This window comes from Pongo abelii, chromosome 7 (assembly GCF_028885655.2).
Source record: "Pongo abelii isolate AG06213 chromosome 7, NHGRI_mPonAbe1-v2.0_pri, whole genome shotgun sequence".
NCBI classification, from domain to species: Eukaryota; Metazoa; Chordata; class Mammalia; order Primates; family Hominidae; genus Pongo; species Pongo abelii.
Window position 1 is genome coordinate 7,212,278 of NC_071992.2, and position 144,179 is coordinate 7,356,456.

Below are 144,179 nucleotides of genomic sequence, written 5' to 3' on the forward strand. Positions count from 1 at the left end.
TGACAGTACTCGACAGAAGAAAAGTAGTGTCCTAAATGCCAGATCTCTTCTTACTCAACTTCAGCCTCATTATAAGCAGATTCTAACACAGTTTATGTGTCTTGAGAAACATTGTAATTAATTTTTGGAATTTAAGCATTTGAATTTATAGCAGTAGCCTGTGCATAGGAAATATGCATATGGTAAGTTTTTCCTTTCTGATAAATCATGCTGAGGGAACCACAATGTAATTTTTTTTTTTTTTTTTTTTTTGAGACGGAGTCTCACTTTGTTGCCCAGGCTGGAGGGCAGCGGCGTGATCTCAGCTCACTGCAACCTCCGCCTCCCGGCTTCAAGCGATTCTCCTGCCTCAGCCTCCTGAGTAGCTGGGATTACAGGTAGGCAAGACGGGGTTTCACCACGTTGGTCAGGTTGGTCTAGAACTCCTGACCTCTGATCTGCCCACCTCGGCCTCCCAAAGTGCTGGGATTATAGGCGTGAGCCACCGGCTCACGTATACTGTAACTGTATTTTGAAAGTTTCTTTTTCTTTTTTTTTGTTAAATAATTGACAGGTTTAACAGAATGTATCTCCTATTCCCTTCACTGCAGACATCTATTGCCTTTTCAGCCTAGCAGCCCTCCCTTCTATACTCACACGTCCTACTCCAGTCATGTGGCTCTCATGGAAGCTGCCATGTTCTCAAATGACTCCACCTCTCTGGCCTCAGTTGATTGGTCCAGAGATGAGCATCTGGCCTAAAGTTGGCCAATCAGAATTCTTCCCTTCAATATTTTTCCAGACTGGAACTAGACCAAGTTAATCATTCTCTGTGATGACAGGAACTGTGTGTAGTGAGAAAGACATTACACATAGTAATATTTTGTGGCCACGTTTCTCGCCTTATGGAGAAAAGGCTTGAGTAAGAAGAAATTAAGCCAGTATGCAGACAAAGCTAGAGACAGAGATGGAGAGCGAGATCTGATGGTGTCTACATCCAGAGATGGAGAGAGAGATCTTGTAAGCCCCTTGGTTTTTATCATTCTAGTACATGCTTGCTACTGCATACAACCAAGACTTTCACCTGAGGGCTTTCTCAAAGTCAGGCATGGATTATGTCAGAAAAGCCACAGAAGCCGGGCACAGTGGCTCACGCCTGTAATCCCAACACTGGGAGGCCGAGGCAAGTGGATCACGAAGTCAGGAGTTCGAGACCAGCCTGACCAACATGGCAAATCCCCGTCTCTACAAAAAAATAAAAAAATTAGCAGAGCATGGTGTCAGGCACCTGTAATCCCAGCTACTCAGGAAGCTGAGGCAAGAGAATCGTTTGAACCTGGGAGGCAGATGTTGCAGTGAGCCGAGATCACACCATTGCAGTCCAGCCTGGGTGACAGAGCAAAACTGTGTCTCAAAAAAAAGAAAAAAGAAAAGCCAGAGGGTTGATACCCTGGGACCAGTCCTCAGCCAGTGACGGATGGGAGCCAGGCTATAAATGCTTCAATATCTTTGCCCCCTGGATGGAACAACTTTGAAATGTATTCCACATCACCTCCCAGAGGTCCCCAATGGGGTGAAATCCTAGTTGCCTGGAGTGGTAAGCTGCTCACTGAAGCCCCCTGTGTGGCCTCCTGCCTTTTCATGAATGAGTTCCTCACTCCCCTATTGGTGTTCCCTGGAATCATCTCCTAAATAATCCACTTGCAATCCTGTCCCTCTTTCAGGATCTGCTTGGGGTTGGGGTTGAGGAGTGCAGACCAAATCATGATCCCTTTTCCACTCCACACTAGTAAGATGAGTTTCTGTCACTGGCAACCAAGAGTTCTGACTATTACCTCCTTCTGAGCTAATTCCTAAAATGTATTCGGGAATTTCCCTACCTCCACCCCACTGCCTATGTCATCAATATGTAGATTTCTTAACAAAGTTTAATGGTATTCTTTGATCAACCTCAAATTTCACAAAGCACACTGCACTTTCATAAGAGCTCGCCATGACTGACAGATCAGCCTTTCAAAAGAAGGGAAGCCTCAGAAATGGCTCTGCCAGACTCACGTACTCTTCGGTAGAATCTGGGTCAGGATGGTGTGGTCGGGAGATGCTTCTGGAGCTCTGGGACCCACAAGCCTGCGTGTCCCATGGTGGAGTATTAGGACAACTTGAAAACATAGTGGCAGGAGGAGGCTTCCTTCCTCCCCTGCAGTCCATCCTCCACCACACCCAACGTGCTCAATAGATATTGGTTAAATAAATAATGGGGCCGGGCATGGTGGCTCACGCCTGTAATCCCAGCAATTTGGGAGGCTGAGGCAGATGGATCACCTGAGGTCAGTTCAAGACCAGCCTGGCCATAGAGGCAGGAGAAGCACTTGAACCTGGGAGACAGAGTTTACAGCACGCTGAGATGGCACCACTGCGCTCCAGCCTGGGCGACAGAGCGAGACTAAAAAAAATAATAATAATGAATTTATTCCTTCCAAACTGCAACTCACCAAAAGAAGACCAACAGGTATCACAATGTTGTGGCCATAATCACCACAGTGACCATAATGAATATAATCAACTCTCGAGCCAGCCTCCTCCACTAAACCTGGTGGATCGCATCTGGTGTTTCACTTTGGGGATGTTTTACTGGTCATGGTAGATAGTTGCCTCACTGCTGGCTGTTTCTACTGTGTTTCAGGAATATAGAGATGTGTATGGATGACGTCTAGAATTAATTAGTGTGCAATCCTCAAAGAGCCAAACTCTACCCCAGAAGCTACTGGAATGAAAAAAAAAGAGTTTTAACTCTCAAACAGACAAACTAGATAGTAAAAGCATTTATGTTCCCTTGGAGAATCTTCCCACCAAGGACCCAAAGTTGCCTCCAGACCAGGGAATGCCTGGGGCCTTGGACATTCCCAATTCTGGTATCACCTCCCATTCTCCTTTAGGTCCAGTTTTCTCAGAGGAGCATACATTGTTCATTGCCACCAAGGGTATCCAAGGACACAAACTGAAGGTAATAGTGCTTTATTGTCTCTCAGTCATCTGTCTCTCCCACATGCTGGAAGGAGAGCCAAGCCCAATTTATAAAGTTACAAAATAGCAACATTGGCATCATGAGATCAGCTAACAAAACTTTCAGAGGCAATCTATCTTCCTACCAAAAGTAACCAAAATCTGTGGAGCACTTACCATGACTAAGGGTCGACTTAAGTGGTTTGCATGCTGCATGTGTCAGGATTGACTAGGTTATGCTGCAGTAACAAATTAATCCCAGAATCTCAGCAGCTTAGCAACCAAGGTTGATTTCTTACATCCCATGTCCACAATGGGTTGGCGGGGTATGGTGTGCTCCATATGGCCACTCAAAGACCTAGAAGGATGGAAATTCTACCATCTTAATGCAAGGATTCTCCCACAGTTACTGCACCAGGAGATGAGACAATGAGACAGTTATTCCCAAGCCCTCAAAAGCTGTAGACTACAGGTGATGTCAGTGACTTCCACTTATAGAGCATTGGACCCCGGCATGGATCCATCTAACTACTGGGGATCTGGGGAATACGGGGAGCACATGGAAATCCCATGAGCAGTAACCGTTCCTGCCAGCATGCATTATTTCATCTGAACCTCACAACCCCATGGAATATATAACAGAGGCTTGGAGAGTTATGGGACCTGCCCCAAGGCGTCATAGATAATGAGTTGCAGAAGTGAGATATGACCCTCGGCCTGGCAGGATTCAAACCACTATGCTGCATACTCATTACAAAATTCTATGAAATTCCTTCATACAGCAAAACACCACACCAAGTAAAAAGAAAGCCAAGTTGTGCAAATACAAAATAGAACTCTCCTGACACTTCACCTCCTCACCCACCCCACCCCCCACCGAAAGAATCAACCCACGCAAATAACTGGAACAAAATTCTTAGGCAATTTCGCAGGGGAAATGGGGTTATCTCATCTAGGTCTCACATCCGACCTCGTCAAGACAAGACCTTCCCTAAACTTTACCTGAACACCTGAGCACACCGTCATGTCTTGCCGCTTCTTGCTACTGGAAATCCAATGATGATGTCTTTATACAATTTACAGGTCTTTCTATAAGTGCCAAGATAAATGTCATCCCTGTACCTGCATATCATTCAGAGGTAGGCAAGCTTCTATGTAAAGTGCTAGATAGTAAATATTATAAGCTTTGCAGGACACATCTGATCTCCATCCTATATTCTTTTTTTTTACATTTTTTTTCTTTTTAGATAGTGTCTAAAAAGAAAATAAAACTTTTCCATGCTGTGATATGGATGAACGTTAAAAACATGCTCAGTGAAAGAAGCAGACATGAAAGGTCATATATTGTACAATTCCATTTATATGCAATGTTCAGACTAAGCCAATCGACAGAAATAGAAAGTAGACGAGAAGTTTCCAGGGGCTGCAGGAGGGGGTATGCAGAGTGACTGCTGAATGGATATGAGGCTTCCAATTGAGGTGTTGAAAAAGCTCTGAAACTAGGTAGTGGTGATAATTGCACAACATGATAAATGTGCAAAATGTCACTGAATTGTACACTTTCAGATGCACAAAATGGTAAATGTTACATACATTATACCGTAATTTTATTCATTTATTTTAGAGATAGAGTCTCACTCCATCACCCAGGCTGCAGTGCAATGGCACAAACGTAGCTCACTGCTGCCTTTACCGCCTGGGCTCAAGCAATCCTCCCACCTAGTCTTCCAAGTAGCTGGGACTACAGGTGAACCCTACCACACCCAGCTTTTTAAATTTTTTTATAGAGTTGCATTCTCACTATATTGCCCAGACTGGCCAAAACTCCTGGCTTCAAGTGATTCTCTCATCTCAGCCACCAATAGTGCTTGGATAACAGGTGTAAGCCATTGCACCAGGCAATTTTTAATTCTTATGCGAAATTTTCAACTAATAAATTCCTAGGATTAAAAAAATGTTGATCAACATGGGGACTGGAGGAAAAAATAATATTAAGAGAAAAAATTAAATGAGAAGATGGGTATGTATACAGTGCCTGGCCTCACGGTCACTGAGTCCACTGCAGCTTTTCTTTTTTTCCAGACAGGGTCTCCCTCTGTCACCCAGGCTGAGTACAGTGGCATAATCATGTCTTTCTGCAGCCTCAACCTCCTGGGCACAAGTGATCCTCCCACCTCAGCCTCTCAAGTAGCTGGGACTACAGGTGCACACAACCACACCTAGCTATTTTTGTTGTTGTTGTATTTTTGATAGTGACAGGGTCTCACCATGTTGCCCAGGCTGGTCTTGAACTCCTGGACTCAAGCGATCCTCCCAGCTCAGATTCCCAAAGTGCTGGGATTACAGGTGTAAGCCGCCATGCTCATCCTGTTGTAGCTATTTTAATAGTGCTGGTGAACAATAATTTGCTCTCCTTATAAAAACAGGATATATTAAGCCAAGGAAAGCACCAATCTAGTTTGTTCTCCCCAGATCTTCAAAATGTTGGAATTAGTATAAGAGTCCAAAATATTTCACATGGTTTTTTTTTGTTTTCTTGTTTTTTTATTTTCATTTTTTGGAGATGGAGTCTCTTTCCATCGTCCAGGTTGGAATGCAGTGGCGCGATCCCGGCTCACTACAACCTCCGCCTCCCGGGTTCAAGCAATTCTCCTGCCTCAGCCTCCCGAGTAGCTGGATTACAGACATGTACCACCACGCCAGGCTAATTTTTGCATTTTTAGTAGGGATGGGGTTTCTCCATGTTGGCCAGGCTGGTCTTGAGCTCCTGACCTCAAATGATCTACCGGCCTCGGCCTTCCAAAGTGCTGGGATAACAGGTGTAAGCCACCACGCCCGGCCAGTTTGATTTTTTTATTGTGGTAAAATACAAAATCTATTATTTTAGCCACTTTCAAAGGAAAACTTCAGTGGTGTTAAGTGCATCCACCACATTGTACAGCCATGTCCCCCATCCATCTCCAGAACGCTTTCATCTTGTCCTGCAAACATGCAGCACCTTGCTACACTCCGGGTTGTTTGTCCCACAACAGAGCTGGGCTGAATTATTAATGTGAACTTTGTTCAACAATCGACTAAAGAGGGAGAAGCCCATGAACTCTGTGAGGAGTGCATGACAGGCGCTCATGGGATGACAGGGCTCGAGGCACTCCAGCTGCTGCTGCTGCTGCCGCCAGTCCTGCTGGGCGGCCATCCCCTCCCAGGGAGGAAGAGCACTCACAGCTGATGCTGATCTCCTTCCGGGGCTTCCGCTGGGACTAGGATCAGGATGTGCACATCCCTAACCTGGACCGTCTGGCCGGGGAGGGCGTCAAGGCCAAGAAACTCATGCCGCCCTTTCTCACGATGACCTCCCCGTCCCACTTCACCGCCATCCCGGGTAAGCGCCACTCTGCCCATTTCACCCTATGCCCATCAAAGCCCCAGCACCCGTCACTCCCCGGAATAAGAAGCAAAAGCTCGGTCAGCACTAGGGAGGCTGAGGCGGCTCTGTGGTCTCACTCTGTTGCCCAGGCTGTAGCTCAATGACATAGTCGCAGCTCAGTGGAGCCTCAAATTCCTGGTCTCAAGCAGTCCTGCCTACCTCATCCTTCCCAGTAGCTGGGGATACAGACAAGACACCGTGCCTAATTTTCTCATTTTTTTTAGAGATTGGGGCAGGAGGTGTCTCACTATGTTGCCTAGGCTGGTTTTGAACTCCTGGCCTCAAGTGAGCAACCCGCCTCAGCCTCCCAAAGTGCTGAGATTAGAGACATGAGCTACCGAGCATGGCCTGATCTTATTAAAAAAGTAAATAAGGCCGGGCATGGTGGCTCACCCCTGCAATCCCAGCACTTTGGAAGGCTGAGATGGGTGGATCACCTGAGGTCAGGAGTTCAAGACCAGCATCGCCAGCATGGTGAAACGTCTCTCCTAAAAATACAAAAATAAGCCGGGCGTGGTGGCAGACACCTATAACCCCAGCTACTCGGGAGTCTGATACAGGAGAATCACTCGAACCCAGGAGGTGGAAGTTGAAGTGAGCCAAGATCAAGTGCCATTGCACTCCAGTTTGGGCAACAGAGCAAGATTTTGTCTCAAAAACATAAATAAATAAATAAAAGTAATAAAAATAAAAAGGTAAATAATTAAAATCACTTTTAAAGAATTGTATAAAAATAATAAAACATTAACATTTACAGAACTCAGTTAGATGAGGTGACTCATACTCTCCACTGTTGTCCTGGTTCTTACATGAGAATTCAAATGTCTTTCTGTGGCCCAGAAGATCCAACGCAGCCTGGTCCCTGGCCCATCTTCTGCCAGCCTCTCTCATCTCTCCCTCTCCTTCACTTCCCTCTAGATCACAAAGGCCTTTTGCCTTTGCCTTCTGCCCTGCTCTCTCCAGCCCCAGGGCCTTGGCCTGTGCTAGTCCAGTCCCTCCAGCTCACCAGGAGCATTCAGTCCAGTCGGGGAGACAAACACTAGACACCCTAACAGGCACATACATCCCATGACAACTCGGGAGGCACCAAGGAGGATAAAGAGTTTTCCAGGCGCAGACTACAGGGGTAAACTGGCTTCAAACTAGGGAAAGAGAAAGGGGCTCTCTGGGCATGGGGCAGCTGAGCTGAAAGAGATCTCAGGGGACTAGAGCAAGGAAAAGTGTTCCAGGCAGAGGGAACAGCATGTGTGAAGTCTCTGAGACAAAGACCTGGTCATTTCAGAATCCCAGTGGCCACTAAAATAGAGGGGTTCTGACCTAAAAAGAAGGGAGAGGAGGCTGATGGAAAGCAAAGGACTCTGTAAGAATCATAATAGCGGGGGTGGAGCCAAGATGGCCAAATAGGAACAGCTCCATTCTACAGCTCCCAGCATGAGCGACGCAGAAGACGGGTGATTTCTGCATTTCCAACTGAAGTACTGGGTTCATCTCACTGGGGAGTGTCAGAAAGTGGGTGCAGGACAGGGGGTGCAGTGCACCAAGCATGAGCCCAAGCAGGGCAAGGCATTGCCTCACCTGGGAAGTGCAAGGGGTCAGAGAATTCCCTTTCCTAGTCAAAGAAAGGGGTGACAGACGGCACCTGGAAAATCGGGTCACTCCCACCCTAATACTGCACTTTTCCAATGGTCTTAGCAAACGACACACCAGGAGATCATATCCCATGCCTTGCTCAGAGGGTCCTACACCCACAGAGCCTCGCTCATTGCTAGCACAGCAGTCTGAGGTCAAACTGCAAGATGGCAGCAAGGCTGCAGGATGGGCGCCCGCCATTGCCTAGTCTTCAGTAGGTAAACATAGCAGCTGGGAAGCTCGAACTGGGTGGAGCCCACTGCAGCTCAAGGAAGCCTGTCTGCCTCTGTAGACTCCACCTCTAGTGGCAGGGCATTGCCAAACAAAAGGCAGCAGAATCCTCTGCAGACTTAAATGTCCCTGTCTGACAGCTTTGAAGAGTAGTTGTTCTCCCAGCACGCAGCTGGAGATCTGAGAACGGACAGACTGCCTCCTCAAATGGGTCCCTGACCCCTAAGTAGCCTAACTGCGAGGCACCCCCCAGTAGGGGCAGACTGACAACTCACATGGCCAGGTTCTCCTCTGAGACCAAACTTCCAGAGGAAAGATCAGGCAGCAACATTTGCCGCTCACCAATATCGTCTGTTCTGCAGACTCTGCTGCTGATACCCAGGAAAACAGGGTCTGGATTGGACCTCCAGCAAACTCCAACAGACCTGCAGCTGAGGGTCCTGACTGTTAGAAGGAAAACTAACAAACAGAAAGGACTTCCACACCAAAACCCCATCTGTACATCACCATCATCAAAGACCAAAGGTAGATAAAACCACAAAGATGGGGAAAAAAGGGAGCAGAAAAACTGGAAGCTCTAAAATTCAGAGTGCCTCTCCTCCTCCAAACGAATGCAGCTCCTCACCAGCAATGGAACAATGCTGGACAGAGAAAAACTTTGACGAGTTGAGAGAAGAAGACTTCAGACGATCAAATTACTCCGAGCTAAAGGAGGAAGTTTGAACCCATGGCAAAGAAGTTAAAAATCTTGAAAAAAAATTCGACGAATGTCTTACTAGAATAACCAATGCAGAGAAGTCCTTAAAGGACCTGATGGAGCTGAAAACCAAGACACAAGAACTACGTGACGAATGCACAAGCCTCAGTAGCCGATTCGATCAACTAGAAGAAAGGGTATCAGTGATGGAAGATGGAATGAATGAAATGAAGCGAGAAGTTTAGAGAAAAAAGAATAAAAAGAACAAAGCCTCCAAGAAATATGAGACTATGTGAAAAGACCAAATCTACATCTCGTTGGTGTACCTGAAAGTGACGGGGAGAATAGAAACAAGTTGGAAAACACTCTGCAGGATATTATGCAGGAGAACTTCCCCAATCGAGCAAGGCAGGCCAACATTCAGATTCAGGAAATACAGAGAATGCCACAAAGATACTCCTCGAGAAGAGCAATGCCAAGAAACATAATTGTCAGTTAAAATGAAGGAAAAAAATGTTTAGGGCAGCCAGAGAGAAAGGTCGGGTTACCCACAAAGGGAAGCCCATCAGACTAACAGCTGATCTCTCAGCAGAAACTCTACAAGCCAGAAGAGAGTGGGGGCCAATATTCAACATTCTTAAAAAAAAGAATTTTCAACCCAGAATCTCATATCCAGCCAAACTAAGCTTCATAAGTGAAGGAGTAATAAAATCCTTTACAGACAAGCAAATGCTGAGAGATTTTGTCACCACCAGGCCTGCCCTACAAGAGCTCCTGAAGGAAGCACTAAACATAGAAAGGAACACTGATACCAGCCACTGCAAAGCATGCCAAATTGTAAAGACCATCAAGGCTAGGAAGAAACTGCATCAACTAACGAGCGAAATAACCAGCTAACATCATAAGGACAGGATAAAATTCACACATAACAATATTAACCTTAAATGTAAATGGGCTAAATTATCTGATTAAAAGACACAGACTGGCAAATTGGATAATGAATCAAGACCCAACAATGTCCTGTATTCAGGAAACCCATCTCATATGCAGAGACACACATAGGCTCAAAATAAAGGGATGGAGGAAGATCTACCAAACAAATGGAAAACAAAAAAAAGGTAGGTGTTGCAATCTTAGTCTCTGATAAAACAGTCTTTAAACCAACAAAGATCAAAAGAGACCAAGAAAGCCATTACATAATGGCAAAGGGATCAATTCAACAAGAAGAGCTAAATATCGTAAGTATATACGCACCCAATACAAGAGCACCCAGATTATAAAGCAAGTCCTTAGAGACCTACAAAGAGACTTAGACTCCCACACAATAATAATGGGAGATTTTAAAACCACACTGTCAACATTAGACAGATCAACGAGACAGCAAGTTAACAAGGATATCCAGGGATTGAACTCAGCTCTTCACCAAGTAGACCTAATAGAGATCTACAGAACTCTCCAACCTAAATCAACAGAATATACATTCTCAGCACCACACTGCACTTATTCCAAAATTGACCACATATTTGGAAGTGAAGTACTCCTCAGCAAATGTAAAACAACAGAAATTATAACAAACTGTTTCTCAGACCACAGTGCAATATAATTAAAACTCACGATTCATCAACTCACTCAAAACCACAAAACTACATGGAAACTGAACAACCTGCTCCTGAATGACTACTGGGTATATAACGAAATGAAGGCAGAATTAAAGATGTTCTTTGAAACCAATGAGAACAAAGACACAACATACCAGAATCTCTGGGACACATTCAAAGCAGTCTGTAGAGGGAAATCTATAGCACTAAACATCCACAAGAGAAAGCAGGAAAGATCTCAATTGACACCCTAACATCACAATTAAAAGAACTAGAGAAGCAAAGAGCAAACACATTTACAAGCTAGCAGAAGGCAAGAAATAACTAAGATCAGAGCCGAACTGAAGGAAATAGAGACACAAAAATCCCTTCAAAATATCAATGAATCCAGGAGCTGGTTTTTGGAAAAGATCAACAAAACTGATAGACCACTAGCAAGACTAATAAAGAAGAAAAGAGAGAAGAATCCAAAAGACACAATAAAAAATGATAAAGGGGATATCACCACCAATCCCACAGAAATACAAACTACCATCAGAGAATACTACAAACACCTCTACGCAAATGAACTAGAAAATCTAGAAGAAATGGATAAATTCCTCGACACATACACCCTTCCAAGACTAAACCAGGAAGAAATTGAATCCCTGAATAGACCAATAACAGGCTCTGAAATTAAGGCAATAATTAATAGCTTACCAACCAAAAAAAGTCCAGGACCAGATGGATTCACAGTCGAATTCTACCAGCGGTACAAGGAGGAGCTGGTACCATTCCTTCTGAAACTGATTTCCAAACAATAGAAAAAGAGGGAATCCTCCCTAACTCATTTTATGAGGCCAGCATCATCCTGATACCAAAGCCTGGCAGAGACAAAGCAAAAAACGAGAATTTTAGACCAATATCCCTGATGAATATCGATGCATAAATCCTCAATAAAATACTGGCAAAACGAATCCAGCAGCACATCAAAAAGCTTATCCAGCATGATCAAGTGGGCTTCATCCTTGGGATGCAAGGGTGGTTCAACATACACAAATCAATAAACATAATCCCGCATATAAACGAACCAATGGCAAAAACCATATGATTATCTCATTAGATGCAGAAAAGGCCTTTGACAAAATTCAACAACGCTTCATGCGAAAAACTCTCAATAAATTAGGTATTCATGGGATGTATCTCAAAATAATAAGAGCTATCTATGACAAACCCACAGCCAATATCATACTGAATGGGCAAAAACTGGAAGCATTCCCTTTCAAAACTGGCACGAGACATGGATGCCCTCTCTCACCACTCCTATTCAACAAAGTGTTGGAAGTTCTGGCCAGGGCAATCAGGCAGAAGGAAATAAAGGGCATTCAATTAGGAAAAGAGGAAGTCAAATTGTCCCTGTTTGCAGATGACACGATTGTATATCTAGAAAACCCCATCATCTCAGCCCAAAATCTCCTTAATCTGATAGGCAACATCAGCAAAGTCTCAGGAAACAAAATCAATGTGCAAAAATCACAAGCATTCTAATACACCAATAACAGACAAACAGAGAGTCAAATCATCAGTGAACTCCCATTCACAATTGCTTCAAAGAGAATAAAATACTTAGGAATCCAACTTACAAGGGACGTGAAGGACCTCTGCAAGGAGAACTACAAACCACTGCTCAATGAAATAAAATAGGATACAAACAAATGGAAGAAAATTCCATGCTCATGGGTAGGAAGAATCAATATTATGAAGATGGTCATACTGCCCAAGGTAATTTATAGATTCAATGCCATCCCCATCAAGCTACCAATGACTTTCTTCACAGAATTGGAAAAAATTAAAGTTCATATGGAACCAAAAAAGAGCCTGCATTGCCAAGTCAATCCTAAGCCAAAAGAATAAAGCTGGAGGCATCATGCTACCTGACTTCAAACTATACTACAAGGCTGCAGTAACCAAAGCAGCATGGTAGTGGTACAAAAACAGAGATATAGACCAACGGAACAGAATAGAGCCCTCAGAAATAATGCCACATATCTACAACTATCTGATCTTTGACAAACCTGACAAAAACAAGAAATGGGGAAAGGATTCCCTATTTAATAAATGGTGCTGGGAAAACTGGCTAGCCATATGGAGAAAGCTGAAACTGGATCCCTTCTTTACATCTTATACAAAAATTAATTCAAGATGGATTAAAGACTTAAATGTTAGACCTAAAACCATAAAAACTCTAGAAGAAAACCTAGGCAATACCATTCAGGACATAGGCATGGGCAAAGACTTCATGTCTAAAACGCCAAAAGCAATGGCAACAAAAGCCAAAACTGACAAATGGGATCTAATTAACCTCAAGAGTTTCTGCACAGCAAAAGAAACTACCATCAGAATGAACAGGCAACCTATAGAATGGGAGAAAATTTTTGCAATCTACTCATCTGACAAAGGGCTAATATCCAGAATCTACAATGAAATGAAATTTACAAGAAAAGAAAACCACCCCATCAACAAGTGGGTGAAGGATATGATCAAACACATCTCAAAAGAAGACATTTATGCAACCAAAAGACACATGAAAAAATGCTCATCATCACTGGCCAGAGAAATGCAAATCAAAACCACAATGAGATACCATCTCACACCAGTTAGAATGGCAATCATTAACAAGTCAGGAAACAACAGGTGCTGGAGAGGATGTGGAGAAATAGGAAGAGTTTTACACTTTTGATGGGACTGTAAACTAGTTCAACCATTGTGGAAGTCAGTGTGGCAATTCCTCAGGGATCTAGAACTAGAAATACCATTTGACCCAGCCATCCCATTACTGGGTATATACCCAAAGGATTATAAATCATGCTGCTATAAAGACACATGCACACGTATGTTTATTGCGGCAATATTCACAATAGGAAAGTCTTGGAAACAAGCCAAATGTCCAACATTTGTTTCTTCATCCAACTGGATGAAGAAAATGTGGCACACATACACCTTGAAATACTATGCAGCCATAAAAAATGATGAGTTCATGTCCTTTGTAGGGACATGGATGAAGCTGAAAACCATAATTCTCAGCAAACTATCACAAGGACAAAAAACCAAACACCGCATGTTCTCACTCATAGGTGGGAATTAAACAATGAGAACACATGGACACAGGAAGGGGAACATCACACACGGGGACCTGTTGTGGGGTGGGGGGAGGGATAGCATTAGGAGATATACCTAATGTTAAATGACGAGTTACTGCGTGCAGCACACCAACATGGCACATGTATACATATGTAACTAACGTGCACGTTGTACACATGTACCCTAAAACACAAAGTATAATAAAAAAAAAAAGAGAATCGCAGTAGCTTCTGTTCCTCATACACAGGCTTGGTGCTGGCACTGTGTGAAGTCCTTCACTTTCGTGATCTCTGATACACGGAGATAGCAGAGTCAGTGTCCCATTCTACAGATCGGAAAACTAAGGTTCAGAGATGCTGAACAGGCTGGATGCAGTGGCTCATGCCTGTAATCCCAGTGCTTTGGGAGGTCGAGGTGGGTGGATCACCTGAAGTCAGGAGCTCGAGACCCGCCTGGCCAACATGGAAAAACCCTGTCTGTACTAAAAATACAAAAAGTAGCCTGTTGTGGTAGTGCATGCCTGTAATCCCAGTTACTTGGGAGGATGAGACAGGAGAATCGCTTGAACCCGGGAAGTGGAGGTTTCAGTGGGCCGAGATCATGCCACTGCACTCCAGCCTGGGTGACAGAGTGAGACGGTCTCAAAAACAACAACAACAACAAAAAAACAGATGCTGAATAACTGACCAGATGCTCTGCTAGAAAGTAGGGAAGACAGACTTGGAATTGGGGCATATCTGGCCACATGGAACTGGTTCTACCTGGTTTTCTGAACCTGGAAGTACCCCTCCTACAGTGCACCTCAAACAGAGAAAGGCAAGGCAAGGCAGAGTACCTGGCGGCATAAGCCTCACTCCTATCCAGACAGCCGCTAATTCACGGATCCTGGAAAGCTTCTGGAACCTTGGAGTTCCCAGGAAAATTGCACGTACCTTCTTCTGGGGAGAGGGTTTATCACTTTCATCAGACTCTCAAAGGGGTCCTCCAATCAGAAACTTAAAAAATCGGCTGGGTGCAGTGGCTCACACATGTAATCTCAGCACTCTGGGAGACCAAGGCGGGCCAATCACCTGAGGTCAGGAGTTCGAGACCAGCCTGGCCAACATGGTGAAACTCCATCTCCACTGAAAGAAATACAAAAATTAGCCAAGTATGGTGGCACACGCCCGTAGTCCCAGCTTCTCAGGAGGCTGAGGCATGAGAATCGCTTGAACCTGGGAGGCAAAGGCTGCAGTCACCCGAGACTGTGCCACTGCACTGCAGCCTGGGCGACAGAGTGAGACTCTATCTTAAAAAAAAAATTTTTTTAAAAAGAATAGAAATTGAAAAAACAAAGCTGAACAACCACTCAAAGGAAGATTTGCTGAGGTAGATTTTTCTACATGCAAACTCTGAGAGGCAAGTCATTTGGGGTTTCTTAGTGTCAGGAAGCAGGAGCTAAATATCCCTTTTCTCGAGAAAGGGGAAGCCACTTCGCAGTGGCATTAACATTATTACACTTAAAAGATTTCCTGTGGGCAGATCCTGGATCGAACCCTGAGTGCTGAGAATACGATGGGCACCAACTGTCATAAAGCGTGCCGACATTTTTTTATTCCCAGATTTTGATGAGAAGATACAAACAGTGAGAGCACATTTTTAAAATTACAGAATCACCACCACTGCTCTTCTACATTCAGGCCGGGCACGGTTGCTTATGCCCATAATCCCAGCACTTTGGGAGTCCGAGGAGGGCAGATCACCTAAGGGTCAGGAGTCCATGACAAGCCAGGCCAAGATGGCGAAACCCCATCTCTACTAAAAATAGAAAATTAGCTGGGAGTGATGGCATGCACCTGTAATCCCAGCTACTTGGGAGGCTGAGGCAGGAGATTTGCTTGAACCCAGGAGGTGGAGGTTGCAGTGAGCCAAGATTGAACCATCAGAATCCGGCCTGGGTGACAAGAGCAAAACTCTGACTCAAAAAAAAAAAAAAAAAAAAAAGGAAAAGAAAGAAAAGAAATGTGTACGGCTTCAATGAAGGGTAATTTGGCAAAATCAGATAGTGCACTGGACACATGGCTCACACCTATAATCCCAGCGCTTTGGGAGGCCAAGGGGAGAGGATCACTTCAGCCCAGGAGTTTGAGACCAGCCTGGGCAATATGATGAGACCCCATCTCTACAAAAATTACAAAAATTAGCCAGGCATAGTGGTGCACATCTGTAGTCCCAGCTACTCTGGAGGCTGAGGTGGGAGAACGGTTTGAACCTGGGAATTTGAGGCTGCAGTGAGCTGTGATCACACCACTGCACTCCAGCCTGGGTGACAGTGCAAGATCCTTTCTCAAAAAAAAATTTTTTTAATGCATGAACTTTCTTGTTTGGCAATTCCACTTGTAGGAGTTTGTCCTGCTGACATATTTGCTCAGCGGTAAGGGATGTACATACAAAGCCAGTCACTACCTACAAATAACAAACCGTTGTAACATAAAATCTTTTTCTTTCACTCGCTGTGGAAACAACATATTCCTGTGTGCCTCTTATTTATAACCAGATATACCATTTATTGAGCTGGGGAACATTTACTCTGCTTCAACATGAAAACCGCTTTTTGGCCACACGTGGTGGCTCATGCTTATAATCCCAGCACTTTGGGAGACCAAGACATGAGGACTGCTTGAGCCTAGGAGTTCAAGACCAGCCTGGGCAACTTAGCAAGTTCCCGTCTCTACAAGAAATTAAAATAAAAAGTTAGCCAGATGTGGTGGTGCACACCTATGGTTCCAGCTACTCAGGAGGCTGAGGTGGGAGAATCACTTGAGCCCAGGAGGTCAAGGCTGCAGTGGGTTATGACTGTGCCACTGCACTCCAACCTGAGCAATGCAGTGAGACCCTGCCCCCACCTCCAAACCAAGAAATAGTTTTCTTAACCTCAGCACTATTGACATTTGGGGCAGGATCCTTCTCTGCTGCATGGGGCTGTTCTGGGCACTGGGGGATGTTACTAGCTTTCCTGCCCTCTACAGACTAGATGGATGCCATTGGCACCCCTGCTCCCATTGTGACAACCAAAAATATCTCCAGACACTGCCAAGTGCCTGCTGGGGGGCAAATTCACCCTCAGCTGAGAACCAGTGCCCTGAGATAACTATACACCATGTTGAACCCAGTACCTGGCTTCAGAAAATGCCCAGCAGATTCCACAATCATCAGCTCGCCTTCAATTCTCTAAACACTAAAGCAAGTCAGGCAGGTTCCTTCCTTGCAGGTGAGAAATCAGAGGCTGAGGTCACACAGGTAGGGAGAGGCAGGGCAGGATTCCAACTCAGCCCTGGATGGTTCCAGCAACTGCGTGGCCCATTCCTGCCCCTGCCACCCCCCGCCGCCCTCCTCCAGCCTCAGCCCTCATGTGTCTTTGGTTCTAATTAAGTCATCATTACAAACCCCTATGAGTTTCACCCAGCTCCAAGCTTCCAGGCAACAGATATATATCCCGAATATGTTGCTTTAATGAAACAGAGGGCACCCAGGACCCGGCAAAACCACTGGCATTTGTCTTCATGTGGATGGGCTCAAGCCGACCTCTGGGTGACTCCAATGTGGAAAGGAATTATCCGTAATAGAAAAAATAATGGATAAAAATTGGTACTGCCAGCACCCAAAGACCTCATCAGATTCCAGGGGGTAGGCTGCACATAAACTATGATAAAGGGGGCTCCCTCAGCCCAGCCAGTTATTAACTGCAGTTTAAAATAAGGGGGACTGCCGGTGAGGCGGGGTGATTCTTGTTTCACATCCGGGCTGCAAGACCATGCACAGGTCTAGTTACGGTTCAGGTCCAAGAAGCCACGTAGACAGCCCTCCAAGCTGCCTAGACAGAGTCCTGGGGGTACCAGGAGCTTAGTGGTCCCAAGCAGGAAGCAAAGCCGGCAGAGTCCAATCCCCCGGGCACAAGAGCCCTTCTGGGAGAGACTCCCTAAGACAGAGAGCTGACTTCACTGCCCAGATTCTCCCTGGGGCACATGGTGTCTCTGCGAAGCCGAGCCAGTGGTACCTGCCACGTGCCTGTGGAGGTGCACGGTGCAGACATCTCAGACCTCACCTGCGAGACAGGATCACATGACCCTCATTAGCTTTCCCTGCTGCTGATGAAGAAAAGTCTTCCTGGAGAGTTCCTTGAGAGGGCTGATGCTGTATTCCTTCTTTCACTCGGGGAATAGTCTTTGAGCATCTACTTTGGTCCAGGCGGTGGGAATGGTGGCAAACAATACAACTCATGTGTCTCCTGAATGGTGCCATCTTCCCAGGGCTTGTCCCATGACATGGGGCTCAGGTCCCCTCCACTCTGTGATCCCATAGATCTTTATGTGAGAATGGCTTCCTTTTCTTTGTAGTTCAGCACAGAGAGAAGGATTAAAAAGTCCCTTTTGGGAGGATGCTTTCACTGCTTCATTTCCTTTCTCTGACAGCTGAGGAAATCAGAAGACAAGGGAGATGACATTTGTTGTTGTTTTTTGTTGTTGTTGTTTTGGAGACAGAGTCTTGCGGTATTGCCCAGGCTGGACTGCAGTGGTGCGATCACAGCTCACCACAGCCTTGACCTTCTGGGCTCAAGCAATCCTCCTGCCTCAGCCCCCTGAATAGCTGAGACTACAGGTGTGCACCACCACGTGCAACTAGTTTTTATTTTTTTTTTTAGAAATGGGATCTCATTATGTTGCTCACGCTGGTCTCAAACCCCTGGGCTCAAGTGATCCTTCTGCCTTGGCCTCCCAAAATGTTAGGAATATAAGCGTGAGCCCCCACACCTAGCCAAGACTGTGTTCTTCCTCACCTGGTATCCCCCAAAACTTTCCCAATGTCCCAACTCCTCTGTGGCTCCTGGAAGGGGCTAAGCTTGTGAAGCTCCAGGCCAGGAGAAGTCTCTGTTTTCCTCCAGCACTTTCTTTCCTAGAAGCAAGGAGGCCGAGGGTGCCAGCTCTTTGAGTGAGGGAAAGGCTCAGGGAGAGAGGATTTTTAAAAACATTGGCTGTTGACTGCAAATGTTCTGCCTCATCATCTCTCCACTCCAGAAACTTTTTGCATGCTTACAAAGGGTGTTCTTTTCTCCTCTAAGTATTTGCCACCCAGCCCCACCTGTGAGAAGGTGGAAGTAGGGTCTCTGCCTGCGAAGGTAACTCTCAAATAAAAGGCAAGACCTGTCCCTCCTCCAATATCCCCAGGACAGAAGGACTGTGCAAATCTGCATATTGATCAAGCTTCTCCCTCCCTTATCTGAAGGGACTTACTTTCTTCAAGACACTTCTCCTCTTCCCATCTAGCTCCATGCCCCCATCCAGTCATCTTCCAGCCCATCTCTCCCCACCTGCATGCCACACAAGAGGTGCTTGACCACAGCACCTGGAAGTTCCTTAAAATTGAATGGTGTGTCAGGCTGGGCACGCTGGCTCATGCCAGTAACCCCAGCACTTTGGGAGGCTGAGGCAGGCAGATCACTTGAGGTCAGGAGTTCAAGACCAGCCTGGCCAACATGGTGAAACTCCATCTGTACTAAAAATACAAAAATTAGCTGGGTGTGGTGGTGCATGCCTGTAATCCCAGCTACTTGGGGGGCTGAGGCAAGGGAATTACTTGAAACCGGGAGGCAAAGTTTACAGTGAGCCGAGATTGTGCCACTGCACTCCAGCCTGGGCATTAGAGTGAGACTGTCTCAAAAAACAAACAAACAAAAAATTGAATGGTGTGATTAGCTTATGATTTTCAAAAAATGGAATGATGTATTCATTTTCTAAGCTGCATAACAAATCAACACAAATTTAGCAGCTTAAAACACCCATCTATTAACTCTCCTTTCCTGTGGGTCAGGAGTCTGGGGGTGCAGCTTTAGCTGGGTCCTCTGCTCAGGTTCTTACAAGGTTGTGATCAAGGTGTCGGCTGGAATTAGTGTCTCATATGAGGCTTGGGGTCTTCTCCCAACCTCACATGGTTGTTGGCAGAATTTATTTCCATGTGACTGTGGAACTCATGTGGCTGGCTTCTTCAAAACCAGTCGGGCATGGTGGCTCATGTCTATAATCCCAGCACTTTTCGGAGGCCGAGGCAGGTGGATCACCTGAGGTCAGGAGTTCAAGACCAGCCTGGCCAATATGGTGAAACCACGTCTCTACTAAAAATACAAAACTTAGCCAGGCATGATGGTGCATGCCTGTAATCCCAGCTACTTGGGAGGCCGAGGTTGGAAAATCACTTGAACTCCGGAGGCAGAGGTTGCAGTAAGTTGAGATCGTGCCACTGCACTCCAGCCTGGGCAAAAGAGTGAGACTCCATTTCAAAAACAAACAAACAAAAACCAAAAACCAGGAGGAAGGAGTCTGTCTCCTCCAGATCCTTATTGAAGATCTCACCTGAAGATATCAGGCCCACCCTGAATAATCTCCCTTTTGATTAAGTCAAAGCGAACGGATTAGGGACTTAGTTACATCTGCAAAATCCCTTCAACTTTTCTATAGGTATCGATTAGAAGCAAGCCACAGATCCTGCCTACACTCCAGAGGAGAGAAGATTACACCTGGCATTTATTCAGGGCAAGAATCTAAGGGGTCATCTCAGAATTCTGCCTTCCAAATAGATCCTCGGTGGAGCTCACATGCCTGGGGGAGCACCAGCCTTTGTTTAAAGGCAACAGAGAATGGTGCCCTGGCTCAGATCTTCAGCAAACCCCCAGAATGATGGTCCAGTCTCTGAGCCCAGGGCCAAGGCAGCAGGAGCTTTGGGCGTACATGGGGGCTGGCTTCCCCTACTGTGTAGTGAGTCATCACATCCGTATTAGACCCTAACTGTTGCTTAGGAAAAAACGATGATTTAGAAGAAGATGGAGAGAAGAGGAGAGTTAATTTAAAAGTACTTATATTCGGCCAGGCGCAGTGGCTCGCGCCTGTAATCCCAGCACTTTGGGAGGCTGAGGCAGGTGGATCACGAGGTCAGGAGATGGAGCCCATCCTGACAAAAACAGTGAAACCCCGTCTCTATTAAAAATACAAAAAATAAGCTTGGCATGGTGGCAGGCGCCTGTAGTCCCAGCTACTCGGGAGGCTGAGGCAGGAGAATGGCATGAACCCGGGAGGTGGAGCTTGCAGTGAGCCGAGATCACGCCACTGCACTCCAGCCTGGGCAACAGAGCGAGACTCCGTCTGAAAAAAAGAAAGAAAAAAAAAGTACTTATATTCATTCCTTAAGGCTACCACAACCAAGTACCACAAGCTGGGTGACTTTAAACAAGAGAAATTGATTGTCCTGTGGTTCTGGTGGCCAGCAGTCTGAAATGGTGGTGCCAGCAGGGCCACAATTCCTCCTGCACTTGTTGGGGAGTCCTGCCTTGCCTCGTCCTAGCTTCCTGTTGTCTCCTGGCAGTCTTCAGTGTTCCTTGGTTTGCAGACACATCAGCCCAATCTTCCGTCCGATCCATGGCCTTCTTCCCTGTGTCTCTGTGACTCGGCGTGTCCTCTCCTCTTTTATAGGACACCAGTCATTGACTTGGGGCCCTCCCTACTCCAGGATGACTTCATCATAATCAATAGCATCTGCAATAACCCTATTTCTTCCTTTCTTTCTTTTTTTGAGGCGGAGTTTCACTCTTGTTGCCCAGGCTGGAGTGCAATGGTGCGATCTCGGCTCAACGCAACGTCCACCTCCCACCTCCTGGGTTCAAGGGATTCTCCTGCCTCAGCCTCCCGAGTAGCTGGAATTACAAGTATGCACTACCACACCCAGCAAATTTTGTATTTTTAGTAGAGATGGGGTTTCTCTATGTTGGTCAGGCTGGTCTCAAACTCCTGCCCTCAGGTGATCCACCCGCCTTGGCCTCCCAAAGTGCTGGGATTACAGGCATGAGCCACCACGCCCAGCCTGCAATAACTCTATTTCTAAATAAGGTCACATTCTGAGCTACTATAATTTAGGATTTCAACATCTTTTGAGGCGGACTCAATTTAACCCATAAGAATACTATGTGGGCCACACATTGTACTTCACATCTGTTATCCCAGCACTTTGGGAGGTCGAGGCAGGAGGATCATTGGTCAGGGCCTGGGGGGACATCAGGTGCATAAGAACACAGCGTTGACTGAGTGTGGGGACTCACACCTGTAAGTTTGGGAAGCTAAGGCAGGGCGATCACTTGAGCCCAGGAGTTTGAGGCCAGCCTGGGTGACATAGTGAGATCTCATTCCTAAAAAAAAATTTAATTAGCTGGTCATGGTGGTACCCGCCTACAGTCCCAGCCACTCAGGAGGCTGAAGCAGGAGGGTCGCTTGAGTCCAGAAGATCAAGGCTGTGGCGAGCTGTGATTGTACCACTGCACTCCAGCCTGGGCAATAGAGCAAGCCCTGTCTCAAAAAAAAAAAAAAAAAAAGTCCCCTCCCTTGTCTTCTGATTCCCTGAGCTGTCATAGAAAGGATATGAAGCAGTGAAAGCATCCTCCCAAAAAGGGACTTTTCAAAACCAGCCTAAGCAACATAGCAAGACCTTGCCTCTAGACAGTATTTAAATTTGAAGGAAAAAAAAAAAAAAAAGCAGTACTATGGCACAGAGTTGACAGCTACAGGTGTGGCTACATCCAGGTCCTCAAACTATATCATCAGAATGACCCCTCACCCTCCCCCTGCTTTCCATTTTACTTTCTTAAACATGAACATGAAATTCCCAAGATTGTCTCTCCTTTGGCTAATCTGCTTCTCAGACCCAATCACTGTGTCCAGGGTGGTGGAAGGATACTGACATCCAGGCTGGGACCACATGCCCCAGCCCCAGATCAGGGTGGGGAGTGGCCAGTCGCACACATGCCGTGGGGGACTAGTGACTCCTTGGTGGAAAGTCGGGGACTGTCATTGGAGAGGAGCGATGGAAGAAAGGCTGACACACTGCAATGTATCTCCTGCACCAGCCTGAGCCTCGATGTCTTGAGAATGGGGGTTAGCAGCCTGATGACCCAGTACTCAGTCCAGGTCAATCCCAACTCCATCTTTGGTGCCACCCACAGTACATGGACCCCCCACTTGATTTGCTGACCACACGTGCAAACAGCCATCTCCCAGCCCCATCCCCGCAGTCCCCCTGAACCAAGTTGAAATTCCCCTCAGTTCTCACCAAGTTTAAAAGCAATTCTGAGGGTGAGCGGCTCATTCTGCTAGTTTAAATCTCTCGGTTCCTTCCCTCTCTAGAACTCTGTACTTACTGCTCCATCACTGGTAATGACAATGAACATTTTCACAATCTCAGTTTTTATTTCAAAGTGATTGAGGACCAGTTAGAATAAGTTATGCTACAGAAACTAAAGAAATCCCATCAAGCAAATGATGTGTAATAGAAAGTCTTAGGACAGCCGTGTATATTTTCTCCCCCAATGAATCAATTGAAAATGAGAAGCCCTTACCGCCATGTTCCGAGCAGAAACTATCAAAAGTGTAAGCCATGATATAATTTGATGATATTACATCCGTCAAGTAGATATGGCCCAGGGGTGAAAAGTGTATGCTTCGTAACTAGATGATGGTCAAGAGTTATAAAAATGAGGTCCTCTCTGTTCAACATTTCTCCTTTCTTGAAAGGATACTCAATGTCATGCTCAGGGCCTCTAATGGCCAGAAGTAAAGTTCCTCCCTGTTCCAGCGCACCCCAGGGCAACCCCAAAACAAGAGCAACTGCTTATAACCATGTAGAATATATACTGTGCAATTCCTGGGGTGGCATTTTCATAAATATGTGGGTGGGGCCCCCTGGAGGTGTGCAATGCACAACTTACACAAATGGTAAGTCATCGTATCCCAAAGTCCACCAAGAACAGGTAAACAAAATTCCCATCGATGTTGCCATCAGTCATGAGTCTGCCTTTTCTTCATGGGACAGTAGCAAAAACAATTTGGCCAATTGTGCTTGGAGGATCTCTAAGATGGAATCAGGGCCTCTCACTTTCAGCACTATGGACATTTGGGGCTGCATCATTATTTTGTCTTAGTGGGAGTTGTCCGGGGCATTGTAGGATGTTTAGCAGCATCCCTGGCCTCTACCCACTAGATGCCAGTAGCACCGCCTCCTCTAGCTGCAACATCCAAAATTGTCTCCAGACATGGCCACATGTTCTCTGGGGGGCAAAATCACCCCCTGGTTGAGAAGCCCTAAAGTAAAGACGTAACACGCAGATCAAATGTAAGTGAGAGAGCCTAAGGGCCACACAGGTGATGCTGTACCCATGACAAAGACAGAGTCTTAAAGAGGTTAGAGAGGTGAAAAAAGAGAAAGGAAATGAAGTCCCAGCTGCTGAGAGCAACAGACACTGACTAGATGTTGTTGATAGTCATCTTTAAACTGAGTTAAAAGATGCTGAGAAGCTGTCAGCTCCCATCTTGCTCTCCAGGAACAACGCTGCTGAAAAAGGCCTGGAAATCAACAAAGCCCCAAACACAGGTGCACTGAGCAAAGAAAGCAGAGTTGAGACAAAAAAGACATTCGCTCAAAGACTACTCATTTCCAAGAAGGGAAAAAAAGTGGAGTCACGAAAAACAGTTGAGGCTGGGTAGAGTGACTCACACCTGTAATCCCAGCACTTTGGGATTACTCCCAGGCTGAGAAGGGAAGATTGCTTGAGCTCAGGAGTTCAAGACCAGCCTGGGAAACATAGCAAGACCTTGCCTCTAGAAAAAGGGAAAAAATTAGCCAGGTGTGGTGATACATGCCTGCAGTCTCAGCTATTCAGGAGGCTGAGGTGGGAGGATCACGTGAGCCCAGGAGGTAGAGGCTGCAGTGAGCCGGGATCACACCACTGCACTCCAGCCTGGGCTACAGATTGAGATCCTGTCTCAAAAAAGAAAAAAATTAAACAAAATTAAGGCTGGGCACGATGGCTCATGCCTGTAATCCCAGCACTTTGGGAGGCCAAGGTGGACAGATCACGAGGTCAGGAGATCGAGACCATCCTGGCTAACACAGTGAAACCCCATCTCTACAAAAAACACAAACAATTAGCCAGACATGGTGGTGGGTGCCTATAGTCCCAGCTACTCTGGAGGCTCAGGCAGAAGAATGGAGTGAACTCGGGAGGTGGAGGTTGCAGTGAGCCAAGATCATGCCACTGCACTCCAACCTGGGCAAAAGAGCAAGACTCCATCTCAAAAAAAAAAAAAAAATTAAAAATTTTTTGAGAGCAAGTCTCTCTCTGTCACCCAGGCTGGAGTGTAATGGTGTGATCTCGGCTCACTGCAACCTCTGCCTCCTGGGTTCAAGTGATTCTCATGTCTCAACCTCGTGCCTCAACATGACTACAGGCATGTTGTCACCATGCCTGGCTAATTTTTGCATTTTTAGTAGAGACGGGCTTTTGCCATGTTGTCCAGGATGGTCTTGAACTCCTAGGTTCAAGCAATCTACCCACCTCAGCCTCCCAAAATGCTGAGATTACAGGCATGAGCCACCGTGCCCGACCTCTAACTTTTCATTATGGAAATTTCCCATATGCACAAAAAGTAGGGAGAGAATTGCCCCATGAACCCCCTATGCACCCATCATCCCACTGCAAGAACTTGTCAACATTTCCCCAATCTCATTCCAGTTCCCGCTTTTCTTTTCCTTCTTGCTATTTTAGGATATTTTAAAGCAAATTCCAGACATTTCATTTCATCCACATCCATAACACACCAGGGTGCATTCTTGATGTAAGGATTTTGTTTTGTTTTATAACCCCCATGCCATTGCCACAGTTAATAGATTTAACATGAAGAAACTAAGATTATTGCAGGTGGAGAAAAGATCTAATTACCACCTTAAAGCCTCTCCTACTAGCGCTTCTCAGATCGGGAGGTGTAGGCAAATCACCCGGGCATCCTGTTAAAATGCAGATTCTGGCCCAGCAGGTCCTCCCTGGTGGGCCCTGAGAGTCTTCAATTACAAAAGCTCCCAGGTGACACAATGCTGCGCGTCCATGGATCACACAAGAGGAAGGGACGGCCAAACACCCACAACTGGGTGCAAAGTCCTGACTGTCCCTGACTTCACGGCCTTCAGTGAATGGGGAAGCTGGGTACCATTTGGGAAAGAAGGGAGGTTTTTCATATCTCCAGGCCCTGTAGAACTGCCAGTAAATAACAGACACAAGGTCAGCAAAGTCCAACCAACAGCACGAGTGCATTCATATTCCACAACCACTGCAGCAAAAACCATGAAATGGGTGGCTTCAAACAATGTCTGGGCCGGGTGCCGTGGCTCACACCTAAATAATCTCAGCACTTTGGGAGGCTGAGGTGGGTGGATCACTTGAGGCCAGGAATTCGATACCAGCCTGGCCAATGTGGCAAAACCTTGTCTCTACTAAAAATACAAAAATTAGCCATGCATGGTGGCAGGCACCTGTAGTCCCAGCTACTTGGGAGGCTGAGGCAAGAGAATGACTTGAGCCCAGGAGGTAGAGTTTGCAGTGAACTGAGACCGTGCCACTGCACTCCAGACTGGGCAACAGAGCAAGGCTCTGTCTCAAAAAAAAAAAGTCTGGAGGCCAGAAGTCCAAAATCAGTCAAATGTCAGCAGGAGCAGCATACTCCTTCGAGGTTCTAGGGGAGAATCAATTCCTTGCCTCTTCCAAATTGTAGAGGCTACTAGAATTCCTCAACTTGTGGCTGCATGATCCAATCTCTGCCTGTGTGATCACCTTGTCTCCTCCTTTTCTGTCTGGGTCTCCTCCTCTGGAGGAAGAGTGTCAGGCCTCTGAGCCCAAGCTAAGCCATCATATCCCCTGTGACCTGCACGTACACATCCAGCTGGCCAATTCCTGCCTTAACTGATGACATTATCTTGTGAAATTCCTTCTCCTGGCTCATCCTGGCTCAAAAGCTCCCCTACTGAGCACCTTGTGACCCCCACTTCTGCCTGCCAGAGGACAACCCTTCTTTTTCCTTTACCTACCCAAATCCTATAAAATGGCCCCACCCCTATCTCCCTTCACTGACTCTCTTTTCGGACTCAACCCACCTGCACCCAGGTGAAATAAACAGCTTTATTGCTCACACAAAGCCTGTTTGGTGGTCTCTTCACAGGGACCCATGTGAAATTTGGTGTTGTGACTCAGATCAGGGGACCTCCCTTGGGAGATCAATCCCCTGTCCTCCTGCTCTTTGCTCTGTGAGAAAGATCCACCTATGACCTCAGGTCCTCAGACTGACCAGCCCAAGAAACATCTCACCAATTTCAAATCCAGTAAGTGGCTTCTTTTTACTCTCTTCTCCAACCTCCCTCACTATCCCTCAACCTCTTTCTCCTTTCAATCTTGGCACCACACTTCAATCTCTCCCTTCTCTTAATTTTTCAATTCCTTTCATTTTCTGGTAGAGACAAAGGAGACACATTTTATCTGTGGACCCAAAACTCCGGCACTGGTCATGGACTAGGGAAGGCAGCCTTCCCTTGGTGTTTAATCATTGCAGGGACACCTCTCTGATTATTCACCCAGGTTTCAGAGGCTTCAGATCACGCAGGGACGCCTGCCTTGTTCCTTCACCCTTAGCAGCAAGTCCCGCTTTTCTGGGGGAGGAGTCAGAACCCCTCAAACCCTTCTCCTTCACCCTTAACAGTAAGTCCTGCTTCTCTGGGGAGGGGGCAGGAAACCTGACCTCTTATCTCTGCACCCTAATCCCTTATTTCCACACCCCGACCTCCTATCTCTGTGCCCTGATCCCTTATTTCCATGCCCCGACCTCTTATCTCTGTGCCCTGATCTCTTATTTCCATGACATGACCTCTTATCTCTGTGCCCCAACCACTTATTTCTGTGCCCCGACCTCTTATCTCTGCACCCCAACCCCTTTCCAACTTTTCTGGAAGGCAAGAACCCCCCACCCCTTCTCTCCATGTCTCTACTCTTTTCTCTAGGCTTGCCTCCTTCACTATGGGCAAGCTTCGGCCCTCCATTCCCCCTTCTTCTCCCTTAGCCTGTCTTCTTGAAAACCTAAAACCTCTTCAACTCACACCTGACCTAAAACCTAAATGCCTTATTTTCTTCTACAATGCCACTTGAACCCAATACAAACTCGAAAGGTGTTCCAAATAGCCAGGAAATGGCACTTTCAATTTTTACATCCTACAAGATCTAGATAATTCTTGTTGTAAAATGGGCAAACGGTCTGAAATGCCTGACGTCCAGGCACTTTTTTACACATCAGTCCTTCCCTAGTCTCTGTTCCCAATGCAACTCATCCCAAATCTTCCTTCTTTCCCTCCCACCTGTCCCCTCAGTCCCAACCCCAAGCGTCACTGAGTCTTTCTAATCTTCCTTTTCTACAGACCCATCTGACCTCTCCCCTCCTCACCAGGTCAAGCTAGGTCCCAATTCTTCCTCAGCCTCTGCTCCTCCACCCTATAATCCTTTTATCACCTCACCTCCTCACACCTGGTCCGGCTTACAGTTTCGTTCCGTGACTAGCCCTCCCCCACCTGTCCAGCAATTTACTCTTAAAAAGGTGGCTGGAGCTAAAGGCACAGTCAAGGTTAATGCTCTTTTTTCTTTATCCCAAATCAGATAGCGTTTAGTCTCTTTTTCATCAAATATAAAAATCCAGCCCAGTTCATGACTTCTTTGGCAGCAACACTGAGACGCTTTACAGCCCTAGACCCTAAAATGTCAAAAGGCCGTCTTATTCTCAATATACATTTTATTATCCAATCTGCTCCCGACATTAAATAAAACTCCAAAAATTAAATTCCGGCCCTCAAACCCCACAACAGGACTTAATTAACCTCGCCTTCAAGGTGTACAATAATAGAGTAGAGGCAGCCAAGTAGCAACATATTTCTCAGTTGCAATTCCTTGCCTCCACTGTGAGACAAACTCCAGCCACATCTCCAGCACACAAGAACTTCCAAACACCTAAAGGACAGTGGCCAGGTATTCCTCCAGAGCCGCCTCCCCCAGGAGCTTGCTACAAGTGCCAGAAATCTGGCCACCAGGTCAAGGGATGCCCACGGCCTGGGATTCCTCCTAAGCCATGTCCCATCTGTGTGGAACCCCACTAGAAATCGGACTGTTCAACTAACCTGGCAGCCACTCCCAGAGGCCCTGGAATTCTGGCCCAAGCCTCTCTGACTGACTCCTTCCCACATCTTCTCGGCTTAGCAGCTGAAGACTGACACTGCCCGATTGATCACCTGGGAAGCCTACAGGACCATCAGAGATGCTCTAGGTAACTCTCACAGTGGGGGCCAAGTCGTCCCCTTCTTAATCAATACAGAGGCTACCCACTCCACATTACCTTCTTTTCAAGGGCCTGTTTCCCTTGCCTCCATTAACTGTTGTGGGTATTGATGGCAGGCTTCTAAACCTCTTAAAACTCCCCAACTCTGGTGCCAACTTAGACGATACACTTTTAAGCACTCCTTTTTAGTTATCCCCACCTGCCCAGTTCCCCTATTAGGCCGAGACACTTTAACTAAATTATCTGCTTCCCTGACTATTCCTGGACTACAGCTACCTCTCAGTGCCACCCACCTTAACCCACAATTAGAAGATACCTCTACTCCCTCCTTGGCGACCTATCACGCACCCATTCCCATCTCATTAAAACCTAATCACCCTTACCCTGCTCAATGCCAATATCCCATCCCATAGCATGCTTTGAAAGAATTAAAGCCTGTTATCACTCGCCTGCTACAGCATGGCCTTTTAAAGCCTATACACTCTCCTTACCATTCCCCTATTTTACCTGTCCTAAAACCAGACAAGCCTTACAAGTTAGTTCAGGATCTGCGCCTTATCAACCAAATTGTTTTGCCTATCCACCCCATGGTGCCAAACACATATACTCTCCTATCCTCAATTCCACCCTCCACAAACCATTATTCTGCTCTGGATCTCAAACATGTTTCTTTACTATTCCTTTGCACCCTTCATCCCAGCCTCTCTTTGCTTTCACTTGGACTGACCCTGACACCCATCAGGCTCAGCAAATTACCCGGGCTGTACTGCCACAAAGCTTCACAGACAGCCCCCATTACTTCAGTCAAGCCCAAATTTTTTCCTTATCTCTTACCTATCTCAGCATAATTCTCATAAAATCACACATGCTCTCCCTGCTGATTGTGTCTGACTAATTTCTCAAACCCCAACCCCTTTTACAAAACAGCAACTCCTTTCCTTCCTGGGCATGGTTGGATACTTTCACCTTTAGATACCTGGATTTGCCATCCTAACAAAACCATTATATAAACTCACAAAAGGAAACCTTGCTGACCCCATAGATCCTAAATCCTTTCCCCACTCCTCTTTCTGTTCCTTGATGACAGCTTTAGAGACTGCCCCCAACTTAGCTCTCCCTGAATCATCCCAACCCTTTTCATTACATACAGCCAAAGTGCAGGGCTGTGCAGTCGAAATTCTTATACAAGGACCAGGATCGTGTCCTGTAACCTTTTTGTCCAAACAACTTGACTTTACTGTTTTAGGCTGGCCATTATGTCTCCATGCAGCAGCTGCTGCCACCCTAATACTTTTAGAGGCCCTCAAAATCACAAACTATGCTCAACTCATTCTCTACAGCTTTCATAATTTCCAAAAATCTCTTCTTCCTCACACCTGCTGCATATACTTTCTGCTCCTCGGCTCCTTCAGCTATACTCACTCTTTGTTGAGTCTCCCACAATTACCATTGTTCCTGGCCCGGACTTCAATCCAGCCTCCCACATTATACCTGATATCACACCTGACCCTCATGACTGCATCTCTCTGATCCACTTGACATTCACCCCGTTTCCCCACATTTCCTTCTTCCCTGTTTCTCACCCTGATCACACTTAGTTTATTGATGGCCGTTAAACCAGACCTAATCGCCACACAACACCAAAGGCAGGCTATGCTATAGTGCAATCCACTAGCCCACCTCTTAGAACCTCTCATTTCCTTTCCATCGTGGAAATCTATCCTCAAGGAAATAACTTCTCAGTGTTCCATCTGCTATTCTACTACTCCTCAGGTATTATTCAGGCCCCCTCCCTTCCCTACACATCAAGCTCAGGGACTTGCCCCCACCCAGGACTGGCAAATTAGCTTTACTCAATGTGCCCTGAGTCAGGAAACTAAAATACCTCTTGGTCTAGGTAGACACTTTCACTTGGTAGGAAGAGGCCTTTCCCACAGGGTCTGAGAAGGCCACCACGATCATTTCTTCCCTTCTGTCAGACATAATTCCTCAGTTTAGCCTTCCCACCTCTACACAGTCCTATAGCAGACCAGCCTTTATTAGTCAAATCAGCCAAGCATTTCTTCAGGCTGTTAGTATTCAGTGAAACCTTTATATCCCTTACAGTCCTCAGTCTTCAGGAAAGGTAAAACAGAATAATGTTCTTTTGAAAACACACCTCACCAAGCTCAGCCACCAACTTAAAAAGGACTGAACAATACTTTTCCACTTTCCCTTCTCAGAATTCAGGCCTGTCCTTGGAATGTTACAAGGCACAGTCCATTTGAGCTCCTGTATAGAAGCTCCTTTTTATTAGGCCCCAGTCTCATTCCAGACACCAGACCAACTTGGACTGTGTCCCAAAAAACTTATCATCCCTACTGTCTTCTGTCTAGTCATACTTCTATTCACCATCCTCAACTACTCATACATGCCCTGATCTTATTTACACTGCCGGTTTACACAGTTTCTCCAAGCCATCACAGCGGATATCTCCTGCTGCTATCTCCAAACCGCCACTCTTAACTCTTAAATAAATAATCTTTGTTGGCAAGGCTATGCTGAACCTCCTTAGGCACTCTGTAATTAGATGTCTTAGGTCCTCCCAATTCTTAGTCCTTTAATACTCATTTTTCTCCTTCCCTTATTCCGTTTAGTTTTTCAATTCATACAAAACTGTATCCAAGCCATCACCAATAATTCTAAATGACAAATGTTTCTTCTAGGAACCTCACAATATCACCCCTTACCACAAAATCTTCCTTCACCTTAATCTCCCCCACTCTAGGTCCCATGCCACCCCTAATCCCGCTCAAAGCAGCCCTGAGAAACATCGCCCATTGTCTCTCCATACCACCCCCCTAAAATTTTCACCATCCCAACACTTTACCACTATTTCATTTTATTTTTCTTATTAATATAAGAAGACAGGAACATCAGGCCTCTGAGCACAAGCTAAGCCATCATATCCCCTGTGACCTGCACGTATACATCCAGATGGCTGATTCCTGCCTTAACTGATGACATTGCACCACAAAATAAATGAAAATGGCCTGTTTCTGCCTTAACTGATGACATTATCTTGTGAAATTCCTTCTCCTGGCTCATCCTGGCTCAAAAGCTCCCCTATTGAGCACCTTGTGACCCCCACTCCTGCCTCAGAACACCCCCTTTTTACTTTACCTACCCAAATCCTATAAAACAGCCCCACCCTTATCTCCTTTCCCTGACTCTCTTTTTGGACTCAACCCGCCTGCATCCAGGTGAAATAAACAGCTTTATTGCTCACACAAAGCCTGTTTGGTGGTCTCTTCACAGGGACGTGCGTGAAAAAGAGTGTCCTTCTATTTTTTTTTTTTTTTTGAGATGGAGTTTCACTCTTGTTGCCCAAGCTGGAGTGCAATGGCATGATCTCAGCTCACTGCCACCTCCCTCTGGGTTCAAGCAACTCTCCTACCTCAGCCTCCCCAGTAGCTGGGATTGCAGGCATGAGCCACCATGCCCGGCTAATTTTGTATTTTCAGTAGAGATGGGGTTTCTCCATGTTGGTCAGGCTGGTCTCGAACTCCTGACCTCAGGTGCTCTACCCGCCTCGGCCTCCCAAAGTGCCGGGATTACAGGCATGAGTCACTGTGCCTGGAAAAAAGTGTCCTCTTACAAGGACACTTGTCTTTAGATGTACAGCCTACCTAAAATACTCCAGGATAATCTCATCTCAAGATCCTTAACTTAATTACATCTGCAAAGACCCTTTTTCCAAATAATGCCACCTCCACAGATTCTAGTCACAAGGATCTGGATATATCTTGTGCAAAGCCACAATTCAGCTCACTACACTAGAAAGAGGAAAAACAACGAAGTAACAAAAAGGTACAGAAGAAAGAATAGATGTGTGGCAGTGGCCATGAAGGCAGACTTGGGTAAAACTGTGTTAACAGAACCCCCAGATGGAACACAAGTGCGGCCGTCTGCTCCCAGCTACTCACAGAGAACATTTCTGTTTCTGACAGCAGAGTAAGAGAAGAGGTGAGAAGAGAGATAGCCCATTCTCTGTTGGCCTAATTCCTAAGGAATCATGCCTCTGCCTTCGGGCCATTCTCAAGTCTTGTTCAAGGATAAAATGATTTATTGATGACCGTAATTTAAAAGCAATGCCAACAGAAGCAGCGTCAGCATTTTTCATTTGTACTTACACATGAGCGAGAGCAGTTTAGGGAAACAGATGCCTTCAGGTTCTGTTTTCTCCATCTAGAAAAGGGCTGCCTTCATGGAATGCTGGTCCTGGGGAGAAGCCTTATTTCTATAGCAGGAATTGATACAGTTTTAAGTTCCGATTGGTACACGGAGCTACCCGTCCTCATTTCAAGCACTTCTGGTTTGTTCTGGGTTCAGTGGGTAAGCAATGAGTAGAACTCTGGGGAGGAGGATTTGGGGCGAGCGTGGTTTTGATCCCCAGAGAGAGCTGTTTTTCCATCAATGTCTTGAGTGATTCACAATGGGCTTCTCCGCCCAAGATGGGAGTACCGGGCTCATTTAAGGCGGGTGATTGTCTTGATTTGGTGGCTATTTTTATACTAGCTGGTAAATGAGCTATTTTCTTCATTAGTTTCAGGCATGTGAGCTTAATGAAGCATTGGACCTCCTAAATTACAAGGAAAATAAAGATATAGCTTACATGGTAGGTTCAAAGGAGTTAGTGAACAAACACAGTAGGGCCACAAATTATTGTTAAAGACATGAATGCATGAAAGTGTATCTATGTCCAAATGGACTCTCTGCAGCCGTACTCTTCCACCTGAATATTAGTAGATAGAAATTCAGCAAATGCTTGGACAGGGGATACTCTCAGAAGTATTCTGACTAAACAGCATGGTTTCTTTTCATATCACTAAAATAATTTCTTCCCAAATTGACTCTGGACTAAATCTTATGATACCTACTTGTTCTGATTGTACTTAGCCACCTGCAAATAAGGTGGGGTTAGTGGTAAGAAGAGCTGTTGAATGAAATTAAACATTTGTTGAATGCCAGCTGTGGATAAAGCCCTGTGCTTTGTGCCAGGGAGACTCCAGAATAAATGAGGCACAGACCCACTCTCAGGAAGCTTGCAAACTAATGGAGAAGACATATCTGCAGGCAATGACTTATGATATAAGAGGAAATGGGGCCAGGTACAGTGACTTACATCTGTAATCCCAGCACTTTGGGAGGCCGAGGTAGGTGGATCACTTGAGGTCAGGAGTTGAAGACCAGCCTGGCCAACATGGTGAAACCCTGTCTCTACTAAAAATACAAAAAAAAAAAAAAGAGCCAGGCTTGATGGTGTGCAACTGCAATCCCAGCTACTTGGGAGGCTGAGGCACAAGAATCACTTCAACCCTGGAGGTGGAGACTGTAGTGAGCCAAGATCCCACCACTGCACTCCAGCCTAGGAGACAGAGCGAGACTCTGTCAAAAAAATTAAAAAGAAAATGAGATGGGTGTTGAATGGGAAATCTAAGCAGGATGGAATGGCAGGAGAGCGCCCACTTGCCCAGCTCCAATAACACTTTTGACAGCCATGACAATATTGCAGGGACGCCCATTCCTCATGGTATCTGAAGCCCCATGAAGGCTTGCGTCTGGAGGCTGCTTCAGTCTTGACTTTAAGATCAGGGGATACAAGGAATGATTTTCATCTGTCCCAAGACAATAGTCCAGCCAAAAAATCTAGGTCTGAGATGATGAGAAAAAGCAAGTCATGAACCATGTCAGCCATTTCATCATCACCATCATCATCGTCATCATCATCACCAAAAACAAAAGACGGACCTGTAACCATCTTGTGTGCCTGGCTGTCATCTTAGTTCAAAATATAGAAGTAAATTCTATGGCCAGCGAACAATGACCAAAATAGCTCTCATCACTCTTGTCTGCCACCATGTAAGATGTGTCTTTTGCCTTCCACCATGATTTTGAGGCTTCTTCAGCCACATGGAAATGTGAGCCCATTAAACCTCTTTTTCTTTATAAATTACACAGTCTTGAGTAATAAAATAGTGATTTGTCCACAACATCAATGAACGATGCTGTCACTTGTTCCAAGTGTGTATCATTTAAGAGGTTTGGATGAACGACAACCTAAAATAAATAAGCACTAAGCAAACTCAGGGCTACATAATCCCTGTGGTGAGGTAACTGACAGTGAGTACAACTGGGAAAGTTTACTGTTAAATCACCTCTATCTACATGTGCCCAAGCAGTGAGACACTTGGTTTTAATCCTAAAAAATCATGGTGCACATTTGGTCCTGTCTTCCAACTGGGCTCTAATGTCACCTCCTCAGAGAAGCCCTCTTTTCTGTGCTTCCACTCTGCTTTTTTTCAGCATTTAGTAGAGCATCAGTCACCATCCGTATCTGGGAACAATGATTGTAAGAAACAGAAACCCATTTGCATGAGCTGGAGGGAAAGGAGCACACCTTATCTCTAACAGGCAAACTCATGGTCACGAGAAACAAATGAGAGGCCGTGAGAGAATGGAAACTGCAGTTACAGAAACCAAAATTCCTCTTTCTGACTCTCAGAAGCCCATGGTCTTTTTTTTTTTTTTTTTTTTTTTTTGAGACGCAATCTCACTCTGTCGCCCAGGCTGGAGTGCAGTGGTGCCATGATCTCGGCTCACTGCAAGCTCCACCTCCCGGGGTTCCCACCATCCTCCCACCTCAGCCTCCCGAGTAGCTGGGACTACAGGCACCCACCACCATGCCCAGCTAATTTTTTGTATTTTTATTAGACATGGGCCTTTCACTATGTGAGCCAGGATGGTCTCGATCTCCTAACTCGTGATCTGCCCGTCTTGGCCTTCCAAAGTGGTGGGATTACAGGCGTAAGCCACTGCGCCCGGCCGCCCCTGGTCTTTCTTAACAGCCCTGTGGACTTTCTTGTCTCTGCTTCTCTCACTCACAACCAATTTTCCCTTTTTGCTGGTGGCCCATCATGGCAGCCAGCAGAGCCCACCACCAGCTGATCTGTTAGTTACTGGATGTCTTGGTAGAAGGAGAGGGAGAGAGAGAGAAAGAGAGAGACAGGGAGGGAGGGAGAGAGGGAAAGAGAGAGGGAGAGAGACAGAGAGAGAATTGGGCTTCTGGCCAACCAATTGAGTGTAGGGAGCGGGAGTACCATGGCACAAATATGGAGCCAAGACCTGCTTTCCAGCATGGCCAGTGAGTAGGAAAACTGAGGGAAGGTACCTGCAAACACAGAATACATCTCAGAATATGCTCTCTGTTCTTTGTTCTCTCTCCTGTCTCCTAGATTTTAAATGTCACAAGACAATCTAGGATAGTACCTGGCTCAAAATATTTGAGAAAGAGTAAAAGGAAGGGATTGGATCAAACTCTGGACTTCATGGTTTCTTAAATTCACTCTGCAAGTTTTTGGGTTTTTTGTTTGTTTGTTTTTGAGACAGAGTCTCGCTCTGCTGCCCAGGCTGGAGGGCAATGGCATAATCTTGGCTCACTGCAACTTCCACCACCCAGGTTCAAGCAACTCCCCTGCCTCAGTCTCCTGAGTAGCTGATTACAGGCACACACCGCCACACCAGTTAATTTTTGTATTTTATTAGAGATTGGGTTTCACCATATTGGCCATGCGGGTCTCACACTCCTGACCTCATGATTCACCCACCTCAGCCTCCCCAAGTGCTGGGATTATAGGCATGAGACACCATGCCTGGCCGACTCTGCAAGTATTTAAGAAATGAATGAACGTCAGTCCCTGAGAATCAAAAGAAAGGCACTGAATCTCCATTAGGTTTAATCATGGTCAGCAGCTGTGGGGTGTCCTGGGTTTGGAATCAGTGGGATAAGGAACAAGCAGGTTCTCCAAACCACCACGCAGGGAGGGGAGGTATTAACTAGGCCAAAGACAACAGGCAGTGTAGGTGCCTGGGTTTCAAACAGCTTATGCCAGGCCTAAAAACCAACGCTGGGGCAGAAACTGTATTAAGGAAATTGATGACACAATGGAGAGGGTCAAAAAGTTTAATATTGCTAAGAAGAATACAAATATTGATCATGCAATATATTATTGTTATCACGCCATCTCCTGCTACATGCCAGGTTTCCTTTACCATGAGATAGAAGAGATTTGTGGATCTGACCTAACCCTCCAAATTGTAAGATCCCTGAGAGTGGGCTCATGACACTCATATTTTATAAATGTGACATAAAGCCTCACGCTGGCTGCCATGTGGCCCAATACAAGTTCGATGCTACATTCAAAGAACCATCATTCCAACATCCAAACATACTTAAAGGCAACTGAAATGCTTACCGCCGTCCCTCAAGAAAAACACCAAAGAAAAATTATTTTCAAAATGCATAGCAACACTTCTTAAAATCTTATTTTTCCAATTCTTTCTCTCTCTCTACCACATTCCCAGGAGTTTTCCAGGAGCAAAACTGTCATAAAGACCCAGGAGCAAAATGATTAATGACTTCACTATATCTGATTCTGATTTAGTTGGTTTACAGTGGTGTCTGGGCATACTTTTTTTTTTAAAATCTTGCTGGGCACAGTAGCACACACCCGTAGTCTCAGCTACTCAGGAGGCTGAGGCAGAAGAATCACTTGAACCCAGGAGTTTGAGTTCAGCCTGGGCAACATAGCAAGATCCTGTCTCTGAAAAACAAAACAAAACAAATCAAAAACAAATCTCTCTCAGCTGCAGTCAGGGTTGATAACTAGTTGATCAAATAATTGTGGTAGCCAACTTTCGCAATGGACCTTAATATTCCCACCTCATGGTATTATTCATTGTGGAATCTGTCTTAGCTAGTCCTCAATTGGGTCTGGTATCCAGGCCTCACCTTGAGAGGCTTGTCCCACCTCCTACCCCACATATGGTTTTACACTTACTTTCAAGACTGGCCTAAAAATGTAAAATGTACTTGTTTTGACCTTGTTTCCAATGAAACAACTATTCTAAACATTTAGAATGGTTAGGGAAATTTGAACATTGGCTGAATATTAGAAGATATTTGCTTCAAAATAATCCAGCTTGGTAATGAGATGATGGCAGCTGAGGCTGGTGATAGGCACAGAGGGGTTCATTATCAAATAGAAACAAGTGGAAAAAATGGAATATTTTCCATGGTAAAAATTTAAGGTAAAAATGAAAGTGTATTGAGTGCATAAAAAGAATCTATGGTCTCACAGGCATTAGCTCCCACTGGCCATGTTAGGGATAACTTGAACATCAAAAATAAAAGTAACGGCCAGGTGCAGCGGCTGATGCCTGTAGTCCCAGCACTTTGGGAGACCGAGGTGGGTGCATCACTTGAGCCCAGGAGTTTGAGACCAACCTGAGCAACACAGTGAGACCCCATCTCTAAAATAAATAAATATAAATAAAAATGACTAGAATTGATTGTAGAACATCAACTCTATTTGAGTCTATAAAGATTACTGGCAGAGGGGGCAATGGGGAGAAGGAGAAAGAGAATATATTTGTGACCTAGGTTATTTTCTAGGTCTTCTAGCCCAGTATTTATTTTTATTTTTTGTTTATTTATTTGTTTATTTATTAATTTTGAGATGGAGTCTCACTCTGTCACCAGACTGGAGTGCAGTGGTGCGATCTCAGTTCACTGCAACTTCCATGTCCCAGTTTCAAGTGATTCTCCTGCCTCAGCCCCCCTAGTAGTTGGGACTACAGGTACCTGCCACTTCACCCAGATAATTTTTTTTTTTTTTTTTTTGAGACAGAGTCTGGCTCTGTTGCCCAGGCTGGAGTGCAGTGGTGCAATCTAGGCTCACTGCAAGCTCCACCTCCCAGGTTCATGCCATTCTCCTGTCTCAGCCTCCCGAGTAGCTGGGACTACAGGTACCTGCCACCACGCCCCGTTAATTTTTTTGGATTTTTAGTAGAGCCGGGATTTCACCGTTTTAGCCAGGATGGTCTCGATCTCCTGACCTCGTGATCTGCCTGCCTTGGCCTCCCAAAGTGCTGAGATTACAGACATGAGCCACTGTGCCCAGCCACGCCCAGCTAATTTTTGTATTTTTTGTAGACATGGTGTTTCACCATGTTGGACCAGGCTGGTCTCGAGCTCCCGACATCAAGTGATCCTCCCACCTTGGCATCCCAAAATGCAAGGATTACAGGTGTGAGCCACCACACCCTATTTTCCTTAGTTTTCAGAGAACCTTTGTGTCCCCTGGGTGTTCTAGCCCAGTATATCTCAAACTTTGCTGCCCTGAGGACCTTGTTGAAATGCAGGTTCTCATCTGGGAGGCTCAGTGGGCCAGCAAATCTGCATTGGTTTAGGAAGCTCACCCTGAGTAGAGTAGCAAGCTTGAGTGAGGACCAGGCAGGCCTCCGCCTGCCAATCCCTTCTCAGCTGGGCTTGACTCTGGCTCTCTCCCGCCAGTGTTCCTCCCCTCAAAATAGTAGCTATTTTCAAAAAGCCTCTTGGAAAAAAGGCCCTGTTTTAAAATTGGGGTGTTTAGAATTGGCCATCTGCTCACCATGGGGTTTTAAGACCTTTGCCCAGACCCCCACAACCAACTTAGAACTGACATTTTTACTCTTGAAGGCCCCATTCCACACCATATTAAATTCATTAAAGCCAACCCCATTACAGGCATATCTCAGGCATCATGTCCTCGGAACGGAGTTGCAGCTGACCACTTGACAATGTTGCAAAGCATTGAACATGCATTCATTTCAGCCTTGCAGTTTTCACATTTAGGAGCCAACTGTCTTAGGTCTAAAGCATTCATGTCCAAGCATTGTTATGGGCCCCAGACACTATGCTTCCCAGCCTTGATGGCCTCTGCAATGGTGGTTCCTACTGCCCCACCCCTGGGTTCTGGCCAGCTAGCCCATGCCACCTCACTGCTCCCCCAATCAAATGTGCCTTAGATGTGTGGTTTCCAAACTCATCTATACATTAGGGCTTTCTGAGATTCTTTTTAAATCTTCCAAAACCCAGGCCACACCCCAGAACAATTAAACCTCAACTTCTGGAATGGGACATAGCATCGGTTTTTTGTTTGGTTTTGTTTTTGAGACAGCCTCGCTCTCTTACCTAGTCTGGAGTGCAGTGGCACAATCATAACTCACTACAGCCTCCAACTCCTGGGCTCAAGAAACCCTCCCACTTCAACCTCCAGGGTAGCTGGGATCACAGGCGGGCACCACCACACCTGGCTAATTTTTAAATTTTTTATAGAGACAGTATCTCCCTATGTTCTCCAGGCTGGTCTCAAACTCCTGGGCTGAAGCAATCCTCCTACCTGAGCCTCCCAAAGTGCTGGGATTATACGCATGAGCCACCACGCCTGGCCATCAGCATCTGTATTTTTTGAAGCACAGACAAGTTTGGGAACTACCACATTAGACTGAGCTGGGTTTCCTAGCCCTGTCTGACGGTAGGATTCTGCTGGGCTGTTTTTGAAAACAGAGTTCCCCAAGCTCTTACCCAGGTAATTCTGATTCATTAGGTCTGGGGTGGGCCCTGTAATGTGCATTTTTTACGAGGTCCCTCTGGGTGAATCAGGCTAAAGCCAGTTTCGGATCTGAGACCTTGGAGGTCATTCCCCACCTTCCCTCCTAACCCAGTTCCCAGCTTGGCCCACCTCACCCAGGCTGTGTCAGGTCTGACTTCACAGACTACACGTGAGAGGGAACCCCAGCCATCACGATGTGAGAACATTTTACAATGACGAGGAAATGCCAAATACATTTCAAAACTCATTCAGGATTAGCGTTCACCTTAAACTTGACAGACTCTGAGAATGGGATGGCCACGTGCTGTGCACAACCCTTAGTGCTCTTCTGTGACTAATATTTGGGTAATTGATTGTTGGAAGCTCAGGAAGCTTCTCTCTCTCTCTGAGGTGTTGAAGTTAACTTCCTTATTTCTGAGGTAGGGAACAAAAGGAGGGTGTCCTGCCTTTTGCTAGACTGAATACTGTCCTCCAAAAATTCACATTCACCAGGAATCCCAGAATGTGACCTTATTAGAAAATAGGGGCGGGCATGGTGGCTCATGCCTGTAATCTTAGCACTTTGGGAGGCTGAGGCAGGAGGATCACTTGAGGTCAGGAGTTCAAGACCAGCCTGACTAGCTTGACAAAACCCTGTCTCTACTAAAAACACAAAAATTAGGCATGGTGGTGTGCACCTGTAATCCCAGCTACTTTGGAGGCTGAGGCTGAAGAATCATTGAACCCAGGAGGCAGAGTTGCAGCGAACTGAGATTGTGATACTGAACTCCAGCCTGGGAAACAGATCAAGACTCCATCTCAAAAAAAAGAAAAGAAAATAGGGTCACTGCAGATCTAATTACAAAGAGGTCATACTGGAATAGCGTGGATTTTAAAAGGAGTAGTAATGGCATCCTAATGGGAAGAGAAGAAGAGACAGAGACACACAAGGGAGAAGGCCACATGAGAATGAAGGAAGAGAATAGAATGATGTGGCCACAAGCCAAGGATTGCCAGCAACCACCAGAAGCCAGAAGAGGCAAGGAAGGATTCATTACCAGAGCCTCCAGAGGGAGCATGGCCCTGCGCATTTCAGACATCAAGCTTCCAGAAATTTAGAGAATGACTTTCTGTTGTCCTGAGCCACCCATTTGGGGAACTTTGTTAGAACAGTCACAGCCAGGTCATGTGCTCCTGAATGCATCTCAGGCATTAATAAGCACTGTCTTGGCCGGGCAGGGTGGCTCACCCCTGTAATCCCAGCACTTTGGGAGGCCAAGGTAGGTTGATCACCTGAGGTCAGGAGTTCGAGACCAGCCTGACCAACACTGTGAAACCCCATCTCTACTAAAAAGACACAAAAAAAAAGAAAGAAAGAAATTAGCCAGGCATGGTGGTGGGCGCCAGTAATCCCAGCTACTCGGGAGGCTGAGGCAGAGAATCACTTGAACCTGGGAGGTGGAGGTTGCAGTAAGTCAAGATGGCATCACTGCAATCCAGCCTAGGCAACAAGAGTGAATCTGTCTCAAACAAAAAAAAGAAAGAAAGAAAAAAGCCATAGTTTAAAGTCCACTCAGTGGAGTTTAAAAATACATTCCCATTGTGCAGTGCTTTCAGAATCTTTTCTAAACTTCTTTTGCACATGATCTAATTTGATCATCATAGCAACTCCCTGAGGTGGATAGGGCAGGCCTTTCTCAACCCCTATTTTCTAGTTTGCATTAAAAGAATGGAATTGGCTGGGACCAGTGGCTCATGCCTGTAATCCCAGCACTTTGTGATACAGAAGGGAAGTGCTCAGAACGGAAGAATGTGGTCCCTTTAAATGATGTGGAAGTGAGGAAGGGAAGTACTGGGTAGAGGAGGGTGTGGTCCCTGGCTAGGGCTCCACCCCAGGGCCTGTGCCCGCGAACCTAGGTGAGGACAGGCATTTTTGTTTTCCTACCCAAATGTTGCATTTCCCAAGACCACCCTGGCTCACTGTATTTTTTGTAGAAACGGGATCTCACTATGTTGGCCAGGCTGGTCTTGAACTCCTGGACTCTAGAAGTCCACCTGCCTCAGTCTCTCAAAGTGCCAAGATTACAAGCATGAGCCACTGCACCTGGCTGATTCCTCAGTTTTCTTTTTCTCTTTGCCCATTGCCTGGATTCCATAAGCAGAAGGAAAACCCAGGGGCTGACTTTGTAGGCAAGACTCTTTCCTCTTCAAAAGGTAAGTTGGTTCAAGTGGTACGAAAACTGAAACATGGTTATAACTTAACATCTTTCCTTCCCATACCTTCAATCTCTTGAGCAATGAGAAAAGGCACTGAGCTCTCTCTTCGTTGACACATAGTCTGTGCCCTCAAAGAACACTGACACCCCGGCAACATCCATTCGAAGAGCTTCTCTGTACCTCCCCTCCTTTATCCCCAAGGTCACTGGGTCAGAGCTCACCCAGTCATTCACAACATGATGTTTAACACCGAGACGCTCTGGAAGTGCTCCTTCAAGACTCAGAAGAAGACCCAGTGCTGAGACAATGGTGTTCTCTCTCTCTCTGGATCACCACCCAGAGACAAGGACTGCCGGAGACCCTGGCTTCCCCGGCTGCTGCCTCTCATTCCTGTACCTGTGGGACGAGAGTTCGAAGCTGTGTGACCTTGACCAAGTTACTTACCCTCTCTAAGCATATGTATCCCTAAATGTGAAATAGGGATGAAGGTGATGTGTTTATTTCACAGATTTGATAGAAGGATTAAATGAGGGATTCATCAAAAGCAGTGGGCACAGGGTCGATGCACAGGGAGCTTTCTCTTTTCTTATCAATACACAGGTCTCCATGAGGACAGAGACTGGCTTCATCTTGACTGTAGCCTCAGGGCTGGCCACAGTGTGTGCACCCAGCAGGACTTCAGTAAATATCTGTTTATACACTAACCACAGACTTACGCATAAAAGCCCTTTGGAAGAAAGTTGACCATTTCATGCACCTTCAGACTATGAAGAGCAATGATGACGACTTTAGCTTGAGAGGGTCTCAGTGCCCATTCATCACCACTGTGAAAAGGCAGAAACCAGAGCTGTGTGTTTAACTCCCAGCCCCAAAACCTGGCTTAGCTTTATCACTATGAGCTTCCAATGGCATCCCTTTAGTATGGGGCCTCTCTCTTCTTCCCCAAGGCGCCAGCCTTCGCCCCAGACCTATCCTTATTACCTGGTTCCTCCTCTCTGTACTCAGAGTCCATGCTTTGCTCATCAGATAGCAACATGGGAGAATACAGCAGCTCAGAATGCAGGCTGCAGAGTTGGATCCCCAGAACAGGATCTCAGCCGGCTCCATCCTTCCTTAGCTGGGTGACCATGGCCAATGACTTATTCTCTGTGCCTGAGTTGCTCCATCTGCGAAATGAAGATTGTCAAAGTCCCTGCTTCAAAGAGTCACTGGGAGGATTAACTGAGAAAATGCAGGGAAGGTGCTTGGAACTAAATGCTCAAAAAAAGTCCATCTGGCCAGGTGCGGTGACTCACGCCTGTAATCACAGCACTTCGGGAGACCAAGGCAGGCGGATCACTTGAGGTCAGGAATTCAAGACCAGCCTGGTCAACATGGCGAAACCCCGACTCTACTAAATATACAAAAATTAGCCAGGCATAGTGGCAGGCACCTGTAATCCCAGCTACTAGGGAGGCTGAGGCATGAGAATCGCTTGAACCTGGGAGGCAGAGGTTGCAGTGAGCCAAGATGGTGCCACTGCACTCCAGCCTGGGCAACAAGAGTGAAACTCTGTCTCAAAAAAAAAAAAAAAAAAGGTCCATCATTCTGATTAATGGAGGCCAAATCATCTCAGCGCTTCTTTCGCTGATCGGTACACTCCAAGCCAGTGTTATCCAATAGACCAGAAGTCCCCAGCCCCCAGACCACGGACCACTAGTGGTCTGTGGCCTGTTAGGAACTGGGCTGCACTGAAGGAGGTGAGTAGCGGGCTAGCGAGTGAGGCTTCATCTGTATTAACAGCTGATCTCCCTGACTAGTGTTACCACCTGAGCTGTGTCTCCTGTCAGATCAGCAGCGGCATTAGATTCTCATAGGAGCACCAACCCTATTGTGAACTGCATGTGGAAGGCATCTAGGTTGTATGCTCCTTATGAGAATCTAATGCCTGATGATCTGTCACTGTCACCCACCACTCTGAGATGGGATTATCTAGTTGCAGGAAAACAAGCTCAGGGCTCCTACTGATTCTACATTATGGTGAGTTGTATAATGATTTCATTATATATTATAATGTTCATAACAATAGAAATAAAGTACACAATAAATGTAATGCACTTGAATCATCCCAAAACTTCCCCCGACAAATCCATGGAAACTGGTCCTTGGTGCTAAAAATACTGGGGACCACTGCAATAGACTATTCAGTCCCGGTCCAATCAAACATTCTGCCATGGTGGGCTTGCTCTACTCTACACTGTCCAACATGGCAGCTGCTAGCCACCCACATGGGCTGTTGAGCCCTTGAAATGTGGCTGGTGTGAATGAAGAGCTGAATTTTCAATTTTCTCTTATTTTAACTAATATGTTTTTTTTTTGAGACAGTATCACTCTATTCCCCAGGCTGGAATGCAGTGGCACAATCTCACTGCAGCCTCCATCTCCTGGGTTCAAGCAATTCTCCTGCCTCAGCCTCCTGAGTACCTGGGATTACAGGAACCCGCCATCATGTACGGCTAATTTTTGTATTTTTGTAGAGATAGGATTTCACCATGTTGGCTAGGCTGATCTCGAACTCCTGACCTCAGGTGATCTGCCCACCTCGGCCTCCCAAAGTGCTGGGATTACAGGCATGAGCCACCACGCCTGGCCTTAATTCATTTCTAAATCACAAAATCTAAACAACAAGTGGCTAGGAGCTACCATAGTGTATAAGGCAGCTGTAGAAGCACAGGAAATTGTCAATGACCCTGTCCTGCTTCAAGTTGACTTTTCCCCCTCATGGTGAGACTCTAGATTCTTTCCTCTTCTCTCATATTTTTTAGACTTTCAGGATTAGACCATGAAAATAAGTTCTGTCCTTCCAAGAAAATAACGTTCATAACACTTACTGTATACCAGGCTGATTTCAGTGCTTTACCTGTATTAATTTACAACAACCCTATGGCAGGAGCTGTGATTATGCCCATTTAACAGATGAGAAAACTGAGGTACAAAGCTGTGTTGGAACTTCTCAAAGTCACACGGGTAACAGGAGGTAGAGCTCGGATTTGAACTCACTTTGGGTTCAGCAACTCACAGCTCTCACCTATGACATAATATTACTTCTGTGGTCAAAACACTTAGACCGGATTTCACAGGGATCTTGTGCTTGCCTGGATGCTAGGGAGGTTTTCATCATCTTCCTTGTCTCACAGTTCAAAACCCAGGGCCTCCATGCTGTTGCTATTGTGGCCGTTCACTGGCAGGAGGCTTCTGGGAAAGTTCTCCTTTTCTGTCATTTTTCTTATTCGTGTTTTTTGGTCTCATTGGTTTTTATCTGCAGAACTTTGTTTCCTTCTGCTCAATTCATAATCAGAGTGCTTTTCCTCTTGGCTGAATTCATAACTGTTTATGCACAAAGAGTTTGGGCGCAGAGTCAAGCGACTGACGACACCCGGCTCGTCTGGCAAGTGGATATCAAATTGTTGTATCTCGTTCTGCCATTCGAGGCTCTTGCTGTGGGGCTGGGCCATCTGCCAGCTCTCCAAGGAGCTGGCGGGAAACCGCTGCAATCAGAGCGAACCCACGGCCCAGGTCAGCCTGCCTCAGCATAGAACTTCAGCTGGCCCCCAGTGCCTTTTGTGGACACATCTGCATTGCCAGGCAGGGCTGTGGGAGGGCCGCCTGCCTCCTGTCCATCACAGGGAAAACCTACCCTTGTCCCACATCCCTTCCAGGCAGCCTGTGTGGAGATTGCTGCATTAACCTTTAATATGGCTAAAATGATTTCCTTCAATGACAGTAATGCTGCCAGAACCCATCAAAATACCCAGGAACTGATGTGCTTTGGCAGATGATGCTGGACAGGTGGGATTCCCGGAAGCCTTTCCATCCCTTGCTCACAGCCCATGAATGTCTCCACCTTCCAGCAGGGCTTCTCTCACGGTCAGGGAAGAAAGAGAGAGAGTCCATCTGGAGCAGGCTCAGATTTTAAATGAGTGTCCCCGATAATTTAACATGATCGATGGCTGAGGTGTTTCACCAAGTTCAGGAGTCCCAGCTCTCAGAGAGAGGCAGCCAACCATGACTGTAAGACCTGGGCAAACCGTAAAAACCAGACGGCAGGTCTCACCCTTCCCCAGAGAGCTCCAGAGAGGAACAAAGAGTGAAACAGCAAAGGGATGGTCTGGGTGGGATCATCGTGGCTGGCAAGGGTCTGTGACAGTACCTTGTTAGGCTACCCCCAAGAGGAAATCTGGAGAGAGGGTGGGAGGACAACTCTCAGTGCAAGCCAAGTCTCCTGGAAAATAACTTTCAAACTTTGGAGGATTGTGAGCAAGATGGGACCAGCAACTTCTACCTAAAAGAATGTTAATACCAAGATAACTCATCCTAATATTGGCCCAAGCTAGGTCTTTATTATGTATCATAAAGGCTCTGAGAATAACAGTCTAACCTCCAAAAGGGCTGGGGCTTTGAAGAATCTCAGGCAACTCGCTTCCTTCTGCTCAGTGACTCCCCTGGAGCACAGCAAAGCAAGGAAACACTTAGAGCCAAGCTTGAGTTCTGAATTTCAAATACAGGGAGTCCATCTCTTTCTACCCAGTTGTTCCCTAGATGAGTACCTAACTCCTTCCTCTTAACTGCACATACTTCCTACCAAAGCACAAGCACGATGGGCTGTCCATGAGCCTCCCCCAAACATGTGCACCTTGTGACATAAATTCTGTCACCCAAAGAGACCAGACAAAATGCAAAACCAAAGTGGAGCCTTTCCTTGAATTAGAGGTTCTAAAGAGTTTTGGACTCTCTACAAAACCCAAGAGTTAGGAATTGCCTGTAAGAAGCACCAGCACTTGTTTTAAAGAGGCAATTTAAGAACAATAGCCATGCTGATGCCACACTACGCTAAGGGAGAATAATGAACCTACTAAAACTAGCGATTTTCCAATTGCCTTTGCTGTTGGAAACACTGATTATGCTAATTAAAGGGTAGAATAGTAAATACCCACTCTTTTGCATCCAATTAAGTGTTCAGGTTATTTCTCAGAAGTATTTGTGGAAAATAGCACTTCTGATAATAATGGGTCCCAAATAAACAGAGTCAAGTGTGGTGTGCTACACGTGTGAGTTTGTGTGTGTGTGTGCGCGCACATGTGTCTTTCTGGAGCTCAGTTTATGGAGATCCCGCATAGCTCCACAAATTCCTATGAGACCAAATAAGAAAAATCACAGTTTCCTAAGACTATAGTTTGGGATATCTTTGGAAAAGGTGTGTATTGAGAACACAGCATACGGAAACTATTTCGCATTGACAATATCTGTGATTTGATACTGCAAACATCAGAAATACAACTGGTTCTTCAGAGCCACCTAAGTCCCACATAATGGAAATATTAGCTTCTTCTAAATAATAAATTAGCCAGTCAAACTGTGTTCTACAGCATTTTAGAAGTTTCATCCTTCTAGTCGATGTCACATTTCAAGGCAAAATCAATTTATATGTAAGTTAAACAAAGTGCTGTCACTAAAAATTGAGAATTATGTCTAATGCCAATCAGAACTGGAATAAATAAGTATTAGAGGATTTGCAAGTTAAAGCAACCATAGAAATGATGTTATCAGGAAGGAAAATGTATTACCTGCAGAGGTTACAGATAAGATGCTAGAACCCAGAAGAGAAAGATTCTCTGTAAATATTTCCATTAAGTTAACCAAGAGTGGCTGTGTACGGTGGCTCATGCCTGTAGTCCCAGGACTTTGGGAGGCCAAAGCGGGCAGATCACGAGGTCAGGAGATTGAGACTAGCCTGGCCAACATGGTGAAACCCTGTCTCTAATAAAAATACAAAAAATTAGCCGGGCCTGGTGGCGTGCACCTGTAATCCCAGCTACATGGGAGGCTGAGGCAGCAGAATTTCTTCAATCCAGAAGGCAGAGGTTGCAGGGAGCTAAGATCACACTATTGCACTCCACCTGGGTGACAGATCATGGCTCCCTTTTGAAAAAAAAAAAAAAAAAAGAAAGAAACTTAATCAGGAATGAGAATAGGATGAGTTTTTCACCCACAAAAGGAGATGAGATTCATGCATTCTTTCAACAAGCATTCCATCAATAGTGAGCACCTGCTCTGAGCTAGGCCCATTCTAGGACCCAGGAAGTGGGTAACCAACCAGACATGACCCCTGATTTGGAGCTCCCATTTTAGAGCAGCTAAATGGACAGTAAACAAGTAAGCAAATTAAGATCATCTTAAATTGGGGGATGTTCTTTAGAGAAGCACTTCCACAAAGCTGAATCACATCATAGACTATGACTGCCAGGCGGTAGGGAAGGTAATATCCCACCTGCCTGTGGATAGCAGAGCTTCTGAGCCCTTGCGAAGTATTTAGTACTAAGATTTCTGTCTTAGGTCACGTTCCCTAAAAGCGGAGCCTGAGGCAGGGATTGAGTGCATGTAATTCATTCAGGAAGAACCCTCAGGAGATAGGAGTAAGGAAAACAGGATATGGCAGGGAAGGAGCTAAGTGAGATGTGGTCTCAGCTGGAGACGGGCTCCAGTCTGATCTCACAGGGAGCTCCAGAGGATGAACTGCACCACCATGTTATCCCAGCCTAAGGTCTTCTGTTCTCCTGTGTCAGCCAGTCCCTGGCCAAGGGCTGCAGACTCTCTCGGGGCCCCAGCAGACTGGAGGAGAAGGGGCATGGTCTGCAGTCTACTCTTGTGCACACCCAACTACCTCTTCCCCAGCTGACACTGTTGGAGGAGGAGAGGGAAGAGATGTCATCTCCTCCTATGGCAACCTGTGGGATGGCAATGGCCCTTTTCCTGTTGGCTGTAATCTGCTGCCATCTCTTGCTGTCTGCAGCCTGACACAGAAGGGTGAAGGTCACCAGGTTCTACTGACAGGGGACTTTGTCTCAAGCAGCGACCCTAGGAACACGGCTCCCTTGCACGATTCAGCCACATTTCATGACTGTCTGCAACACACCCCATGCCTCTGATGGAAGGAACGTAATGCCCCATGCTGCAGCCATTTCTGCCAGACTGGGGTCCCTGATCTCAATTTCCCACTGCAGTCCCCAACTCTGGGGTCTGAAGACGCATTTCAGATGCCTCCTTAGTACCTCCCAGGAGGCAGAAGCCAGAGGAAATTATCCTTGCCCCAATGCACTTGAGCATGTCACCTCACTGCATGCTCTTTCTCCCTCTCCGGGAAAAATCAAGCCTGTTGAATACTTACCAATGTGCCCACATGCATTTAGTCCCCACAACCACTTCATGGGGCAGCATTATCATCCCCAAGTTACAGACGAGGAAACTGAGGAGAGCATTTATATAACATGCATCTAAGTGGTGGACAAAGGATCTAACCAGGCAGTGCGACACCAGAGCACACTTTTTTGTTCTTTAGGGAGATGGGGTCTCTCTCTGTCCCTCAAACTGGAGTGCAGTGGCCTGATCATAGCTCACTGCAGCCTTGAACTCCCAGGCTCCAGCAATCCTCCCGCCTCAGCCTCCTGAGTAGCTGGGACTACAGGCATTCACCACCAACCCAGCTAATTTTTAAAAAACATTTTTCTAGAAATAGGGTCTGATCCCAAACTCCTGACTTCAAGCGGTCCTCCTGTCTCAGCCTCCCAAAGTGCTGGGATTACAGTCATGAGCCCCCGCGCCCAGCCCAGAGCACACTATTTTTTTTTTTTTTTTGAGACGGAGTCTCACTCTGTCGCATAGCCTGGAGTGCAGTGGCAAGATCTCGGCCCAGAGCACACTTTTAACCACCATATCATTCTGCCTCTGGGTAAGTTTGTCAAGCTCTGTAGCTGATCAGATGTCTGTAGAGAGAAGGAGACATCAGTCTCCCCTTCTTCCAAACAACCCCAAATTTTACAAGTGATTTTCTCAGATCCCTCAGCATCAGGAATGGGGATGAGCAGGGCAGCCTGTCCCCTTCCCAACAGCCCAGCAGATATCCCAAGATTACTTCTCATTGGCTCTGACTAGGACATGAGCCCAAAGCTGAACCAGTTGCTGTAGCCATGGCATGCAGCATCCTCGGTCCTCTGGCCAGGCCAGAGCCACATCCCACCTCTGGATCCTCGGGTTGAGTCAATACATCTTGAACCAGGCGCGGACTGAAGCTCAAGGGGGAGTCAGAGTAATGTGACCCAGCCCAGCAGGAAGTGGGTGCTGAGCAGGCAAGCATTCATCACCCACTGCACACACCAGGGAAGGCCTGTGGTGGCTTAGTCCCACCTGCAGGCAAAGAAAAGAGTGCCTGCTCCCTGCCAAAATGTGATGCCCAACACTGTATCTTAAAGCTAGCTGGCCTTGTAATCCCAGCTACTTGGGAGGCCGAGGCAGGAGAATCACTTGAATCCAGGAGGCGGAGGTTGCACTGAGCCAAGATCATGCCATTGCACTCCAGCCTGGATGACAAGAGAGAGATTCTGTCTCAACAAACAAACAAACAAACAAACAAACAAACAAACCAAAAAAAAGCTAGCCTGCTTAATCCTCACAAAGATGCCTTCTACTTTTTGGCATTCTACAGGTAGAAACACTGAGACACTGGGAGATTTTAAAACTCACCACCAGCCGTGTGCGGTGTCTCATGCCTGTAATCCCAGCACTTTGAGAGGCTGAGGCAGGAGAATTACTTGAACCCAGGAGTTCAGGACCAGCCTGGGCAAATTAGCAAGACCTCATCTCTACAAATGTTAAAAAAAAAAAAAAAATAGGGCTAGGCGCCGTGGCTCACACATGTAATCTCAGCACTTTGGGAGGCCAGGGCAGGTGGATCACTTCAGCTCAGGGGTTTGAAACCAGCCTGGCCAACATGACAAAACTCTATCTCCACTAAAAATACAAAACTTAGCTGGGCACAGTGGCACGTGTCTATAATCCCAGCTACTTGGGAGGCTGAGGCATGAGAATTGCTTGAACCCAGGAGTCAGTGGTTGCAGTGAGCTGAGATCGTGCCACTGCACTCCAGCCTAGGAGACAGAGTGAGACCGTGTCTCCAAAAAAAAAAAAAAAAAAAAAAAGGTATGGTGGCACATGCCTGTGGCCCCAGCTACTCAAGGGGCTGAGGCGGGAGGATCCCTTAAGCCCAGGAGATCAAGGGTGCAATGAGCTATGATTGTACCAATGCACCACTATATATACATATATACGTATATATATGTGTGTATATATATGTGTGTATATATATAAACGTGTGTATATATGTGTATACATATATGTGTATATATATGTGTTTATATATATATAAAAAACACACATGCACAGATTCACCACCAACAACTCAGAAATTACTGTCTCCCTCTATTCTAAGGAATTATTTTTCATTTTGCCATCTCTGAAGTTGGAATACACCTTACAATCACTGGAACGTCACGGTCTCGTTGGCAGCATTTTTCTGCTTAGTAGCCCATAAAATAATAGCACATCTTGTAACTAACAGTGTTGTAGATGCTATGAGATCCTGGGGAAGCCCAGGATCCTAGCTCCACCCTGTCTGACTCCAAAGACCATATATTTTTTATGCCTTTGTACTGGGGCACAGATGTCGACAACTCGAGCTTTGCTGATTGTGAGAAAGGTATGAGAAATGGCCCTGATGGAATTTTCTTCTTGTACTTGCAGGGGAACAAAGCGGCATCATTCCACTATTCCAGGGGAGGTGCTAAATACGAGGGTGAGACTGTCAAGCGATCCCTGGTGGAGTCCTACACTCACCCAAACAGCAATGGGACAGAGCGGAAGGAGAACATCGATACTGTCGTGAACTGGTTCACCAAGGAAGACTTTGACTTTGTGACGCTGTACTACAGACAGCCAGATAACGTGGGACATCGATTTGTGCCAGAGGCAGAGAACAGGAAGTTGATGATTCAGCAAATCGACAGGACCATCCGGTGTCTGGTGGGAGCCACTGAGAAGCACAGCCTGCAGAGCACCTCAGCGTCATCATCACATGACACCACGGGATGACCACCGTGAAGAAGAGACCCAATGTCAACAAGAACCCCTTGTCCAACCGCATCAAGTTCAGGGACTTGGTCAAGTTTGACACTGTGGGCTACGGTGGCTTTGGGATGCCCCTGCCCAAACTGGGGCAAGAGGAAGACCTTTACCAGGCAATGAAGAATGTGTACCCTCACCTCCACGTCTACAAGAAGGAGAAGTTTCCAGAACACTTCCATCTCTCTAAACATGACCGGGTTCTGCCAATCGTGATGTATGCCAACTCTGGTTACAGTATCAATGGGGTAAGATCATTCTAAAATGAATAAAGTCACCTTGGATCTAGGAGACAACCATTAGGGAAGGGTGGTTCTGCAAAAATCAAACATAAGTGCAAAGCCGGGCACGGTGGCTCACGCCTATAATCCCAGTACTTTGGGAGGCCGAGGCAGGTGTATCACCTGAGGTCAGGAGTTTGAGACCAGCCTGGCCAACATGGTGAAACCCCATCTCTACTAAAAATACAAAAAATTAGCCAGGCCTGGTGGCGCGCATCTGTAGTTCCAGCTACTCTGGAGGCTGAGGCAGGAGAATCGCTTGAATCTCGGAGGCAGAGGTTGCAGTGAGCCAAGATCATGCTACTGCACTCCAGTCTGGGCAATAGAGTGAGACCCTGTCTCAAAAAAAATAATATAATATAATATAATAAAACAAAACAAAATAAAATAAAATAAGTGCACACATTACGAGTTGTAGGCCACAGGGTCCTAAATGTTCCCCACCCCCCGCCCAACCAATGCTGCCCCAAATTACCGTTATACAAGATTAATGACCAATTCAACTTGACAAGGCTGATTTAAAAATAAAAATAAGGGCTGGCCATGGTGGTTCATGCCTGTAATCTCACTGTTTTGGGAGGCCAAGACAGAAGGATTGCTTAAGGCCAGGAGTTCAAGACCAGCCCGGGCAACATAGGGAGACCCTATCTCTACAAAAAACAAACAAATAAATAAATAGCCAGACACGGCGATATATGCCTGTAGTCCCAGCTACACAGGAGGCTGAGGTGGCAGGATTTCTTGAGCCCAGGAGGTCAAGGCTGCAGTAAGTTGTGATTGCAACACTGCACTCCAGCTTGAGCAACAGAGAAAGACCCCGTCTCTAAAAAATAAATAAACAAATAATAAAAAATAAACACCAACTTCATTATTCAAAATTGTGCATAGCACTTCACTAAACATTGAATAGCAGTCCTTTCATTTTTGCCTTCCCAACAACCCTATAAAATAGACGCTCTTAGTTCCACCATTTTAAAGAAGAAATCAATACCTAGAGAGAAGTGACTTGAGATTAAAAATGTAAGGTTGGGCTGGGTGCAGTGGCTCACACCTGTGATCCTAGCACTTTAGAAGGCTAAGGTAGGGTAGATTGCTTCAGCCCAGGAGTTTGAGACCAGCCTAGGCAACACAGTGAAACACCATCTCTACAAAAAATGCAAAAAAAAAAATGAAGCTGGGCATAGTGGCACGTGCCTGTGGTCCCAGCAACTCAGGAGGCCGAAGTGGGAGAATTGCTTGAGCCCCGGGGGTGTTGAGGCTGCTGTGAGCCATGATCACGTCACTGTAAGACAGGAGGCAGGGCTTGACTCCGCAGGCAGGGCTTGGACACCAGACCAAATTGAGGACTAGCTAAAACAGGGCTGGGGCAGAAGAAGCTTTCCATCAGAGATGCCCACCAGTGTGCCATGTGAGTTTACTATTGCCATGGCAACACCCGGGGGTTACTGCCCCTTTCCATGGCAATGACCCAATGACTCAAAAGTTACTACCCATTTTCTAGAAATTCCTGCATAAACTGCCCTTTCATCTGCATGCAATTAAAAGTGGGTATAAATGTGATTGCAAACTCTCTGCCGCTACTGTCTGCCTCCAGGGTAGCCCTGCCCTACAGGAGCAGTCACAGGGCTATAACGCTGCCTCTTCAATAAAGCTGTTTTCTTCTACACCTCCGGCTTGCCCTTGAATTCTTTCCTAGACAATGGCAAGAACTCTCACGTGCTATTGAGAGGTGACAGCATGCTGGCAGCCCTGGAGCTCACTCTCGGCACCTCCTCTGCCTGGGCTCCCACTTTGGCAGCACTTGAAGAGCCCTTCAGCCCACTGCTGTACTGTGGGAGACCCTTCCTGGGCTGGCCGAGGCTGGAGCCGGCTCCTTCAGCTTGCCGGGAGGTGTAGAGGGAGAGGCGTGAGCGTGAACCAGGGCTGGGCACGGTGCTTTCGGGCCAGTGCAAGTTCCGGGTGGGCATGGGCTGGGTGGGCCCCACACTCAGAGCGGCCAGCTGGACCCGCCGGCCCTGCGCAGTGACGGGCTTATCACCTGGACCAGCAGCTGCTGTGCTCGATTTCTCACCAGGCCTTAGCTGCCTCCCCACAGGGCAGGGCTCGGGGCCTGCAGCTTGCCATGCCTGAACCTCCCCTCCACCCACTGTGGGATCCTGCGCGGCCCGAGCCTCCTCGATGAGCACCACCCCCTGCTCCACAGCGCCCATTCCCATCGACCACCCAAGGGCTAAGGAGTGCCCTACACAGCAGCGTGCGGCACGGGACTGGCAGGCAGCTCCACCTGCCGCCCTGGTGCAGGATCCACTGGGTGAAGCCAGCTGGGCTCCTTAGTCTGGTGGGGACTTGGAGAACCTTTATGTCTAGCTAAGGAATTTGAAATATACCAATCGGCACTCTGTACCTAGCTCAAGGTTTGTAAACACACCAACCAGCACCCTGTGTCTAGCTCAGGGTTTGTGAATGCACCAATGGACACTCTGTATCTAGCTAATCTAGTAGGTACTTGGAGAACTTTTGTGTCTAGCTCACGGATTGTAAATGCACCAGTCAGCACCCTGTCAAAACGGACCAATCAGCTCTCTGTAAAACAGACCAATCAGCAGGATGTGGTGGGGCCAGGTAAGAGAATAAAAGCAGGCTGCCCCAGCCATCAGTGGCAGCCCGCTGGGGTCCCTTTCCACACTGTGGAGGCTTTGTTCTTTTACTCTTTGCAATAAGTCTTACTGTTGCTGACTCTTTGGGTCCACACTGCCTTTATGAGCTGTAACACTCACCTTGAAGGTCTGCAGCTTCACTCCTGAAGCCAGCGAGACTATGAACCCACTGGGAGAAGCAAACAACTCCAGACGCACCACCTTAAGAGCTGTAACACTCACCTTGAAGGTCTGCAGCTTCTCTCCTGAAGCCAGCGAGACCACGAACCCACCAGAAGGAAGAAACTCTGAACACATCCGAGCACCAGAAGGAAGAAACTCCGAACATGCCGCCTTCAAGAACTGTGACGCTCACCGCGAGGGTCTGCAGCTTCATTCTTGAAGTCAGTGAGACCAAGAACCCACCAGTTCCGGACACACTATGCTCCACTTCGGGGCTCCCCTGCCCTGCATCAACTGCACTCTGGCCTGGGTGGCAGAGAGACAGACCCTATCTTAAAAAAACAAAGAAATGTAAGGTTAAGTGCTGCCCCCAAGCCTGCATGGCCAATCATTATACAGAGTACACAAAGATCACCAAAAAATTCACCACAAAGGCCTCCCGCCACTGGTTGTCATTTGCCCATATCAAAAAATATGCAAGCCTGTTCATACAAAGACACACACAGATGCTCGTAGCAAAATTATTCATGATTGTCAAAAGGTGGCAACAACACAAATGCCTATCAACAACAGATGAATGGGCAAACAAGTACAGTCTACCCGTGTGATGGAACATTAATCAGCCAAAATATGGAATGAAGGGCTGATTCATGCTACAACCTGGATACACCTTGAAACCATTAGGCTAAGTGAGAGAAGCCAGAAAAATATTAGATGATTATATATATAAATATATATATATTTATATATATATATTTATATATATATATATATATATATATGCCCAGAATATGAAAATCCAAAGAAACAAAGTAGATTAATGGTTACCAGGAGCCGGGGTGGGGATAGTCATGGGGAAATAAGGGGTGACTGCTAATGGATACAGGGTTTCTTCTGGGGTAATTAAAATTTCTAAAATTGATGGTGGTGATGGCTGTACAAGTCTGTGAATATATTAAAAACCACTGAATTATACACTTTATTTATTTAGAGACAGGGTTTGGCTCTGTTGCCGAGGCTGGAGTGCAGTGGTGCAATCTCAACTCACTGCACCCTCCACTTCCCGGGCTCAAAGCATCCTCTCACTTCAGCCTCCTGAGGAGCTGGGACTACAGACATACACCACCATGCCCCGCTAATTTTTTTTGTATTTTTGGTCGAGGCAGGGTTTTGCCATGTTGCTCGGGCTGGTCTCAAACTCTTGGGTTCAAGCGATCCTCCCACGTCAGCCTCCCAAAGTGCTGGGATTACAAGTGTGAGCCACCATGCCTGGCGAAATTGAACATTTTAAATGGGTAAATTGTATTGTATGTGAATTATCTTTCAGTAAAGCTGTTATTAAAAATCAGCTTTAAGGGCCAGGCATAAGGGCCATGCCTGTAATCCCAGCACTTTGAGAGGCCAAGGCAGGAGGATAACTTGAGCCCAGGAGTTCAAGACCAGTCTAGACAACATGGCAAAACCTGGTCTCTACAAAAAATTTAAAATTTAGGCTTGGCGTGGTGGCTCACGCCTGTAATCTCAGCACCTTGGGAGGCCGAGGTAGGTGGATCACTTGAGATCAGGAGTTCAAGACCAGTCTGGCCAACAAGGCGAATCTCTGTCGCTACAAAAAATATTTTTTAAAAATTAGCCAGGCATGGTGGTGGGTACCGAGGCTGAGGCAGGAGAATCGCTTGAACCCGAGAGGTGGAGGTTCAGTGAGCTGAGATTACGCCACTGCACTCCAACCTGCTGGGCGACAGAGTGAAACTCCATTTCAAAAAAAAAAAAAAATTAAAAATTAAAAATTAAAAATTAGCCAGCAGTGGTGGCTCGTGTTTGTAGTCCCAGCTACTCAGGAGGCAAAAGTGGGAGGATTGCTTGAGCCCAGGAGGTTGAGGCTGCAGTGAGCCAAGATTGTATCACTGCACTCTGGCCTCAGCAACAGAACAAGACCCTGTTTCACAATTTTAAAAACAATTAAAAAACAAGCCTAAAGAAAACACAAAAACCAATGCTAACTGTGAGACATAAATGAGGTGGTCTATTTTTTGTTAACTATCAACTAAAAATTCATGGCAGAAACAAAGTTTAAATGATGCTAAAGCCGGGAGCCGTGGCTCACGCCAGTAACCCAACAGTTTGGGAGGCTGAGGCGGGTGGATCACCTGAGGTCAGGAGTTTGAGACCAGCCCGGTCAACACGGTGAAACCCCGTCTCTACTAAAAATACAAAAACTAGCAGGACATGGTAGGCGGTGCCTATAATCCCAGCTACTTGAGACGCTGAGGTAGGAGAATCGCTTGATCCCCGGGGGGGCGGAGGTTGCAGTGAGCCAAGATCACACCATTGCACTGCAGCCTGGGTGATAGAGCGAAAATCCATCTCAAAAAATAAATAAATAATTAAATAAATGATGTTATAAACCTCATGTGAGGGAAGACTGCCCCAGGTACAGCTTGAAGAAGCTTGCTTTGAATAGGAGCCAAATGTGATAATTATGTTTGCAACTTACTTCATGTTAGCTTGTTGCAACTCCAGAGTATAACAGGTATTAGAAAACTCATGGGGTTACTGTTTAATGTTGGTGGAAATATTCACATTAAAATACAACAGTTTATCACCTAAGGTATATTTTATGCCTCAAGTGGCCCGGAACACTGTGATTACTGCACACCAATCCCACGCCCATAGCTAAGGCCCTGCCAAGGAGAAACTCCACAGTCACCTGGCCTATTTGTAAACCTGGTTTATGACGTTTTGTAACAGGATATCTTGACAGTAGCATAAGGACATTTAATGAGACAAGAACATTCCGCACTGACCAACCAGATAGTTTGAGGCAAGAGGATGCTGTGCTCAGTTTAATCTTCTGCTGAACCGACCATTAGGCATAAAATCCTTTGGGTCAATGCCTCTCACTGAATCCACTCCTCAGATTCCTATCCACCTGCCTGCTTTGCAGTGCAGAGTAAAGTGGGCCTTCCTTGACTCTCTTCAGGGACCAATGTGCTTGAGGCCATCATGAGGACATTCATTCTTTTTTTTTTTTTTAACTTTTTGAGAGAGTCTCGCTCTGTCGCCCAGGCTGGAATGCAGTGGTGTGACCTCAGCTCCCCCTGCAACCTCTGCCTCCCAGGTTCAAGTGATCCACCTGCCTCGGCCTCCCAAAGTGCTGCTATTACAGGTGTGAGCCAACGTGCCTGGCACGAGGGCTTTCATTCTTGATGGACTGCTCCATAGCCTCAAAGACAGTCAGACTGGTTTCTTCAACCAGAGCCAAGCAGACAGGAAATTTCTGTATACACCAGGCCAAATATTAGATCAAATCTTCAATATACAGAGAGCATCATATTTCTTATATGCTAGAATATCAGTTGGTCTAAAATATAAATAAACAGTATTGTAGCCAGCCACAGTGGCTCAGGCCTATAATTCCAGAGCTTTGTGGGGCTGAGCAGAAGGTTCACTTGAGGTCATGTGTTTGAGACCAGCCTGGGCAACATAGCGAGAACTCCCCCTCCCACTGCCACCTGCCATCTCTACAAAAATTAAAATAATTAGCTGGATATAGTAGTGTGGGCCTGTAGTCCCAACTACTTGGGAAGCTGATGTGGGTGGATTGCTCGAGCCCAGGAATTTGAGGCTGCAGTGGGCTATGACTGCATCACTCTACTCCAGCTAGACCTCGTCTCAAAAAAAAAAAAAAAAAAAAAAAGTGTTGCAATTGACATTACTTTATCATTTGAAAAGACGGACAGACAAGAAAGGTATTTGGCATTTACCAAGCAATTACCCAGAATCCTCATCCCAACCTACCCCCACCCTTCCCCTAAAAATGTATGCATATGTTTTTACACCATAAAAAATACATCTATTTGGCTCTGGAACCAGAATGCTTGGGTTCAGTGACCTGATCTAGCATTTGCTCCTGTTGATTCAGTGCAGATAAGCTCTGTAACTCAGTTTCCCCAGCTGTAAAATGGGGAATGGCGCCTTTACTGGGCTGCCATGAGGGTAAAGGAGTTAACATATATTTATGAAGCATTCAGAACAATTCATGATACATAGTAAGCTCTATATATTTCAGCTTATTATTACTGTCAGAACGATTATCATCATCTTGCTGTTTCCAATGGGTACGCTTTCTACATTCTCTTTCTTAAAGACTTTTAAATCCTGGTATTCTCTCCACCACCACAGAGAGCAGTGTCCTTGTAGTTTAAATTCTCAAAGACTTCATGGATCCAACAAGCATGACATTAACTAAAGGACAGTTTTCTTTCAGGGGATTGGAAGGTAAAATGTCTTTTTTATAGTTATTATTTTTCAGAGAATTATAATGTGTTTCAACAAAGGCAGCCATGGCTTTGATAACGTCCTCATGGATATGAAGACCATATTCAGAGCTTTCGGGCCAGATTTCAAGAGGAATCACCTGGCCGAAGCTTTTAACAGCATCCACATCTACCCATTCATGTGTAAGCTCCTGGGAGTCACCCCCAAACCCACAACGGCTGCCTGGCAGTCACCCAGGAAATGCTCATGAACTCTTATGACCAGCAGCCAGGTGAGATACAAAAGCAGTTGCCAGAAAACTGTCAGCATAGTCTGCTCTGTCCTGAGATAGAAAAGAATCAAAAAGTGGTCTCATGGTGGGGAGGAGAGAATTCAAGCAGAACAATCCTGTTTCCCAGCAGCTTTGGAGCCCCAGGAACAAGATGCCAACAGCTCCAAAGAGATAACCTGGGAGGTAGGGAATCCCTCGACCTGCTGGTAACATTTTACATAGTGCCTTTTAGGCAAAGGGAAGGCACCCTATAGAGAATGTCGGGCTGTAATCCTTCCAGTCCTCAGGAAATCACTGTGTACAGTCTGCCCCCAAGATGCCCCTTCCAGATACAGAAATCATCCCTCATTCAATAGCACAGAAAGCTGTTCATAGGGGAGGAGCAAAACCCTGCTGTTCACTCGATGCTGAAAAAAGGAGAGGGGAGAGTCTGAAACGAGACTGCAAATTCTCAAGTCTTCAAACCCCTTCAATCTGGGTGATACAAAGGAAGAATAAAATCATCTCCGAATTTGCTGTTGCCTTCTTTTGTGGGTTGTTTACAAACACTGGCTATCTTTCCTTTTGCTAGGAGAGACTTGGATACTGTCCAGTGATCTAACGAGCGCTTAAAGCAATTACATGTAAGGAGTAATGGGCTGGGCACAGTGCCTCCTACTTGTAATCCCAGGACTTTGGGAGGACGAGGTAGGAGGATCACTTGGGGCCAGGAGCTTGAGACCAGCCTGGGCAACAAAGTGAGACTCTGTCTCTACAATAAATTAGCTGGGTGTGGTGTCACATGCCTGTAGTCCCAGCTACTGGGGAGGCTGAGGCGGGAGGATGGCCGGAACCCAGGAGTTTGAGGCTGCAGTGAGTTGTGATTGTGTTACAGCACTCCAATTCCTGTCTTAAAAAAAAAAAAAAAAAGAAAAGAGGGGCAGGTAGGGGTGATATACATCCTTTCTCTTCTTGTAAGCCACTGCCCATGATCTCCTTGTGAACATAGAGGAAGCAGTCCCTTTTGTAGAAAACTAAATAATGAATGACCAATTCACGCAATTATGGAGGATTTTTCTTCCTTTTAAGTTTTGGAGTTTTGCTACAACTATTTTGTAGCCCCTCCCTTGTCCCACATCCCACTGGGAACCTGGGATAAGATGCATCTGACTGTCAGTTACTGATAAGCAGGACATCCCACAAACAGATTTTCAGCGAATTGGCTTTCAGCAAATTGATCATTTGGCAAAGTGGTCATTAGGCAAATGGATCATTTGGCGAAGAGAACATTTAGTAAATCGGCTTTCAATGACTTGCCCTATGAGATTTCTCTAGAGTGAGCATTTTCTTGGGTTAAATGTACATTTCATTTCCATAATTAATACTCACTAGCGGCTAGATGGGAAACTTCCCAGGGAACCAGGAGCAGCCAGAACAGCCTCCTAATAATCAGACAATTAAAAATCCTCTGTTTCTTAACAGGAGCGGAGGTACAGAGGGCATCTGCTCTACAAGGCGCAGTGATCATGCTCAGCATTGTCACAGGAGCTCTTGCGGTTCTGTTTGTTGCTAGTGTGACATACACAACCATTCGTCGGAGAAAGGACTGAGTCTCCTCAGTGGTCTTTGGGTCTCCTGTAGTTGATCATCATATGTCGTGACAACCCATGACAACTCGTTGCCACATGCCACAGGAGGTCCAGCACTCCAAGAACCCAGCAGCCAGGGCCGGCTTCATGGTCTTGCAACCTGGACAGTCCCACAGGGACACAGAAGAGTCCCCTCTGTGGTTTCATAATCTGCCATCACCATCTTGAAATTCCTTATTTTTTAACAAGGTGGGCCAGGGATAGTGGCTCATGCCTGTAATCCTAGCACTTTGGGAGGCCAAGGCAGGAAGATGGCTTGAGCCCAAGGAGTTTGAGACCAGCCTGGGAAACATAGCAAGACCCCATCTCTACAGAAAATACAAAAATTAGCCAAGCGTGTAGTCCCAGCTACTTGGAGGCTGGGATGGGAAAATTACCTGAACCCAGGGAGGTCAAGGCTGCAGGAGCTGAGATTGTACCACTGCACTCCAGCCTGGATGACACGGTGGGATCTTGTCGAAAAAAATAACCACAAAGCTGGGCGTGGTGGCTCATGCCTGTACTCCCAGCACTTTGGGAGGCTGAGACGGGCCGACCACTTGAGGTCAGGATTTTGAGACCAGCCCAGCCAACATGGTGAACCTGGGAGGAGGAGGTTGCAGAGAGACGAGGTCGCGCTGTTGCACTCCAGCATGGGGCACAAGAGTGAAACTCTGTCTCAAAAAAAAAAAAAAAAAAAAAAAAAAACAACAATGAGAGCCCCACATGTGGCTGAAAACAACAGAAATGTATTGTCACACAGGCCTGGATGTTAGAAGCCCAAAATCAAGGTGTCAGCCGGCCTTCGCGACCACTGAAACATGTAAGAGAGAATCCTTCCTGCCTCTTCTGGCTTCTGGTGGCCGCTGACAATGCTTGGTGTTCCTTGTAGATGCATCGCTCCAATCTCTCCTCCCTCATCACATAGCTGCCTTCTCCCTGTGTCTCTGTCGTCACCTGACATTCTCCTCTTTTATTTATTTGAGATGGAGTTTCCCTCTGTCACCCAGGCTGAAGTGCAGTGGCACAATCTTGGCTCACTGCAACCTCTGCCTCCCAGTTTCTGGTGATTCTCCCACCTCAGCCTCCTGAGTAGCTGGGATTACAGGCACCAGCCACCACGCAGTGCTAATTTTGTATTTTTAGTTGAGATGGAGTTTCACCATGTTGGGCAGGCTGGTCTCGAACTCCTGACCTCAAGTGATCCGCCCACCTCACCCTCCCAAAGTGTGCTGAGATTACAGGCATGAGCCACCATGCCCGGCCCTCATTCTCTTCTTTTATAAGGACACCAGTCATTGCATCTGCCCCCTCACCAGCAGCCCCCAATCCAGTATGACTCATTGTTACTTGGTTACATCTACAACTACCCTATGTCCAAATAAGGTCACATTCCTGGATACGGAGGATTAAGATTTCCAATTTTTTCCCTGACTCAATTTTTTTTGAGTCAGGGCCTCACCCTGTCACCCAGGCTGGAGTACATTTGTGTGATTATAGCTCACTGCAGCCTCAAACTCCTGGGCTCAAGGGATCCCCTGACCTCAGCTTTCCAGGTGGCTGAGACTACAGGCACACACCACCATGCTTAACTAATTATTATTATTATTTTGTACAGATTAGGTCTCACTCTGTTGACCAGGCTGGTCTCCTGACCTCAAGCGATCCTCTTGCCTTGGCCTCCCAAAGCACTGGGATTACAGGCGTTATCCCGTGCCTGGTCCTATTTCTACATCTCAATCATTGTATCATTAGCCTGAGCTGCCCATATTCCTTATTCTGCCCATCCCTGACCAATCTCCTCCTTTAACATAACTTCCATCTCGATATCATGGGGCCTGCTGGGCACTGCAAACAGCCTAAGGAAAGTGGAAACTTTACCTAACCTTAAATCCTATTACAAAGTCCACATTGAACGTAATTTATATATGAACTATAAAATTATCTGTAAGTTGAAACATGACCTATAAAGGTCTCTACACCCTGAAGCAACGTTTTAGAAAGAAATCAATTGTTCCTTTTCTGCACAAACCATTAACCATAGGAGAGATAAAGGAAAAACCTCAATGTACTGATTGAACTTCCATGCCCATAGCTTAACTTCTAAAAGGCAACGATTCCATACTGTTAAACTGCCTTAGATTGTTATTGCCGTTATTAAAGAGACACTCAAAGCCAGAAGTTGAATCTTGACGTGAATTCTTGCACGTACACACACACACTCTTGCAACTGAAACCACTCAGATTGTCCTAATGCTGCGCCCCATAGCAACACCACCTGGAATTTTACGTTTGGTTTTAAGCATCAGTCCCAATCTTCACTTGCATCCGAACACACTGCACCTGTGAGAGCCACGTGACATTAAAAAAATCCCTTCCATGAGGCCGGGCATGGTGGCTCACGCCTATAATCCCTGCCCTTTGGGAGGCCAAGGCAGGTGGATCATGATGTCAAGAGATTTAGACAATCCTGGCCAACATGGTGAAACTCTGTCTCTACTGAAAATACAAAAATTAGCTGGGCATGGTGATGCGTGTCTATAGTCCCAGCTACTTGGGAGGCTGAGGCAGGAGAATTGCTTGAGCCCAGGAGGCAGAGGTTGCAGTGAGCAGAGGTCGTGCCACTGCACTCCAGCCTGGCAACGGAGGGAGACTGTCTGAAACAAAAAAATCCCTTCAGTGCCTTGATCCTTCCAGATTCAGATCCAAGAAAGATGACATTTGTCCCTCACCAGAGCCTGCGCACCAACATAAAGGTTTCTTCTGGCTGGGCGCGGTGGCTCATGCCTGTAATCCCAGCACTTTGGGAGGCAGAGGCGGCAGATCACCTGAGGTCAGGAATTTGAGACCAGCCTGGCCAACGTGTTCAAACCCTGTCTCTGCTAAGAATACAAAAATGGCCCGGCATGGTGGCTCAAGCCTGTAATCCCAGCTACTCGGGAGGCTGAGGCAGGAGAATCGCTTGAACCCGGGAGCTGGAGGTTGCAGTGAGCCGAGATCGCGCCATTGCACTCCAGCCTGGGGAACAAGAGAGCAAAACTCCATCTCCAAAAAAAAAAAAACCAAAAAAACAAAAAAAAAAGAAAAAGAAAAAAAGATTTCTTCTGTGTGCATGGCTCAGCTCTGTGGTCCGCTAGGGTCCTTCCTCAATTCGCTTCCAATCTATGGACTCAGGAAAGATGGAGCCAACCTAGATTTATTAATATTTTAGTATAACATAATACAGTGTTACTTACTATAGCATTGACCGTGTATGCCCTTTTGCTGCTTGAAGGAAAGGCAATTAATAGCTATTATGTGAGTTAATAAAATAAGCCCAGGATTTATAACTAACCTGTTCCCATTGGTTTTCCTTGTCTCCTGCAGGCAGAGAGCTGATCAAAACAGCAAAAGCAAAGCCCCTGGCCCAGCTCTGAAGCCAACCTTCCTTAATCACCCAGACCCATCCCTGGTTAGGACTTGCTGTGGATTCTCAGGCGACTCCATCTCAGGATACAGGGACTGAGAGGATGTATGCAACATCTCAGACCCAGAAACCGTTGATTCTGTCTAAAAACACAGCAAGAACCACACCCCACCCTCTTGATTTAAATGAAAGTGTTTGGGGGAATAAAAGATGAACCTTTTTTTTTACTTTGTAATATCTTGCGATCATTTGGTTCTGGTGGGGAACAACAGCTATGAGAGAACAAGTGTATTCAATTAGAATTAATTCCCCTCTCTTATTCTCATAGCTGAGCAGGGCTCAAGTGCCTCTCATCTGAAAGAGGTAATAAGATTTAATCTGTCTCCTTATCTACCTTCTGCAAGTATACTTAACAAATTAGCTCTCTGGACTCCTCCAAATGGAGTTTTATGAGGGGTTTGCTGAGGTAAACGTTTTAGACTTTGAACACAGTTCAGTATTTCAGGAGCAGTACTGAAATTTGAACTGTGTTGGTAACTGCCTTGCCTTTCAACTCAAGACACAATAACTTTGAACTAAAATAATTATTTTTTGTTGTTGTTTTCCACTCTGTCCCCACGTCTGTATCACCACCACCCCCATCCCACCCTGCAGGAGCTAACTCCTACTTCCTGTCCCTGCAAGATCAAAACTCCTTCTGGAAGCCCCGCTAGCTCTGTGTGCCCGCCTTCCTGGAAGATATCGTACTTTTATACTTATTTGTGTGATAATTACTTCAATGTCCACTTCTCCCATGAGCCTCTGAGCCCTTGGAGGGCCGGGACCACACCTAGTTTTTCTCATTGTTACAACTCCCTTGCCAGGCACATCGTAGGTGCTTAATAAATATTTAGTGAACAAATGGCTTGCTGGGTAACAGTCCAAAGCCTGGGGAACAGGGGGAAAGCTCCCTCCTGTCGGGCCCCAGAGGGGTGGCGCTGATGGAGAGGAGGCTAGGATAAGGCCTCCCGGACCGAAGCGCGCACCTGTAAGGCCCCTGCCAAAAAGACCTTCCTGAAGGCGCAGGAACTGCGAGAGTGCCTATGGTGGCCCAAGGACTGACCCGACGATCCCAGAGACTCTCGCCCTAACCGGCCCCGCCTCCCGGGCCGCAAACCCGGACTCCCATCGCGCGAAGCTCCGGATCCTGGGGCCCGCCCCTGGCCCCGCCTCGGCCGACCGTGGCCGCGCTCCTGGGCCTTCCTCAAACCGTCCCCAGGTAACGCCCCTCGAACTTGAGCCACACTCCGACCCCCTCCTCAAGCTCCTCTTCCAACACCTGGGACTCCTCGCTCCGTCTCGGCCCCGCCCCAAGCCCAGCTCCTTCTGGGCGCCTGAGACCAGCGCCGACCCTGCTCCCAGGCCCTGGGTCCCTCCCCACACCGGCCCCTCCCACAGCTCCGCCTCCCAGGGCCCGAGCAGCGCCTGGCCACGCCCCAGGGCCCGCCTCCTGAGCGCAGCCCGCAGCCCGGACTCGGTCCCGCCTCCCGGACAATAGGCCCCTCCCCACGTCGACCCGTCCCTAACCTCCGCCTCCCAGAATCTGAGCAGCGCCCGGTCATGTGCTACGACACAGTCAAGGCCCCACCCCGGCCCCGCCTCCTGAGCCCTTCTCTTGGTCTCGCCTTAGCCCCACCCTAAGACCTGTCTACTGGGCTCTGCCCCGAGTCCCGCCTCCTGAACCCAATCATCGTTTAGCCCCGCCCTAATACCCGCCTCCAGGATGCTCATCCTAGCCACGCGCAAGGCCCCGCCTCCAGGTCGCCACCAACCTAGACGCTTCCGAAGCCCCGCTTCCAGGATCGCCTTATCCTGGACCCGCCCCAGGACCCGTCAACCTGGACTCTCCCCAGGACCTGCCCCAAAGACGCTTATCTTGGCCCTACCCCAGGCCTTGCCCACAAGACGTTCATCCTGGCCCCGCCCCAGGGTCCGCCCCTACGACGCTCCTCCTGGCCTTACCCCGGGCACCGCCTCTCTGCCCCTCGCACTGCCCCGGGCCCGCCCCCTCTTCTGTTCAGGCCCAGCTTCCGCCCAGTCTCCCGGCAACGATGTGGTCCCGCCCACATCATGGCGCCCGAGGAGAACCCGGGGACCGAGCTCTTGCTGCAGAGTTTCGAGCGCCGCTTCCTGGTGGGGCCGCACTGCGCTCCTTCCCCTGGTAGGTGGGCGGCGGGCCGTGCGGGAGTCCAGGGGCAGACGGGATGGGTCTCCCTGCTGAAGCCCCTGGCGCTACAGCCAGTCAGGGCCGCGCGTCTGGGTCCCCATCCCCGGGGCTTGGCCAGAGTCCCTCACCCCTCCTTCCCCGCGGGCTGGCGGCGGAAACTGGGGACGTCTCCACCTCCTTGGGGGACAGACGCTCGCTCGGTGTGGGGTACAGTTCATGATAATTTTCAAGACTTTTTAAAGGCAGTAATCGTTCTGGTCACTGGGACACAGCTGCCCTCGCCCATTCTAAAATGTCAGCGCCCTCAGGACCGCGGGGTAACCACGTTCTCCTGAACGCGGTGACCAGGTCACAAGCTGTCCCTCGTGCCTCAGTGTTCTCATCTGTATATGGAGCACTGCACAGAATGGGCTCCTGCGCTGAGGCTCTCACGCCTGTGATGGAAGAGACAGAGAAGGGGGTGGCCTCTCCTCTCCCTGGGGACCTTCTGCCAGCAGAGGGGCTTAATGCACTGGCCCCCATTTGTAATTCATGTGGGGTGAGCTCACTGGGATGAGTCAGTTTGGATATATATTCCTCCCTGGGTCTGCCCCATTTTATGGGGTGTTGCTTAATCATTTGCGTTATTCCATTGACATAAAATATTTAGCACTCAGAGATCATTTCTGGTCAGGAGAAATTTGTGCATTTTTAACCCAAAACCTTCCTAAAAGCATCATAGCTCTCCATTCAATATTGACTATAATTGTTCACATGTCCACGGTGAATGCTAACTTGGGCTCACCCTCAACACCCACGAGGTGGGTACTATTATCATTCACATTTGACCAGAGGGATTGTTTGATTAGGGTGAAGTAGTTGAGAGTTCAGACCCAGGAGACAGCTTGCCTGCTTCGAATCCTGGCCCAACCCCTGGCCCTGTGTGACCTTGGGCAAGTGACTGCCTCTCTCTGTGCTATTGTTTTCTTATTAATAAAATGGAGGATATAATGATAACTACCTCTGAGGGTTGCTGTCAGGGTTGAGTACAAAAGCCTGTGGATCAGTGCCTGGCTCATGGTAAACGCATGTCGGTGTTAGCTACTGTTTTTATTCAGTCTCAAAATGTTTAATAAATGCCTTCCATGAGCCAGGCAAGCAGTACCCAAGACAGATGAGGCTTTGCTTGCATGGGAGAGCCAGAGAATAAACAAATGAATAAACAAGAAAAGACCAGATGAGAGTGGCTTTAAAGCCAAGAAAACAGGGAAATGATGAATGGAGCAACTGGGGAGAAAAGTCATCAAAGTCGGGGAATCAGGGAAGCCTTCCCCAAAGAGGTGGCATTTGAACTGGGGCCTGGGTGGTGAAGCAGCCAGCCATGGGAAGGGCTTGGGGAACAGCATGCTCAAAGGCCCTGTGGTGGAAACCAGCCAGCTGTGATTGAGGAACAACAGCAAGGCAGCCAGTGTGGCTGGAGTGGAGTGAGCAAGGTGGGCCAGGAGTGAGGGAGAACAGGCCAGAGAGAGGGATTAGGACCAGGACTTGTAGGCCTTTAACGGCATGGAAGGAGCTCTGAAGCAATGAAGTGCCTTGCCCTGTGTCACATACCAGCCGAGACAGTCTGCCTAACTCAGGAGCCAAAGCTCGCTGCTGGGATTGAGGCCCCTGTAAGAGGACAATGTAACCCAGGCTGGTACGGGCACATTCTGCATTTCCACTTAAACTCAGATGGCAAGCCCATCAAACCTTGGTGCCATGGCTGCCCTGGTAATACCTGGCTGACCAGTGCAACCAGGGAGCTGGCCCATGAGCCGGGTGGCCGCTGAGTAGCCAGGACTAATGCGGCCAAGAGTCAGTCTTCTAGCCTTCTTCCTGTCACTCATCCAGGTGCAGCCTGCGACATCTGAAGGTCAGGCTTTCAGCTGCTGTGGCTTCCACTTCCAACTGGCTCCACGTCCCCAGGGAGGGATCACATAGGGCTTTGCCCACACATTCTACTGCGTGTTTCATGTTCCTGTAGATGTGCCCTTGAGATTTCTCTCTTTCCCCTCCACACAGAGCTTAGAAGCAAAGTTAAGACACTCATCAGATTCTGAGCTGCTGCGGGATGTTTTGCAGAAATTAAGAATCCCAGAGTCCCTGGGACTCATGACCCTGCCTCCTGAATCTCTCCGGAAGACCTGAGAGAAGAACCACAGGTGTGCTTGTACCCTTTAAAAACACCCCTGTTCAAAGAACAAAACCATTGAGTCAGCACTGCAGGTGGGTGTCAGCACCTGCGACAGCTCCAGCGCTTTCATTTTCTATCTAAGACTTAGACAAAGACATCAGAATATACAAAAATCTGCATGAGAGGGGGGAATCTAAGGAATGTTTTTTAAACCATCCACAGCAAAAACAGAGATGACGGGTGCAAAAGAGCTTCTAGCATTTGGTAGATGCTCAGAGAGTTTCTTTTTTGCATTTATGAGGCCTGTCCTGCCCATTCCTGTCTCTTCTAGACCTAAATGGGCCCTTGCTTTGCCCAGGGTGGGGTTTGGACTCAAGTGCATCTGCATGTAGGTGAGAGGCAGGATCACCACCCGGCCCAGCCACAGCCTGACCCTGGCCTTGAGGACCAAGTGCAGATCACCCTGCATCCTGGATCTTCACCTTTGAAGGGCCACGAGCCCTTCTGAAAAGACAAAGCAATAGACTCCCTTCCAGAAAGAAGTGCACCACAAGAATACCTTTTCCATACCAACTCAGGGGAGGCAGACATCCTCCACCCCCACCCACCCAGCCCATCCGAGGAGCCCCTGTGAAGAATTCCTGTGCTAGAGGTGAACCAAGATTATCCACGTGGAAAAGATGCAGCCACATCTTTTCCACAGCAGGGAGGACTTTCGGGGCAATACAGTAGGTCAGGGCTTCGAGCGTGGAGATACCTGAAGTTATCTCGCACCCTGCTCTGAGTTTCACCCTGAGCCTCACTCTCGTAGGTGGTGAAGCATGAATTGTAGGGAGAGCTGCTTTAAAACCCAGCAAAAGGCTGGGTGCACTGTCTCACACCTGTAATCCCAGGAATTTGGGAAGCTGAGGTGGACGGATCACCTAAGGTCAGGAGTTCGAGACCATCCAAGCCAACATGGCAAAAACCCATATCTACTAAAAATACAAAAATTAGCTGGGTGTGGTGGTGCATGCCTATATTCCCAGCTACTCGGGACGCTGAGGCAGGAGAATCGCTTGAACCCGGGAGGTGGAAGCTGCTGTGAGCCAAGATTGGGCCACTGCACTCCAGCCTGGGCAACAGAGTGAGACTGTGTCAGAAAAAATGAAAAACCAGCACCAGCCTGAAGGGCCTGTGTATTGCGTGGGGTACTTTGCTGTCCTTGGGCAGAATCTGCATCCCTCCCAGCCGGCAGGCGCTGCGGACCATCTCCTCCCTCTCCCTCCATGCTCCTGTTTTCCCACCGTCCCCACTCCTGCTGCACCAGTCCCTCTGCCCTCCTTTCCAAGTGCCAGGCTGTGGCCACCTCAGAGCTTGCACCGGCTGTTCCCACTGCCTGGAACTTGCTTGTCCTGCACTTGGCTTCTCTCGGCTTTACCTGGAGTGTCATCCTGAGCGTCCCCTTCCCTCCATCCTGTCCCCAGGGACACATGCTCCAAGAAAGCAGTTGCTGAGTGGGCCTTCCCACCTCTTCCATAGAGCCAGACAGTTAGCGACTGTCCTTACTGCAAACCCTGGTTCACACTGGCTCCCCTGGGAGGGAAGTGCTTTGGGCCCACATGCCCTGTGTTCCTGCTCAGAATGGGCGTTAGAGATGCCGCCATAGCCTGCGCCGCTGCAGTGAAGCATTTTTAGGAAACGGCTTATATCTTAACACAAACTTCAGATGCGTGGGGCCAGAATGCTGTGTCCATCTACATGTTTGCTGAGGGATCGGGTAGCCTGGAGTTTGCCCTCTGCTGTGTTGGCTTGAAGCTCATAGGCTCATAGCTCTCCAGCAACCAACGTTCTGTCCTTTGCTGTAGACTGTGAAGCATCCTGTGTGTGTGAAGCACGCGCCGTCAGTCAAGTATGCCCGGTGCTTTCTCTCAGAACTAATCAAAAACGTCAGTTATGGGCAGTGTCCGCCCAGTAGCCGGACAGCATAGCCACCTGCGTGCTGGAGCCCCCGTCCTTCCCAGGCCCTGGTCCTGCTTTGCAAACCCCAGCATGACAGGGGCCTCCCCAGGCAACTGGCTGCAGCTGTGTGTGACCCATGGGAGACAGTACAGGGCGGGAAGAAGGGGAGGCCAGCGTCTCTCCCTCACTCTGCCTCCTGGGGTTTCCACAGTAGCTGCTTCTCTGGGGCCCCAGCTGCTAGCATATGGATTCTCATTCCTAGAAGGCTGGCCCAGACCACAGCCCTGGAACCCTCACCGACACTCTCTGTCCTGCCTGCCGAACGGTTTGGAGTTTCCTGCTGTTGTCCATCTCTGGGTTGTCCCACGGGCCCCTGTTGGAAGTTTTAGCTCTTGCCATACCTTTGGAACTAGTTCCTCTGGTGAATTCTCCGCATTGATGCTGCTGGAATGAGCTCTTTCATGACTGATACAGGATTTTATTTTTTACTTATTTATTTATTTTTTTGAGACAGAGTCTCACTGTGTTGCTCAGGCTGGATCACTGTAGCACAATCTCGACTCCCTGAAACCTCTGCCTCCTGGGTTCCAGCAGCTCTCATGCCTAGCCTCCTAAGAAGCTGGGACTACAGGCACTTGCCACCATGCCTGACTAATTTTTGTATTTTTAATAGAGACAGAGTTTCACCATGTTGGCCAGGCTGGTCTCGATCTCCTGACCTCAGGTGATCTGCGTGCCTCGGCCTCCCAAAGTGCTGGGATTACAGGCATGAGCCACCGCACCTGGCCTAGGATGGATTTTAAAGATGGCCCCGAAATGCAGGGTTTGACATGAGCATGTTGAGAGCCTGTTCCTTAGTAGGCAGTAGCAGACCTGCTGAGTGAAAGGGCCACACTTTTAGCAAATAAACAATCCCCTGTTTCTCCAATACCTGCTTTCTCCCTAGTCCTCCCCAAAAGCATGCATCTGTGGTCACCAGCAGGTCTGCCCTGTGCCACCAGGAGAGGGCAGCAGTCACCCAGTGTACTCTGCTGCTGCCCTGTGACTCTTAGGATGAGGCCAGCCGTGGAGAAGCAGCCTGCTGACAGCCACAGCCTGCAGCATGGGCCACCCTCACAGTTCTGCCTGGGCTCACGTAAAGCACCTTTTGTTTTCCTCCTCTCTGTGTTTGATCCAAACACAGAGCTCTCTATCATGGTCACGTGGCAGCTCTCACGGAATCCTTGTCTCCTGCCCTAGACTACTCCTCACCCTACCCTCTCAACACCTCTTGTTGAAGGCCCTCCCATCCAGGTTTCTCTGCCAAGTAAATTTTTTTTTTTAGAGACAAGATCTCTGTTGTCCAGGCTGTCCTCGAACTCCTGGGCTCAAGCAGTCCTCCCATGTCAGCCTCTAGAGTAGCTGGGACTATTCGCACACACTACCATGCCCAACGAAGTGAATATTTTATATGGCAGCTGGCCGGCATTACACCGTTCCATCCCAAATCTCCCCTCCGAACTTGGTGAAAATCATCTGGCCATTTTTACAGATTAGAACAAAAGCAAACAAGCTCTCACTCTGTCTGCCCCCAGCACGAGGCTGTCTACACAGAGCCTTTGGACGAACTATACGTGGAGCTGGCAGAGATCCTGACGGCCAAGGAGTCCACCCAGGGCCACCGGAGCTATTTGCTGGTATGAGAAGGGCACCCTCCTCCCCCTCACAACCCAGACACCCTTCCTGCACAGACAAAGTGAAAATGTGGGTGTGGGTTCAAATCCTGACTCACTCATTCTGCAGTCTTAGACATGAGGTCTGTTAACCTTCTTTAGCCTCAGTTTCTCTGTCTGTAAATCAAGCACTTCAACAACAACAGCATGTCTCGTGAGGTTGTTGGGCATTTGTCCAATAGGTGACACACACTACCTGCTTCACAAGGACCTGCTGCCCAGTCCTCAAAGAATACTTGACATGGCCGGGCACAGTGGCTCGCGCCTGTAATCCCACTACTTTGGGAGGCTGAGGCGGGTGGATCCGAGGTCAGGAGTTCGAGACCAGCCTGGCCAATGTGGTGAAACCCTGTCTCTACTAAAACTACAAAAATTAGCGGTGTGTGGTAGTGGGCACCTGTAGTCCCAGCTACTCGGGAGGCTGAGGCAGGAGAATCTCTTGAACCCGGGAGGTGGAGGTTGTGGTGAGCCGAGATCGCGCCATTGCACTCCAGCCTGGGCAATGAGAGTGAAACTCTGTCTCAAACAAAAGTACAAAAATCAGCAGGACATGGTGGCACAAGCCTGTAGTCACAGCTACTTGGGCAGCTGAGGCAAGAGAATTGCCTGAACCCAGGAGGCAGAGGTTGCAGTGAGCCAAGATCGTGCCACTGACTCCAGCCTGGGGTACAGAGCTCAAAAAAAAAAAAAAAAAAAAAGACAAAACATAGATACAGAAAACCACAAAGGAAAAACATAACATATTGAATCATCACAAGGCAGCCACCCCTTCATAGCCACACCCGGCCCCTGGCCACCACTGACCTGTGCTCCATCGCCAGAATTCCATCGTCTCAGGAATGTTCGATGAATGGAATCCTGTGTGGCCTGAGATGAGTATCTTTCACGCCGCATGACGCCCTTGAGACCCGTGCAAGCTGTTGGCATGTCAACAGTTAGCTGCTTTTAATTGCTGAGTGGTGATTGGTCCTGTCATGGTTTATTCAGCCATGTGGTGGATGGCTACTTGTCTTCTAAGCCACTTGCCTTCTGATCGCTGGACTGACTCTCTCACCTTCTCTTGGTGCAGGCCTCGGGAGGCTCGGACACACTCTCCAAGAGCACGGCCATCATCTCTCACGGCACCACGGGCCTGGTCACATAGGACGCCGCCCTCTACCTTGCAGAATGAGCCATCGAGAACCTGGCAACCTTCACTGACAGGTGACCTCGGGGCGCAGGGCAGTTCACCGAGGCAGGCTTACCCTGGTGCAGTCACAGACACGGTCCCCTTTCCTACCGCCAGGAGTGTCCTAGAGCTTGGCAGTGGCACCGGCCTCACAGGCCTGTCCATCTGCAAGATGTGCTGCCCCCGGGCATACATCTTCAGCGACTGTCACAGCCGGGTCCTCGAGCAACTCCGAGGGAATGTCCTTCTCAACAGCCTCTCATTAGAGGCAGACATCACTGCCAACTTAGACAGCCCCAGGGTGACAGTGGCCCAACTGGACTGGGACGTCGCGAAGGTCCATCAGCTCTCTGCCTTCCAGCCAGATGTCATTGCAGCAGGTAATGCCCAACCCCGGGCACCCTGTGCAGGCGTGTCCTTGCAGCTCTACCCAGCTCTTGGCTCAGGGAAAAGGGAACAATGGACGCTGTCAGACATGGACGTGATGGGGCTTCCAGAAGAGTTACTCTGGGACTCTAGGGTGACATCAAAGGACAGGGGTGCCTCTTAAGGTGACCTTCAAGCCACAGTCCTCTTGTTGGAGACAGGCATACTCCCGTTACAGTCGTCACCACATGGCTGTGTCCCAGAGCCATGCCCTGTGTCCTTCAGAGACCACAGGAGGAAAACAACCACTTCTGGGATGAGGACAGGGCCCTTGAGAGAAGGTGGTGTTTGGCTGGGCCACCGAAAACCCCTCACCCCTGCCAGCGTACTCTGTCCCCTCTCTGGTAGAACAGAGCTCTGCCTGTGGTCCTGGGTCCCAGCCCTGAAAACCACAGGTCCAGCGGTGGCCAGGGACATGGGCCCACCCCTGCAAGCCAGCAGACAAATTGGCAGATGCCTGAAACACGAAGTTCATGGCAGGGGCAGGCTTTGTGTCATTCGAAGCCCTCTAGATAGGCCGAGAACCAGAGCTGGTTTTTTGAGGAACACCAGTGAGTCTGGAGATTTTTTTCTTTTGCTTCGGTCTTTTGCAGCTTCCTCTACTAAGGGTTCTCCTTTTTCACCCAAGTAATTGCCTTTCCATCTAATGGCCCAAATGGTCAAATGGCATCTAATAGTCTCATATGAGCGCTGCCTCTCTGGCCTCACCCTGCTTCTGAGGTCAGCATGACCTGGAACTGTCCGCTGGTCCCTTTCAGTAACCTGAAGCTTTCACCGTAGACGTGCTGTGTTTCCCAGAAGCCATCGTGTTGCTGGTTGGGGTCCTGCGGAGGCTGGCTGCCTGCCTAGATCACCAGCGGGCTCCAGAGGTCTATGTGACCTTCACTGTGCACAGTCCAGAGACGTGCCAGCTGTTCACCACCGAGCTAGGTGAGCCCCCCGCCCACCTGGGCCTGCATGGTCCCGGAGCTGTCCCTGCAGGACTCCAGTGGAAGTGAAAGAACTGGGCACTGGGGAAAGGCTAGGATGCCCCACACTCCCACACCATGCGGGGAACTCGGGCAGAGGCCGGTGAGCATGGTGGGCCTGGGGCGTGGGGGGCTTGGAGCAGGAGGAGGGCAGCTCAGCACAGGGAGGGAGAGTCTGAGCCCAGCAGCCCTACGTTTGTTCTTCACAGCAGGGTTCCCTAAGCCCTTGGGCCTTGGTTTCCTCATCTATAAAATGGAGGTGGCAGGAGGGGCAGTCGGGTCAGGGCTGGACACACCTGTGCCCTGCAGGACGCTGGAGCACAGGCTGTACAGATGGATCCACCATGCCATTGTCCTGAGCACACAGTCGGTAGAAGATTAGCAGGGTGACTGTAGAGAAAGGGAACTGGCCCCGTAGTGGGCCAGCCACTGTCCTCAGACCTGACATTTGTCAGCCCCCAGCACCTGTGAGGGCGTGCTATCACTGTCCCATCTCACCGACAAAGACACTAGGACACACGGAGGCCAAGCGACCGCCGAGCTCCCGCAGACTGCAGCCCGGCCACCTGGCTCTCGCGCCTCCACACTACACCCAAGCCCCCCAATGCCACCAGCCTTTCCCCAGCTCCCCCTGAGCACAGCCCCTCCTGGCAGCCATGTGCACAGATGCACCCGCAGCAGCCTCTGCCTGCACACAAAGACAAGGACGACCCAATGCCTGTCCACGTGGGGCAGCCCGTTAACTACAGAGCCAACAAACAAGCCAGCACACGAGGCATACTGGCTTCCACGACAGAGTCTCGCACAACCTCACACAGGAGGCTGGCCGGGCACGGGGCTCAGGCCTGTCATACCAGCACTTTAGGAGGCTAAGGCAGGAAGACTTCCTGATCCCGGGTGTTCAAGACGATCCTGGGCCACATAGTGGGACCCCATCTTCACAAAACATACAGAAACTAGCCAGGTGTGGTTGCACACCCCTGTAGTCCCAGCTACTCTGGAGGCTGAGGTGGGAGGATGGCTTGAGCCCAGGAGGTGGAGGCTGCAGTGAGCCCTTATCTCACCACACCACTGCACTCCAGCCTGGGCAAGAGGAAGACCATGTCTCAAAAAAGCAAAAAAAAAAAAAAAAAAAAAAAAAGTCTTTCTTCAGATACTTAGGTGCAAAAAAACCTGCAATATCTTTTAAGTGAAAAAAACAGTGCCAAACAGCACACATAGTATAAGACCTCAGCCACCTTTTGTTGTTGTTGTTTTTGAGACAGAGTCTGGCTTTGTATTGCTCAGGCTGGAGTGCAGTGCTGCCATCTCGGACCACTGCAACCACCCACCTCCCAGGTTCAAGATATCCTCCCATCTCAGCCTCCTGTGTAGCTGGGACACAGGCGCATGCTACCACGTCTGGCTAATTTTTGTATTGTTTGTAGAGTTGAGGTTTCGCCATGTTGGCCAGGCTGGTCTTGAACTCCTGACCTCAAGTGATCTACCGCCTCAGCCTCCCAAAGTGTTAGGATTACAGGCATGAGGCACTGTGCCCAGCCCCATTTTTGTCTAAAAACTAATAATAATCACCCACACATGGTTATGAGTACCTATATTCCCAACTACTCAGGAGGCTGAGGCAGGAGCATGGCTTAAGCCCAGGAGTTTGTGGCCACCTTGAGCAACATAGCAAGACTTCATCTCAAAAACAATTATCACAATAATCATTTTCACATAAGTAAACCTATAGGGGAAAACCTAGTGTATATATATAGCAGGCTTGTCCAACCTGCGGCCCAACGCAAATCTGTAAACTTTCTTAAAACAGTATGAGGTTTTCTTGTGATTTGTTTTCTTTTAACTCATCAGCTATTGCTAGCATTAGTGTATTTTATGTGTGGCCCAAGGTGATTTTTCTTCTTCCAGTGTGGCCCAGGGAGGCCAAAAGATTGGACATCCCTGATATACACGGTAACAGGTGCCATCCTTCAATGGCAGGATTATAGAGACTTCTACACGTTCATGTCTGCACTACTTCATTTATAGAAATACGCATTTTCCACTCCTAACAAAAACCTGTGATTGAAAATCATCCCAGGTCACAGTGTCTCATGCCTGTAATCCCAACACTGTAAGAGGCTGAGGCTTTGGGAGGCTGAGGTGAGCAGATCACCTGAGGTCAAGAGTTCAAGACCAGCCTGGCCAACCCGGTGAAACCCCATCTCTACTAAAAACACAAAAATTAGCCAGGCGTGGTGCTGCACGCCTATAATCCCAGCTACTCGGGAGGCTGAGGCAGGAGAATCACTTGAACCTGGGAGGCGTTGCAGTGAGCGGAGATTGCGCCACTGCACTCCAGCCTGGGGAACAGAGTAAAACTCCGTCTAAAAAAAATAATAGAAGAGGCTGAGGCAGGAGCATCACTTGAGTCCATGCGTTCAGGACCCCATCTCTACAAAATAAAAAAATTACTGGCATGGTGGCACGCACCTGTCATCCCAGCTACTCAGCAAGTGGGAGGATTGCTAAGCCCACGAGTCGAGGCTGTGGTGAGCAATGACTGTCCCAGTGCACTCCAGCATGGGTGACAGAACAAGATCGTGTCTCAAAAAAAAAAAAAGACTCATTCTGGCTAATGGCTCTTCAGACATCTGTGCTTATGAGAACACCAGCCCCTTCTAAGCTTTCTGTGTGTGTGTCTGTGTGTGGTTTTTTTTTTTTGTTTGTTTGTTTTTGAGATGGAGTCTCACTCTGTCACTCAGGCTGTAGTGCAGTGGCACAATCTCGGCTCACTGCAACTTTGCCTTCTGGGTTCAAGCAATTCTCGTGCCTCAGCTTCCCAAGTTACTGGGATTACAGGCACCCACCATCATGCCTGGCTAATTTTTGTATTTTTGTAGAGATAGGGTTTCACCATGTTTACCAGACTGGTCTCGAACTCCTGACCTGAAGTGACCCACCCGCCTTGGCCTCCCAAAGTGTTGGGATTACAGGCGTGAGCCACTGTGCCCGGCTGCTTTCTAAGCTTTGTGAAGAGGGGGTTGACTGAGCAGCCAGGTAGATGTGGGTTCAGATCTCTGCTTCTGTCCCGCTGTGCCAAGTGCTGGGGTGGACACGGGCAGAGTGGACAGCGGCACTGTGCCTGCTGCTAGCCATTTCTATGCAAAACCGGATTTCTGGTCCCATCCTGGAGGCCAATTCTAGGTACCTGAGTAGGCCTGGGAACCTGTGAACCAAGTAAACAGACTTGGACACCCCCCCACCCTGCCAGGCCTGTCCTAGTAGCCCCACACAATACGCTCATGTCCTGTCCACAAACACCGCCATCCTCAAACACATGTGCTCTGTTTCCAGGCCGGGCCGGGATCAGATGGGAAATGGAACCTTGGCATGACCAGAAACTGTTTCCCTACGAAGAGCACTTGGAGATGGCAATGCTGAACCTCACACTGTAGGACTCACACACGACTCCAACGTGATTGTGAGAATCAAGTCACTCTCGTGGGAAGAATTTTTATATGGGAAAGCGGAGGAAACTTTCATTGGACTGGAATGTTTGGAGAGTGTTAAATTCCAAACCAGGAACCACAAACTCCCCTCTAATAAGACATCGGCTATCTAAGCGTGTGGATGCCCCCTTTCTGACAGCAGTTCTGGTTCTTAAGAAAACCGCCAGAAATCAGACATGAAACTTCTGTCTCCAAAAATAACATTTTCTTTGTGCAAATAAATACGTGGGTATCAAGTATGACGTTCCCCCAACGTGGACACACTCGGTTCCTCACAAAGCCAAGCCCGCTGCAGCTGCCACATCCCTGGGCTTATGGTGCAGCAGGTGCTTTTTTGAAGACAGGAATCAAAGTGTTAGGAACACGGCAGAAAGGTGACACCTGGAGACCAAACGCAGGATGAGGATTACTGCAGGTCACAGGGAAGTCACAGAACACTAATACACTAGCAGGGGCATGGGGCATGAAGAACAGAAGACAGGAAGTATTTCTGAGCCTCCAGAGAAGAAATCAGGGCCAACCACAACTTCCTGGGTCACAGAACCAATTCATTCACCAGGTGGCAGCACTGCCGTCATTTCAGCTTCTGGCTACTGGGAAGCGCTGCTCGAAAGGGGTTTGCCCTGAGATTCCGAGAAGAAGCTGTGGGAAGGACAGCAGAGGTCCTGGGGTTTTAGCCTCTGGCCCAGGAGTTATGTGTCCATAACCAGAGGGAGCACAGTCTGCACCCAGCTCTCATCCCATCGGAGCTGCTGCGACTCCTGCAGGTTCTTCCGGAACTGGTTTAGCTTGCCCGCAGGATCAGGAAAGTTTGAGTAAAGCATTTGCAAAAAAATAAAGAAGAGAGCTTACCTCATTTCCTGTCCCCACTCCATCCCATGTCACCACCTGGCTGGCCCTAGGTCCCCGACCCAACAACAACCCCTCCCAATTCCCTAACTCCCTCACTTGGACTCGAGACCCTTCACGCACCAGCAGCGCTCTGCCTCCAATTTGACATCACGCTTTCTGGAAACTTCCCCGTATGTCCCACTTTCCCACACTTGGTGCCCTGGAGCACCTCCCAGCCTCTACATGCTGTACGTTCCCCTGTGAGCAACAGACTCTTGGCCTCTGGCCAACACAGTCCCACCCATTTGTGGGTAACAAGGGGGTGTCGGTGTTCTTTTCAACCTTGCTAAACTGTCTGAATCAAGGATCACAAACTACAGCCTGCAGGCCAAATCCAAACCACAGCCTGTGTTTGTAAATAGTTTTATTGGAACAAAGCCACACCCCTTAATCTAAAGATGATCTGTGGCTACTTTCACACCACAACAGAGTACCATGGTTCTGACAGAGACTGGGGGACCTACTCTAAATTACTTCGGACCTGGACCTTTACTGAAAATCCTGCCAATCATTCTGTTGGCAAGAATGATGTATTAGTTTTTGCAATAAGAAACAAGTAACATTTGCAGAATTCCACCCATCTTTCAAGGCTGGTCCCAGAAGCTCCCTTTGCCCGCCCACATACCTGATCCTGATCACTTCCTAAACTGCAGCCTGGCCCACCTGGCTCCAGCATCATTTGTGGAGTGTCAGCTCCATAAATCTAGAGGGCAGGTGGAGGTGTGTCTTAATTTTCCCGAGACTACTACACCAAAATGAGACAGTAGAGTGTGCCGGCCTCTATGACCTCTGCTCCCTCCCTAGCTTTTCTGCCAAACCCCACATTGTCCCACCCTGGCTGTGGGAAGCAGGGATCAGGGAGCGTGGCTCGGTGCCAGTCTCCAGAACCCTGACCACCCTGGCATGGTGGCAGACGTGGCTACCTGCAGCTGAGTTGCCAGTTCCTCTGGGTCCTCAAAGACCAGGCCGTTTTCTCCATGTTTCACAAGCTCATGTAAACTACAGAGAGAACCAAGGGAGTCTGAGAGCTGCCTGGAGAAGACACCAGACCCCTGGGTTGCCCACTGGGCTCCCACCCACCCCACGCTCAAGCCAGGCTGGTGGTTGGAACAGGGTGTGTGGTTTCTGGGAGCTGGTTCTTACATTTGGCATCTGAAGGGTATAAAGGCCTGGGGGGGTGCACATCAAAATGGCCAAACTGATTTGAGGAGGGAGCCTTAAGGAGGGTTTGTACCTTCTGTGCTGGATGCTCTTCAAGGACTGAAGAATTATTTTTGCATGTTTTTCTTAGTTCCATGGCCATGGAACAAGTGAAGGCAAGCCCCTGGGGACGGGCTCAGCACATAAAAGATGACTTTTCTAGGGCACCAGGTTTGATCCCGACATTCCCTGAGCTCAGCTCACACGAGGGGCTCACATCCCTGAATCTCATCCAGGGGCCGGCTCCTGAGCAGGGGCCAAGGGCTCAGCTTGTGCTGGGGCTACTGCTTCTAGAATTTCCTCTAACGCTGCCCTTCCAAACACCCGTCTATGCTGGGTGGAGTGAGCCACAGCATGACACTCATTTAACTGACTCAAACCCACCATGTGAGCTTGGCCAAAAGGGACAGTGGTGGGAGAGAAAGAAACAAAGAAAACCATGTAAGCCTGCAGGCAATTCCCGCCAATTCTACTCCAGGAGCAAAAGCCCCGAGTGGAGTTCTAGTATTTAAGATGCGTTTTTTTCATATTAGGTTGACGCAAAAGTAATTGTCATTTTTAATGGCAAAAACCGTGATTACTTTTGTACCAACCTAAGTATAACGTGAACTCTAAATGGAAGCAACTACTTCAGCGAGGCTCAGCCCAGCCACAGTAACCGCAGGGCTCCTCCTCCTGGCCTCCAATGTGTGCTGAACTGACCGAAGGGCAGGGCTTCACTGTGGGCAGCTCGCTCCGCACTGCTTCCCCCTCAGCGGTGGATCTGGGCAGCTATCCCCAGAAAGATTCGGGTTCTGCTCCTACCACTTGAAGTTCACGGCACACACAGGCAGACAGCACCCGAACATGTCCACCAGCTTCATGGACAGGTCTAGGCCACTGGAGGACGTGTGCAGACAGACACCCAGGTCCGCCGACCCAGCTAGGCAAGATGGGTGGGTCAGAGTGCTGGTCTCTGCCCAGGGAACACAAATCCTCCCAGCACAGTGAGGCAACATCCCCCGAGGGGAGTGAAAATCGGATAAGGCCCCCGACAGCCCCAAGCACAAGTGGCTCAAGCTGGCCAAGCAGCCACACGGCCTGGCTGAGACATCTGAAAATGTAGTTGACACTTTTTATACGTAACCACAATTAGGTTTTTTTGTTGTTGTTTTGTTTTGAGACAGAGTCTTACTCTGTCACCCAGGCTGGAGTGCAGTGGCACAGTCTCGGCTCACTGCAACTTCCACCCCCCAGGTTCACCTCCTGCCTGTAATCAAAGCATTTTGGGATCCAAGGCGGTTGGATCACCTCAGGTCAGGAGTTCAAGACCAGCCTGGCCAACATGGTGAAACCCTATCTCTACTAAAAAAAATACAAAATTAGCGAAGCGTCGTGGCAGATGCCTGTAATCCCAGCTACTCAGGAGGCTGAGGCAGGAGAATCGCTTGAATCCGGGAAGACGGAGGTTGCAGTGAGCCAAGATCGCGCCATTGTACTCCAGCCTGGGCTACGAGAGCGAAACTGTCTCAAAATAATAATCATAATAATGATAATAATAGTAAACCAAAGCACACCCACCACAAACCAGCTGTCACTGTGAAAATAAAGCCAAATAGTTTAACATTTCTAAAGACTAGGTGGGGCCAAGCGTGATGACTCACGCCTGGAATCCCAGCACTTAGGGAGGCCAAGCCGGGAGGATCACTTGAGGTCAGGAGATCAAGACCAGCCTGGCCAACATGGTGAAAACCTCTCTCTACTAAAAATACAAAAAAAAGCCAGGTGTTGCGGCGGGCTCCTATAATCCTATAATCTACTCGGGAGGCTCAGGTGGGAGAATCTCTTGAACCCAGGAGGCGGAGGTTGCATGAACTGAGATCGTGCACTTCAGCCTAGGCAGTGGAGTGAGACTGTCTAAAACAAAGTCTAGCTGGAGAGTCCTGCCAGGAAAAGGCCCTCAGCCTCCAACTGCTCTGCTCACTCGAAGCTGGAAGATGCGGCTCTAGAGACGCATCAGGACCAAGCCACGACTCCCCACTTGGAGAAATCAACGGGGAAAGAGACGGAGGCAACGGAGAACCATCTCACTGGGAGAGGCGACGCTTTTTGACACACCGTCCCTGTACCTCCCAAAGCCACTGCCCTCCCACACCTGGGCAACAGTGGCCCCAAGCCCAGGCCCAGCCCTCCTGCAGGAAGGAAGAGGACTGAATGGAGGGCGTGGCAGGCTGAAAGGACGTGGCCTCCTCAAACCCCTTGGTAAAGGGCCTCTGGGGCCACCTGGCAGGGAGGGGCTGGCACACCAGGAAGTAGCCTCCTCCCGGGAGTTCAGCCAGAGCCCAGGTCCTGTCCCCAAGTGGCCTCCAGAGCCACGTTTTCAAAAAAAGTACATCCCACCCACCCCTGTTCACCCTGCTTAAGTCCCCGCCTCCTCTCTGAGCCTCCTGCTAGCCTCTCACCTAGAAGCAGGGGGTAGTCCTCAGCCTCCAGCCAGGGGGTGCAGACCTGGATGTGCTAGAAATGCCTCTGGTGGGTGAGGCGGCTGTAATACTCCCTCAGAGGCCCTTTGCTTTCACAGAGAAGAGCAGACATTGCCATGGACCCGTCTCTGTCTCTGCCACGTGGCCCCAGGCCCAGGACACTGCCCCCTAGAAGGGATCCCTTTCCCAGAATCTCCACCCCTTGGCAGCTCCAGTCAGGACCCACCCGGGCCCTTCCAGAAGCAACCCAGGAGCCCCGAGACCTACAGGGGTGTGGGCACCCTGATCCCTGACGCACAGCCCTGCACCTGCAGCCAGCTGGTCTTGGGCTGCAAACACGGCGGGATAAGCAGTGGCCTGGCACGCGACCGCCCACTGGGTGGACCCAGCCTTTGGTCTGTGTTGTGCACAGGGGACACGGGGAATCCCCCTGTCCTAGTACAGCCCCCAGAGCACATGGTGCGGGTTCCAAACCACTCCTGGGAGCCTAGAGGCCAAAGGAGGGAGGAGAGCAGGACCAGCAGCTGGCCCAGACCCCACCTCTTCCCACACCACTTCCTCTTTTCTCCCTCCTCACTGAGTCACCTTGAAAGGGCTCAGCAGCAGTAACTGTGGGACAGGGGCTCTTCCGTTTGAAAAATTGAAAGAGGCGCTCGGTTAAGGCACCAATGACATAGCTGGGCACAGTGGTTCATGCCTATAATTCGAGCATATTGGGAGGCCAAGGCGGATGGATCACCAGAGGTCAGGAGTTCATGACCAGCCTAGCCAACATGGTGAAACCCTGTTTCTTCTAAAAATACAAAAATTAGCTGCGTGTGGTGGGCACCTGTAGTCCCAGCTACTTGGGAGGCTGAGGCACGAGAATTGCTTGAATGTGAGAGGTGGAGGTTGCAGTGAGCTGAGATCGCACCACTGCACCACAGCCTGGGTGACAGAGAATTTGTCTCAAAAAAAAAAAAAGAAAAGACACCAATGACGTAACAACAACAAAAAAAAGATGCTTGGAAACTACAGAAAAAGTAGAAAGCTTGCTATCTACAGATTCAAATCTGGGCTCCCTGCCCTGCTGTGAAACCGTCTGAGCCTCAGGTTCCCCCCACATCAAGCAGTATAAGACCCTACGGCAGAGAGCTGCAGTGAGGATTAAGGAGACAAGATCGTGGGAAGCACAGGGTAAAGGCTGCGTGCCCCTCCCCCTCCGCCATCCCCTAACCAAACAGACACCTAGGGTCCCAGGCGGTACCTGTTATCACACAGACGAGAGAAGGAAGGTTGTGTCCGTCAAGAGTCAGTTGTTCAAACTCTGTGTTTAAAAAAAAGAAACAATTCTACATGGAATTTCTGATAGAATTTTTTTTTTTTTTTCTGACAGACTCTCACTCTGTCACCCAGGCTGGAATGCAATGGCACGATCTCATCTCATTGCAAACTCTGCCTCCTGGGTTCAAGTCATTCTTGTGCATCAGCCTCCCAAGTAGCTGGGATGACAGGCACCCACCACCATACCTAGCTAATTTTTGTATTTTTGGTAAAGACACGTGTCGCCATGTTGGCCAGGTTGGTCTGGAACCCCTGACCTCAGGTGATCTGCCTGCCTCAGCCTCTCAGAGTTTTACGATTACAGGTGTGAGCCACCATGCCCATTCAGAAAATTTTTTTTAAATAAACAATAGCCAGAGTCACCTGGTCAGGTGGAGAAAGAGCACTGCTCTGGCGGGCAGGCCACCAGCCTCTGTGAGATACTCTCCTGGAGGGGGCATTTCAGCCTGAGGTCCTGGTCACTCAATGACCCAACTGAGGATTCAAGGCGGCCCACCTCCACCACCCCCGGTGTCCTGGGACAGGAACATGCTGCAAGCCAGAGAAGCAGCTCACAGCTCAGTGGCCCCCGACAAACCCAGAGCTCCTCACCACAGTCACACATCTACTTTCTAAAGCTGCCAGCAGGATGAAGTCTTCATCCTCTATGAAAAGAGAATTGAATGTCAGGGGCCTGTTTCTGGACACCCCTCTTCCAGCTCACACGCCCTCCCCTTCTCATTGAGATTGTGGCGGGGTGGGGTCATGCAGGACTGGCAGGGGTGAGGAGAACACAGGTTGGCCAGATGCCTGTCACACCAACCCCAAGTGCCCCAGGGGTCGTGCAGACCTGTCCAGCTCGTGCTGCTGACCAGCAGGGCTGGTCGCTCGTGGAGACGTCTCAACAGCCCGCTCCCAGCATCCCGCTCCGTGAAGGCCGACCGCTCTGTGGCTGGGTCCTCAGGTTCTGAGCTGAAAGAGCAGAAAAAAACCCTGTGAGAGGCCACAGAGCAGGCCCAGGACCCAGGAGGGGCATCTCCTGCCATGGCGAGGCCTGCAGGCTCCCAACGGTTGGGGTGCCCGGCCACATCAGCAGCACCAGGCCATCCCTGACATCCGAGGCCTGGGCTTGCTTTCTCTAATATTGTTGCTGGGTGCTAAGGTTACAATAGCAAACAAGACTGACTCATTCCTTTTCTCTACGGGACTTACTGTCTTATCATCCCCTGGACTGAAGATGAGGGTGCAGGGACGCCCTCCTACACCACCCCAGCTTACCCAGAGGCACACCTCAAAGTGTGTGGACCTGAACAAAGTTCCCCTCCTTAGCCCCATGAGACACCCCAGGGGACACACAGGTCCACAGATCCTGCCACAGGCCTGGGAACCCATTGGCAGGAGAGTAAGACAGTGCAGGGGTCCACAAACGTTTCCTTAAGTGCCAGAGAGTAAATACTTCAGGCTTTGTGGGCCACAGGTTCTCTGTTACAAAACGCAATTCTGCTATTGTAGCTCAAAGGCGGCTGCAGACAACTCAGAAGTCAAAGAGTGTGTTGTGTCCCCATGAAACTTGATTTACAAAAGCAGGAGACTGGCCTGTAGCCTTAGTTTGCCAACCCCTGGATGAGTGGGTTCCCAGGTCTGCAGTGAGAAGGGGAGAGGCCAGGGCAATGGCGAGCAGGAGAGAAGGCAGCTGAGGATGGGAGGCCTACCGGGCCCTGAACGGAGAATGCGTGCTGCCCAGCTTCATGAAGAGTCGGTGCTGCAGGTCCAGAGGTGCCTCTTTAAAGAAAGATGCCGGCTTGTCGTAGACAGTCACAGCCCTGCAATGAAATCATGGCAGGGCTATTGCATTAGTCCAGCGTGGAGGCTACTTTCTGCTCAAACCACTCATTTGGGTCCCCCGCCCAGTGTCACCCATCCTCAGCAAAACAACCTTTATTTCCTTCTTCCTGGTTTCCAGAAAGTTCCCCTAAAGCCCTGAGGAATCACCGAATGAAAGGGACTTTTTACAAACAGGAAACTTAAGTGGAGTGCCAATACACAACATGGATTGCACCAGGCTGGGTCTAAGATAAAACCAGACTGTGGACAACAGAACAGATAAGACCCACATGGCTCTGCACTGCCTGGGTCTGTTATTGTGCAGAGGAATGTCTTAGTCTCTTGCTCCTGTGGGTGTAGCTAAAGCACGAAAAAGGAGTCTTCATCCTTTTTTTTTTTTTTTCTTTTTTTTGAGACGGAGTATTGCTCTGTCACCCAGGCTGGAGTGCAGTGGCGCGATCTCGGCTCACTGGAAGCTCTGCCTCCTAGGTTCACACCATTCTCCTGCCTCAGCCTCCCGAGTAGCTGGGACTACAGGGGCCCACCACAACGCCGGACTAATTTTTGTATTTTTAGTAGAGACAGGGTTTCACCATGTTAGCCAGGATAGTCTTGATCTCCTGACCTCTTGATCCATCCGCCTCGACCTCCCAAATTGCTGGGATTATAAGCGTGAGCCACCACGCCCAGCCGTCCTCATCTTTAGAAAGCAGTTAGACAGACACCTGAGAACCAAACCCAACCTGCAGCCTTCCACGGAACCTTCTGGAACCTTCTGGAATGCAACTCATTACTGCCAGAGGGTCTTTGATGAGAGTCTACTCTCCACCATTTGTCTTCAAAGGGAATACTCACATATTCTCTTTCCATGGAAAGGTAAGTTATTAGAGTTTATGCAGTCTGGTACATTAATTGAGAGCTTTACTTCAAAGAATGTCACGTTTACGATTCAGTCTCACAGACTGGGTTGAAAAGGCAGTATTGACTATTAAGTTGTAAATTACTATAACGATCATTATTATTATTCAAGCAAGCTGTGAGAAATGAGCATTATCTCACAATATCTGCATTTTAGTGAACCTGAAGGAAGAGTGTATTTGATGGAATTACAGAAGCCTGAGAACCACAGGGGAATTCTCACTGCAGGGTATTCAGGGTCCAAGGCTGATTCTATTTCGCATGCTCAATCCTTCCTCAATTTATTTTTCTTCTTTCTTTATTTTTTGAGACAGTGTCTCACTCTGTCGCCCAGGCCTGAGTGCCTTGGTGAAATCTCAGCTCACTGCAACCTCGACTCCCGGGTTCAAGTGATTCTCCTGCCTCAGCCTCCGGAGTAGTTGGGATTTCAGGCACCCACCACAAAGCCCAGCTAATTTTTGTATTTTTAGTAGAGACGGGATTTCACCATGTTGGCCAGGCTACTCTCGAACTCCTGACCTCAAGTTATCCTCCTGCCTCGGCCTCCCAAAGTGCTGGGATTACAGGCATGAGCCACCGTGCCCGGCCCTCAATTTTATTTTTCTATTTATTTATTTATTTATTTAGAGATGGATTTTTGCTCTTGTCCCCCAGGCTGGAGTGCAGTGGCGTGATCTCGGCTCACTGCTACTTCTGCCTTGAGGATTCAAGCGATTCTCTTACCTCAGCCTCCCGCATAACTGGGATTATAGTCATGCACCCCAACGCCGGGCTAATTTTTGTATTTTTAAGTAGAGACAAGGTTTCACCATGTTGGCCAGGCTGGTCTCGAACTCTTGACCTCAGGTGATCCACCCGCCTCTGCCTCCCAAAATGCTGAGTTTACAGGTGTGAGTCACTGCACCTGGCCCCTCAATTTAATTTTAATAAAATTATCAAGGAAATAAGCCACAAAAGGACAATGTGCAGACTTCAGAACAGAGCTGTCCAATAGAAATATAATGTAATACACATGTGTAATATTAAATAATTTAGTCACCACATTAGAAAAAGTAAAAGGGGTGAAATGAATTCTAGGAAACTTTATTTAACCGATATATTCAAAATATTATTATTTCAACATTAATGAATACTGAAAAATTCTTAATGAGATATTTTATGTTCTTTTTTTTTTTCGCTTATGAAGGCTTGGAAATCTATTGTATATTTTACACTAACAGCTTATCTCAATTGAGGCGGCCACATCTCAAGTGCCCAGTAGCCACGTGTGGCCCGAGGCCATGACCCTGGGCAGTACAGCTTTAGGTGAGTCTACGGCAGGGCAGAGGGGGGCACCTGGGATCATGTGTGGAGCCTGGGGCCTTGTTTCACACCCTTTGATGAGGGCACTTTCTTTCCATAAAACCCAGGTCAAGCATGCCTCACAAAGGGGCCAGTGGAGGTGCTTCGGTTTACTTGGGAGCTTGGCCTCTCCAACTTGCCTTCCTACTGCCTGGAAGACGATTGCTGTCCTCTTGCATTCTCTAGACCCTTTCCCAAGAACCCTCCCAGAATTTAGTCCTATGAAGGGCCAGGGGTGCAAGGAATAACCCACACAATGACAGGACCCACCAGCAATACCAGAAGTTGGCCAGCCCTACTCATCCAAATTCCTTTCTGCCAGCTGGACATCACAAGGATTTCAGACTGCCATCCTGTGACAACTCCATTTTGGGGTCCGGGGATGTAAGAGTTACTCTATTAGTCCATTCTCACTCTGCTAATAAAGACATACCTGAGACTGGGTAGTTTGTAAAGAAAAAGAGGTTTAATGGACTCACAGATCCACATGACAGGCGAGGCCTCATGATTATGGTAGAAGGTGGGGGAGGAGCAAAGTCACATCTTACATGGCAGCAGGCAAGAGACTTGTGCAGGGGAGCTCCCCTTTATAAAACCATTAGATCAGGCAGGGCACAGTGACTCACCCCTCTAATCGCAGCACTTTGGGAAGCCATAGTGGGTGGATCACCTGAGATCAGGAGTTTGAGACCAGCCTGGCCAACATGTTGAAATCCCATCTCTAATAAAATTACAAAAATTAGCCATGCGTGATGGCTCATGACTGTTGCCCCAGATTCTCAGGAGGCTGAGGCAAGAAAATTGCTTAAACCCAGGAGGCGGAGGTTGCAGTGAGCTGAGATCACACCACTGCACTCCAGCCTGGGCAACAGAGTGTGACCCGGTCTCAAAAAAAGAAAAAAAAAAATTAAATCCTGTGAGACATTTTCAATGTCATGAGAACAGCAATGGAAAGAACTACTCCATGATTCAGTTACCTCCCACTAGGTCCCTCCCACAACATGTGGTGATTATGGGAACTACAATTAGAGATTTGGGTGGGGACGCAGCCACACCATATCAGTTACTGAGCTGGGCATCTTCTTCCTTGAATGCACATTAGCCTCTGAGGCACTTCCTGGTTAACCTCATTCCACAGCTGAGAAAACCCAGGCTTGGCACGGGCAAGGGATCTGACCCAACGTCTCCCATCTTATTTATTAGTGGAAGGACCAAGACTGGACCCACAACTGTGCTCCTGTTTTGAGTCACCATGCTGCCTCCAAGATCAGATCTCAAAACAAGCAGACATGGGGGGCTCAGAAAGCCCCCAGCCTAGAACTTTCCTGTCACCCAATGACACTAAAGGCTAAACTGGCTGCTTATTATTCTGGATTCACACTAGAATGACCTTGGGGTGTGTTTCACACATGCTGATGTCTGCAATTTCACCCCCAGATAACTGACTATGAATCTCTGGGTTGGGGCCTGGGCACTGATATTCATGCAGAGCTTCTGAGACGATCCTATTGCATCGCCAAGGTTGACACCTGCAGAAACATTGCACACTTTTTCATTCATTTAGTTATAAAATATGTAATATTTTTTATTATTTTTCCAGACACAGGAGCTTTGCAAGAATAGTACAAAGACATCCTTTATACCCTTCACTGAGATTCCCCAGTGCTACCATTTTACCCCGTTTGTTTATTATTTTCTAAGTGGAAGATGAGTTATCCTTTACCCTTAAATACTCCTGTGTATTCCTTAATAACAAGGACTTTCTCTTATATAACCAACACAATGATCAAAATCAGGAAACTAACCCTGCTACAATACGGTTTTCTAATGTATGGACCTCATTCAGATTTTGCCAGTTAACCCAAAGATGTACATTGGAGCAAATGATAAGCCCAGATCCTGCATTATTTTCAGATGTTGTGTCTCTGTAGGTCCCTTTTACCGTGGAACAGCTCCTCAGTTTTTCTTTATCTTTCATGGTATTGGCATTCTTGAAGAACACAAGACGGTTATTTGATAGAATGTCCCTTACTTTGGATTTCGCTGATGTTTCCTGGCAGTGATATTCTTTTGCATTTGGGGTGAGATTATCACAGCAATGGTGTCATGTTCTCTGTGCATTGCATCAGGAGGGACATGCTCATGGTTTACCCCATTACACCAAAGTGAATGTTGATCGTTCAGTGAAGGTGGGCGCAGGTTCATTGCATTATATTGCAGAAGCCATCATCAGCCATACTCGCTCTGATTAACCGATCATCTTACATAGCCATTTATCTAATAAAGCTGTAAGGGTCTTGAACTCCGGGTAAGCAAGCCTTAAAGCAGAAGAGAAGAAAGGAAGGAAGGCTCTGGAAACTGGAGCTTTGGCAAATGGGGCAGTTGTGGGGAACGTACCACCAAAGTTGCTCCTGGCATTAGGATAAAGAGGAAGGAGAACATTCTATCTAGAAGGGGTTTAGGGTGAGCGAGAGGGGCGTGGGAGAGTCAGAGTCTGCCCACTTGTGGTTTTGCTGAGGGCTACACTGTGGTAGACAAGTCTTTCTTTGCTGCTCTTGAAAATTTTGTTTCTCGATCCTTCATCTAAAAGGGAGCAGTTCACTTTTTCTAAGTTTTGGCCTACTTTGCTTCATCTGTCTTCTCTTCTCTTATTTTTAGAGACAGGGGCTTGCTCTGTTGCCCAGGCTGGAGTGCAGTGATATGATCTTAGGTCACTGCAGCCTTGACATCCTGGGCTCAAGCAATCCTCCTGCCTTAGCCTCCTGAGTAACTGGGACTACAGGTGTGCACCACTGCACCTGGTTAATTTATTTTATTTAGATTAGTTTTTGTAGAGACGAGGTCTCACTTTGTTGCCCAGGCTGATCTTGAACTCTTGGCTTCAAGGGATCCTTCTGCCTCGGCCTCCCAAACTGTTGAGATGACAGGCATGAGCCACCATGCCCACCTCTGTCTTTTCTCTTGGGATTAATGACTTCCACATTAGCTCCAGGAATAATTTCTGTTAAGGTGATGCCTGACTTGACACTTCTGGTAACGCCCGTTGTTTATCTATTGCTTATCTCCAGAACCCATGTGATGCTTCCTACTTCAAAGCACACTAGCGCCTGTCAGCTTGAAGGCATCCCCTCAGCTGCTGGCAAACAAGGACTTTTTACCCACAGATTAACCTCTTATTTGTTTTAATAAATGATCAAAAGTTGGTTTGCCTCCTGTGCGTATGTTGGTTGGGGCCAAGAGTGGATCTTGGTAATTTCTGTCCACCTGGGACCTCAGGCCTCCTGGTGGCCCCTGAACAAAAGTGAGGCAGGTAGAGCAATGAACAGTGTTCCCCGTCTTCCTTGCTGTCATCAGTATTTTTGCCTGTGGTTGTCTTTGGCGCATGTCACTCCCTCATCTTTGTTCCCTCTCCTTCTTGTATTTATCTTCACCTGGGCTGCTAAGTGCTGCGGGAGAAACATCGGGTTGTTGTGCGGATTGTGGCCACAACAAATTTAGGTTCCCCACCCTCACGTTGTCCCTCACTGTTCTCTTCCTCATACCTTTGAAGAAAACAATTCGTGGAGGTCGTCTTATTCACAAAGGTGAACATTTAACAGAGCAGGGTACTGTTGTGGGTTGAATTGCATCCCCTCTCCCACAAAAGACTTCTTGAAGTCCTGACCCCCAGTACCTCAAAATGTGACATATTTGGAGACAGTCATTACAAAGGTAGTCAAGTTCAAATGAAGTTGATAGAGAGGGCTTTATCCAGTATAATGGGTGTCCTTATGGAAAGGGGAAATTGGCCAGGTGCAGTGGCTCATGGCTGTAATCCTAGCACTTTGGGAGGCTGAGGCGGGAGGATCACTTGAGGCCAAGGTTCAAGACCAACCTGGCCAACATAGCAAGACCCCCATCTTTAAAAAATAATAAATAGTCCAGGAAAGGTGGCTCACGTCTGTAATCTTAGCAGTTTGGGAGGCCGAGGCAGGTGGATCACTTGAGGTCAGGAGTTCAAGACCAGCCTGGCCAACATGGTGAAACCTGTCTCTACTAAAAATACAAAAAAATTAGCTGGGCATAGTGGGGGGCACCTGTAATCCCAGCTACTCGGGAGGCTGAGGCAGGATAATTGCTTGAACCCAGGAGACGGTTGTGGCAGTGAGCCAAGATTGCACCACTGTACTCCAGCCTGGGTGACAGAGCAGGATTCTGTCTCAAAATAAATAAATAAATAAATAAATAAATAAATAAATAAAATTATATATATCTATATATATACACACACTACATATATGTGTATGTGTGTGTGTAGATATAGATAAAGATATAGATGTAGATATAGATATAGATATAGATATAGATACAGATATAGATATGGAAAGGGGAAATTTTGGACACAGGTTCACACAGGGAGAAGGCCACGTGAAGATTGGACTTCTGCTTCCACAAGCTAAGGAGCTGGCGGAAGCTGGGAGGGAGATCCTTCCCTAGTATCTTCAGAGGGAGCATGGCCCTGAGAACGCCTTCATCTCAGCCTTCTGGCCTGCAGGTGTGAGACGATGCATTTCTGTAGTTCTAAGCCACCCAGCTTGTGGTACCTTGTTACAGCAGCCCGAGGCATTTAATACAGCAGCATTCTGAGCCCTCCCCATATAAACTCTTCATTTAATCTTCACCACAACTACCCCGCCCATAAATGCTCTTGTTATTGTCTTCATTTTATCTTCGTTTTATCCATGATGTCTGCAGCACACAGAATTTCAGTAATTTGCTCATGGTCACTTGAGATAATAAAACCCCACTCTAGGAAACCTCTCATGCCTGCTTCTGGCTGTCACCTTCCCTCTCCCCTTTCCTCCTGTCCCCTTCCTCTCCATCTCCTTTGTGAGGCCTTCTTTATTGTCTCATCTCTTTTTTATAATTTTACTTTTTATGAATTTTTTTGGTGGGAGGGAAATGGGGCCTCACTGTTTTACAGGGTGATCTTGAACCCCTGGCCTCGAGCTATCCTCCTGTCTCACCCTCCTGAGTAGCTGGGATTACAGGTGTGAGCCACCATACCCAGCTGTTGTCCCATCTCCTAAATGTCTGCATTCCCCAGCATCCCTGCCCACAGTTCCTGACTCAGTAGCCCCTCCTGAGCCTCAGTCACCACCTGTGCTGATGAATTGCTGTTCGCTCTCCTCCCAGGCAGGATGCCCCATGGCCGCTGCAGGCTCAGCCCATCCACAACAGATTCACAAAGCCTGTCCTTCAATGCTGAATTACTAGATTTCCCAGCCAACAGTACCACCAGCTTAAAACCCTGCAGCCATGCCTAAACCCTCTATCTTCCGGTACCCAACATCTCCATGACAAACCCCTGCTGATTTTATGGCTAAATCCCTCTCTTGACAGTCAGGACCAGCTACAGAATTTGCAAGGTCCAGTGCAAGATGAAAACATGGGCCCCCTTATTCAAAAATCAGAGGAAAAGCACTGCTGAAGTATCAACATAAAAAGCATTTTCTTTCTTCTGTGGTCTCTGTGTTTCAATTTCTCATGATGCTTTCATTTGTTATTTAATGTCCTTCTAAGTAAAAAAAAAAAATTAACATTTTAAGTTACTAGCATGGATTATACTGTTCCTCTTTACACTGTGCAATGCCGGATTTCAACAGGAACATTGGACTCAAATGTGGAATCACTGAAATGACATAATTTGTACTTTGCATGTGGGTTTTTTTTTTGCCTCACAGAAACAGTGAGACGTTGCAGGAAACTAATTCAGCTGTTTCTGTTTGTTTGTTTGTTTGTTTGTTTTCCCTGAGACAGAGTCTTGCTGTCTTGCCCAGGTTAGAGTGCAGTGGTGAGATCTCAGCTCACTGCAACCTCTGCCTCCCATGTTCAGACCATTCTCCTGCCTTCAGCCTCCTGAGTAGCTGGGATTACAGGAACCCGCCACCATACCAGCCTAATTTTTGTATTTTTAATAGAGATGGGGTTTCGCTATATTGGCCAGGCTGGTCTTGAACTCCTGACCTTGTGATCCACCCGCCTCAGCCTCCCAAAATCCTGGGATTACAGACATGAGCCACCACACCTGCCATTCAGCTGTTTTTATTTCACTTTTTCACACCTATACAATCTACCACCACTCTCTACCTTTGGCTTACTGATGTGTAAGGAAGAATTGAAAAAAAAATAACTATGACTCTGCTATCTTTGCCTCTCCTATGTCATCATTTCCAGTGGAAATGGTTGGCTACCACAGGGAATCAGATAGGTAGAAAAGGCTGGAAGAGGGTTCCTTGTTTGTTCCTGTTTCTTTGAATGCCATTGACTTGGTTTTCAATTCTGATTCTATAATAAGAGAAACCGCGACCTCTTGATGCTGTCAGCATCTCTTGCAGACTCCGTTGTGGACATACTAGGTTGCCCTTATTCTCACTTGGAGCCTTGCTGGGCTCCCATGCACTGCGGACCCCTCAAGATTCTATGCTAGGGCACGGCAGACACGCCGTGGGGAGTGTGGTGGCAAAGGACGGGGGTAACTCATTGTTGGTGTCTCGTCTGCCCATACACATGTTCTATTGCCCCGTTGGATTTCACTGACAAAACATAGATTCAGACTGGGTGCAGTGGCTCACACCTGTAATCCCAGCACTTTGGGAGGCTGAGGTGGGCAGATCACTTGATGTCAGGAGTTCAAGACCAGCCTGGCCAATATGGCGAAACCCACTGTCTACTAAAAATACAAAAATTAGCTGGGCGTGGTTGCAGGTGGCTGTAGTCCCAGCTACTTGGGAGGCTGAGGCAGGAGAATCACTTGAGCCTGGGAGGTGGAGGTCGCAGTGAGCCGAGATGGCACCACTGCACTTCAGCCTGGGTGACAGAGTGAGATTCTTTCTCAAAACAAAACAAAACATAGATTCAAACATAAAATGAGCAGGAATTTTAAGACAGTGACCGTAGAGCTTTAAGCCAAGCTCGGGGTCCCTCTCAGCATAGAGCCCTGTGTGACTGCACAGGCCAAACACCCATGAATTTGTCTCGATTTCCATCCCTCTCACACTCTTCCCCACTGCTGTGGTCTCAGTTGGCACCTTCCTCATTTCTCCTCCGGAGGACTGCCTATACTCTGATTTCTTCAAGGGTCTCTCCAGTCTATCAGACTCAGGCCAACCAAGGGTTTCTCTGCATTGCAATCCAACCAGCATCACCTCCCTGCCTACCAGCCTGAAGTAGCTCCCATGTCCCTTCAGGTTAAAATTCAGGCTTCATAGCAAGGCACTGCTTAGTTCTCCAGCCCCTGTGACAGCCTCACACCCTACAATCGAGCTCTGCTGATCCTGGAGAAGCTCCCTCTGAGCCTTTGCACACCTGTCCCTGCTACTTGAGGGAGATTTCCACCTGGTTACCTCCTGGCATCAGCTCCCACCTGGAAGCCTTCCTCATCCTCTGGGGTGGGTCAGATGTAGCCGTTTTTGCCCTCTCCCTACACACCCTGCGTTTCCTCTCTCTCAGCGTTCATCTCGTGACGTACAATAAGCAATTGACTAACCTGTCCTTAAGGCCAGGGCCGTACCGGGTCTTCTTGGTGGCAAATGATGGCGCAGCAGCGCTTTTGCCCTCTAATGGCATCTGTGGATCACTAGCTGGAGGCCTTGGGACTCTAAGAGCCAAGCTATTCCAGTGCTACAAATAACACCGCACGGCCCCCGGTCTTTCCTGTTTCCTCCCTGCATCTATCAAGAAGGAGCAGCTGTTTTTTGAAGTCCTGCTTTCCTTCTCACGGCTTTGCTCACCCCCACGCTGCTTGGCCTCTGAACTCAGAGCCTTAACTTTCCTATAAACACAGTTTCTCTCCAGCTCAACTTGATTCATTCATGCGGGTCCTAGTTCTCTCTCTCTCTCTGCCATTCCAATTCTCCTCTTTCCATTACATTTAGGAGAACCCTGGCTGGACATGGTGGCTCACACCTGTAGTCCCAGCACTTTGGGAGCCCAGGACAGGTGGATCACCTGAGGTCAGGAGTTTGAGACCAGCCTGGCCAATATGGTGAAACCGCATCTCTACTAAAAAACAAAAATTAGCTGTGTGAGGTGGCACATGCCTGTAGTCCCAGCTACACGGGAGGCTGAGGCAGAAGAATCACTTGGACCTGAGAGGCAGAGGTTGCAATCATGCCACCACACTCCAGCTTGGGTGACAGAGTGAGACTCTGTCTCAAAAAAACCCCAAAATGACCAAGGAAAGGGCATTTATTTATGGTATAAGAGCGGAAACCGAAAGGCAGAGGTTTCTCGATTGAACTCTGCTGGGACGGTGCATATCAGCCATTCAACCTCTTCAGCACGCGGCGCACATCCAGGAAAGCCCCGCTGGGATTGATTTAGGGGCTATAAAGAAACATTATCAAGTAGGTGAATTTGCAGCTACAGAATCTGCAGGTAACGAGGATTGATTGTAGATGCACCAATGAACTGGAGGTCAGATTTTCAACTTAACCGTCCAGGAGATGGCCAGCAACCAAGACCTAGAAAAAAGGATTCCTGGAGGGTGGTGAAGAAAATAGAAGTCTTAGAGGCTCAGAGACAGATGAATGTAATCCCTCAGCTGTCACCGGAGCTGTGGCTATAAAATGAGGCAACAAATTAAGAACAGTAAGCATAAGATTGAGGCCAGGCTTGGTAGCTCGTGCCTGTAATCCCAGCATTTTGGGAGGCCAAGGCAGGTGGATCATTTGAGGTTGGGAGTTAGGGACAAGCCTGGCCAAAATGCTGAAACTCCATCTCTACTAACAATGCAAAAAAAATTAGCCAGGCGTGGTGGCGCATGCCTGTAATACCAGCTACTCGGGAGGCCAAGACAGGAGAATCGCTTGAACTGGGGAGGTGGAGGTTGCAGTGAGCTGAGATCTAGCCACAGCACTCCAGCCTGGGCAGCAGAGGAAGACTACATCTCAAAAAAAAAAAAAAAAGAAAGAAAAGAAATAAAAGATTGGGGCAGTCAGAAGCGACCACCGTCAGCAAAGGAAGGATGAGGGGGAGTGAATAAAGGGTCTACAGGAAAATTAAGAAAGTGTGGGCCCTTGGGGCCATTCGGTGAAGCGGAGCCAGGTCACTGGCGAGTGTGCCAGGGAATCAATTAGGGATGAATATGAAGCTTGAGGCCAGGCCATCATAATCACCATGTGGGCGCCCGTATTTCTTTACATTTGCTGACTGCCAATCCAGCTTCCTGTGTTTCTGTGAAATACAAAGGAAGAAATGCTGTGACTTCCCCTCATTCCAAGGTGAAACCAAAGAAGGGGAAACTGAGAGACCTGTCTGAAATCCTCCACCGAGCCAATGGGGAGGCTGGAATAAATACAGCCGGTCACCCGACCTGTTCTCTAAGCACAGCTTTTTGGCTTTGCCGCTTACATCTGCTTCAAGTTTTAGAAACTTCCAGGCTCTGGCTTTTTTGCTGCTTTGGGGAACAAAGCATTTCCGGTCAAGTGTACAGCAAACCTGTCCTGCTCCTAAATCCAATCTTGTTTGAGGTTTATAGTGCTACTTTCCAAATGTCATTATCATCCCTAAAGTGAAAAAAAAAGGTTTAATTATTATGAGCAGTGAAATTACCATATAATCTTCCAATTAACCGAATAAGGCACCAAATAAGTGCCCTCAAGCCTCAATTTCTACCTTGAGGTTAAGGTAGGTATCATGCTTACCTTGATCATCCTACACATCCTCAAAGTGGGCAGAGTTGAAAGGCTGTCTAAGCGGGTGGGGTGGAAGGCGGTGCCCTTCCACCCTCCTGTCTGTTTCTCGAGCTCTGTTGGTCCTTCTGATTGGTTAGCGACCCTGAGTGTTTCTGAGAGCCTTTTGTTGTATGCCGGGGCACAACCACTAATCTGGCCAATTCCAAGCAGAAAAGATCAAGTATAGATTTCATATCTGAGTTTTAAGTGCTAGTAAGAAGTTGCATTAAGTTATCAAATGCACTGCGATCCTGGCTTCATCGCCAAGTGGCTGTGCAGTTTGAGGGTTACACTGCATCCCGAAGAAAAGAAAATTGTTCCGTTTAGATGCTTGGTGTAAAGGGGGATTGATCCAGTTACTTTTCAACTAATCTAAGTCAGATGGAGTTCGCTGCATAACTTTCTAAGGTTGGTACTTGGTCAAAGAACAAGGTGATCATTTTGGTAGGATTGAGGGCCTTTGGTTGAAAAGGCATGAAGAAGTTTCTACCAGTCCTGTTTGAAATAAAATAGTAGTGTAATCTAAAGATTTTAATACAAGATCAACAGAGCAAATTTAGAGTAACTTTTGATAATTGGTTGACGGTTGTGCTTCTCTCTCTCTCTCTTTCCGTAGATGTGTGTATCATATTACATAGAGAAATCTATAAGCCCTGGGTTATGTTGGTTGCTGATGAGGATTAATCAGAAGCTAATACTCACTTATTCACCATTGATGTGCTGTAGTTCTGGTAGTCTTCTTGACTTTGTCATTCATTCAAGAACGCTTCATTGGGCTGGATGCGGTGGTTCACACCTGTAATCCCAGCACTTTGGGAGGCTGAGGCGGGTGGATCATGAGGTCAGGAGCTTGAGACCAACCTGGCCAACATGGTGAAACCCTATCTCTACTAAAAATACAAAAATTAGCTGGGCCTGGTGGCGTGCGCCTGTAATCCCAGCTACTCGGGAGGCTGAGACAGAATTGCTTGAACCCGGGAGGCAAAGGTTGCAGTGAGCTGAGATTGTGCCACTGCACTGCAGCCTGGGTGACAAAGCAAGACTCCATCTTGGGAAAAAAACAAAAAAAAATTGCATGGTCATGTCAGCATCCTCCCCACCCTCCCTTCCCCAGATCAACCAAAAAAATGGAGAAAAATCTGGAAGGCCACTCCTTTAGACCACTCATGCTAAGTATGAGTGCACACTCACAAAGCCTGCAAGCCAGCTGTATTAGTTCATTCTTGCATTGCTATAAAGAAATATCTGAGACTGGGTAATTTATACTTGATCTTAGCCAAAAGCCTGAGAAGCAATGGGATTGGGTAATTTATAAGGAAAGAGGTTGAATTGGCTCACCCTTCTGCAGACTGTATGGGAAGCATAACAGCTTCTGCTTCTGGTGAGGCCTCAAGAAGCTTCCAATCATGGCAGAAGATGAAGAAGGAGCAGTTCTCTTACATGGCAGGAGCAGGAGCCAGAGAGAATGACCAGGGGAACGTGCTGTGCACTTTATTTTTTTTTTTTTTGAGACAGAGTCTTGCTCTGTCTTCCAACCTGGAGTGCAATGGTGTGATCTTGGCTCACTGCAACCTCTGCCTCCTGAGCTCAAGTGATTTTCCTGCCTCAGCCTCCCAATTAGCTGGGATTACTGGCGCCCACGGCCATGCTGGCTACTTTTTGTATTTTTACTAGAGACGGGGTTTTGCCATGTAGGCCAGGCTGGACTTGAACTCCTGACCTCAGTTGATCCACCCACCTCAGCCTTTCAAAGTGCTGGGATTACATGCATGAGCCCGCACGCCCGGCCCCACACACTTTTAAATGACCAAATGTCATGAGAACTCACTCACTATCGTGAGTACAATACCACAGAGAATGGTGCTAAACCATCCATTGGAAACCTGCCCCCATGATCCAATTGCCTCCCACCAGGCCCCAGCTCCAACACTGGGGATTACAATTCAACACACAATTGCGTGGAGATACAGATCCAAACTCTATCACCAGCCCTTCTGCTCTCACCTCCCCCATTTTAGACAATCAGGGTTTTAATTGCCTGTTCCACTTCTGTGCCAAATTATGACTCTGAAGAGGACGCCTCTCTGCCCATTGTTGGACATTATGGGCTGTAGAGAGTGCTCCTTTTTCTGAAGCAATGACATTGGCCATCAAGTTTCATGCATTATCTCCTCTTCTGTTTTTTTTTCCCCTTTTCTTTCTTTTCTTTCCCTTTTTTTTTTTTTTTTTTTTTTTTGAGACAGTCTCCCTCTGTCTCCCAGGCTGGAGTGCAATGACACGATCTCGGCTCACTGCAACCTCGGCCTCCTGGGTTCAGGTGATTCTACCGCCTCAGCCTCCCAAGTAGCTGGGATTGGCTAATTTTTTTGTATTTTTGTAGTGATGGGGTGTCACCATGCTTGCCAGGCTGGTCTTGAACTCCTGACCTCAGGTGATCTGCCCTCCTCAGCCTCCCAAAGTGCTGGGATTACAGGCATGAGCCACCGTGCCTGGCCTTTTTTCTTTTTTTTTTAAGGGCACTCTGAGTGTTTGCATCTTCTACCACACAAACAAAGCCCAGTCCAGAGACAGTGTCTATTCCTGTCAAGACCTAGATGCAGCCCCCTAGGGCTGCCAGCATCCATCTCACTTGCCAGTTATGTTAAGAGCTTTCTCACCAGGAAATGTGCCTCGCAGCCATGCGTAGTCCCTGTTTCTCTTGCTGGCAGACAGAACAGTTCTTTTTTCTTTTTTTGAGATGTTGTTCCACTCTTTTTGCCCAGGCTGGAGTCCAATGGCGTCATCTCGGCTCACCGCAACCTCCGCCTCCTGGGTACAAGCAATTCTCCTGCCTCAGCTGGGATTATAGGCATGCACTACCACGCCCTGGAAATTTTGTATTTTTAGTAGAGATGGGGTTTCTCCATGTTAGTCAGGCTGGTCTTGAACTCACAACCTCAGGTGATCCATCCGCCTCGGCCACCCAAAGTGCTGCAACTACAGGCTTGAGCCATCGCACCCAGCGACAGAACAGTTCTTATTGGCATTTTGAGCCCGAGGGGCATGACTAGATTCAGCCCATCTCTGCATTGCTGCAGAACCGCCTTGTTCACTCATTTCATGGACCCAGGGGACCGCCTCACAGGAGCACACAAAAAAAATCCACTTGGTGACTCTAGCCACCTCCTGAGCCTGGAAGGGAGTTTTTCTGATGGGCGTGAACCTGTTCTACTTCAAGGCATCTTTCGCCTCTCCACAGGGCTGTGCCCCATATGGACATCCCATTAATAAGCCAGGTGGCTATTGCCCTCTTGCCTGAGTGTACAGCCAAGACTCTGGTCACTGCCCAGGAGTCAGTAAAAACCCAAACAGGGGGCTTCTACCACTGTTCAACTGATCAAATATCTATTTCACAATATCTCACTCCTGAGGAACACTTAGACACATACCATGATTCTTTGAAAATCAGTTATTGGCATCATTCTGGTATAAATCAGCAGCTAGGAAAAAAGCATGCAATTCAGCTCACTGAGCTCACTGATTTTTACCGTCTTTAGCCAGAGCAGCAGCCCTCCAAACAGGATGTTGTTTGTTCACCTCGAAATTGTCATCCATAGACCAAACAGCTGGGGGTGAGTGAGTTGAGAGCTGGTTATATAGGGCACTGTCGAACTGTTGATAGAATCCAGCTGCTCCTCACTGTTCCAGAGTCAGTCGTAGTAGAAAAGAGGGTCCCTGCTTGGAAATATCTCCTCCCTGCATTCCCCAAGTAGGATGATCCAGTGTAAACCATTTCCATTTTATTATGTTTCTTTCTTTCTTTTTTTTTTTTTTTTTTTTTTGAGATGGAGTCTTGCTCTTGTTGCCCAGGCTGGAGTGCAATGGTGTGATCTCGGCTCACTGCAACCTCTGCCTCCCAGATTCAAGTGATTCAGCTGCCTCAGCCTCCCGAGTAACTGGGATTACAAGCGCCTGCCACCACACCCGGCTAATTTTGTATTTTTAGCAGAGATGGGGCTTTTCCATGTGAGTCAGGCTGGTCTTGAACTCTCAATCTCAGGTGATCCACCTGCCTCAGCCTCCCAAAATGCTGGGATTACAAGCATGAGCCACCATGCCTAGCCCATCCACTCACTTTTCAACCTTTTCCAAACAAGCTTCTGTCCCCACCCCCCATTCCATATGGTTTCAAAATGGTTCTTTATGGCCTCCGTGTTGCTGAAACCATGGGGTTGTCTAACTGTCCTTCTTCCTGACCTTTTGGCACTGTAGACCAAACAGCTGGAGGCATGGGCAGGCAGCCTGGAGGACCAGAGCATTTGGGCAATGGCTGGTCCTCATGAGCCTGTCCTGCTGCCACCCAGCAGCCTATCCTCGTGGGACTGAGGCTGGCTACGGAAGGCATTCTGCACCCCCTTGTTCCATGTGTTATCCAAGGCTCCATGGTGCCTAGGCTTTCTTTATTGTTTAAAAATGCAGGTCAGATAACTGCAGGTGAAGTTTTCTTAAACATTTGGGTTTACATATACCAAGTGGATAACTGGGTGAGCTTTCACAAAGTAAAGCACATGCACGCCATGCAGATCAAGGAACAGGGCATGGCCAGCTCACCTGAGCGTCTCATTCTCCCCTCCCTAATGCTAGCTCCTCTCCTGTCAAAGGTAATGCTATCCTGGGGATACGGATTATTTTTTTCCTTTTAAATAGACCTAATGTGTTAGAGAAGTTCTAGGTTCATAGAAAAATGGAGCAGAGGCCAGGCACTGTGGCTCACACCTGTAATCGCAGCACTTTGAGGGGCCGAAGTCGGCAGATCACGAGGTCAGGAGTTTGAGACCAGCCTGACCAATATAATGAAACACTGTCTCTACTAAAAATTCAAAAAAATTAGCCGGGCCTGGTGGTGCATGCCTGTAATCCTAGCTACTTAGGGGGCTGAGGCAGGAGAATTGCTTGAACCTGCGAGGTGGAGGTTGAAGTGGGCAGAGATCTTACCACTGTATTCCAACCTGGGTGACAAAGAAAGAAAAAAAGAAAGGAGAAAGAAAGGAGGGAGGGAGGGAGGGAAGGAAGGAAGGAAGGAAGGGAAGGAAAAGGAAAGAAACAGAAAAGAAAAGAAAGAAAGAAAAATGGAGCAGAAAGTTCAGAGTCGTCATCAACCTCTACTCCCACCTGCCACACACACACACACGCAGCTTCCCCCACTAGCAATATCAAACCTCAGTGGGATATTTGTTATAATCAATAAACCTACATTGACACATCACTATCACCCAGAGTCCAAAGTTTACATGAGGGCTCAGTCTTGTTGTACATTGCATGGGTTTGGACATATGGACAATGACATGGATCCACCATTGTAGTATCACACAGAGTAGTTTCACTGCCCTAAAAATCCTCTGACTTTCACCAATTCTTTCCTCCTTTCTCCTGACCTCTGGCAACAGTGGATATTTTCACTGTCTCCATAGTTTTGCTTTATCCAGAATGTCATATAGTTGGAATCATACAGTGCGCAGCCTTTTCAGATGGGCTTCGTTCACTTAGGAATATGCATTTAAGGTTTCTCCATGTCTTTTTGTGGTTTGATAGCTCATTTCATTTTAGTGCTAAATAACATTCCATTGTCTGGATGTGGGCCTAGATTTCTTTGTTTTTGTTGTTGTTGTTTCTTGAGATGGGGTTTTGTCCTGTTTCCCCGGCTGGAGTGCAGTGGCACAAGCTCAGCTCACTGCAGCCTCCACCTCCAGGGTTCAAGCAATTCCCCCACCTCAGCCTCCAGCGTAGCTGGAATTACAGGGGCGTGCCACCACACCCGGCTAATTCTTTGCATTTTTAGTGGAGATGGAATTTCACCATGTTGGTCGGGCTGGTCTCGAACTCCTGAGCTCAGGTGATCCACCTGCCTCAGCCTCCCAAAGTGCTGGGATTACAGGTGTGAGCCACCACGCCTGGCCGGGCCTAGGTTTTTGAAGAAGGAAATGAACTGAATGTAAGGCAGGTTGTACTGCTAAAGCGTCTTCTTTGTACTTGGAATGTGCTAGGACGGATGGACTTCAAAGTGCAAAGCGCCTGAAGGATCTGGCATTAGTTGATTGTATCCACTGAGCTTCTGTCTCCAGAATACCACTCTCAGAGTAAGAATATGGCAAGGCCGGTTGGATAGGTGGGGCATGGATTGGAGGCTCAGGCCACTGCACTGCACATACAGGTCTTGTTGTAAATGGGCTGGCGGAGGTCAAGTCCTGTTTAGCGGAGATAGACTATGTGACAGAGTGAAGAAAGGTAATGGTCTAAACGCAGCAAAAGCTTCATTCCCACTCATGTGACAGTCTGTGGAGCAGGCAGCTCCTCTCCTCATGAACCTGGGACCCAGGTATCTTCCATCTTGTGGCTCTGCTTCTCCAGAGCATTGTCATTTTTTTCATCTAGCTATAGTGACAAGATCTTTTGGATGAGCCGTGAATATTAAACCAAAGGCAAACTCTGAAAATTGATTTGACGTGTGGTCAGCTGCTCATTTAGCACAGTCTGGGGAATGCTGGGGTGATGGACAAGAAGGTTTTCATGACGAGGCTGAAGAGATCTAAGTATAGGGGTGCCAGCCTGGGGCACTTCAGCAGGGGCACTGACCCAGGGGTTGCATCAGGGGGATCCTGATTTCCCTGGGGCAGGGTGTGGCTCACGACGGGGTGCTGAGAACCCACCAAGAAGGCTGGAACTTTCAGTACTCATTGTTCTATGAGGGCCTGCCTGTGTGCCAGGCGGAAAGACACTGACCAGAGGCCCAGGGCCACTGAAGGGTCTCGGCCTGGTCTCTTGGTGCCTGGGGGGGTACACTGTACAAGCGATGATGTAGTTCCAAGGGGCAGGATTGTGACACACACTCCTCATGCCAATGTCCATTTTGCCACTCATGTTAGATTTTGCTTCTCTAAGTGAACTTACTCAGGATAGCTGGGTTCTTGGCCATTCTTTCAGTGGTTTTCAAGGGTGAAAAAAGGAGTTTCAGCAAGACAGCTAACGTCTGGATGAGCGAGCCAGGAAGTGTCTGTAGCCTTCCTCTAGAGAGCACTCTGGGCTGGTGGGTGTAAGGACCCCAGTTTCATGTGCGTCCGTGTGAAGAGACCATGAAACAGGCTTTGTGTGAGCAACATGGCTGTTTACTTCACCTGGGTGCAGGCGGGCTGCGTCTGAAAGAGTCAGCGAAGGGAGATGGGGTGGGGCCATTTTATAGGATTTGGGTAGGCAAAGGAAAATTGCAGTCAAAGAGCGGTTGTTCTCTGGCGGGCAGATTGGGGGTCACAAGGTACTCAGTGTTGGAGGTTTTGAGCCAGGATGAGCCAGGAGAAGGAATTTCACAAGACAATGTCATCAGTTAAGGCAGGAACAGGCCATTTTCACTTCTTTTGTGGTGGAATGTCATCAGTTAAGGAAGGAACCGGCCATCTGGATGTGTACGTGCAAGTCACAGGGGATATGATGACTTAGCTTTGGCTCAGAGGCCTGACATTCGTGTCTTCTTATATTAATAAGAAAAATAAAACGAAATAGTGGTAAAGTGTTGGGACAGTGAAAATTTTGGGGGATGGTATGGGGAGATAATGGGCGATGTTTCTCAGCGCTGCTTCGAGCAGGATTAGGGGCGGCGTGGGAACCTAGAGTGGGAGAGATTAAGCTGAAGGAAGATTATGTGGTAAGGGGTGATATTGTGGGGTTGTTAGAAGGAACATTTGTCATTTAGAATTATTGGTGATGGCCTGGATAATTAAAAAACTAAACAGAATAAGAGAAGGAGAAAAACAGGTATTAAATGTATAAGAAATGGGAGGACCTAGGACATCTAATTAGAGTGCCTAAGGAAATTCAGCATAGTCCTGTAGCAAAGATTATTTATTTAATTCAAGAGTTTAGAGTGGCAGTTTGGGAATAGCACCAGGAGATATCAGCTGTGATGGCTTGGAGAAACAGTGTAAACCAGCAGTGTAAACAAGAGCAGGGCATGCATGAGTAGACGAGAACGGTGAATAGGAGTATGACTAGATAGGAGAAAGTAGGGATGACAAGTTTTTTGGGGTCACAGTCTAAGTTGGCCTGGTGTCTGGAATGAGACTGGGGCCTAATAAAAAGGAACGTCTATACAGGAACTCCAATGGGCTGTATTTTGTAGCATTCTGAGGACAGGTCTGACTTCTGAGAAGGGAAAGTGGTAAAAGTATTGTCCAGTCCTTTTTAAGTTAGTGGCTGAGCTTGGTGAGGTGTGTTTTTAAAAGACCTTCAGTCCATTCTACTTTTCCTGAAGATGGAGGACTGTAAGGGATATAAAGGTTTCACTGAATACTAAGAGCCTGAAAAACTGCTTGGCTGATTTGACTAATAAAGGCTGGTCTGTTATCAGACTGTATAGAGGTGGAAAGACTAAACTGAGGAATTATGTCTGACAGAAAGGAAGAAGTGACCGTGGTGGCCTTCTCAGACCCTGTAGGAAAGGCCTGTACCTATCCAGTGAAAGTGTCTACCTAGACTAAGAGGTATTTTAGTTATCTGACTCGGGGCATGTTGAGTAAAGCTAATTTGCCAGTCCTGGGTGGGGGCAAATCCCTGAGCTTGATGTGTAGGGAAGGGAGGGGGCCTGAATAATCCCTGAGGAGTAGTAGAATAGCAGATGGAACACTGAGAAGTTATTTCCTTGAGGATAGATTTCCACGATGGAAAGGAAATGAGAGGTTCTAAGAGGTGGGCTAGTGGCTTGTACTGTAGCATAGTCTGCCTTTGCTGGTGTGTGGCAATTAGGCCTGGTGGAACTGCCATCAATAAATCAAGCGTGATCAGGGTGAGGAACAGGAAAGAAGGAAATATGGGGAAATGGGGTGAATGTCAGGTAGATCCGAGAGATACAGTCATGGGAGTCATGTGTGGCATCAGGAATAATGTGGGAGGCCGGACTGAAGTCCGGGCCAGGAACAACGGTAATTGTGGGACTTAACAAAGAGTGAATACAGCTGAAGGAGCCAGGAAGCGGACAGTATATGCAGCAGGTGTGAGGAAGAAAATAGATTTTGGAAGTTATGAGAAATGCAGAGAGTGAGTTGAGCATAGGTTGTGATTTTGAGGGCCTCTAAAAGTATAAGGGCGGCAGCAGCCTCTGCACGGAGACATGATGGCTAGGCTAAAACAGCAAGGTCAAGTTATTTGGACAGAAAAGCTACAGGGTGCAGTCCTGGCTCTTGTGTAAGTATTCTGACCGCACTAACCATGCCTAGGAAGGAAAGGAGTTGTTGTTTTGTAAGGGATTGAGGTTTGGGACATTAATCAGACATGATTAGCAGGGAGAGCACGTGTGTTTTTATGAGAATTATGCTGAGACAGGTAACAGATGAGGATGAAATTTGGGCTTGACTGAAGTCATGGGGGTTGTCTGTGAAGGCTTGGGGCAGTACAGCTCAGGTAATTTGCCGAGCCTGATGGGTGTCAGGGTCAGTCCAAGTGAAAGCAAAGAGAGGCTGGGATGACGGGTGCAAAGGAATAGTAAGGAAAGCATGTTTGAGATCCAGAACAGAATAATGGATTGTGGCGGGAGGTACTGAGGATAGGAGAGTATATGTGTTTGACACCACGGGGTGGATAGGCAAAACAATTTGGTTGATAAGGCGCAGATCCGGAACTAACTTGTAAGGCTTGTCTGGTTTTAGGACAGGTAAAATGGGGGAATTGTAAGGAGAGTTTATAGGCTTTAAAAGGCCATGCTGTAGCAGGCGAGGGATAACAGGCTTTAATCTTTTGAAAGCGTGCCGTGGGATGGGATACTGGAATTGAGTGGGGTAAGACTGATTAGGTTTTAATGAGATGGTAAGGGGTGCATGATCGGTCACCAAAGAGGGAGTAGAGGTATCCTATACTTGTGTGTTAAGGTGGGGAGATACAAGAGGAGGATGTGAAGGAGGCTTTGAACTGGCAGAAAAGGTGGCAATGAGGTGTGGCTGTAGCCCAGGAATAGCCAGGGAAGCAGATAATTTAGTTAAAGTGTCTCGGCCTAATAAGAGAACTGGGCAGGTGGGGATAACTAAAAAGGAGTGCTTAAAAGAGTATTGCCTAAGTTGGCATCAGAGTTGGGGAGTTTTAAGAGGTTTAGAAGGTGGCTGTCAATACCTACAACAGTTATGGAGGCAAGGGAAACAGGCCCTTGAAAAGAAGGTAATGTGGAATGGGTAGCCTTCGTATTGATTAAGAAGGGGACGGACTTACCCTCCACTGTGAGAGTTACCTAAAGCTCGGCGTCCATGATGGTCTACAGGGCTTCTGAGGCAATCAGGCAGCATCAATCTTCAGCTGCTAAGCCGAGAAGGAGTCAGTCAGAGAGGTTTGGGCCAGAGTTCCAGGGGCTCTGGGAGTGGCTGCCACGTGAGTTGAACAGTCCGATTTCCAGTGGGGTCTCGCACAGATGGGACACGGCTTAGGAGGAATCCTGGGCTGCAGGCATTCCCTGGCCTTGTGGCCAGATTTCTGGCACTTGTAGCAAGCTCCTGGGGGAGGACGTTCTGGAGGAACGCCTGGTTGCTGTGGTTCAGGCGTTTGGAAGTTCTTGTGTGCTGGAGATGTGGCTGGGGTTTGTCTCACAGTGGAGGCAAGGAATTGCAACTTTTTTCTATTATTGTACACCTTGAAGGTGAGGTTAATTAAATCCTGTTCTGGGGTTTGAGGGCCAGAATTTAATTTTTGCAGTTTTCTTTAATGCAGGGAGCAGATTGGGAAATAAAATGCATACTGAGAATAAGACAGCCTTTTGACTTTTTAGGGTCTAGGGCTGCAAAGCATCTCAGGGTTGCCGCCAAACAAGCCATGAACTGGGCTGGATTTTTATATTTGATGAAAAAGAGGCTAAATGCTATCCAATTTGGGATAAAGAAAAAGGAGAATTAACCTTGACTATGTCTTTAGCTCCAGGCACGTTTCTAAGAGTAAATTGCTGGGCAGGTTGGGGAGGGTTAGTCATGGAATGAAACTGTAAGCCGGACCGGGTGTGAGGAGTGGAGGTGATAAAAGGATTATAGGGTGGAGGAGCAGAGGCTGCAGAAGAATTGGGACCTAGCTGGGCCTGGCAAGGAGCAGCCTGGGGAGGAGGGGAGAGGTCAGAAGGGTCTGTAGACAAGGAAGATTAGAAAGACTCAGTGATGCTTGGGTTTGGGACAGAGGGGACAGGCGGGAGGGAAAGGAGGATTTGGGATGAGTTGCTTTGGGCACAGAGACTAGGAAGGGACCGATGTGTAAAAGAATGCCTGGAAGTCAGACACCTCAGACCGTTTGCCCATTTTACGACAAGAATTGTTTAGATCTTGCAGGATGAAAAAATTGAAAGTGCCATTTTCTGGCTATTTGGAACTACTGTTGAGTTTGTATTGGGGTCAAGCAGCATTGCAGAAGAAAATAAGATGCTTAGGTTTTAGGTCAGGTGAGAATTGAAGAGGTTTTAAGTTCTTAAAAATACAGGCTAAGGGAGAAGAAGGAGGGATGGAGGCTGGACGGTTTCCCATAGTGAAGGAAGCAAAGCCCAGAGAAAAGAGACAGTAGAGACATGGAGGGAAGGGGTTCAGGGGTTCTTACCCACCAGAAAAGTGGGAAAGGGGTTGGGATGCAGAGATACAATGTCCGGGCATGGAAATAAGGGATCAGGGCATGGAGATATAAGAGGTCAGGGTCTGGAAATAAGGGATTGGGGCACAGAGAAAAGGGGTTGTGGCACGGAAATAAGGGATTGGGGTGCAGAGATACGAGGTTGGGGTACTTGTTCCTCCCCCAGAAAAGTGGGACTTGCCACTAAGGGTGAAGGAGAAGGGGTTGGGGGTTTCTTGCCCCCTAGAAAGGTGGAGAAGGGGTAGAGACATGGAGAGAAGGGGTTGGGGTACTTGCCCCTCCCACAGAAAAGCAGAGAAGGTGTAGAGACATGGAGAGAAGGGGTTGGGGTACTTGTCCCTCCCCCAGAAAAGCAGGACTTGCCACTAAGGGTGAAGGATCAAGGCAGGCATCCCTGGGTGGTCTGACACCTTTGAAACGTGGGTGAATCATCACAGAGGCGTCCCTGCAATGATTAAACACCAAGAGAAGGCTGCCTTCCCAGTCCATGACCAGCATCAATGTTTTGGGTCCACGGATAAAACGTGTCTCCTTTGTCTCTACCAGAAAATGAAAGGAATTGAAATTAAGAGAAGGGAGAGATTGAAGACTGGAAAGGAGAAAGTGGTTGACGGACAGAGAGAGGTTGCACAAGAGAGTAAGAAGAGGCCACTTGCCCGATTTAAAATTGGTGAGATGTTCCTTGGGCTGGTGGGTCTGAGGACCTGAAGTTGTAGGTGGATCTTTTCATGCAGCAAAGAACAGGAGGACATGGGATTGATCTCCCAAGGGAGGTCCGCCGATCCAAGTCACGGCACAAAATTTCATGCACGTCCGTGTGAAGAGACCACCAAACAGGCTTTGTGTGAGCAACATGGCCGTTTATTTCACCTGGGTGCAGGTGGGCTGAGTCTGAAAAAGAGTCAGTGAAGGGAGATGGGGTGGGGCCATTGTATAGGATTTGGGTAGGCAAAGGAAAATTACAGTCAAAGGGGGGTTGTTCTCTGGTCGGCAGAGTGGGGGTCACAAGGTACTCAGTGGGGGAGGTTTTGAGCCAGGATGAGCCAGGAGAAGGAATTTCACAAGACAATGTCATCAGTTAAGGCAGGAACAGGCCATTTTCACTTCTTTTGTGGTGGAATGTCATCAGTTAACGCAGGAACCGGCCATCTAGATGTGTACGTGCAGGTCACAGAGGATATGATGGCTTAGCTTGGGCTCAGAGGCCTGACACCCAGGGCAGGCTGGCTCAGCCCCTTTGAATTCAGATTTCAGGGAAGGCCAGGGAGCTGGATTGGGTGCCTGGATTTTCTGAGAATTATGTTTCTGAGAGGATTTTGTAACCTAAACAGAAATACTTTACACACAGGTCATCAAGCAGGAACTGAGAAGTTCTGAAACTGCCCTCCTTCATGCCACCTCCTCCCTTCAGAGGCCAAGGGCTGCCAAGCTGTCTCCCACACACCTCAGTGAAAAGTCCGTGGCTCTCCTCCCAGCCATGTCGCTGTGACCTTGTGAGGTGTGAGGAGGAAGGGGATCTACTTTCTGGATGAACCTTCCTTCCTCCTTGCCGAGAAATAGTTTAGGCCCCTGTGCCTGCTGGGCCTCAGACCTTCTCAGAGCCCAGGGCCCACTGTAGTTCCTGCAAGCTGCCTGGGAATTCCAGGGAGGCTGACGGGCTGCCTGTCTTATTCCCAGTCTGCTGCAACCCCTTTCCTAAACTTGGGTGGCTGAAAACAACAGAAATTCATCCTCTCACAGTTCTGGAGGCCAGAGTCTGAATGCAGGTGTTGGCAGGGCTGTGCTGACTTTGAAGTTTCTAGGGCAGAATCCTTCCTGGCCTTTTCCAGTTTTGGGTGGTGGCCAGCAACGCTTGGCATTCCTTGGCTTCAGATGCATCGTTCCAGCTGCACACAGCTGTCTTCCCTCTGTGTCTCTTCTTTTCTTCTTATAAGGACACCAGTCATGTGGTGTGAAGGGTCCACCTTACTCCAGTATGTCGCCAAGTTAATTCATTACATCTGCAACCACCCTATTTCCTAATGTCACATTCTGAGGTTCCTGATTGGAGGGATGGGTTGCCCCTCCACACCTGTGGGTGTTTCTATTCAGGTGGAACGAGAGACTTGGAAAAGAAAGAGACACAGACAAAGTATAGAGAGAGAAAATAGGGCCCAGGGGACAGGCGTTCAGCATACGGAGGACCCCTGCCGGCACCAGCCTCTGAGTTCCCTTAGTATTTATTGATCATTATCAGGCATTTCCCAGAGAGGTGGATTTGGCAGGACAATAGGGTAATAGCAGAGAGAAGGTCAGTAAGAAAACACGTGAACAAAGGTCTCTACATCTTAAACAAGGTAAAGAATTAAGTGCTGTGCTTTTGATGTACATACACATAAACATCTTAATCCATTAAAGAGCAGTACTGCTGACAGCATGTCCCACCTCCAGCCGTAAGGTGGTTTTCCCTTATCCCAGTAGATGGACTATACAATCGGGATTGACACCGAGATATTCCATTGCCCAGGGACAAGCAGGAGACAGATGTCTTCCTCTTATCTCAACTGCAAAGAGGCTTTCCTCTTTCACTAATCCTCCTCAGCACAGAACCCTTACGGTTGTCAGGCTGGGGGATGGACAGGTCTTTACCTTCCCACGAGGCCACATCTCAGGCTATCCCATGGGGAGAAACCTTGGACAATACCTGGCTTTCCCAGGCAGAGGTCCCTGTGGCCTTCTGCAGTGTTTTGCATCTCTGAGTCCTTGAGATTAGGGAGTGGTGATGACACTTAACAAGCATGCTGCCTTCAAGCATTTGTTTAACAAAGCACACCCTGCACGGCCCTTTATCCATTTAACCCTGAGTTGACACAGCACATGTCTCAGGGAGCACAGGGTTGTGGGTAGGGTTACAGATTAACAGCATCTCAAGGCAGAAGAATTATTCTTAGTACAGGACAAAATGGAATCTCTTATGTCTACTTTCTACACAGACACAGTAACAATCTGATCTCTCTTTCTTTTCCCCACACTGATGAACGTGAATTTGAAGGGACGCCATTCAACCCACAGCAGAGCCCCACCATCACCTCTCTGCACAGGACACCCTGCCTGTCTTTCCTCTCTAGCACCAAGACAGAGCCAAGAGTGATTTCTTGAAATGAAACTGCATCCTCTCATCCCAATAAGGCATGGCCTCACTAGTGGGAGAGGAGCAAATGAAAGCCTCCCTCAAGATGGGCATCCACCCATCCAGGGGACTGTCACCCTGATTTTTTTCCTGGTTTATAAAGGTGCTTCAGGACTTCTTGGCTCCTGGCCAACACCTTAGTGCTTCCTGAAGGGGAAAGAGCCCTCCAAACCATTCAGTGGGCCATCCCAGACTGAAGTTTCTGACCCAGACATTGAAACAGGAGGAGTTCCGTTATCCCCCTTGCAGGGCATGTGACAGGGACATGGCTCGCTTCTCAGTACCCTGCTGCTCAAACCCCTAGAGGGAGCGTGCAGACAGGCAGTTCGTTGGGAGCGTTTCTGGGCTCCAACCCCACAGCAGCGTGTGGAATTGGGTGTTTACAGCTCCTGAAGCCCCAGTGGGCAGGTGTTACAGTGGTCTCCTTCAGTTTTGCCATCTGCAGGTGGCTTGTGTTAATTAGCTCAATTAGGCCCTCTGCCTTATCACAAAGACAGGGCTTTCTGTATCCCGGGTTCTTTCCCTAGTGTACTTGAAAAATCAGATAGCACGTGGACTTGGAGAATGAACGCAAGATTTTATTGAGTGGAGGAGGTGGCTCTCAGATGGATGGGGAGCCAGAAGGGGGATGGAGTGGGAAGGTGGTCTTCCCCTAGAGTCGGGCTGCCCAGCAGCCAGACTCTCCTCCGACCGTCCCTGACTGAATTCCACATCCCCCTGCTTTCAAAAGCCTGCCAGCATCTGCTGATGTCTGTCGGTGTGCTCTTCTGCTTCTCTGCTCCTCTTGACGTCCAGCCACTTGTGTCTGTGCCCACTAGGGTCTTGGGTTTTTTATGGGCACAGGATGGGAGTCATAGCAGGCCAGAGTAGTCGTGGAAAATGCAACATTTGGACATGAAAACAGGAGTGCCTCTTCTCACTAAGGTCCAAGGGCACAAGCCCGAGGGTGGAGCCCTTGCCAGGGAACCCACCCTTCTCTACTCAGCACTCCCGTACTCCCTTCCATATCAACATGAAAGCTGACATTGGCTCCTGTGCCCCACCTCTGGGTCTGGTTTGGTGACCTCTGCACAAGAGCTGCTAGGGAGGCCCTATCCCACATGTTTTTAACTCAACAGCCCTTCCCCAGGGGAACCAACATCCTCCTGTCCCCAAACCCAAGGAGGAGTGGTGGGTTCCTGGGCCTCTTGTAACCCGACTGAATATTTTCCAGGTTACCTAACCAAACTCCTGCAAAACCACACCACCTATGCCGGTGATGGGGACTATTTGAATCTACAGTGCCCTCGGCATTCTACGATAAGTGTTTAATCGGCATTTTATGGGCAAGATTATCAAGTGTGTAGTTCCCAGAAGCCTGCCTCCCAGAGGGAAGACAGCTTAACCTGTGTGGCACCCACCACCTTCCAGGTATTGCCTTTTATAGACACATTAAGATGATACAGTTTCAACAGACATTCTTTCTCTCTCTCTGGGTATAAATATATTTGTGATTATATAGTTCAAGCAAAACTGTTCCATGAAAAATCCTAACTTATACAGATCACCAGTTTTGCAGGCGAGCTATTATTTGCTTCTCAAAAGATTTGTTACCCAACAAAACTAAATAGAATTCCTATCTATAGTGGAGCCCCCTTTGTACACTTCAATATGAATTTATTTGTAGGTTTACTCCTTACTTCAGTATAGCAAAGTACAACGAGGATAGATTCCAACCTCCAGGCCCATATATCCCACAAATACTCCTGTAGAAAGGGAAGGTGGGTTCCTTAATGGAAACCACAAGTATCTCTTTGAGGCAGACATCTGAACTCATGACCAACTTCTTAGAAAATGTACTCAAAGGGCCAGGCGCGGTGGCTCATGCCTGTAATCCCAGCACTTTGGGAGGCCAAGGCTGGTGGATGACGAGGTCAGGAGATTGAGATCATCCTGGATAACAGGGTGAAAATCTGTCTCTACTGAAAATACAAAAAATTAGCCAGGTGTGGTGGTGGGTGCCTGTAGTCCCAGCTACTCCAGAGGCTGAGGCAGGAGAATGGCATGAACCCGGGAGGCGGAGCTTGCAGTGAGCCGAGATCATGCCGCTGCACTCCAGCCTGGGCTACAGAGTGAGACTCCGTCTCAAAAAAAACACAAAAAACAAAAAAATCAAATCATTACTAAACATTTTTACTAATTAAATGGTTTTGGAGTACATTCTTTAAAAAAACAATTAACTATGTTTTCTTCAATAGTGCACAGAAAATGCCAACCTTGTATGACATTGCAAAGAAAGATTTTACCATGATAAGCAGATTAAGCAAACAAACAAACTTTTCCTTGAATTCTTTGGAAACAAAGTACAACCTGGTCCAAATCATCCTAACCTAGAATGCACCATCAGCTTGACAGTCAGTTGTTCCTGGATTTACCAGATTTGGGGCAGACTTTTCATGCTTCTCTAAAGAGGGATTCTTAACTGACACCATGCCTTGTTTTTGCCCTTTTCCTAGTAAAGGAAATGGTTTGATTTGGTATCATATCATCTTTCTTGCTTTTTTTTTTTTTTTTAATTAGAGACGAGGCCTTGCTATATTTCCCAGATTGGTCTCCAACTTCCGGGCTCCAGCGATCCTCCTGCCTCAGCCTCCCTCCCAAAATGCTGGGATTACGGGTGTGAGCCACTGTGCCTGGCCTCTTTCTTGCCTTTAAACAAATAAATGTAAGCTGGGCATGGTGTGCATTCATATATTCCCAGGTACTTGAACAGCTGAGGTGAGAGGATCCCTTGAGACTAGGTTTGAGCCCAAGAGTTCAAGGATGCAGTGAACTATGATTGCACCACTGCACTCTAGCCTGGGTAACAGAGTGAATCGCTGTCTCTAAAAAACTAAACTAATGCCAGGCACGGTGGCTCACAGCTGTAATCTCAGCACTTTCGGAGGCTGAGGCGGGTGGATCACGAGGTCAGGAGATCGAGACCATCCTGGCTAACATGGTGAAACCCCGTCTCTACTAAAAATACAAAAAAATTAACCGTGTGTTGTGGCCCATGCCTGTAATCCCAGCTACTCGGCAGGCTGAGGCAGAAGAATTGCTTGAACACGGGAGGCGGAGGTTGCGGTGAGCCGAGATCGTGCCATTGCACTCCAGCCTGGGCAACAAGAGTGAAACGCCATCTCAAAAAAAACAAAAAACAAAAAACAAAACAAAACAAAAAAACTAAGCTAAACTAACATACTAAATAATTCATACACACAAGGGGATGCCAGTTGAGGGGCTGGAGGTGAGGTTTAACTGGGCTCTCTCCAGAGAGAGAAAGAAGCTTAATGCTTCTTTCAAGTAATTTCTGGTCTGTCTTTACCTATGTGAATCCCAAGCCAACATTTGAGAAAAGGCTTCCTGCAGTGAAGGAATGTGTGACCTTACGTGGTGAGCGAGAGAAACTTCCTTTCTAGCCAGGCCCTTCCTGGGACCTAACTCCATGCGTCTGCCTCCTTAACGCCAGCACCTCTCGTCCATTTACCCCTTAGTATAATTCCCAGGGTCTTTGCGCTTGTCAACAGGTTACTTCCCACCCGCTTCCTGCAGAGGGCTTTGTTTTCTGGGGTCAGACAGCATGAGCCCACAGGGCCATCCCCACTGCCCCCTTCTCAGGTTGCAGCCCCAGGGAAATGAGCAGTGGACTTGGAAAGAGCTCATCAATTCCTTCTGGGGGAAGCTGATGGTGCCTTCAATTTTTGTTTCTCCTTCAGATGAATTAAAAAACAAAACGGTCTGTGAAGACCAGGAGCTGAAACTGCACTGCCATGAATCCAAGTTCCTCAACATCTACTCTGCGACCTATGGCAGGAGGACCCAGGAAAGAGACATCTGCTCCTCTGAGGCAGAGCGGCTCCCCCCTTTTCAGTATGTGCTTTTGTGTGTATACTAGCCAGGGTTGTCTAGAGGGACAGAACTAATAGGCTATATGATTGTGGAAGTCAATACTTAATAACACAATCACAATCTTTTGATCATGTAAGTTAATACTTAATAAACTCCCATATGTGTGGGAGTGTGTGTGTGTGTGTGTGTGTATAAATGCTTGTAAAGGGTAATCTGCCAAAAATAAGTAAAAGAACAAGAACTGGCCGGGCACAGTGGCTCACGCCTATTATCCTGTCACTTTGGGAAGCCGAGGTGGGTGGATCACGAGGTCAGAAGTTCAAGACCAGCCTGGCCAACATGGTGAAACCCCGCCTCTACTAAAAATACAAAATTATCTGGGCATGGTGGCGCATGCCTGTAATCCCAGCTACTTGGGAGGCTGTGACAAGGATGATCACTTGAACCTGGTAGGCGGAGTTGGCAGTGAGCTGAGATCTCACCACTGAACTCAGCTTGGTTGAGAAGGGTGAAACTCTGTCTCAAAAAAAAAAAAAAAAAAGACACGGTCCTGTTTTCATGGGGTGAACAGTTGAGGGAGAAAGGCAAGCATTAACCAAATAGCCAGACACATCATCATGCCCTATTGTGACAAATGCTATTTTAGAAAAGGGAAGAAGACTATAGCAGTGGAGGGGGCCTAATTTAGCTTTGGGGTGGTGATTTAAATCTTCCAAAGAGAACCATCCTGTAGGGTGATCACTGGGGTGTGCACACTAGCTGCACACTGGGGGCTGAGACGCTGAGGTTGCTGACTGGGAGAGGAAAGGAGTTGATAAGGAGGAAGATGGCCCTGGTTTCAACTGCTGAGAACAGGGTCCTGCACACAGTAGGAGCTCCATGAAGAGTGGTCCCTAGTGTTTTCACCAACATATCTGAAGTGGAGCAGGACGGTGATCAATCACACCCCAGTCCCCGACCACATTCTGAACCAATTTGAAACAAGGAGATGCAAAAATCTGACAACTGTGTTGACAAAGCTGATTTTAAAGGTCCTAAAAGATTCTCTGGATATCAGAGCCCATTTCACATAGTAGAGGGGCACATTCCCTGCAGTGGCCTGTGTCATACACAGCCAATTTAACCTTTTCACTGCCTGGTTATTCTGCAAAGTGCATCCTAGAATGACCTTCCTCTCTGAGCTCCTCTTCAAAATTCTGATTCTTTCTCAAACTGTAAAGCCTCTGGCATTTGCCAAGAGCCAAGGCCCTCCTGAAGCCACAGTTTGAGAACAAACCAAGAGGCAGACATGAGAAAGAGGTACCACTCCTGGCAGGGAGAGCTGACACTTCCCAGGCTACTGCATCCTTCTCGGGGCCCAGAAATGTATGAGAGGTAATTAAAGCAGAAAGCATTTTGCAGCAGCTCAGCTCAGGTCTCTTAAGCTGCCATGGTCCCAGGATCAGTGGTGTGCCCTGAGGAAAGCCAAGGGACAATTCCTTGAGGCCCTGGAAATCATCAGCCACCTCCAGCAACTTCACGGGGCCTCCCTGGGAAGTCTCCCTTGCTGCTGATGGGCACGAAGGCACCAGGGCCTCCTGTACATGGAAAACTCACAATCTAGGAATGTCCTGTGGTTGTTGATCCTGGGACATCCGCAGAAGAATTTAGTTAATCCCTCCGAGAAAGGAAACAAGGTTTTCTTGCTGCTGAAGATGTCTCACTTGTTCTTTTTTAAAAAAGCAGTGCAACTGAATTTGCAATTTGTTTTCACTTTCTTTCCATTTCCTGTTGCTACTTCTCCAAGATCTCAGCTGAGCTGAGGAACAAAGAAAAATAAGCAATTTTGTGCAGCACGAATATTGGGTTTCCACTCCTTCCTCCCAGCCTTCTGCAGTGTGCTTCGCCTGCAGAATTCTTGCTCTGCCCTCTGTTTCAGCGGGTGCTGTCATCTGCCAGCTGCTTTGCCTGGGGATTCTGACACCCCAGGGCTTATTCTTAGGGTCAGTTCAGCAGAGTCTTAAACCACCTTCAAAGGAGTCGGTCACGCTGCCATCCTCTCTGCATCTTTCTGTAGTCCTTTCTGATGATATTTAGCAAATCACTTTAGCACAGAGTCTTCGAATTCTTTCCAGATTTACGATGGAAACACAGAGGCAAAGAGCTTGGGGTAGAAAGCAGAACAGCAGGTGCTGGGAGAGTTTGATGGTGGGTTTTGAGCTGGTCACAGTCATTTTGCTTTACTAAGTCCAGGGAAGCTCATCTTCAGAGTTAACCACTATATATATATATATATGTGTATTTATGTGTATATATATATATGTACATATATATATATACGTATATATATATATATGTACATATATATATATACGTATATATATACGTATATATATATATATACGTATATATATATATATATTTTTTTTTTTTTTTTTTTGAGATAGAGTCTTGCTCTGTCACCCAGGCTGGAGTGCAGTGGCACACTCTCAGCCCACTGCAACCTCCACTTCCTGGGTTCAAGTGAGCACGTCTGGCTAATTTTTGTATTTTTTAGTAGAGATGGGTTTTCACCATGTTGGCCAGGCTGGCCTTGAACTCCTGACTCAAGTGATCCACCTGCCTCAGCCTCCCAAAGTGCTAGGATTACAGGCTTGAGCCACCGTGCCTGGCCCAGAGTTAACCACTCTATTGAAGTATTGTTTATTTTTCTTAAAAGTCTATTACACGTGAATAAAATTCAATGATTTTTAGTAAATTTAGAGTTGTGCAACCATCACTACCCTCCAGTTTTAAAACATTTCCACAATCCCCCAAGCTCCCTTGTGCCCATTTGCCATCACTGCCCCATTCCCAACCCCCCAGTCCCAGATAACCACACATCTACTTTCTCTCTAGATTTGCCTTTTCTGAATATTTCATACAAATGGAATTATGCGATGGATGGTTTTGTGTGTGTGTGCACGGCTGACTTCTTTAACTGAATGTAATGTTTCAGAGGTTCATCCATGTTGTAGCATGTATCATATAGGTACTTCACTTTTTATTTTTTTGGAGTTGAAATCTCACGCTGTCACCCAGGCTGGAATGCAGTGGTGCGATCTTCGCTCACTGCAACCTCTGCCTCCTGGGTTCAAGCAATTCTCCCTGCCTCAGCCTCCCAAGTAGCTGGGATTACAGCCTTGTGCCACCAAGCCCAGCTAACTTTGTATTTTTACTACAGATGGGCTTTCCAATATTTTGGCCAGGCTGGTCTCAAACTCCAAACTCCTGACCTCAAGTAATCTGTCCTCCTCGACCTCCCAAAGTGCTGGGATTACAGGTGTAAGCCACCATGCCGAGCCTTCATTTCTTTTTATTACAGAGGTATATTCTGCTGGATGGATATATCATATCTTGTTTTTATTCTCCATTTTTAAAATATTGCAAAATGGGCCCAAAACCACCCCTCTGGAGCATTTGATGATCACGTGGATACCATTGCATTGTGTGTATGTATGTGTATCTAACAGGGAGAATGAGTGACTCTTGCACTGATTTGGAAAGTGATTTTAAAATCTTATCTACATTGCATTTAAAAATATATTAAGAGTCCAGATTTTAAAAATATACCACATATTTAAAATATTTCTTTTTGTCTTTTAGTTCCCAAGAACATACTGGCAGTGATTGATCCAGCCATTGCTAATCTAAAACCTTCTTTGAAGCAGAAACATGGTGAATATGGTAATTTTTATGGCTTACTACCAGCATTTCTCTTTAAGTAATGGTAAACAGCCACTGGGTGACCACAGTTGGACACACGTTGATTAGAATGGAAGGGGCTGTCAGGAGGTGTGTTTGAGGTACCAGTCCTGGTGATGATAGTGCTTCAGCCAATAGTTGCAGTGAACACCATTTTATTTTGTTTTGATTTTTTAACATCAGAAGTAGGATAAACCTCCCCTTCATTCTCCTCTCACTTCCTAAAAGGAAAATCACTTTGAAAAGACATCTGCTCAGAAATAAATTTGGGCTTCCTGGGTTACACAATGAGCTTTTTGCAAAGCTCAGCCCATTGGAACCGACGTAGGTGCCAGTGCCGGCTAGGACCTGAGGGCCTCTGTACCTCTGTACACCACCTTCCTCATTAGTTTCCTTCCTTCCTTCTTTCCTTCTTTCCTTTCTTTCTTCCTTCCTTCCTTTCTTTTGCTTCCAGTTTCACTCTTGTTACCCAGGGCCAGCTAGGACCTGAGGGCCTCAGTACCTCTGTACACTCCACCTTCCTCCTGAGTTTCCTTCCTCCCTTCCTTCCTCCCGTCCTCCCTCCCTCCCTCCCTCCCTTCCTCTCTCTCTCCCTCATTTCTTCCTTCCTTCCTTCTTCTCCTTCTTCCTCTTCTTTCTTTCTTTCTCTCTGTTTCTTTCTTTTTCTCTTTCTCTCTCTTTCTTTCCCTCCCTCCCACTCTCTCTCTTTCTTTCTTTATTCCTTCCTTTCTTCTTTTTCTTTGGAGTTTTGCTTTTTCTCACCCAGGCTGGAGTGCAGTGGCACAATCTCCACTCATTGCAACTTCTGCTTCTGGGTTCAAGTGATTCTCCTGCCTCAGCCTCCCGAGTAGCTGGGATTATAGGTTTCCACCACCACACCTTGCTAATTTTTGTGTTTTTAGCAGAGACGGGGTTTTACCATGTTAGTCAGGCTGGTCTCGAACTCCTGACCTCAGGAGTTGCCCTCGCCTCAGCCTCCCAAAGTGCTGGGATTACAGGTGTGAACCACTGCACCCGGCCCCTCCTTAGTTTTCACTTGGCTTTTGTAAATGGGGTGGACGGGTTTGGGGGGTGTTGATGGGATTGAGCATTTGGATTTTCTTATCAAATCTAGAATGGCATTCAAACCCATTGGGTCCCTAATAGAAATTTCAGAGATCCAGTAGAGCATCTAACATGTTAGGCTTTGGTGAGAGTTTTGTCTTGTGTTACCTTTATTGTATGTATTAGGTCTTTCCCCCCTAAGTATAAAAGTAAAGTATGTTTGATATGAAAACCTCATGAAAGCACCCCTAGTCCAAAAGCTCAGAGAGAACTATGGTAATGTTCTTCTGTGTCCTTTTAGCTGGCCACCTTGGCTTTCTGGCAGGCTCTGTGTTCCTTAGCTCCACTTCTCCTTCTTTTTTTAAAAAAATTAACTAATTAATTAACTATTATTATTATTTTTCTAAAGACAGGGCTTTGCCAAGTTGCCCTGGCTGGTCTCCAACTCCCAGGCTCAAGCGATCCACCCACTTCATCCTCCAAAGGTGCTGGGATTACAGGCGTAAGCCACCACACCCAGCCTCCTCTTATATTTCTAACAGGGTTCCCACCCGATCCATAAACAGCCTGGTCCCCCTGCAGTGGGGGCCTGAGAGCCAGCGCTGTGCCATCTCTCCTCAAAGGCATCTGTCCCGTCTGACATGGCTAGGAGTCCCCCAATTCACCAACAGGCTACCCTATCACAGGCTTGCTAATCTCCATCCAGCAGTGTAACCAGGATCTAAAAGCGATTTGCCTCACATTTTGCTGTTGTTTCCAAAAAAAGTAGCCCAATACCACCTCCCTCTGTAATGGAGGATTGTTTTATCTCTGGCCACACAGCGGACAGCAACTCCATGCTTAACGTGAGATATTATTGGCCGGGGGCGGTGGCTCACACCTGTTAACCCAGCACTTTGGGAGGCCGAGGCAGGCAGATCGCCTGTGGTCAGGAGTTCCAGACCAACCTGGCCAAAGTAGTGAAGTCCCATCTCTAATAAAAATACAAAAATTTGCTGGGCATGGTGGCACGTACCTGTAATCCCAGCTACTCAGGAAGCTGAGGCAGGAGAATCGCTTGAACCCAGGAGATAGAGGTTGCAGTGAGCCGAGATTGTGCCATTGCACTCCAGCCTGGACAACAAGAGTGAAACTCCATCTCAAAAATAAATAAATAAATAAAATAAAATAAAGTGAGATGTTATTAAGCCTCCAAGGGGCATGATGAGTGTCACTCTCTTTAGGATGGGAAAATCCATTTGTTCCCTTCCGCAGTGGAGTGGAAGACCAGCACCTGAAGTTGGAACCAACACTTAAAACAATTTCTAATCCTTTTTGTACTTTAATATTTTCGGGGACTGCTTACTATTTAATAAGTGCTCTTCCTGGGTTAATCTTCTATAATTTAGCCAGAGGCCCATTTGTTTGATTTCTGTGACTTTTAATTATGCTGGCGGTGCCTGGAGTAGGAACAGCAGAGGTCTCTTAGAATAGGCATACTATGAACAGCTGTGATTAATTGGTTTTGCATTTTTCATGAAACAGGTATAAACTTTGACCCAGTCGAATCGAAGGTTCTGAGGAAAGATGGAATTCTTGTTAGCAACTCTCTGGCCACCTTTGCTTACATTAGAGTTAGGTCAATGAATCAAAGCTTCCTAGAATGCTGATGGATTTACTAAAGTCTTGTTAATAAATGTGCTGTTCAATTATAACACTCAGATAACTAAAGGACAATGACTTCAAGTTTGACATGCCAACCACCGTTTCTAAGATTCAGAAACACAGAGGCCTGAGTTCAGGCACGGTTGCAACCAGGCAGTCAGCAAGAGAACCACATAAACAGACAAAGTCACACTATGTAGGAGTTGAGTTCCACAGATATTGTTCGCTTTTGAAAAGAAGAAACCCGAGGAATGCATTTCCCAGCTCTAAAATTTGGGAAGGAACTAGGATTATTGAATTCCAACCCTGGCTGGAAGAAAAATGAGCCAGAAGGTCACTTAGTAAACAAGACAGATGATGCCCCATGAAGACAGAACCACTCTCTGGGTCATGAGTGTTATTCCTAATGGTTGCCAAGGATTCCCTTGTTAGTCTTCCCCATGAGGATCCATCAGACTCAGCCCTAATGAATTAGCAGAGACAAAAGGCTTATACCATGGCCGGCCACACAGCGGGGACCTCATCACTGAGGGGAAGGTATGTACAATTTTTCCTCACCGCTCTCTCTGCTTATCCTAAGATAGAACGCATTTTGGAATGTCATCTGCAAGTTTCAGCAATGCCTGCCTATGTTCAGAGAGACAAAAACCAGAGACCTTCAGTAGAATACATGTTAATATAACACATAACAGTATTACTATTCAAGGCCTGCAAAGATGGGGCTATTTGGGGTAAGCCTGTCTCAGAGGAAAATAGAGGCTTAGGGAATGTATTTGTCTGTTCTCATGCTGCTAATAAAGACATACCTGAGGCTGGGTAATTTATAAAGGAAAGAAGTTGAATGGACTCACAGTTCCACATGGTTAAGGAGGCCCCACAATCTCGGTGGAAGAAGAATGAGGAGCAAAGTCACGTCTTACTTGGTAGCAGGCAAGAGAGCTTGTGCAGGGGAACTCCCCTTTATGAAACCATCAGATCTCTTGAGACTTATTCACTATCATGAGATCAGCATGAGTAAGACCCATTCAGTGATTCAATTACCTCCCACCACGTCCCTCCCATGACACATGCGGATTAGGGGAGCTACAATTCAAGATGAGATTTGGGTGGGGACACAGCCAAACCATATCAGGGAATGATCTCAATACATGAGATGCAGAGTTCAGTCTCGGGGTCCCCTGCTGTTCTATTCTCCTCCTGCATCAGGATTCCTCCTGTATGTGTGTGTTGTGTGGTTGTTGGTTTCTTCTGCGAGTCCTCTCTTTTCCAGCCACCTTCTCATTTTCATGTCTTGCTGTTCCTGATCATTGCCAACGTTAAGAACAGTAAGGATTTTTCTTGTCAGAAACATCCCCATATTTACAAAGACCCCAGGGAGCTTCTTGGAGAAAAGCCGTCATGAAAATCCTCCAGTCAGAGAATAACAATTCAAGGGGAATGAGACTGACTGGGCTCAGTGAGCTGTGGCCGTGCTGTGTGCTTTACCCCAACTACCTTGTCGGTTCCTCTCAACAACTGCCTCAGCCAGCCCAGCTGCCATAACGAAGTACACGAGACTGGATGGCCTAAATAACAGACATTGATTTTCTCACTGTTCTGGAGGTCAGAAGTTCATGATCAAGTATCCACCAATCACTTTCTGGTAAGGGCTGTCTTCCTGGCTTGCAGACAGCAGACTTCTTGCTTGTCCTCACATGACAGAGATGGGGAGAGACAGAGACAGAGACATCTCTTTTTATAAAACCACCAATCCTATCAGATTAGGATTCCACCCTTATGACTTCCTTTAAACTTAATTAGCTCCTAATGAGTGAATTGGGGGGAAAACAATTCAGTCCATAGCAACAACCCTGAGAGATGGGACTCTGGTCCCCTGTTCTGCACTTGAAGCCAGTGGTCAGAGGAGTTGAGCCATTTGCCTGAGGACACCATGGACAACGGCAGGGCCAGGATTCAGGCTCAGCTAATGCAAGGCTTGCACTCCAGCTACTCTGAATTTTGAGGGATGCAACCACCTCCCCACTCTGATCCTGAGTTGTCTAAATTAGCTTTCCTCCATCCTTTTCTATCCTTTTATGTGATTGTCATTCCCAGAAACCACAGGATGGAGATATTCGTTTAGTGACTGTCTCTCCTGCCAGTGGCTCAGCTCCCCAGGGGCAGGTGCTTTGTCATCTTATTTCATGTGGTGTCCCTGCATCTAGGATGCGGTGCTGGTACAGTACAGGTGCAGTCAGTAGTTAACGAGCAATTGAATGATGACTGCTGATCTGGACTTATGAGCTTTTTCCTGTGCCTTATTGTCATCCAATATTTGCTATTTATAAAATGTCAGGTTTTTTTTGTTTAAATGTGAGGAGTTGATGAGCTGTTATTTGGTTTTATTGAGGGCTGTTTTGGGACATTTATCTCAGCAAACCATGGTCAGGCCTCCATATCATGTCCAAGAGAAAGAGTCTCTAAATGCACTGTGTTGGATTTTAGCTAAATGAAATCACCACAAGAAGCTCGTGACTCAAATCACAGAGGCTCACAAAGCCCTAGTAGAACGGGCGACTCTGGGCTTCCCTGTGGGTTTTCTTGGTGTGTCTGTATTGCTGTCTGGGTGACCACTCTAGAGGTGAGAAGCATGCAGTGCATGCTCGGGGTTCTGCAGGCCAGTGTGCCACAGAGGTGCATGTGGACATCAGGCTGGGCCATTTGGAACTAAACAGGCAGTGGCCACCAGCCAACGTCACACAGTGCTGAGCTCCATCCTCAATGCTGCTGGAGAGAGGTGCCCAGACAACTCTCAGTCGCATCTCCGGCCCCACTGTGGGGATGTGACCCACGGGATGAGTTGGGGTCTCTAGGCACCCCCAAAGCAGGAGCAGCTGGGAGCCAAGAGTGTGAGCAGGGCAGTTTCCAGCCCAAACCACCCAAATAGGTGGCAAATTGAGTGAATCCGAAAGTGCATTTCCCAGGTCAGGCTGCAAGTAGCTTTGACACAGTAGTGCAGTCCAGTGTACATGAGTACAAAGAGATGAGAAACCAAAATCGAGAGGTTTGTCCCCTGATATTAAAGCACAGAGATTGGCAGAAGGGAGAGGGAGATGAACAATGGTCCCTGGTGAAGTGTCTCCTGGGGTCATTTGAATGATCTGTGAGATGGTTTCCCAAACATTGAAAAAGCTTCTTAGGCATGTTTGAATTTACTGACATTTCAATAATACAGACTTACTCCCTAAATTCATTCTAGAATCAAGATCATGAATCTGAGGAAGCTCATAGAAAAAAATTGGAAATTAGAGAAATGGAAAAGGAGTGGTGTGTGTGTATGTGTGCGTGTGTGTGCATGTGTGTGCGTGTGTGCGCATGTGTGCACGTGTGCATGTGTGTGTGCTTCTGTGTGCACCTGTGCATGTGCATCTGTAAGCATGTGCATGCGTGTGTGAATGAGCATGTGTGTGCATGTGTGTGAGCGTGTGTGTGCATGCGGATGTGTGTATGTGTGTGCATCTGTGCATGTGTCTGTATCTGTGTGCATGTGTGCACGTGTGTTTTTGTGCATGCATGTGGATGTGTGTGCATGTGTGTTTGTGTGTACATTGTACATGCGTATCTGCATGTGCATGTTTGCATGTGTGTGCCTTATGTGCATGCATGGGTATCTGTGTATGTGCATGTGTGTGTGTGTGTGCATGTGTGTATGTGTGTCCGTATGTGTGTCTGGGTATGTGCGTGTGTGTTTGCATGTGTGTTCATGCATGTGTATCCCTGTGCATATGTGTATCTGTGTGTGCATGTGTGTATGTATTTGTGTGCATGTGTCTGTATGCATGTGCATGTGTTTGTGCCTTCCTGTGTTTGTGTGCATGTGTGTATCTGTGTGTGCATGTGTGTGTATCTGTGTGTGTGCATGTGTGTGCCTGTATGTATGTGTATCTGTATGTGTGTGCCTGTGTATGTGTGCTTGCATGTGTGTGTGTGGGTGCATGTGTGCATGCATGTGTGTGCATGCATATGTGCCTGTGTATCCGTGTGTGTAAGTGTGTGTTGGAAGTTCTTAGCAAGGCAGTGTAATAGCTGGCTCGGCATGAACCATTGTCCCCTGGCAGATTGTGCCCAAAGAGACGTATGTATTTAGACAGTCTTGCATGAGAATATGACCTCTCCTATTCCACCGAGTTACTGTTTCATTGACATCTGGCTTTGGGTGTTTACCTCATATATTCCTGCAGGCATGTCTTTTGTGGCCTAATATTTCCGTCGCTGCCCCTGCCCCCTTGGGACAGTGACAGATATGTCATCAGCCTCTGGCAGGCCCTGCTGTGGGCTTTTGGGGCACAGGGGTAAGGAAGCTGGGCAGAAGGGACGGGCTTGCAGCCTGGGATATCCTGTGTTGGGAGGCATCATTGTTTCATAAGGGAGGAACTCTAGGGCCACAGACAATCTCATATTGAAAGAGAAACACAACAACAAGCTCCAGAGTCAGAGCTACGAGATTCCCCCACCAGGGAGGACCACTGGAAATCAGCACCACCTTGTCACAGAGATGTGGATTCAGATGTGTTCCCATGGTCTCCAATCTCTGGTTCCATGACAGAAGGTTTCTGTCACACCCCTAAGTGCTGTCAGACCAGCGCTCGGTACGCTTTGTGCTTTCTTCTGGACAACCCTCGGGCCCTGACTGTTGCCTTGATCCTTTCAACAGCAATAAGGCCCCGACAGGGGGAACCCTGGCCATGGCCTCTGGGTGTCTTATCTAGACATGAACGAGCTGGAGTGTGTGTTTGCCCCAAGTCAGGTTCTAAGAGTGGAAAGGAGCCTTAAAGGCCATAGGATCCCCTTCGGAGGCTCCCAAGGGCATACAATAGCTGATCAAATTAAAGTCATTCACTCCAGCTGGGGATGAACCAAGGCTAAATTTAGAGCAATGCCAGCAATAACACCGTGTAAAGATTCTGTTCCATCACAAGGAAAACTTCGTTTTTCCAGAATACAGAAAAGGAAAAGGAGACACAAAAGTACAAAGTTGTCCAAGTGATTCTAGAGAACAGTTGACATTCCCTTAGTGTAAAGCCTGGGACCATGGAGAGAGCCCTGGCCTGTGCTTGGGTTCCCAGCCAAGTGGTGGCTTTGCATAAGTGACTTGACTACAACAAGAGGGGTTGGACTAGCTCATCACTAAGATTCCAGCTGACCAACATCTGGTAAGTTTATAACTTCAAACTAGTTGAACTAGTTGATTCAGATGACTAGGAAGCCTTGTTCCCAGGGACTTCCCAAGCATTGCCCATGTTATCCATCTCTGGTGGCTGGATCTCAGCAGAGTTGATTCCGACTTGCCCTAAAGAGTGCTCACTTAGCAGGAGGCAGGCCTAGGCCAAGAGGCACCTGGAGTCTTATGAGAGAGAAGCTCTCCTGGCAGGGGAACCCAGACAACCACCTCCCAGGAGAAGAGGAGAGGGAAAAATGGGAACTGATTTTATGGAGCCCCATCCCCAGGGCGCCAAGCTGAGTCCTTAAATCCATGATTCCCTCCTTTTATGCACTCAGCAAATATTTTCATAATGCCCACTCAGTGCCAGAGATGGCACTGGGGATTTGGCAAAGGACAAGATGGTTCCAGCCCCTGCCCTCAGGGAGCTTGCATTCTAGGTGGAGAGAAAGGATGGCACCCACTCAGCGAGTGAGTGAGGATTGTAAGTTGGGCTGTGAAGAAGACATTCAAGATACTCTGAGACTAAATGACAGGGTACCTGGCTAGGATAAGGCAGGGGGACGTATCTAGTAGTGCTGGATGAAGAGGCAGGAAAGAACTTTCCAGGCTAACAGAAGAGCGCATGCAGAGACACCAGGGTGCGCCGGCATCTGATGCAACACGAGTGAGGAATGGGAGGCTGGGGCGTGGAGCAGAGACGAAACAGAAGGTCTCGGGAGTTGAACTTGGGGAGGGTGAACAGGGCCAGGTCCTAGCCGGCCCTCTAGGCTGTGGTCAGGACTTGACTTTTATTAGGTTGATGCAAAAGTAATTGTGATTTCCGCCATTACTTTTTTTTTTTTTTTATCAGAGTCTGTCTCCGTCACCCAGGTTGGAGTGCAGTGGTGTAATCTTGGATCACTGCAACCTCCGCCTCCCAGGTTCAAGCCATTTTCCTGCCTCATCCTCCCAAGTAGCTGGGACTACAGGCGCATGCCACCACCCACGGCTAATTTTAATTTTTGTATTTTCAGAAGAGATGTGGTTTCACCATGTTGCCCAGGCTGATATCAAACTGCTGACCTCAAGTGATCCACCAGCCTCGGTCTCCCAAACTGCTGGAATTACAGGTGTGAGCCACCATGCCCACCCAATTTCTACCATTACTTTTATTGGTGGAAACAGCAATTACTTTTGCACTAACCTAATAGCTTAGGAGACGGAAGAGGTCATCTGCACGTTTTAAGTCAGGCAGTGATGTGTCCCAACGTGTATTTCTAAAAGATTATAGAGGCCATGCAGGAAAGATGGTTTACATATGGTCTGTGGTTCCTTTTGCACTACAACAGCAGAGTTGTTATATTTGCAACAGAGACCATATGACCCACAAAACCTGCAATAGTTCCTGTCTGGCCGTTCACTAGAAAAGGGGGGCAAGAGAGGAGGATGGGGACCAAGTGCCTGCAGGGAAGATGGAGCAGAACAGTGCTTCATCCCTGTTTTTCAGATAATTTCACGAGGTCGAAAGACATCTTAATGAAAGTGAAAGTACAAGGTACTTACCAGGAGATATTCACAGCAGATGCCATGTCTCACACCTGCAATCCCAGCTTCACACCAGATGCAATGGCTCACACCTGTAATCCCAGCACTTGGGGAGGCCAAGGCAGTAGGAAGACTTTCAGCCAGGAGTTTAAGACCAGCCCGGGCAACAAAGTCAGACCTCATCTCTACAAAAAAATACAATAAAAAGTTAGCCGGGCATGATAATACATGCCTGTAGTCCCAGCTACTCAGAAGGCTGAGGTGAGAGGATTGTTTGAGCACAGAAATTCAGGGCCGCAGCACGCTATGATTGTGCCACTGCACTCCAGCCTGGGTGACAAAGGGAGACTCTCTCTCTTTCTCTCTCTCTCTCTCTCACATACTCTCTCCCTCTCTCTCTCTCTGTATATATATACATGTATGTATATATATATATTCACAAAATATTTCCTGTCAAAGGATTATCATCAAAAGTCTATAGAAAATATACATATCCTTGGACTGTGCCAAGTGGCTCATGCCTGTAATCCTACCACTTTGGGAAGCTGAGGCGAGTGGATCACCTGAGGTGAGGAGTTCAAGACCAGCTTGGCCAACGTGGCAAACCCCATCTCTACTAAAAATACAAAAATTAGCTGGTGTGGTGGCACGCACCTGTAATCTCAGCTACTCAGGAGGCTGAGGCACAAGAATCGCTTGAACCCGGGAGGCGGAGGTTGCAGTGAGCCCAGATTGTGCCACTGCACTCCAGCCAGGGCGACAGAGTGAGACTCCATGGAAACGCAAAACAAAACAAATCCAAACCAAAAGAAAAAACAACGAAAACAAACAGGCACGTCTGACGCAGGCCACAACATGGATGAACCTTGAAGACATTATCGTCAGTGAAATAAATCCCAAAAGGATAAACACGCCCAGGCTCAGTGGCTCGCACCTGTAACCCCAGCTCTTTGGGAGGCTGAGGCAGGCGGATCACTTAAGCTCAGGAGTTCGAGACCAGCCTGGCCAATATGGTGAAAGCTCGTCTCTATTAAAAATACAAAAATTAGCTGGGTGTGGTGGCGCAGGCCTGTAATCCCAGCTACTCGGGAGACTGAGACACAAGAATGGCTTGAACCCACGAGGAGGAGGTTGCACTGAGCCGAGATCATGCCACTGAACTCCAGCCTGGCTGACAGAGAAAGACTCTGTCTCCAAAACAAAAAAAATAAACACAGTATGATTCCACTTATCAATGAAGTTTTTAGAGTAGTTCGATTCATATAGTTGCAAACTAGAAAGGTGACCTCCAGGGGTGGGTGAGAGAGAGGAGTGCAGAGCTTGCTAAATGGGTGCAATTTCCATTTTGAAAGATAAAACTGTTCCGGAGATGATGGGGGTGATGGTTGCTAAACAATGTGAACGTACTTAATGTCATGAAACTGTAAACTGAAAAAGAGTGGAAATTGTAAATGTTTCTACTGGCCATTGTATAAGAACAAATATATATAATTTTTAATATTTATACGTGGAATATTTTCCCATAATAAAAGATGAAAATTAAAGCAGCTGGATCTTTAAAAAGAAAAGAAAGAAGGGAAGAATACACACCAGCTTTCTCCTGATGAGACGAAGAGCCCAAAAGCTTCCATGGACACTCACTTTTCTCTTCTCCTTCTTGAATTATTATGAGGAAATCCTTGGAGGTTGAGGAATCTGGGCGACTTTGGCTAATGAGAAGCTCTGTGCCTTGAGCCCCCCAGGCCACAAAACAGTAAATAGTCAGTCTGTGCCTCCAGCCCTGCAGTGTGAGGGTCCAGTCCTGTGGGCTCCACACCCATCACCTGTATCAGGAGGCTCATGTCTCACCCTGTCTTCTTGCCAGCCTCGAGGACGGAGTCTGAGCCTCCATGGTGCACCACGCAGGGAGGACAGTGGACCTGCTCTCCGTGGTCATGGGCCAGCAGAGAGGAAGGGCAGTTCAGTGAGTGTAGGCAAAAGAAAGAGAGATCAGACTGTTACTGTGTCTACATAGAAAGGAAAGACATAAGAGACTCCATTTTGAAAAAGACCTGTACTTTCAACAATTGCTTTGCTGAGATGTTGTTAATGTGCAGCTTTGCCCCAGCAACTTTGACCCAACCTGAAGCTCACAAAAACACGTGTTGTATGAAATCAATGTTTAAGGGATCTAAAGATGTGCAGGACGTGCCTTGTTAACAAGATATTTCCATGAAGTATACTTGGTGAAAGTCATCGCCATTCTCTAGTCTCAATAAACCAGAAGTACAATACACTGTGGAAAGCCGCAGGGAGCCCTGCCCTTGAAAGCGGTGTGTTGTCCAAAGTTTCTCCCCATGTGATAGTCTGAAATGTGGCCTCGTGGGATGAGAAAGACCTGACCATCCCCAAGCCCGACACCCTTAAAGGGTCTGTGCTGAGGTGGATTAGTCAAAGAGGAAAGCCTCTTGCAGTTGAGAGAGAGGAAGGCCGCTGTCTCCTGCCTGCCCCTGGGAACTGAATGTCTTGGTATAAAACCCGATTGTACATTTGTTCAATTCTGAGATGGGGGAAAAGCCGCCCTATGGTGGGAGGCGAGACATGTTTGCAGCAATGCTGCCTTGTTATTCTTTACTCCACTGAGATGTTTGGGTGGAGAGAAACATAAATCTGGCTTACGTGCACGTCCAGTCACAGTAGCTTCCCTGGAACTTCCTTATGACATAGATTCTATTGCTCACATGTTCGTTGCTGACCTTCTCCTTCTTATCACCCTGCCCTCCTACTACATTCCTTTTTGCTAAAATAATAAAAATAATAATCAATAAAAACTGAGGGAACTCAGAGGCCGGTGCCTCTGCAGATCCTTGGTATGCTGAGCGCCGCTCCTCTGGGCTCACTGTTGTTTCTCTATACTTTGTCTCTGTGTCTTATTTCTTTCCTCAGTCTCTCATCCCACCCGACTAGAAATACCCACAGGTGTGGAGGGGAAGGCCACCCCTTCAAGTGAGTGCTGAGGGACGGTCCGGAGCCTTGTTTTCCTTCCTCCTCCTCAGGAAAAACAGGAGAGTGCAGTGGGCAGATGGGAGGAGACCAATGTGCAAACTGTCCGCTCAGCAGACTGTGGAGTTTCTGTTCTTGGTTGTGCTGGGGGGTCTCAGAAATCTTATTCAAAATTTTGCTCTCCTCCCCCACTGGTTGTCCTTTTCATAGACATCTCACCCATGATAGCCGGGAATCAGTCCCTCTAAATGATTCCCTACGAACAACAAAAAGATTATGAAGGTGATGATGAGGATAAAGAGGATGATGATAGACACCATGGCATCATGAACAGTTATTGAGGGCTTCCTGAAGGCCAGGCTCTGAGCTCTATGCTCTATGCAGTTTCATTTCATCTGCGTAGTCTCCACATTGTTAGTGCACGTCTCATGATGACTTTACAGACTAGAAAAGGAGCAACGCCTTTTCATAGAACTCGTACTAGATGATGAAATCAAAAAGGGTGAAGTCCAATTTGAACCGGGCAGTCTAAGTCCAGACACATGGCATTTGGCCAGTCCTCTCCCTGCAACCAACCTGCCCTCTCAAATCCTTGTCACTCAGGTGAGTGCCCCTGCTCACTGTGCCCTTCCCTTTGGGGGTTCCTTGGAGACCACAGCTAGACCAGTGGGTGCCACAATCACTGTGTCAAGTATACAAAGGGCAGCTGAGATCACATCAAGGATTCCAGAAAGAATTGGCACAGGATCATTCGGGACGCATCTCTCCCTTGGCCCTGTTCCTGGCTTTCCTTACAGCTCTCGACTTTCTCAAAGGAGTCATCGATTCGGAGTTTGGCTTCCATTCCTATTGAGGAAGCTGGAAAGGGTTTCAAAAATGCTCCTCCGACGTGCCTGTGGTTCAGAGCTCTGAGCTGTGCTGAAAACTTTTGGAAGCTGGGCGAGGTGGCTCACGCCTGTAATCCCAGCCCTTTGGGAGGCTGAGGCAGGTGAATGACAAGGTCAGGAGTTCGAGACCAGCCTGGCCAACATGGTGAATCCCCGTCTCTACTCAAAATAGAAAAAAATGAGCCGGGCGTAGTCGCGGGCGCCTGTCATCTCAGTTACTTGGCAGGTTGAGACAGGAGAATAGCTTGAACCTGGGATGCGGAGGTTGCAGTGAGCCGAGATCACTCCACTGCACTCCAGCCTGGGCAACAGTATGAGACTCTGTCTCAAAACAACCAAAACCAAAACCAAAACCAAAAAAACCCACAACTTTTTGAGAGTTGGAAGACCGGGAAATATAGTACCCGAGTCTGGCCATGAATTTTGAATACCGCCCTTTCTACTTCTCTGTATGGCAAGGGGTGAGATGTCCATCCTCTGAGACTCAGCACTCTCACCTGACTTGATTTCCAGTTGATCCAATGGAAGTGAGCGATGATTAAGCCGATCGTGGGTGCCCGCTGCGTGATCTCTAGCTGACGGATGCATAAATTAAAGGCAAAGTGAATTTTAGATACATTCCTTAAGATTTTCAGCTTCAACTCCACACAATTCAACGTAAATATCCCCTGACCTGAAGTTCTGGTTTCCCTGCACTCCAGACAGGACATTTTGTTTCGTCCTTCTCTCAGTAAGTACTGAGTACTGTGAGAGGAACAAGTGAGTCTCTTTGGTTTCTGATTCCCCAGAGCCGATATCTTGCTTGGCACATAGGGGGCAGCAAAAGCAAACATCTATGTTGATGATTGAATTGACACTTCCTTGCTTCACCAAAATTGGCTGTCATCAGCGCGACTTTGACTTACTTGATTCTTTTTGTTCTTTGTTTTTTGAGACGGAGTTTTGCTCTCGTTGCCCAGGCTGGCGCGCAGGGGTTTGATCTCGGCTCACTGTATTCTCTGCCTCCCAGGTTCAAGCCATTCTCCTGCCTCAGCTTCCCGAGTAGCTGGGACTACAGGCTTGTGCCGCCATGCCGGGAGAACTTTTTGTACTTTTAGTAGAGGCGGGGTTTCACCATGTTGGCCAGGATGGTCTTGATCTCCTGAACCCATGATCCGCCCTCCTCCGACTCCCAAAGTGCTGGGATTACACGCGTGAGCCACCGCATCCAGCCAAACTTTCTGATGAAAACTCTAAGTCCACCTAAGCTAATGACAGGAGTTAGAGCTTTCATGAATTTTAAAACAAGACCCACCGATTTGAGGAAGCAATTACTCTCTTGAAGGAGAAAAGTCAGAAAACACAATGATGAAATCACTAGGACCTAACTGGCATGTGGAACTATTTTCTGCTTATGAACTATCAACTATCATTTCACTTCCAGGTGGCATGGTCTCAGCTGTTATACAGTGTTTACAAATGTTCTACATCAAGGGAATTTATATCAATCTAGAAGAATAAATAAAATATTTGAGTTCCTAATTTCCTTTAATTAGGATAACCTTTTTCTTAAAGTGAAGGCAATGGTTTTATTACATCCCTTTCTTTGGAAAAGATAGGCTGTATTTACTAGCAATAACGAATTTGTTATATATGATGATCTGGTTCTTGGAAGGTTCTTGAAGCTAGTTTCTCTAAGGCAGGTGTGTAAAGCAAGACGTGAATAACACAGCAATCGTTGTTGAAAGCGTTATATGGCAATTGAGTTTGTCAGAACTACAAAATGTTGCTGAGTGTGGATTGCTCTGAAATCTGAAAACATTACTTGTGAATTGCTTATATCCAAAATGCAGACACAATGCCGGCTGTTGGTTTACTTGTTTCCGATTTTTCAACCCTCTTTTCTGGGCAAAAGTTGTCCAAACGATACAGACCGACAGAATCTAACAGATGTCTCTATATTCCTCCTCCTCGAACTCTCAGAGGATCCAGCCCAGCCGGTCGTCGCTGGGCTGTTCCTGTCCATGTGCCTGGTCACGGTGCTGGGGAACCTGCTCATCATCCTGGTCATCAGCCCTGACTCCCAACTCCACACCCCCATGTACTTCTTCCTCTCCAACCTGTCCTCGCCTGACATCGGTTTCATCTCCACCACGGTCCCCAAGATGATTGTGGACATCCAATTTCACAGCAGAGTCATCTCCTATGCAGGCTGCCTGACTCAGATGTGTCTCTCGGCCATTTTTGGAGGCATGGAAGAGAGACATGCTCCTGAGTGTGATGGCCTATGACCGGTTTGTAGCCATCTGTCACCCTCTATATCGTTCAGCCAACTTGATCCCGTGTTTCTGTGGCTTCCTAGATTTGTGGTGTTTGGTTTTTTTTTTCTCTCAGTCTTTTAGATTCCCAGCTGCACAACTTGATTGCCTTACACATGACCTGCTTCAAGGATGTGGAAATTCCTGATTTCTTCTGGGAACCTTCTCAACTCCCCCATGTTGCATTTTGTGACACCTTCACCAGTAACATCAACATGTATTTCCTTGCTGCCGTATTTGGTTTTCTTCCCATCTCGGGGACACTTTCCTCTTACTGTAAAATTGTTTCCTCCATTCTGAGGGTTTCATCATCAGGTGGGAAGTATAAACCTTCTCCACCTGTGGATCTCACCTGTCAGTTGTTTGCTGATTTTACGGAACAGGCATTGGAGGGTAGCTGGGTTCAGATGTGTCATCTTCCCCGAGAGAGTGTGCAGTGGCCTCAGTGATGTACACGGTGGTCACCCTCATGCTGAGCCCCTTCATCTACAGCCTGAGAAACAGGGATATGAAAGGTGTCCTGCGGCGGCCGCACGGCAGCACAGTCTAATCTCAATATCTTCTTATCTGTTCCATTCCTTTTGTAGGGTGGGTTAATAAAGGCAGCAAGGTCAAATAAGAATGATATCACAGGGTGCACAACCACTGTGACATTACGAGTAATACCTCCCTAGGATATAAAAAATACTGTCCCAGAGTACACACACATGGGGTACACCCACGGTGATATTAGAAGCAGTATCTCCCTGAAATATTGTGAAAAATAGCAAAGGGTGTGCACACTGTGTGATATGAGGAGTCATATTTACCCTGGATATTGCGACTCATATCAAGGGTGTACACACACGGGGTACACACACTGTGATATCAGGAGTTGTATCTCCCTAGGATATTACAAATAATATCACAGGGTATACACTACGTGTGAACATCCACTGTGATGTTTGAAGTCATGTCTCTCTATGAGATTACAAATAATATCAAAGTGTGTACACCCCTGTGACATATTAGGAGTAACATCCTTCTAGGGTAATACAGATAACATCATAAGTTGTACACCTTCTGTGACCTTTTGCACACACTTTGTGCCATTCACGGAAACATCCCCCTAGGATATTACGAATAATGACACAGGCTGTTGACACACATGGTGTACATCTCCTGTGCCATCAGGAGTAATATTCCCTTAGGATATTACGAATAATATCACAGCAGGTGTACACATATGGTGTTCGCCCCATGTGACATTAGGAGGAACATACCCCTAGGATATTAGGAATAGTATCACAGGCGTTGAATACGCATGATATACACACCCGGTGACATGAAAAGTAACATCCCCCTAAGATAGTACGAATAATATCACAGGGAGCACACCCCGTGTGACATTAGGAGTAACATCCCCCGAGGATATAACTAATAATATCAGGGGGCGTACATGCATTGTGACTTTAGTGGTAACATCTCTTTAGGATATTACAAATAATATCACAGGGTGTACAATGACCATGATATTACGAGTCCCATTTTCCTAGGATATTATGGATAATATCCCAGGAGCTGTTCACACACAACTTGTACACCATGTGTGTACACCCAATGTGATATTTGAAGTCATATGTCCCTAGGATCTTACGAATATTATCAAAGGGTGTACACCCCATGGGACATTAAAAGTAACATCCCTTTTAGATATTCCGAATGCTATCACAGGATGTGATATTAGGAGTATGATATTAGGAGTAACCTCTTCCTAGGATAGCCCATGTGATATTAGGAGTAACCCCTTCCTAGGATATTACGAATAACATCACAGGGTTTACCCCCCGGGACTTTAAAAGTAACACCCCCTCCTAGAGATGTTACGAATAACATCACAAGGTGTACACCCCTGTGACTTTAAAAGTAACGCCCTCCTAAAATATTACAATAATATAACAGGGTGTACACCCCCTGTGACTTTAGGAGTAACATCTCCCTAGGATATTTCCAATGATGTCACTGGGGGCACACCCTCTTTGATATTAGCAGCAACATCTTTCTAGGAGATTACGAATGATATCACAGGGTGTACACTCACTGTGATATTAGAAGGAATATCTCCCTAGGATATAAGCAATCACATCACAGAGTGCACACACACGGTGTACACCCGCTGTGTTATTAGAAGCAATATCTCCCTATGATATTATGAAAACTATCACAGGGTGTACCCTCTGTGGGATACTAGAAGTAATGTTTACCATAGATGTTACAAATAATATCACAGGGTGCACACACATGGGGGACACCCACTGTGACATTAGGAGTTATATCTCCCTGAGATATTACAAATACTATCCCAGTGGGTGTCCCCCATGTGTGTACACCCACTGTGATCATTAAAGTAATATCTCTCTGTAAGATGACAAGTAATATCAGAGGCTATACACCCCCTGTGACATTAGGAGTAACATACCCTTACAATATTGGGAGCAATATCACACGGTGTACACCCCTGTAACTTTAGGGGTATCATTCCCACAGAATATTACTAATAATATCACTAGGTGTACACGCATTGTGACATTAGTAATATTCAGGTAGCATATTTTCCATAATATCACAGAAGGAACACACCTGTGACATTAAGAGTGACATCCCCCAAGAATAGTAAGAATACTATCACACGGTGTACACCTCACGTGATATTAGGAGAATCATCTCACCAGAATATTATGAATAATGTCACAAGGTGTTATGTTCTGTGACATGAGGAGTATAGACCCCTGGGAAATTATGAATACTATCAAAGGGCGTACACCCCTGTGACATTAGGAGTAACATCCTTCTAGAATATCATGAATAATATCAGAATGAGTACATCCCCTGTGTCATTAACAGTAAAATTGCCCTAGGATATTAGGAAATAGAACACAGGGAGTACACGCCGTCTGACATTAGAAGTAACATCCCCCGAGTATATAACGAATAATATCAGAGAATGTGCATGCACTGGGACATGACTAGTAACATCTCTTTAGGATAATACGAACAATATCAAAGGGTGGACATGCACTGTGAAATTAGTAGTGAACTCCCGGTGGGATATTACGAATTTTATGACAGGGTCTACACACGCTGTGACATTAGTAGTCACGTTTTCCTAGACTATGACGAAGAATATTAAAGTGTGTACAGGACCTGTGATTCACGAGTAACATTTCTATAGAACATTACACGTAATATCACTGTGTGTACACCCCGTGTGAGGTGAGGAGCCACATCCCACAAAACTATAACGAATAATTTCACAAGGTGTGCAACATCGGTGACATTAAAAGTAACATTTCCCTAGAACATGACGATAATATCACAGAGTGTACACCCTCGGTGATATGAGGAGTGACATCTTATAAGGGTACTACGAGTAATTTGACAAGGTGTACAAACCCTGTGACACAAGGACTGACATCCCTCCAGGATATTCCGAATCATAGAAAAGGGAAACTACTCCGTGTGACAATAAAATCAACCTCCCCTTAGGAGATTAAGAATAAAAGCACCAGCTGTACACACATTGCGACATTATTATTAACGTTCCGCTATGGTATTGCGAATAATATCAGAGTGTATAGAGAGGTGTGACATCAGGATTCACATTTCGCTACAATATCACGAATAATATCTCAGGGTGCATACCCCCAGGGACTTAAGCAGTGACAGCTTCCTACAATATGGAAAATAATGTCCCATGGTATTAACAAAGTACGGCAGTAGAGTAAACATCCCAGGAGAAAGGGAGTAACATCACCCCCTCTTCCCCCTGGATATTGTGAGCCACATCACAGGGGAGCGAGGACGCCCCCAGCGATGCAGACAGTAATATTATCCGAGACTCCCCACTGGATATTACGAGCCACATCGCAAGGACACGGGCACCCCCCTCGAAGGGAGGAGTAATATCACCCGCAATTCCCACGCTGGATATAACGGCCCACATGGCAGGGGGACAGGCGACCCCCTCACGCGGGGAGTAATAGCACCCCCCAATCCAGGGATGGATATGACGAGGACGAGGAGCCAGCCCCCTCTTGCCCCCCTGGCTCTTAGGACCCCCCTCGCAGGGGGGTGAGGCACCCCCCGCGAGGCGGGGACTGGGAGCCAGCCCCCTCTTGCCCCCCTGGCTCTTAGGACCCCCCTCGCAGGGGGGTGAGGCACCCCCCGCGAGGCGGGGACTGGGAGCCAGCCCCCTCTTGCCCCCCTGGCTCTTAGGACCCCCCTCGCAGGGGGGTGAGGCACCCCCCGCGAGGCGGGGACTGGGAGCCAGCCCCCTCTTGCCCCCCTGGCTCTTAGGACCCCCCTCGCAGGGGGGTGAGGCACCCCCCGCGAGGCGGGGACTGGGAGCCAGCCCCCTCTTGCCCCCCTGGCTCTTAGGACCCCCCTCGCAGGGGGGTGAGGCACCCCCCGCGAGGCGGGGACTGGGAGCCAGCCCCCTCTTGCCCCCCTGGCTCTTAGGACCCCCCTCGCAGGGGGGTGAGGCACCCCCCGCGAGGCGGGGACTGGGAGCCAGCCCCCTCTTGCCCCCCTGGCTCTTAGGACCCCCCTCGCAGGGGGGTGAGGCACCCCCCGCGAGGCGGGGACTGGGAGCCAGCCCCCTCTTGCCCCCCTGGCTCTTAGGACCCCCCTCGCAGGGGGGTGAGGCACCCCCCGCGAGGCGGGGACTGGGAGCCAGCCCCCTCTTGCCCCCCTGGCTCTTAGGACCCCCCTCGCAGGGGGGTGAGGCACCCCCCGCGAGGCGGGGACTGGGAGCCAGCCCCCTCTTGCCCCCCTGGCTCTTAGGACCCCCCTCGCAGGGGGGTGAGGCACCCCCCGCGAGGCGGGGACTGGGAGCCAGCCCCCTCTTGCCCCCCTGGCTCTTAGGACCCCCCTCGCAGGGGGGTGAGGCACCCCCCGCGAGGCGGGGACTGGGAGCCAGCCCCCTCTTGCCCCCCTGGCTCTTAGGACCCCCCTCGCAGGGGGGTGAGGCACCCCCCGCGAGGCGGGGACTGGGAGCCAGCCCCCTCTTGCCCCCCTGGCTCTTAGGACCCCCCTCGCAGGGGGGTGAGGCACCCCCCGCGAGGCGGGGACTGGGAGCCAGCCCCCTCTTGCCCCCCTGGCTCTTAGGACCCCCCTCGCAGGGGGGTGAGGCACCCCCCGCGAGGCGGGGACTGGGAGCCAGCCCCCTCTTGCCCCCCTGGCTCTTAGGACCCCCCTCGCAGGGGGGTGAGGCACCCCCCGCGAGGCGGGGACTGGGAGCCAGCCCCCTCTTGCCCCCCTGGCTCTTAGGACCCCCCTCGCAGGGGGGTGAGGCACCCCCCGCGAGGCGGGGACTGGGAGCCAGCCCCCTCTTGCCCCCCTGGCTCTTAGGACCCCCCTCGCAGGGGGGTGAGGCACCCCCCGCGAGGCGGGGACTGGGAGCCAGCCCCCTCTTGCCCCCCTGGCTCTTAGGACCCCCCTCGCAGGGGGGTGAGGCACCCCCCGCGAGGCGGGGACTGGGAGCCAGCCCCCTCTTGCCCCCCTGGCTCTTAGGACCCCCCTCGCAGGGGGGTGAGGCACCCCCCGCGAGGCGGGGACTGGGAGCCAGCCCCCTCTTGCCCCCCTGGCTCTTAGGACCCCCCTCGCAGGGGGGTGAGGCACCCCCCGCGAGGCGGGGACTGGGAGCCAGCCCCCTCTTGCCCCCCTGGCTCTTAGGACCCCCCTCGCAGGGGGGTGAGGCACCCCCCGCGAGGCGGGGACTGGGAGCCAGCCCCCTCTTGCCCCCCTGGCTCTTAGGACCCCCCTCGCAGGGGGGTGAGGCACCCCCCGCGAGGCGGGGACTGGGAGCCAGCCCCCTCTTGCCCCCCTGGCTCTTAGGACCCCCCTCGCAGGGGGGTGAGGCACCCCCCGCGAGGCGGGGACTGGGAGCCAGCCCCCTCTTGCCCCCCTGGCTCTTAGGACCCCCCTCGCAGGGGGGTGAGGCACCCCCCGCGAGGCGGGGACTGGGAGCCAGCCCCCTCTTGCCCCCCTGGCTCTTAGGACCCCCCTCGCAGGGGGGTGAGGCACCCCCCGCGAGGCGGGGACTGGGAGCCAGCCCCCTCTTGCCCCCCTGGCTCTTAGGACCCCCCTCGCAGGGGGGTGAGGCACCCCCCGCGAGGCGGGGACTGGGAGCCAGCCCCCTCTTGCCCCCCTGGCTCTTAGGACCCCCCTCGCAGGGGGGTGAGGCACCCCCCGCGAGGCGGGGACTGGGAGCCAGCCCCCTCTTGCCCCCCTGGCTCTTAGGACCCCCCTCGCAGGGGGGTGAGGCACCCCCCGCGAGGCGGGGACTGGGAGCCAGCCCCCTCTTGCCCCCCTGGCTCTTAGGACCCCCCTCGCAGGGGGGTGAGGCACCCCCCGCGAGGCGGGGACTGGGAGCCAGCCCCCTCTTGCCCCCCTGGCTCTTAGGACCCCCCTCGCAGGGGGGTGAGGCACCCCCCGCGAGGCGGGGACTGGGAGCCAGCCCCCTCTTGCCCCCCTGGCTCTTAGGACCCCCCTCGCAGGGGGGTGAGGCACCCCCCGCGAGGCGGGGACTGGGAGCCAGCCCCCTCTTGCCCCCCTGGCTCTTAGGACCCCCCTCGCAGGGGGGTGAGGCACCCCCCGCGAGGCGGGGACTGGGAGCCAGCCCCCTCTTGCCCCCCTGGCTCTTAGGACCCCCCTCGCAGGGGGGTGAGGCACCCCCCGCGAGGCGGGGACTGGGAGCCAGCCCCCTCTTGCCCCCCTGGCTCTTAGGACCCCCCTCGCAGGGGGGTGAGGCACCCCCCGCGAGGCGGGGACTGGGAGCCAGCCCCCTCTTGCCCCCCTGGCTCTTAGGACCCCCCTCGCAGGGGGGTGAGGCACCCCCCGCGAGGCGGGGACTGGGAGCCAGCCCCCTCTTGCCCCCCTGGCTCTTAGGACCCCCCTCGCAGGGGGGTGAGGCACCCCCCGCGAGGCGGGGACTGGGAGCCAGCCCCCTCTTGCCCCCCTGGCTCTTAGGACCCCCCTCGCAGGGGGGTGAGGCACCCCCCGCGAGGCGGGGACTGGGAGCCAGCCCCCTCTTGCCCCCCTGGCTCTTAGGACCCCCCTCGCAGGGGGGTGAGGCACCCCCCGCGAGGCGGGGACTGGGAGCCAGCCCCCTCTTGCCCCCCTGGCTCTTAGGACCCCCCTCGCAGGGGGGTGAGGCACCCCCCGCGAGGCGGGGACTGGGAGCCAGCCCCCTCTTGCCCCCCTGGCTCTTAGGACCCCCCTCGCAGGGGGGTGAGGCACCCCCCGCGAGGC

At 48.1% G+C, this 144,179-nt stretch overlaps 2 protein-coding genes and 2 long non-coding RNA genes across 5 annotated transcripts; 3 read left to right on the plus strand and 1 right to left on the minus strand.

Moving 5' to 3' along the window:
- Positions 1-15,681: 15,681 nt before the first annotated feature.
- Positions 15,682-65,231, minus strand: LOC134761825 (uncharacterized). 2 transcript variants are annotated; one of them, XR_010140968.1, is made up of 3 exons: positions 65,147-65,231; positions 55,714-55,985; positions 15,682-18,132 (listed from the first exon to the last, which is right to left on the minus strand). It is a non-coding gene; the product is annotated as an uncharacterized LOC134761825 (long non-coding RNA). The 2 variants fall into 2 exon arrangements; XR_010140969.1 differs by lacking the exon at positions 15,682-18,132 and adding an exon at positions 53,233-53,657.
- Positions 65,232-65,657: 426 nt separating this feature from the next.
- Positions 65,658-80,138, plus strand: LOC129047690 (uncharacterized). Its single transcript, XM_063726472.1, has 7 exons — positions 65,658-65,728; positions 66,284-66,476; positions 66,656-66,832; positions 67,018-67,418; positions 74,299-74,777; positions 75,604-75,753; positions 79,128-80,138. The coding sequence occupies exons 1-7, from the start codon at positions 65,658-65,660 to the stop codon at positions 79,226-79,228; spliced, it is 1,572 nt and encodes a 523-aa protein (XP_063582542.1). The 3' UTR covers positions 79,229-80,138.
- A 34,689-nt stretch (positions 80,139-114,827) lies between these two features.
- Positions 114,828-127,906, plus strand: LOC129047598 (uncharacterized). Its single transcript, XR_008509369.2, has 4 exons — positions 114,828-115,125; positions 117,453-117,606; positions 121,210-121,290; positions 123,877-127,906. It is a non-coding gene; the product is annotated as an uncharacterized LOC129047598 (long non-coding RNA).
- Positions 127,907-136,418: 8,512 nt separating this feature from the next.
- Positions 136,419-137,318, plus strand: LOC100433429 (olfactory receptor 7E24-like). The gene has a single exon (XM_063726473.1). It carries the CDS (start codon positions 136,419-136,421, stop codon positions 136,860-136,862), a length of 444 nt encoding a protein of 147 aa, XP_063582543.1. The 3' UTR covers positions 136,863-137,318.
- Positions 137,319-144,179: the final 6,861 nt, after the last annotated feature.

Coding starts and splice junctions, on each gene's coding strand:
- LOC129047690 (XM_063726472.1), top strand. CDS start 65,658: ATGGAGTTTTATGAGGGGTTTGCTGAGGTAAACGTTTTAGACTTTGAA. Junction 65,729..66,283: donor AGTTCAGTATTTCAGGAGCA/GTACTGAAATTT, acceptor CTGAAGGCGCAG/GAACTGCGAGAGTGCCTATG. Junction 75,754..79,127: donor GCTGTTCACCACCGAGCTAG/GTGAGCCCCCCG, acceptor CTCTGTTTCCAG/GCCGGGCCGGGATCAGATGG.
- LOC100433429 (XM_063726473.1), top strand. CDS start 136,419: ATGCAGACACAATGCCGGCTGTTGGTTTACTTGTTTCCGATTTTTCAA.